This window comes from Ruditapes philippinarum, unplaced genomic scaffold, assembly GCF_026571515.1.
Source record: "Ruditapes philippinarum isolate M1 unplaced genomic scaffold, ASM2657151v2 ctg1941_1_1_1_1, whole genome shotgun sequence".
NCBI classification, from domain to species: Eukaryota; Metazoa; Mollusca; class Bivalvia; order Venerida; family Veneridae; genus Ruditapes; species Ruditapes philippinarum.
Genome location: NW_026860963.1, coordinates 11507 through 134921, shown reverse-complemented (window position 1 = coordinate 134921; position 123415 = coordinate 11507). Strand labels below are relative to the sequence as shown.

The following is a 123415-nucleotide window of genomic DNA, read 5'->3' as shown; positions in this document are numbered from 1 at the left end:
AAGGAAAGACAAAAGTGTTGACCAGGCACAAACACCAGTGCATTTTCATTAAAAATTTCCATTGAGGTCAATGTATGACCTTGACCTTTTGTGCTACAAGCCTAGATTGTGTGCATGGCAAAATGTCTCTATGTGCAACAAAAAAAATTAAAGTCATTTTAAAATCCACATATAAATAACAAAGTCATGGACTGGACACACAGTGGGACGGAATGACGGAACCTGAAAAAACTGTATGCCTTTCCATTTTTTTAAAGGGGGGTTCGGGAGGAGTGCATTAAAATTCAATGGTACAGAGGCAAGGTCAAAAGCCTTATTGGTTGGGTTTTTCGTCGCAACAAAACAGTATAAGACATATGGCGACTTTCAGCTTTATTGGTGGAGAAAGACCTCAGGTGCCCTTCCGTTCATTATTTCTGGTACGAACGGACATGAAAGTAGAACCACCGACGTTCCGCAAGCTCGACGGATAGCGTCCTCACATGTCACATGGGATTCGAGCCCAAAGTAGTGAGGGGCAAGTGGTTTAAAGTCAACGACCTTCGCCACTCGGCCATGGACGCCCCTCATCTCTGAAAGATGGACATGTATTTATGTATAAACAATACCATTTCCCATATATAACGCTACCATCTAGACAAATTTATTATCGTTACCAAATGGCTCTCAAATTAGTTTCATATTTATGAAATTATACAAAAGACATCTGGTTTTGTTACTGTTGTTGTTTACCGTTGTGTGTACGCACTAAGCGTTTGTAAATATTTTTGTTTTTGCTAGTAAATACATTATTTCGTTTGCTACAAAGTTATTAACCTTCCCATTTTGCTAACATTATCTGGTAGCTGAACGTATTGTTTTAAGACTGGGGTATCCCTGCTATTTAACCTATTGTAACCTTTCATTATCTTGTACTACCTACATTACGCAGTTGGTTCCAATGTCGTTACCATTTTTTTCGTTTGGTTGTGAGTCGTTCATTTACCATTTTTAATTTTTGTTAAATATCTAAAACATTATTGATCAGCACTGTTTTTAACTATGTCTTCTTATTTCTGTACTTTTTCTCTTTCCATTTTTTTCCTTTACGTAAACTCTAACATATTGCATCAATACAAATTAATTTCTGACAGGTTATTGTCGTACATTTTCACTGGCCTTATCACTGCCATCATCTGTGATGCAGTCCTCGGCAAGAATCTATAATGAACTCTTCCGTAATAATTAAATAACTAGAAATGTGTCCATAGGACACGGATGCCCCCACACGCCACTGTTCTGTCAATCTTATAACTCTAGGTCAAATATTTTTTGGACTAAATGTGCCACAAGTTGAAAACTAAAAATCAACAAAGGGCCAAAATTCTGTTATATTTGGTTGCAGCAAAAATTCCTTCCTTTACTACCATCTACCAATTAAGGTTGTTCATCCCTGGAAATTTAAGCAAATTCTGCCATCCGGTTTAAGAGGAGTTGCGTTCACAAAATTTCTACATAGTATATAGTGAAAAAATCAACAAAGGGCCAAAATTCTGTTAAATTTGGTCGCAGCAAAAATTCCTTCCTTTACTACCATCTACACATTAAGGTTGTTCATCCCTGGAAGTTTAAGCAAAATCTGCCATCCGGTTTAAGAGGAGTTGCGTTCACAAAATTTCTACATAGTATATAGTGAAAAAATCAACAAAGGGCCATAATTCTGTTAAATTTGGTCGCAGCAAAAATTCCTCCCTTTACTACCATCTACACATTAAGGTTGTTCATCCCTGGAAGTGTAAGAAAAAACTGCCATCCGGTTTAAGCGGAGTTGCGTTCACAAAATGTCTACATAGTATATAGTCAAAAAATCAACAAAGGGCCATAATTCTGTTAAATTTGGTCGCAGCAAAAATTCCTCCCTTTACTACCATCTACACATTCAGGTTGTTCATCCCTGGAAGTTTAAGCAAAATCTGCCATCCGGTTTAAGAGGAGTTGCGTTCACAAGATTTCGGGACGTACGGACAGACGTACGGACGGACACTCGGACGGACAAGTGCAACGCTATATGCTCCCACTCTGTGGGGACATAAAAAGCTACGTCTCTAGATTGATACATAAACCCATGGCAGTCAACCTCAACAGCATCTAGTGTGAAACAATTTATAGAATGAAAAGTTTTTTCTGATCTGATCAATCTTAATCTAATTAACGCTCTGAATTGCAGAAAAAAATGCCAACTAAATATTAAATATTATCTTTGAAATAAAAAGAGGTCAACATTATAAAAATTATAAAAAAAAACATTTTAATTGCGCTCTCGAAGGACAATGGAACTTCCTGGATAGCAGGAAGGGGGCGGCGTACAGCGTAAAACTCATAAACTTTGTTTTTGAAACAACGCGTCGGTCAAAATAATCTAATATAAACTTGTTCGAGCCCAAAAGACAACGCAAAGGAGACAAGACTGTGGTTACCTTACCTTGTGTATTCTTTTTCCTTCTGAGTACGGCTTTTTAGTACGTCTACCGACATCCAGCGGCATTCATGTTCTTTTAACACTAGATCTTTTTTTTTTTATTCGATTGCTCAGAATCTGATGCGAAACAGCTCAAACATTTAAAACAATATGCTGGCTTTTAAGCCGCGATACTATATAACAGATGACAGATTGAAGCTACACACTTTACCGACGATGTATTTTGCCTCGTTTTCTAACCTAGTGAAAAGACGATTTAATACTTTTGAAACAATGTGATGAGAAATGGATTTTTCCTTGGTGTAAAGCAGATTGTCACGCTTTGCTGGTATAGCTAGAAATATCCCAACCAACCTCCGGATAATGTTTGCAAAATGGAACAGGTAAATAGTTTTGGATTATAGACTAAAGTCACAGCATTAAGAACGAGTTTTAAAACATGCTTACACACACGTTTGTGTGACATTGTTTTGGTTTTGATAGACCTGTTTAAACAAAAGAAAATCAGTTATGAATTTGATCTTTTGCACACATCAATATACTACTGTTTGCATACCGTACAAGCTGTTGGTGGCGATCCAGGTGGACAGACTTTCAGACTACACTTCAAAAATACACTTCCAGAGTTGTGAAACTTGAAGGCTAGCAATCTGGCAGTGGCAGTTCCATTACTATAACTATTAAAGTTACTTATGAGATCCATGGTGGCAGAACATCTGCAAAATGAATTTTGTAACAAAATAAGACAATACAAGATTCTTCTTTTCAGAATCTACCAGTTGTATTTCATTTCAAGCAAGCATAAATTCCGTATAGATTTTGCTTATCGAGAATGAAAACTCTAGACTTTAAACTAGCGGACACACGGTTCTTAGAAATATGCATTTCGTACGTTCCCTTAACTTTCTTCTTGAAGGAATCCACACATCGGCAGATTTGGTTTCCACAAACAATCACACAAACGAAAACAAGACCTTGTTTGGCAAGCACGAATGCCTCCGGCCCAAATTCTTATTGGTTACAAATTTTTCAAAAAGGCTAACCCTTTCACTCACTTTTAGGAGGAAAGGTTGCTCAAAATATGTCAACAAACTTATATAACTTAACAGTCACGACATTTTGATATTTCTCAATGATTTATTTGGCGCCTTTTGTCGGTCGATAGTAAAGATATCTCGTGGTGTAATTTATTTTGTTAATTTTCTTTTAATGTTTAAGAATTAATACAATTACGCGAATTTTCGTACATGTAATACTTAAATGTAGATATAATATAAGGCCTACCCGCCATTTGAGATCAAAGCAACAGAATCATTTTGATGAATCATCTATTCCCGGATACGCTGTGCAGCTGGTAACTTCCAAACTGTAGTGTTCTACAAATGAATAGTATCTTAGTATTATCTATAAATGTGTCTACAGGATACGGAATACCCCACCTTATGCTTTGAACGGAGAGCTTGACTGCATGGCAGCGTGAAAGCAAATTAAGTCAATAAGAACCGAAAAATAACAGTACATTAAAATTTTTGCTAATTTTGCATATGAACGGTAAATGTCTGGGTGCTACATATAATTGGTAAAACTCGTCCGGATTGTAGGCTAATAAACTTTTTGTGACGAGTTCAAGTTTGACAAATTGTCTTCTTTTTAATTATACATCAGATGAAAATGATAAGTCATACCTAAGTACGTTTGTTATTTATGTATTGTCAAACTATCGAATTAAATATACATGTACCTATATTCAGTAGAATACACCTGAAATAAGGAATAATTAAACCGTGTAGCACATAGTATAAGTTGTATTGGAACGACTGACTAGTCCAGTATAATAGACGTTACGGGATTGATATATTATGATTGTCAATCCCAACGTCTAACAGATATTGCTTATAAACGCATAGCCACAAAAACACAAAAACATTGCAACAGAGTCACCAACAAAGGGGAGTTTTACATGAAGCACAAAATTGTGCTATTTCAAAAGATGGCATGGATCTGGACTTCCAGTGCAAACTTTTGATCAACGCTAGATCTGCACATGCAAGTAAAAATAACTTTATAAAAAAATATAATGAGATAACTCCAGTGTATGTGTGAACAGATATACATTTATATAGTTGATATCTATATTTTAAGCCACAAAATGTGACAAATACAAAATCAATAAAGAGTATGGCCTGTCAGGCCGTAATCAAGGTATGTTGACGATTCACCAATGACATATGGTGTTGCGCATGACACATCGTCCCATTATTGTGAACATTTCTGCCAAGTATTATCAAATTTCTTTAAACGATGGACTGGACACAAAATATACTTTATACTAGAAATGTGTCATCATGCCACGGATGCCCCCGCATGCAGCCAAAATTTCAGATGTTATAATATTTAGTTCCAAATTTGTTTGCACAATTTTTTTTTCATTTTAAGTTCAAAGCCCTTAAAACTTTTCAATGTTAACACAAACCATTTCATACAATGTTCAAGGCACTGAAATTATTCAGTCTTAACCTTTAGAAAAAAGCATATTTCATATTTGTAGCCAAAATAATGGCTACATACATTTCCACAAAAGTATGAGTGCTGAAACTGAAAGTTCAAACTTTTTCCAACATTCAAGAAAGATAAGTTTGTCCAAAATCATTGAACCACGACCAAATTCAAACTTCAACTGCTTATTCCTAAGATGTATCTATATTATTTTCAAAGTGAAAGGGACATAACTGCCAAAAATCATCGAACCATGACCAAATTCCAACTTGACCTGCGCCTTCCTTTGACATATCCATATGTCAAATTTGAGTTTAATACGTAACACTGTTGGGTAGATAATGAACAGAAACTGTAAATTTCATATTATTTTCAAAGTGAAAGGGGCATAACTCTGCCAAAAGTCATTGAACCATGACCAAATTCAAACTTGGCTTGGGCATTCCAATAACATATCCATATGTCAAATTTGAGTTGAATGTGTTGTACCGTTGGGGAGATAATAAACAGAAACTGAAAATTTCATATTATTTTCAAAGTGAAAGGAGCATAACTTGCCAAAAATCATCGAACCATGACCAAATTCGAATTTGACCTGTATTTTCTCATGATATATCCATATGTCAAATTTGAGTTGAATGTGTTGTACCGTTGGGGAGATAATGAACGGAAACGGAAAATTTCATATTATGTTCAAAGTAAAAGGGGCATAACTCTGCCAAAAATCATCGAACCATAACCAAATTCGAACTTGACCTGTATTTTCTCATGATATATCCATATGTCAAATTTGAGTTGAATGTGTTGTACCGTTGGGGAGATAATGAACGGAAACTGAAAATTTCATATTATTTTCAAAGTGAAAGGGGCATAACTCTGCCAAAAATCATCGAACCGTGACCAAATTCGAACTTGACCTGTATTTTCTCATGACATATCCATATGTCTAAATTGAGTTGAATGTGTTGTACCGTTGGGGAGATAATGAACGGAAACTGAAAATATCATATTATCTTAAAGTAAAAGGGGCATAACTCTGCCAAAAATCATCGAATTATGACCAAATTCGAACTTGACCTGTATTTTTTCATGACATATCCATATGTCAAGTTTGAGTTGAATGTGTTGTACCGTTGGGGAGATAATGAACGGAAACTGAAAATTTCATATTACTTTAAAGTAAAAGGGGCATTACTCTGCCAAAAATCATCGAATTATGACCAAATTCGAACTTGACCTGTATTTTTTCATGACATATCCATATGTCAAGTTTGAGTTGAATGTGTTGTACCATTGGGGAGATAATGAACGGAAACTGAAAATTTCATATTATTATAAAGTAAAGGGGGCATAACTCTGCCAAAAATCATCGAATTATGACCAAATTCGAACTTGACCTGTATTTTTTCATGACATATCCATATGTCAAATTTGAGTTGAATGTGTGCAACCGTTACTAAGATAACTAGAAATGTGTAATCATGCCACGGATGCCCCCGCATGCAGCCAAAATTTCAGATGGTACATTAATTATTTTTTTCATTTTAAGTTCAAAGCCCTTAAAACTTTTCAATGTTAACACAAACCATTTTCATACAATGTTCAAGGCACTGAAATTATTCAGTCTAAACCTTTTAAAAATAGCATATTGCATATTTGTAGCCAAAATAATGGCTAAAAGTAAGAGTGCTGAAAGTTCAAAATTTTTCCAACATTCAGGAAAGATAAGTTTGTCTTAAATCATTGAACTACAACCAAATTAAAACTTAAACTGCTTATTCCTAAGATGTATCTATATTATTTTCAAAGTGAAAGGGACATAACTCTGCCAAAAAATCATCAAACCATGACCAAATTCCAACTTGACCTGCCCATTCGTTTGACATATCCATATGTCAAATTTAAGTTGAATATGTAACACTGTTGGTAGATAATGAACAGAAACTGTAAATTTCATATTATTTTCAAAGTGAAAGGGGCATTACTCTGCCAAAAATCATTGAACCATGACCAAATTCGAACTTGGCCTGGGCATTCCAAAAACATATCCATATGTCAAATTTGAGTTTTGAATGTGTTGCACCATTGGGGAGATAATAAACGGAAAATGAAATTTCATATTACTTTCAAAGTGAAAGGGGCATAACTCTGACAATAATCATTGAACCATGACCAAATTTGAAACTTGACCTGCACATTCCTTTGACGCATCCATATGTCAAGTTTGAGTTGAATGTGTTGTACCTTTGGGGAGATAATGAACGAAAACTGAAAATTTCATATTATTTTCAAAGTAAAAGGGGCATAACTCTGCCAAAAATCATCGAACCACGACCAAATTCGAACTTGACCTGTATTTTCTCATGACATATCCATATGTCAAGTTTAAGTTGAATGTGTTGTACTGTTGGGGAGATAATGAACGGAAACTGAAAATTTCATATTATTTTCAAAGTAAAAGGGGCATAACTCTGCCAAAAATCATCGAACCATGACCAAATTCGAACTTGACCTGTATTTTCTCATGACATATCCATATGTCAAGTTTGAGTTAAATGTGTTGTACCGTTGGGGAGATAATGAACGGAAACTGAAATTTCATATTATTTTCAAAGTAAAAGGGGCATAACTCTGCCAAAAATCATCGAACCATAACCAAATTCGAACTTGACCTGTATTTTCTCATGACATATCCATATGTCAAATTTGAGTTGAATGTGTGAAACCGTTCTTTAGATAATGAACGAAAACTGATGATGACGGAATGACAGAATGACGGAAGGACGGAAGGATGGAAGGACGGAAGGACGGAATGACGGAACAGGGTAACACTATATGCCCCGGCCATTACATGGCGGGGGCATAATGAACGGAAACTGATGATGACGGAATGACAGAATGACGGAAGGACGGAATGACGGAAGGACGGAACAGGGTAACACTATATGCCCCGGCCATTACATGGCGGGGGCATAAAAAGAACATGTTAAGCTTTGACCTTTAAGTGTGACCTGGACTTTGGAGGTAGGGGTCCGACTGCGCATGACACATCGTCTTGTTAGTGTCAACATTTGTGCAAAGTAATTTTAAAATACCTTGATCTATGAAAAAACTATGGACTGGACATAAAATATATCATATAACAGACCATGTTCAGCTTTGACCTTAACGTGTGACCTCGATCTGAGACAAACGTCTCATTATTGTGAACATTTGTACCAAATATTTTCAAAATCCCTTGATAGGACGGAACATCACAAATACTCTAAAACAAACAAAGTTAATATTTTCAACAAGTGTGACCTTTACATTGAATGAAGGCTGACTGGCTGTTGCGCATGACACGTCGTCTTGTTATTGTGAATATTCGAGCCAACAAAAGCCCTGGATTGATGAGAAAGTTACCCTTTAACAGACCATTTAAGCTTTGTCCTCCAAATGTGACCTTGAACCTGGAGGTAGAGGTCAGGGTGTTGCGCATGACACATCGTCTTATGATTGTGAACATTTGTGCAAAGAAATTTCAAAATCCCTTTCTCTGTAAAAAAGTTGTGTTACCTTGACATTGGAGGTAGGGGTCCTGGTGTTGCACATGACGCATCATCTTATATTATAACATTTGTGCCAATTTTATACCCCTTTTTTCTTCGAAAGGGCGAGGAAAAATTAAAATATCTATTGCTTTGCGTTTCAAGCGTTAATCAAAATTTTGTCAAACTTTCTATCCATGTCATGCTCAATCATTTATAAAAATATCAAACAATGTTATTATCAAAATAAAAACTAAAATACAAACAACTATCCTACATAACTTTTGCTAAGCTTAACTTTTTCTATTTAGCAATGTTTTGAGATAGTCCCCCGACATGAATCGTGTTGAATTATCCGTTACAACTCGTCTAGGTAGCATGGAAAGCATGCACCCATACGTTTTAACCCTTTTGATGGTGTGTACAATCACATGTCTTTACTAAATGTCGACATTACCGGCTTATTGTCATACAGTGCATTCCTTACATTTAATACATCTTTCGCTTCAATGTGGCAAATTAGGCCGTATTTGAGAGAAGCAGAGTTATATAGCACTGAAGGGATGGTGCAGCAGGGGCGGGGCACCTTCCGCCAGGATGATACGGCGCTTGGTGAACACCAGACTGTCATCGCCAGAGCCTGGAAGAGATACCGGCTACATGGTTAATCCGTCAGGATCACAACACCAGCTCAAGATCGGGGTTTGATCGTTCCGGCACGTCGTGCAAGGTTTTCGACAGCAACCTTTGTTCGAAATGACATTGCTAATTCTGCGGGGGTCTGTGTTTCCAAGCAGACGGTACGTAGAAGGCTGCATGAAGGTAATTTGCGGTCGAGAAGACTGTGCATACGTACATGTATCCCCTTGAAACGTCGACATCGCCAGGCCCGTTTGGAATGGACCATGGAACATACACAGTGGACTATGCAACACTGGAGGCAGGTTCTGTTCACTGAAGAGTCCAAGTTCTGCCTAGACTTCACAGATATGCGTGCTAGAGTCTGGAGAAGTCGAGGTAAATGGTTTCAAGCTGCAAATATTGCTGAGCATGACCACTACGGAGGTGTGTAAGTTATGATGTGCTTGGATGGACGAATCGACCTGGTTGTGCTAAATAGAGGTACATTGACAGTTCAGCGATTCATAGACGACATCTTAGACAACCAGGTTAGGTTGTATGCTGGAGCAGTCGGCGGTAAGTACATTCTAATGCAGGATATTGCTCGCCCATATATGGCAAGGGTGGTCCAGGACTACATAGAGAGGAGAGGGTGTCTGTTGAGCGCATGGACTGGCCAGCTCGCTCACCTGACTTAAATCCAATAGAACACATGTGGAATGAGCTGCAGGCTAGAATTTGAGCTTGTCAACTGCTAACCAGAACCATCCAGGAGCTTGGAGCCATGTAGGCCCAAGAATGGGCAGCCATACCCGATAGAACGATCAAAAACCTAATAGGGAGTATGAGAAGGCGTTGCCAAGCTGTCATTGATAGCCGCGGGTCATTTAAACGGTATAAACTGCAAACAAAACAAAACAAAAACAACAAAAACAACAAAAAACTAGAACTGTGTCCAAAGGACACGGATGCCCCAACTGACAACATATATATGGTATATAGTGAAAAAATCAACAAAGGGCCATAATTCTGTTAAATTTGGTTGCAGCAAAAATTCCTTCTTTTACTACCATCTACACATTAAGGTTATTCATCCCTGGAAGTTTAAGCAAAATCTACCATCCGGTTTAAGAGGAGTTGCGTTCACAAAATTTCTATATGGTATATAGTGAAAAAATCAACAAAGGGCCATAATTCTGTTAAATTTGGTCGCAGCAAAAATTCCTTCCTTTACTACCATCTACATATTAAGGTTCTTCATCCCTGAAAGTTTAAGCAAAATCTGCCATCTGGTTTAAGAGGAGTTGCGTTCAAAAATTGTCTACATAGTATATAGTGAAAAAATCAACAAAGGGCCATAATTCTGTTAAATTTGGTCGCAGCAAAAATTCCTTCTTTAACTACCATCTTCACATTAAGGTTGTTCATCCCTGGAAGTTTAAGCAAAATCTGCCATCCGGTTTAAGAGGAGTTGCGTTCACAAGATTTCGGGACGTACGGACAGACGGACGGATGGACGGACTGACAGACGTACGGCGTGACGGACACTCGGACGGACAAGTGCAACGCTATATGCTCCCACTCTGTGGGGGCATAAAAAACAATTTTACAAAATTGGAAAACACGCTGCATGTTATGAAATCTTCAAAGAGGGGGTCTCACTCATCTCTAGCACGAAATCAGTGTAGGACTCATTTACAGGGTTGAATGCGTCGTACATCTGAATTGCTAAAACAGTTAATCAACACGGCGTTAATAAAATTATCAAAAAAAAAATATTCCCACTAAAACATATAGTGCTTAGCAAAAGTTGAGTTTTATAATATAAATACATATATAAATGTTACCTGGAAAGAATATTGTCCAAACTATTTCATGACCCACAGTGGTTGAAGTCGAACTGAGTAATGAAGTCAAGCTGTATAAAGGATTAACATTGATCTGCTCGTCTACAGTAAGCCTGGTTTAAAAAATTGATAGAACAAGACTAGAGCGTTAATGCACCTTTTTCTATGGTGGCTGCTTTGGAACGCTTGTATGTGTCGTGATGGCGCTAGCAACAACAGGACAATGCGCCAAATGGCATCGCTCGGTTCAAATCAAAGGATTGGCTTATAACTACTTATTGACTACGCGCCGTTTGGCGTGCTTCGCTAGAGACAGGACGACGAGGCAACAACGCACCGTTTGGCGCTTTGTCATGTTGTCGCTAGCTACAAGACGAAAGGCAATAACGATATAGGTTGCGCTATCGACATCGCAATGCACAATGTACCAAATCAGCCATCATATATTTCTTCTGGATCTCGTGACGTAATAATGTTAGGTAAGCGAAGTGTCTGTTATCCATTTTTTCGAATTATTTTCAGACCTACTATTTATCATTTTTGATTTTAAATGCAGTCTTATCTGAACATTATAACTTCAAATCAGTCCATTAACTTAAATGTCAGATTTTCAATAATGCTTTATTTCTTCTAGATGAAAATAGAAGTGTTGTGTTTATTTCAGTCATGTCAGCATTTGACATGAAAAACATCAAATTAAAGTTAAAGGCTGCATGAACAAAAAATGTTTAAATCATTTTTTTACACCAGTGACCTTGACATTGATCTAGGTGACCCCTTACTTCACAAAAAGTTATAAGACCATGAAGGTATCTACCTACTTAATATGGAAAATAAATGAAGTAATTAAGTGAAATTTAACATAAATCTAACTTGTCGGAATAGGTTAATCATTCAAAGGGATAAGAAAGGAAATATGGATGGCAGTTATGTAACTTGGCAACAACGTGTCTTTGTCTTGGTTATAAAGTAATTAGTATAGATCATGTAGATAGAACTCAAAATATATCCAACCTGCCGTTTTATGTTAACCATATCCAGAATCTTAGTACTGAAAAGGGCAGTAACTTGATTTTGTTTGTAGCAATAGTATGTAACTTGCCTCGATCATGTGCTTTTTATTTATTAGTAGCCTAAGTGTGTAAATCATATAGCCATTGGTACAGGTGGAATTTAAGAAAAAGCCAACTTGTTAACCTTGTATGGACTGATTGACAGCCTGACAAACGGAAGGACGGTTCAATCACCATATGCCCGAGGTATAAAAAAACCTTGTAGCAATAGATAACTTATGTAAGATCCATAGTCAAAATTAAATTCTTACTGTGCGGAATAAGAACTGTTGATTTGTTTAATAACTCCTTCCTGATCAATCTCTAGACATACAAACTTTACTACCACACTTTTTCCACTATGTACTTTGTATGTAGCTAGTCCACTGTATGGTCCGTAAGTGATAATAATTTCCTCGTCCTATTGAAAATATATAAAAGTACATTGGTATTTCGTTAAACTCTGCCATCGATTTTTTTCAGTAAAGCTTGGACCAATATTTTAGGTCCCAGAGTAAAGTAAAGATTACAGTCATGTTTAAACCTGACCTATTTCTAGAAAAAATATGGAAGTTAAGCATTGTCTATATATATTTGATATGTAATTCTTAATTATCAGAGAATCACGCAACATTCCTTATTACTATTGACCTTCGATTCTTCTACAGAACGACAAGACAAGAGGTACCTTAGTTTCCTTCCTCAACCCATATAAATGTTCAGACTGACTTAAATTTTATATTTTATTTACTGAGGTCAAAGGATATCGGACGGATGAAAAAAATAAAATAATGTGAATACACTTCATATGTTCTCTATCCACAAACTAATTATCATCGATCTCGAATTTGTATTTCATGAGTTATATCAGAATCCAGATTTCCTTGGATGGACACACAGACAAACAATACAATTTTATTCAGTTTTCATCCTTTCCGTAAACATAGCAACCGCAATAAAAACATTAAATGACATGCATAATCTTCATTTAGCCCTGTATCTACATAGCTGGTATCATCAACTAGCTTTTGCATTTTATCAGTTATGACTGGATAAAAAATACTCGGATGGACGGACAGACAGACAAAGGATTAACCTATAGCCCCCTCATGTAAAAGAGGTAGGGGACTAGTAAATACAGCTGTAAAATGTCAAATTAATATATTTAAATGACAAATGCTTTATAAGTTACAATCCGGACAAAAAAATAAGTATAAAACAAGAACGTGTATGTTAAACACAAATGCCCACGGCTCAGATACTTGTCAGTAACTACATTTCAAAAATGTATAACCATTCATTCAGTAATGGACAAATAAATTCCAAAAAATGCAAGATATGTGCCAGCTAAATACGAAATGCATCTGTCAATAAATAAAGCTTTTATGGGCAAAGTTTAAAACACTTTTTTAGCACTGGTGACCTTGACCAAACTGACCCTTAACTCAATTAAACGGAAGAGACTACGCATAAACAAGAGCCATGTCAACATGGCCATCCTCCGCCGAATGTGTTTGCTCATTTGACGAATGTATATGTAGTAGAGCAGAATAATTCCATTTTAAGAGATCTTTTGATAATGAAAACTGATGGCTGAAGTGATTACAGATTTGAAACCTATGTGAATACTGATGGCTGAAAATAACAAAGGGCAATCACTGAAAAATAATGCATGGTAGGTAATCATTCTTGTGTGCTGCACCCCTCCTCAGTAAAATTTATCCACCTATGAAGTTTCAAGTTGATACCTCAAATACTTTTGAGATAAGCTCCGGACAAAATAGTATGAAAAAGAACAAACGTCAATAACTCAAAAAATATATAGGGAAGAGTTATCATTCTTGCGCACAGCATTCCATAAGATCTATCCACCTATGACATTTCATGTTGACATCTCAAACACTTTTTGAGTTATGCTCCACTCAGGTGAAAAATTAAGTATGAAAAATAACAAAGGGCAATAACACAAAAATTATTAAAGGTAGAGTTATCATTCTTGTGCACTGCACACCTCCTGAGTGAGATCTATGCACCTATGAAGTTTCATGTTGATATCTCAAAGGCCTTTTGAGTTATGCTCTGGACATAAATTAATTTTGAAAAATAACAAAGTGCAATAACTCAAAAATTATGCAGGGTAGAGTTATCATTCTTAAGCACTGCACTCCTCCTTAATGAGATCCATCCACCTATGAAGTTTCAAGTTGATACCTCAAATACTTTTTGAGATAAGCTCAGGACAAAATAGTATGAAAAAGAACAAACGGCAATAACTCAAAAATTATGTAGCAAAGAGTTATCATTCTTGTGCACAGCATTCCTCCTCAATAAGATCTATCCACCTATGACATTTCATGTTGACATCTCAAACACTTTTTGAGTTATGCTCCACTGAGGTGAAAAATTAAGTATGAAAAATAACAAAGGGCAATAACTCAAAAATAAAGAAAGGTAGAGTTATCATTCTTGTGCATTGCACACCTCCTGAGTGAGATCTGTGCACCTATGAAGTTTCATGTTGATATGTCAAAGGCTTTTTGAGTTATGCTCTGGACAAAAATTAATTTTGAAAAATAACGAAGGGCAATAACTCAAAAATTATGCAGAGTAGAGTTTTCATTCTTGTGCACTGCACTCCTCCTGAATGAGGTCTATCCACCTATGAAATTTCAAGTTGATATCTCAAATACTTTTTGAGATATGCTCCAGACAAAAATGTCGGACGGAAGGACGTACGGACGGACGGAAGGTCGGAAGGATGGACGGACGGAGACTATTTCTATATCCCCCGCCGCCTTTTCGGCGGGTGATAAAAAAAACTTCAGTCAAAAAATAAGGTTGTATAAGAAAGTGTGTAGAACTATATTATTGGCAGCCTTGACCTTGACCCACTGACCCCTAACTCAATCAGAAGGAAGAATATCATGTCAGTTATCGTGGTTCCAAATATGAAATACATCTGTTAATATATAAAGGATGTATGGGCAAAATAATAAAAATCTATTTTTAGCAATGGTGACCTTAAACAAACCGACCCATAAATCCATCAAAAGGAAGAAGACTATACAAGTTATCTTCCTCCCAAACATGAAATATATCTTTCAAAATATAAAGGCTATATGGGCAAAAGTGTAAAACTTAATCTATTTTAGCACTGGTGACATTGAAACACTGATCCCTACCTCGATCTAAAGGAAGAATATCATGTTATATTCCTATCTAAAATGACAAGAGCCCGGCTTGAGCCGGGTAATGCTCCCCGAATAGGTTTTGGACACAGGAAAGTACACCTCTTGTAGTTTCAGAGTTATGTCCGTGGAAAAAGTTCAAAGTGCAATAATTCCAAAATTAGGCAAGGCAGAGTTACTGTTATTTGCACTGCACTTCTAATCACTGTGATCTATCAACCTACAATGTTTCTTGTTGATATCTCTCATGGTTTCCGAGTTATGTTCCGGACAACTTCAAAAAGTAAAACTAAACAAAGGGCAATAACTCCAGAATTAGGCAAGGCAGAGTTATGATTCTTAAGCACTGCACATCTACCCATTGAGATATATCTACCTACAAAGTTTCATGTTGATATCTCTTATAGTTTTACAGCTATGTCCAGTACAAGATTTTTCTAAAAGGGGAGATTATTCAAATACGAGGCTTAACAGAGTTATGATTCTTTTGCACTGCACTTTTACACAATGAGATCTATCTACCTACAATGTTTCATCTTGATATCTCTTGTAGTTTTAGAGTTATGTTCCGGACAAAGTTACAAAGTGTTGAAATTAACAAAGGGCAATAACTCCAAAATTAGGACAAAAAAAGTTATTGTTCTCATGCACTGCACATCTACCCATTGTGATGTATTCACTTACAAAGTTTCATGTTGATATCTCTTATAGTTTTAGAGTTATGCCCCGGACAAGATTTTTCTTTAAGGGGAGATAATTCAAAATCGGGCAAAATAGAGTTATGGTTCTTTGACACTGCACTCCCCCTCAATGCCCTCTACCACTGTATGAAGTTTAAACAAATTATCTCCAAGGGTTTTCAAGTTATGCTCCGGACAAGACAACGGACAGACAGACGGAAGTTCTCACAGGACAGTAATTATGTGGCTACTCTATTGTTCTCTCTATTGTTCTTTTTAGCCACACAAAAGAAAATAGCCACATAAAAGCATTACGGAATGAATGACATCAAAGAGAAAGAACAGTTACCTATTGTCCCTCTAGCCACATAATTACTCTCCTGTGAGTGCGGACAGACGGAAGGACGGACAGATGGACAGACGGACAGACGGACAAGACGCCGACTATATGCTCCCCCGAAATTTTTCGGGGAGCATAAAAAAGATATTATGAATAAAAGCTGTATGAGCAAAAGTGTAAACATCTTTTTTTAGCACTGGTGACTTTGACTCAACTGACTTTTTACTCCATCCAAAGAAGGCCTCAATTTTTATGTTTCAACCAAAATACAAAAGACATATGTTAAAGTGACATTATGCCCATCCAAGGGTATATCGTGAATGAACGGGTGAAGATCAAAAAAGTTTTCATTTTGTCATTAATCCTTTCAATTAAATAATTAAGTTCACATAAACAATAAATAACACACAGATCCAAACGAAATGTCTGTTATCATCCATAAGAATTTACCTATAATGCTTAGTTTATAAAAAGAGTGGGACAGTCTTTTTAAATTTTAAGCAGATATATAATTTTATCCTAATCAGTTTTCAAATATCAGCTGTTGGTCAAACACCATTTTGACAGTCAATCTTTGAATTATAAAGTCAATTCAGCTAAACTTGACTATGAAAATATGAGCATAATGTCACTTTAATAAAATAATGTAAAAGTGTAAAAATCTATTTTCACATTGGCGACCTTGACCTAAATAACCCCTAACTAAACCAAAAGGAAGAGGACCCGCCTTTGCATATTTTTGTATTAAACATAAAATACATTAACTTAAAAATAAAAGTAATACGAGCAAAACTGTTTACATTTATTTTTTTAAACCAGTGACCTTGACATTAACGCTAGAGACCACTTACTCCACAAAAGATAAATGTATCAACGTACTAAATATAAAAGATATCATTAATTAAATCAATTAATTAGGAGCAATTTAAGATCAATACAACTTGCCGGAAAAGGTTCACCACACCTATACAAGACCCTATTTTCAAACTGAAAAAAAGGGAAATTAATTGGAAAAATGGATGGCACAATTATATAACTTGGTAATATCATGAACTCTGACTGATGTGGAAATCGTGAATCCGTACAGATAGAAGTATCACAGAACTTAAGATATATCCAACTTGACGGTTTAGGTTCATATTCATTTTCAAAGTGATTAAAAGGGCAATAACTTTGTAAAAATGAAAGCCATAGCTATGCAACCTGCCCAGATCATGTACTTTGTATTCATTACTAAGTCTGTACATTATGGGTAGAAATTAAGAATCCAACTTGCCGTTTATGTTAACATCGTACGGACAGACTGTCAGACAGTTCAATTACTATATGCTCGGGGCATAAAAAAATAGAAACAGCAAAATAACTCCAAAATAATGCAAACAAGTTATGATTTTAATACACTATCCTCTTCCTAAATGTGATCTTTTAATCTTTAAAGTTTCAAGACAATGCCTGCTTTCCTTTTAATCTCACTTGTCACAAAATGACAAGGTGAGCTTTTGTGGTCGCAATTCGTCTGGCGTCCTTCCGGTCGGCCGTAATTTTTTACTTTGAACGACATCTCCTCATAAATAACTAAGCCAATTTCATCCACACTTAAGAGGAATGTTCCTTAAAATATCGACTTATGGAGATACCAGCTTACAAGCAAAAATTTTTTTCAAGAATTTCTTAGTCTAAAAATAATAATTATTATGCAAAAAGTAAATCAGAGTTATGGGACTTGTGCCAATCATGTTAGATAATCACAGAGAACAAGTCTGTCAAGTTTCAATCCATTCCCTTCAGTAGTTATGGAGATTTAAGCTTACATGCAAAACCTTAACCAAGAATTTGTAAGTCAAAAAAGCAGCATAATTATACAAAAAAGCAAATCAGAGTTATGGGACATGTGCCAATCATGTTGATAATCATAGAGAACAAGTGTGTGAAGTTGTAATCCCATTCCTTCAGTAGTTATGGAGATATTAGCTTACACGCAAGAACTAAACTAAAGAGTTTTAAGCCAAAAAAGGGGGCATAATTATGCAAAAAAGCAAATTAGAGTTATGGGACGTGTGCAAATCAAGTTAGATAATCACAGGGAACAAGTTTGTGAAGTTTCAATCCACTCCCTTCAGTAGTTATTGAGATACTTGCTTACACATAAAAACGTAACCAAAGGGACACCATTGACTTTCTATAGCTACCAGGAACTTCCACATTTTACAATAATACTTGTTCATTAAGTATTTAATTAAGAGTATTTATATTCAGGTGAGCGATATAAGGGCCATGATGACCCTCTTGTTTTAGTTAATGTTTAATCAAATATGAAGTATAAAAAAGAGCAAATGTCAATTACTCCACAATCTGCAAACGAGGGTAATGATTCTTAGGCATGGCAAGTCTTCTAAATGAGAGTAACCACATATGAAATTTAAGTTTCCAAACTGTAAACATTGTTTAACAAAGGAGAGACGGACAGACAAAGACGAACTGCCAATGGACAACGCCAAATCTATCATTCTCCGTCAATAATGACATAGATATAGCTTTGAAAATTGAAATTATCATTTTCAGTACTTTATGACTTACACCCTGGAATAAAATTAATCATGAAACTGAAGATAAAAAAAACTCGAAAAATATGCAGATGAGAGTTATGGTTTTGACTCATTGTCTTTTATTTACATTTATGATCTATACATCGATAAAAGTTAATACCTGTAATAACCATATGAAAAATTGGAACGGGTCAATCGCAAAAAAATGCAAAAGGGAGTTATGAGTCTTAAGGACAGCATTCTTCTCATTATAATGTAACAATGTGTTTGTTTGATTGGATTTTACGTCACACCGACACAGTATAGGTAACAACATGTAATGCTTTAAGCTCATAAATGAAATATTTAAATTTTGTTGTTTCATTCAAGTCCGTCAAGGACAATTTCGTGACGGATGGCGGAAAGATGTGATGATGATGTTTTCACAAGACCTATATTTTAGACTTCTTTCGATATTTTTCATCCCGTAGTGACATTTTGTTAACTAGTCCAAGAAATCCGTGGATAAAATAGGATGAATTGTGCAAATAATGAAACTTAGCACAGTTGTTGGTTAATACAATCTTTTTTATTTAAGCTGCGATCCGGTTAGTGTAAATTCAATATGGCCGCCAAAATCCATGATGTTGAAATAAAAAAAAACTGAGATTAAAAAGCAACCATTTGTTATATCAGGAAAACGTCTGCTTATGAAAGGCTTTATCTGGCTTTTCAACTGCAATCAAATATAAAAGGAAGAAATGAACAAGGGAGAGCGTTGCCCCTTGAACGCAGCCCCGAAATTTGAAGTAGTCAGAAAGCTATCGTCGGGTGGCCTGAAATTACGCTGACCTATTTCGACGCCATTTTTGTTTTGCTCAATATATTGTCATAAGCGACTTGAATGACGTCATTACTATATAAACACTGTAGTAAACACGGATTTCTATCGCTTGCGAAAATTATGTGGAAAATAAGAAATGCAAAGGTAAGAAAACACATTACTATACTTTTTCAATCAATTTTATTATAGTTTTACTAATGCAAAAAAAGCTGTGCTTTATTTTGCCTTTATCTTTGCAAAAATGAGCGTGGGAAAATTTTCACTATCCGTCTGCAACACCTACTCACTCCATTCATTAGGTCACGTGACAGTCATGTGACTAATCACATGACAATGGTGTATTTATCACTGTTTAGCACCATGTACTCGTTATATCATTTTGTTCAGTATAATTGAATAGCGTATGTTAATTGAAATTTAATTGGATAGTTACAGCTGTAGCCTATATAACTTATGCTGAATATCATAGTTAACGTTATTTTTCTTTTCTGCAGGTTCCACAAAGGAAGTATAGGTGCTACTCTCCTACCTCTATGGGCACTGCACTTGAGAAGGTGAGGCTGACTGGGGCTCCCATTAAGACAACTGCAAGGGAGTTTGGCATTCCTGAAGCTTCCCTCAGACACAAACTTTCTGGTAGAGTAGACCCTGAAGCTGTGAGATCTGGCCCATCACCTTTGTTTACTCAAGAACAAGAGGCACATTTTGTGGAACATTTGAAGTTCATGTCTGTCTGTGGTTATGGGTACAGCAGGTCAGAGGTTGTGGACATGGCAACTGAATATGGGGTATGTCTAGGTAAGAGAGACACTGAACATCCACTTTCGCTGAAATGGTTCAGGGGATTCATGTCACGATGGCCTGAACTGAAAGTCTTAAAATCACGGGGATTGGAAATTCAGCGTGCGAAGGCTACAACTGTTGATTGTGTCTCCAAGTATTATGGAGAACTTGGTTCCATCTTGGACAAGTACAGACTGAAGGAAAGACCAGAAAGAGTTTATAACATTGATGAAAAGGGTTTGTCCACTTCTCACACACCACCATCAGTTGTTACTGGAAGTGAATTCAAGCCTCAGGTAGTCACATCTGGTTCAAGATCATTAGTGACTGTGATAGGCTGTGGTAATGCCCTAGGCTATAGTGTACCACCCTTTTTTGTGTTTCCTGGGGCAAGAATGAGGCCTGACCTGTTGGATGGAGGAAGTGCTGGAGTGGATGGTGTCGTCACAGAGAGTGGGTGGAGCAACAGCACTGTGTTTCGGAGGTACATTGAACATCATCTGATAAAATACTTACCTGAACGTTCTGAGGATGATCCTGTACTTTTACTTTATGATGGACATAAGTCTCACATAAATCTTGGTTTGATTGACTGGACTAAGACACAGCACCTCATCTTGTTCATACTTCCTGCCCATACCAGTCATGTATTACAACCTCTTGATGTAGGATGTTTTGGACCATTTGAGAGGGTCTACAACACTGTGTGTCACAAGTTCATGCGTGAGCACTGTGGTCAAAGTAACACACGATACAATGTTTGCGCACTTGGATGTTCAGCCTATTCTAAGGCACTATCGCCCACCAATCTACAAGCTTCTTTCCGCAAGACTGGCATATATCCATACAATCCACATGTTATAGATCCTTCCAACTTTAAACCCTCAGATCCTTCCAACTTTAAACCCTCAGAGGCTCTGCAACAGGAAGCTAACTCAGATGTAGCAAACATTTCAAGTACCCCAGCCAATGAGTCATCACAGTTCTTCTCTACAAAAGCAGCTAACATCACTTCAAAAAAGCCACCCATCAAGAAACGCCGTTACCTTAGCAGTGTTGTCAGTGGTAAACCAATAACCGAGGCATATATGGTGGACAAGATAAGGGAACATGAAAATGCTAAGAAGCCTAAATCTCAGAAAAACAAATCTGACCCACAACCAGGAACTTCAGGTACTGCCAGACCAACAACATGTAAACCCAAAGACACAGATGTTATGGACAGTGATGTTTCACTAGAGGATCTGGACACAGAAGTGTGCTGTGTTTGTAACTTGTTCACACCCCAAGAACTACGACAGAGTACCTCTCTCTTGTTTGTTAAGTGGGTACAGTGTACTAAGTGTGGACACTGGGTGCATTTAATTTATTGCACACCTGTTAGAGTAGTAAGAAGGGGTGATGTGTTTTTGTGCATTCACTGTACTCCAGAAGAGTAAATACACATGTTTGATCATTGAAATTTCATGATATTTAATGTAAATTAAAGATAAAAAACAATTTCATGAGTTATTACTTTGTAGATCCAGATTGCTGATATCAGTGGACATCGTGTGTACAACTTAAAACGTGTACACATTCCAAAAGGGTGTTTATAAGGCTATATGAAGGCAACCAATCAGAGGCGTCGTTACAGGTCACTCTCAAATAACATGGCCGCTTACATACATGTTAGCACAATGCCAGATTAGGAAAAATATACAAAAAGAAGAGCAGAATCGTAATATATATCTTTAAATGAATGTTGAATTTATGCAGTTCTGTTGTAATTTCAATGAACAAATGTTTTTTAAGAAGCCGCTGGATTAATATTCCTTATAGGCGTCGAAACTGGTCACTCGAGGATAGTAGTTTAATCTTACGGAAGAATATAATATCAAAACAATAATGTCGAACGACACATATACCCCCCTTTCTAGCCATTGACTCACATAATTGGTAATTTTATTACAAAAAATTGCCAAAAAAGGGTACATGGAAGTGTTCAATCATGTAAAAATCAACGAAAACCATTTTGACATTTAAGGCCCATGTGACATTGACCTTTGACCTAATGACCCCTAAATCAATAGAGGTCATCTACTACTTATGACCAATAACTAGGTAAAATATGAAGACTTTGTGATGAATACTTTTCAAGATAATCAGCGGAAACCCATTTGACATTTAAGGCCCCTGTGACCTTGACCTTTGACCCAAAAATCAATAGGGGTCATCTACTAGTGATGACCAATCACTATGTGAAATATGAAGACTTTGTGATACATACTTTTCAAGATAATCAGCGGAAACCATTTTGACATTTAAAGCCCCTGTGACCTTGACCTTTGACCTAGTGACCCCAAAATCAATAGGGGTCATCTACTAGTTATGACCAATCACTGTGTGAAATATGAAGACTTTGTGATACATACTTTTCAAGATAATCAGCGGAAACCATTTTGACATTTAAGGTCCCTGTGACCTTGACCTTTGACCTAGTGACCCCAAAATCAATAGGGGTCATCTACTAGTGATGACCAATCACTATGTGAAATATGAAGACTTTGTGATACATACTTTTCAAGATAATCAGCGGAAACCATTTTGACATTTAAAGCCCCTGTGACCTTGACCTTTGACCTAGTGACCCCAAAATCAATAGGGGTCATCTACTAGTTATGACCAATCACTGTGTGAAATATGAAGACTTTGTGATACATACTTTTCAAGATAATCAGCGGAAACCATTTTGACATTTAAGGTCCCTGTGACCTTGACCTTTGACCTAGTGACCCCAAAATCAATAGGGGTCATCTACTAGTTATGACCAATCACTATGTGAAATATGAAGACTTTGTGATAAATACTTTTCAAGATAATCAGCGGAAACCATTTTGACATTTTAAGGTCGCTGTGACCTTGACCTTTAATCTAGTGACCCCAAAATCAATAGGGGTCATCTACTAGTGATGTCCAATCACTATGTGAAATATGAAGACTTTTTGATACATACTTTTCAAGATAATCAGCGGAAACCATTTTGACATTTAAGGTCCCTGTGACCTTGACCTTTGACCTAGTGACCAATCAATAGGGGTCATCTACTAGTGAAATATGAAGACTTTGTGATTAATACTTTTCAAGATAATCAGCGGAAACCATGTGGTCTACCGACGGACAGACCGACAGACCGACAGACAGACCGACAGACCGACATTAGCAAAACAATATACCCCCTCTTCTTCGAAACAACAATTATGACATTATTAGAGCCTGATTCCGTTTTCTATGGCACAAAACACGCTCCTTAATCACAAAGATGCGCTACAAACTAAATTTTTTAAAAATTGAGAGACAGGATTTCGAAGAACTCCTTACCTCCTCCAACACTTACATGTACTAGTATAATTCACACCGAACATTTGGTTCGGATAAGCTAAGAAATTGTGATCACTTAAATATACAATACAATAGAAGATTAATTCAAGCTATTTGTGCAGTAAGATCTACAGAAGCACGAGGACTTATTTAAAGCCTTCATTATGTACGGGCGCAGGATCTAACTTCTGCCGATGTTGATACGCAAAAACATGTATTAGAGTCATTCTTGTATAAAAGTATTCGTCTACGATATGTTGTTTCGGTATAAAGAAACCAGTTTTGTTTCAAATTTAACTTCATTATGTGCTATGTTTTCATTTTAAGGTACCTGGGGCCGACATTGCCATCAGCGGTTTTTCATGGTGTGCTATATGTATGTAGTGTGTTATTCATATGAATTATGTTTATCATAGAAATTTGTCCAAAAAATCACCATTTAATTGCAGTCATCTTGGATTTTGAAGCCATATTAAATTTTCCACCGATGTTACTAGAGCATTTTTATAAGAAATTACTTATATTGACCTACAATGTCAATTCATATCATTGTCATGCCATAAATCTCTCCATTTTATCTGCTTCATGTACATTGTACATTTTGGCGGTCATCTTGGATTTTGGTGGTCATCTTGGATTTTTAAAAAGTGGATCGCAGACTGATTATTAGAAATTGAAATACTATTCCCTGCCACCATGCCAAGTTTCATGCTTTTCACAGACGGTGCACAATTATTTCACTGATTTCTTGGACTTAACCCCAGGGTACAATTTAAAACCTCAGAATTACAGTTTATATACGGAATTAACATTATACTGCCAAGTTGTACACAAATCATAACCTCATTAAGTTTACTGAGTATGTGCGGAAAAAACGGTTCAACGAAAAAATGGTCGGACGCACCTTTCTCACACAAGCTAGAAAGGCATTACAACTTTTCTCATTTTAACATTATCATAGCATGCAAGGCTTAGCTTTATAATACCTTTGAACATCCTGTCAGTGTCACAGTTGTCGCATTTTGATTGGACACCATGCAAGGTGTGTCAATTCCGTTTGCGACGTTCTGCATGGCAAAAATGTAACCGTCGTCAGGTAGATTGAACAAATTTATACTGTCATCGGGATTGCACCTGTATTCTAACTGAGCTAAAAGTAACAGTGTATATATATAAATGTAAGATGAAACAAGTTCCTTCTAATGCTAGATTTAGGAATCTACCTCAGTTAAGAAGTACTAGAAATAAGAACGTTTGTATTAAGCGAAGACGTCGGTAATTCTAACTGAGCTAAAAGTAACGGTGTAATATATAAATGTAATTTGAATCAAGTTTCTTATTATGCTAGATTTAGTAATCTACATCAGGTTAGAAGTACTAGAAATAAGGACATGGGTATTAATCGAAGACGTCGGTAATATACTGCATTTTGATTTTAAAAGATAAACACTGTGTTCGTGAATGAAATGGTCAAAATTAGAAATTTATGTTTATATACATACGAATACACGAATACCCATCGCCCTTAAATCCCCAATCACAGGTACATGTGAAACTGCCAGGCGTATTGTCACATCTAGCATTTGAAGAACATTGATTGATACCATCAGCGCATTCGTCTTTATCTAAAATAACAATCAGTGCATGAATTATAAAATTCGCATTCTTAAAGGCAGTTTTATAGTGAATACTGTTTTGTTCTAATTTACCTGCTTAGATTATTTCCGTTAAAAGTATATTTGTTGTATTAAGGTTATTACAAAGAATAAGAATTAAGAATACAAAGAATTAAGGCAATATATCTCTATTTTTTATTAAATCTATTTAAGCACTAATGACCTTCACCACAATGACCCTTTACTCAATGCCACGTAAGAGAACCACCATAGGTATCTATCTACCTAGTAAATAGGGAAGATACCGGCCAATATATTAAGTATACATAGAATAGATATAACATGACTGTGTTCTTTTTATAAACTAACAAACATCGACATTTGCTGTTGTTATTTGAGTGCACATTCAGTGTACATGTAACAATTTGAGCTTTATGCATCGATGCCCCCAAAAAATGTTTCATTTCCTTCTTTTGTTTACACATTTAAGGTCAATGCGAAATTGACTTTCAGCATCTGCACCAAGAACAACATGGGTCTTCTGATCAGCATTTGAAGTGGGAGACAAGGTTCAAATGGCTCTAAAGTAAATGAACGTAAATGGTTTTCTTAATCAGTGTCACTTTGACCTTTAACTTCACACATTGGCACTATAAAAACTGGGGATTTCTACTCAATAAGGGCGATCTATTTCATTTCACATTGACGACAGCTTGACTTATTTTCATACCCTGAGTTTTATGAACTGTGCATGCAAAGGACAATCGAAGAGGAAACTGTTGGTAAAGGACTTGACATCCCTTTGTGTAACGACCAATATGAGAAGTAGCTTTGTCTCTACATTTGGCACACACCGTGATAATTCCGTCTTATTTCAGGGTACTAAGAACGTGTTTCAAAACTTAATTTCATCATTATAATAGTTGTGTCATTTTTAACTTCCAGAATGCTTATAAGATTCCTATCAACCACTCTATTTCCAGCATCAACATTTTATTGATCATCACTCTTGCTCCCACACAAAGCTTAAGATTTTAAGATAGCAGACATGTCTGGTTTTAATCATTGGCTTTAAATGTAAGAACTTTTATACATTTCATCAATTATCCATACGGTCAGTCAACTGTATTTTGTTTGTATTTCATGCAGCTTTTCTTGTTATAAATTAAGGTGAGTTATCACATTTTTCAGAATATTGCTTGATTAAAAGTTTCAGTACTGAGTGCACGGAAATTCCTTTGATGTTGTTTGCCATGTTGGTGCTAATATAAAAATAGTACAATCAGTCAGCCCCTATGTATTACCTCAGCTATGAAGAGGATTTAAACAGGGACGAACTACTGTTATATAAGCCCTACAAGGAAACTTTTAGGGCCGTTGGTTTAAACCCTGGATGGGTCAACTTTTTTCTTTTTTTCTTTTTCTTTAAGCATAAACTAAAATCCCTCATATCCCTTTTGAGAAGGAAAAAGTGTTTAATTTTAATTATTAAATTGATGATGGGATTGCTTTAATAAGGCTCTCTAAGTAAGAAAATTGTCAAACACCTGTTAAAATGGGTGGGGTAAGGTAACTTTTTAACACAATATACAAATGTATCTAATAAATTTGGAGTAGAAACAATCATTTTGCTTAAGTGGATTTTAAGTTGAATAGTATGTTTTGTTTCTTAATAAAATTAGTGGAATAACATTTTTCATTAGGATGATATTGAAGGTTATTTAGTTTTGGTCAAGTGGTTTAGGAGGAGAAGGAGAAGTTATATAAAGAAGTTGTTGACGCACGGAAGCACATCCGGACGGACAGACAATGGACAATGGGCAACCACAAAAACTCAACTTGAGAACATTATCCTCAGGTGAGCTTAAAAAGGTAAGAAAACATCTGAAACTGCTCTGTATTGACTTTGCTGCTCGTTCTTGGAGAGTGAATTTTTAGTTGCTGTTTGATCGAATATTGACACAGCATAATGTCGAGTTATGTTATCCACACCAAAACCAGAAATGAACTCGGAATCAGGTAATAAGCTGTCATTATCCAGTTTTAATAAATGTGCCCTGAAATCCTGAAATTTCGTTCTTACAAGAAAAGTGTAATTTTATCACAAGTGACCTTAACCTTGAACCCAGTTTCCCAAACAAATAAGTACCGGTATTTACTTTACAAATATGAAAGCCATCATAATGAACAAAAATGTAAACAAATATGTTCGCTTACAAACTCCATCCAAAAACAGAGGACCATCCAAAGTATTTTCTCATCAAAACATGAAAGAGATCCGCAAATGAATAAAGGCTGTATATTAGCAAAAGTGTAATAATTTATTTTAGCACTGGTTAGCTTGACCTTTATCCCAGTGACCTTGTACTACATACAAAAGAAGAGGACTATCCAATGTGTGTCATACCAACTAAGAAAGAGGTACGTCAACAAATAATGACTGTATTCTATCAAATATGAAAGAGATCTTTCGGTCAAAAAATCTGAGCAAAGATGTGAAAAATCTAAAATTATAAAACCATCCAAGGCATCAAATATGAAATATATCGGAAAGCAAATGAAGTTGACAGATGAAAATTTAGGATAAGAGTGACGGAGCAACGGAACTTTGGAAGGACGAAGAGGCGACTACATGAATTTATGCTTCTCGATTTTTAGGCGAAACATAAAAAGGGGTATTTTAGTACTTGACTTTAAAGCTTGAACATATTTAAGGGTATTGTTTAAATCGTTCTCAAGTTACTGAGTGGAAATTGTTCAACAATTCAAGGCTACAGTGATTATGACTTTTCACACATTGGCACAAAAGGGTCTTTTATTAAAAGAGGTTGATTATCTTGTGAAGTGTGAAGGCTCTAAGTGAAATGGTGTTAAGTTATTAAACGGAAACTATAACCACATTCAAAAACACTTTGATCATGACCGTTCACGCATCTCACCCCAAAACAAGAAGTATTTTCCAGAAAAAGAGCGATCATGCTTAAAAGTTTGCAGGCTATGCTGCCAATGATTCTTTTAGGTATTAGCGAAAAACAAAATCTTCTTAAGACCGACAGACATACCAATAGACCAACTGACATTTGCAAAACAATAAACCCAATTTCATTCAAAGAGGGCACATTATTCAAAAAGCTGAATGAGCAAAAGAATAAAATTAAACAAGAAAGTGTTTTTAAACACAAATGCCCCGGCTCAGATTCTTGTGAGTAGCAATATTTCCAAAAATATTCTACCATTCACTCAGTTCATAAAATTGCCAAAAAATTGTTTCCACAGTTTGCTATATAGTGTATATTACTTGAGTCATGGCGTTGTGTAATTGTGAAAAATATAAGTTAGCAAGTCAATGTTATGACTCGTGATGAAATTGAAAAAAATGTTCAACGTTATCAAATATATACATGTAAATGCAAGACTTTACCTTGAACCCAGCAAACCCAAACTTCATCCGAACTTAAAGGACCGCCTTAGGTATGTTCCTTGTAAATGTCTGACATTGGTACAAAAAATAATACAAAGGCTGTAAAAAGTGTAAAAAAAAACCTATTGTCATCAGAAGTGACAGTGACTTTGTGACTCCCAGCACTGGAATTTCCAAAGTATGTTTCCTTCAAATATGAAAAACTTCAGACTATAAATAAGAGCTGTATAAGCCAATGTAAAAAGAATCCATTTTTTGGCCTTCTTGACCTTGACCCGATGGCCCCTTACTCAATCCAAAAACTATGCAAGATATTTCCCTACCAAATATGAAAGACACATAGGCCTGTCCATAAACAAGAGGGCCATGATGGCCCTAGATCGCTCACCTGACCCATCAAACTCATCCAAACAATTACCTAGACAAGCATTCTGACCAAGTCTCATGACAGGTGAGTCAAAAATGTGACCACTACAGTGTTAACAAGGATTATCCATATTTGAGCAGTGTGACCTAGTTTTTTACCCAGGTGACCCATATTCAAACTTGACCTAGAAATCATCAAAACAAACTTTCAGACCAATTTCCAGGATACTTGGATCGAAACAGTAGCAACTAGAGTGTTATCAAGATTTTTCTATTTTTAGCTTCGGTGACCTAGTTTCATATGCGATTTCGAACTCATCCGAGCAATTACCTAGACAAGCATCCTGACCAAGTTTGATGATAATTGAGTCGAAAATGTGACCACTAGAATGTTAACAAGGTTTTTCCATATTTGGGCGGTGTGACCTAGTTTTTCATCCAAGTTGACCCATGTTCGAACTTGACTTAGAAATCATCAAAACAATCTTTCAGACCAATTAACAGGATATTTGGATCAAAACAGTAGCCACTAGAGTGTTAACAAGATTTTTCTATTCTTTAGCTCCGGTGACCTAGTTTTTCATCTGAGATGACCAATGTTCGAACTCATCCAAGCTATCAACTAGACAAACATCCTTACCAAGTTTGATGATGATTGAGACAAAAATGTGACCGCTTGAGTGTTAACAAGGTTTTTTAGCTCCGGTGACCTAGTTTTTCATCTGAGATGACCCATGTTCGAACTCATGCAAGCTATCACCTAGACAAGCATACTGACCAAGTTTGATGATGATTGAGGCAAAAATGTGACCGCTAGTGTGTTAACAAAGATTTTCTATTTTTAGCTCCAGTGACCTACTTTTTCATCCATGATGACCCATGTTCAAACTCATCCGGGCTATCACCTAGACAAGCATCCTGACCAAGTTTGATGATGATTGAGGCAAAAATGTGACCGCTAGAGTGTTAACAAGGTTTTCCTATTTTTAGCTCCAGTGACCTACTTTTTCATCTATTATGTATCAGTCAGTATTTTCTTGTGGATTTATTCAGTATTTCTAAAACAAATGCAACATTTAATTGGAAAAGAAAGAAAACTGTCAAATTGAAACTAGTGTCCATGAAAAAATAACAAGAGCCATGTCAACATGGCCATCCCCCGCCGAATGTGTTTGCTCATTGGAAGAATGTATATGTAGTAGAGCAGAATAATTCCATTTTAAGAGGTCTTTTGGTAAGAAAACTGATGGCTATAGTGATTACAGATTTGAAACCTATGTGAATACTGATGGCTGAAAATAACAAAGGGCAATAATTGAAAAATAATGCAGGGTAGGTTATCATTCTTGTGTGCTGCATCCCTCCTCAGTACAATCTATCCACCTATGAAGTTTCAAGTTGATACCTCAAATACTTTTTGAGAACAAAATTGAATTGAAAAATTAAGTATGAAAAATAACAAAGGGCAATAACTCAAATATTGTAAAAGGTACAGTTATCATTCTTGTGCACTGCACACCTCCTGAGTGAGATCTATGCACCTATGAAGTTTCATTTTGATATCTCAAAGGCTTTTTGAGTTATGCTCTGGACAAAAATTAATTTTGAAAAATAACAAAGGGCAATAACTCAAAAATAATGCAGGGCAGAGTTATCATTCTTTAGCACTGCACTCCTCCTCAATGAGATCCATCCACCTATGAAGTTTTAAGTTGATACCTCAAATAATTTTTGAGATAAGCTCTGGACAAAATAGCATGAAAAAAACAACAAAGGGCAATAACTCAAAAATTGTATAGGGAAGAGTTATCATTCTTGTGCACAACATTCCTCCTCAATAAGATCTATCCTTCTATGACATTTCATGTTGATATCTCAAACACTTTTTGAGTTATGCTCCACTCAGGTAAAAATTAGGTATGAAAAATAACAAAGGGCAATAACTCAAAAATTATGAAAGGAAGAGTTATCATTCTTGTGCACTGCACACCTCCTGAGTGAGATCTATGCACCTATGAAGTTTCATGTTAATATCTCATAGGCTTTTGGAGTTATGCTCTGGACAAAAATCAATTTTGAAAAATAACAAAGGGGGATAACTCAAAAATCATGCAAGGTAGAGTTATCATTCTTGTGCACTGCACTCCTCCTCAATGAGGTCTATCCACCTATGAAGTTTCAAGTTTATAACTCAAATACTTTTAGAGATATGCTCCGGACAAAAATTTCGGACGGACGGACGGAAGGTCGGACGGATGGACGGACGGACGGAGATTATTTCTATATCCTCCGCCGAAAATTTTCGGCGGGGGATAACAAATGTCCATCAATATATATAATTTTCTTTATGCCATCCTTTTAGTCAGGCTAAACGATACAGACGAATTAATCAAATAACAACATATATGTTGTTGTTATTTTTTTGTTTGTTTTTTTTTTTCTAATATTTGCTTATGGCTTGAAACTCATTTCATGTCAATATGTAGTTTATGCTGGTGTTCTATTTTTACATTGCTTTTTACAGCATCTTCACCAGTGTTTTTGTATCTTTATTAATATTCTGCATATTACATTTGTACGCCAAATTAGGCATTACATTTTAACGTCGTTGGCCTTGACGTCATGTGACGTTGCCGTCATTTCCTGTAAACAAAGTATACCTGAAGAAGCTTTTTAGTCGAAACATTGTATATTTTTCAAATAAAAACAAGGCAATCTGAAGGACAGCTTAATCCCCTTCTGCAGCAGACATGATTGTGGACATTTAACAGACCATTACCTTGATGTTGTGCCATGTATATGTTAAACATATTAGTCTCGTGATAGTAATTATGTGTGTCTTTAAGTGTGACCTTGACCTGGGGGTTTCATCCGTTTTTTTTGCGCATTGCACATCGTCTCATATTTGTGATCACTTGTGGCAAGTTATTTAAAAACAAATTCAGAGGTTTAACAAGAACGTGTTTGTTAAACACAAATGCCCCCGGCTCAGATTCTTGTCAGTAGCAATATTTAATAAAATGTTTACCTATTCACTCAGTTATGGACAGAAAAATTGCCAAAAAATTGTAAACACAAGTTATATAGCTTGACAAAGTCATGGCATTTTGTAATTGTGAAAAATATAAGTTGCCAAGTCATTGCTCTGACTTGTGAAGTTGAAAAATGTTCAACATCATGCAAGTTATCTTCCTACCAAATATGAAATGCATCTGTCATCAAATTAAGGCTGTATGTGCAAAAGTGTAAAAATCTATTTTGAGCACTGGTGACCTTGACCAAACTGACCCCTAACTCTATCCAAACGAAGAATACCATGTAAGTTATCTTCCTACCAAATATGAAATACATCTGTCAATAAATAAAGGCTGTATGGGCAAAAGTGTAAAAATCTATTTTTAGCACTGGTGACCTTGACTCAACTGACCCCTTACTCCATCCAAAGAAAGAATACTGTGCAAGTTATCTTCCTGCCAAATATGAAATACATCTGTCAATAAATAAAAGCTGTATGGGCAAAAGTGTAAAAATCTATTTTTAGCACAAGTGACCTTGACCCACCGATCCCTACCCCAATCAAAAGGATGTATCCATGTAAGTTATCCTCCTACCAAATATAAAATATACCTGTCACTTAATTAAGGCTGTATGAGCAAATGTGTAAAAATCTATTTTAAGCACTGGTGACCTTGACCCAACTGACCACTAACTCCATCAAAGTTTATGTTTCTATCAATTATAATTAACATTTGTCTATAGAATTAGGTCAATACACCTGTAAAAATGTAAAAATCTATCTAACATTGGTGACCTTGACATTGGTAACATTGACCTTGACCCAAATGACCCCTCACTACACCCAAAGAAGGAGGACCTCCCTTGGCATGTTTGTATTAAACTAAGACATCAACTAAAAAATAAAGGCTGTATGAACAAAAATGTTTATATTTATTTTTTAAACCAGTGACCTTGACCTTAAACCTAGAGCCCGCTTACTCCACAAAAAATTAGAGGACCATCAAAGGTATCCACCTTCTAAATATGAAAGATATCATTAAAGAAATAAAGCAATTGGGAGAAATTTAAGATAAACCCAACTTGCCGAAATAGGTTAACCAGACAAGGCCCTATTTTCAAAGTGAAAAAAGGGAAATAACTGGGAAATATGGATGACACAGTTATATAACTTGGCAATATCATGAACTTTGTATTGATAAGTAAGTGTGGAAATAATAAAGCCATTAGTATAGATAGAACTTAAGATATTTCCAACTTGCCGTTTTAGGTTAACCATTATTCATTTTCTAAGTGCTGAAAAGCGCAATAACTTGGTAAATATGAAAGCCAGAGTTATGTAACTTGCCCAGATCAAGTACTTTGTACTGATTAGTAAGTGTGTAAACTTAGAAGCCATTGGTACAGGTAGAACTTAAGAAAAATACAACTTGCCGTTCTAGGTTAACCTCGTACGGACAGACGGACGGTTCAATTACTATATGCCCGGGGGCATAAAAATAATGGGGCGGATATGAAATGTACACTTTTAACACTTGACACTTAATTGTGACCTTGACCTTGCTGATAGCAACCCAATTATTATGCTCTGCACATCGCCTTATAATGGGGATCACTTGTGCTAAGTTATTTCAAAACAAATTTCAGTGGTTTAAAAAAGATGAAGCAGACATGAAATGAAGACTTTTTAATACTTGACCTTATAGTGTGACATTGACCTTGGCGATAGCAACCCAATTATTATGCTATGCACATCGTCTCATGATGGAAATCACTTGTGCCAAGAATTTTTTTTAAAAAATCAGCGGTTTAAAAGTTATAGAGAGGACATGAATTCTGCTATGCAGGAGGGGATTAAAATGCATTTTTAAATTGAAACTGGAGTTAATTTCTATATTCAAGCTTACATTATTGTATTGACCTTTTCTTCAATTACAATTAGTTTTGGACAAAAACAAATATAAATTACACTAGAAATGTGTCATCATGCCACGGATGCCCCCGCATGCAGCCAAAATTTCAAATGTTATAATATTTAGTTCCAAATTTGTTTGCACAAATTATTTTTTTCATTCTAAGTTCAAAGCCCTTAAAACTTTTCAATGTTAACACAAACCATTTTTATAAAATGTTCAAGGCACTGAAATTATTCAGTCTTAACCATTTTTATACAATGTTCAAGGCACTGAAATTATTCAGTCTTAACCTTTTAAAAACAGCATATTGCATATTTGTAGCCAACATAATGGCTATATACATTTCCACAAAAGTATGAGTGCTGAAACTGAAAGTTCAAAATTTTTCCAACATTCAGGAAAGATAAGTTTGTCTAAAATCATTGAACCACGACCAAATTCAAACTTAAACTGCTTATTCCTAAGATGTATCTATATTATTTTCAAGGTGAAAGGGACATAACTCTGCCAAAAAATCATCGAACCATGACCAAATTCCAACTTGACCTGCGCATTCCTTTAACATATCCATATGTCAATTTTTAGTTGAATATGTAACACTGTTGGGTTGATTATGAACAGAAACTGTAAATTTCATATCATTTTCAAAGTGAAAGGGGCATTACTCTGCCAAAAATCATTGAACCATGATCAGATTCGAACTTGGTTTGCGCATTCCAAAAACATATCCATATGTCAAATTTGAGTTGAAAGTGTAATATTGTTGGGGAGATAATAAACGGAAACTGAAAATTTCATATTATTTTTAAAGTGAAAGGGGCATAACTCTGCCAAAAATCATCGAACCATGACCAAATTTGAAATTGACCTGCGCATTCCTTTGACGTATCAATATGTCAAATTTGAGTTGAATGTTTAATACTGTTGGGGAGATAATAAACAGAAACTGAAAATTTCATATTATTTTCAAAGTAAAAGGGGCATAACTCTGCCAAAAATCATCGAACCATGACCAAATTTGAACTTGACCTGCGCATTCCTTTGACATATCGATATGTCAAGTTTGAGCTAAATGTGTTGTACGATTGGGGAGATAATAAACTGAAACTGAAAATTTCATTATTTTCAAAGTGAAAGGGGCATAACTCTGCCAAAAATCATTGAACCATTACCAAATTTGTACTTGACCTGTGCATTCCTTTGACGTATCCATATGTCAAGTTTGAGTTGAATGTGTTGTACCATTGGGGAGTTAATGAATGGAAACTGAAAATTTCATATTATTTTCAAAGTAAAAGGGGCATAACTCTGCCAAAAATCATCGAACCATGACCAAATTTGAACTTGGCCTGTATTTTCTCATGACATATCAATATGTCAAGTTTGAGTTGAATGTGTTGTACCGTTAGGGAGATAATGAACGGAAACTGAAAATTTCATATTATTTTCAAAGTAAAAGGGGCATAACTCTGCCAAAAATCATCGAACCATGACCAATTTCAAACTTGACCTGTATTTTCTCATGACATATCCATATGTCAATTTTGAATTGAATGTTTTGAACCGTTTGGGAGATAATGAATGGAAACTGAAAATTTCATATTATTTTCAATGTAAAAGGGGCATAACTCTGCCAAAAATCATCGAACCATGACCAATTTCGAACTTGACCTGTATTTCCTAATGACATATCCATATGTCAAATTTGAGTTCAATATGTGCAAGGGTTATTAAGATAATGAACGGAAACTGATGATGACGGAAGGACGGAAGGACGGAATGACGGAATGACGGAACAGGGTAACACTATATGCCCCTGCCATTATATGGCGGGGGCATAATAAACTGTTAATGTCTTAGTTGTATGGAGTTGGGTTTTTTTCTGGAAATACACATAAATTTCGATGACTCTCCATTAAGATATGTCTTCTGCCTCTTAATCGATCACCCGATGATGTATGATAGCGAGGCCTTAAAGGGTTCTCTAGATATTGATGTTTTTTGACATTCATAGATTTTGTAAAAAGCTTGGCTTAAAAAACAATTTGTGATGAAATTGTAGTTTAACGATTAAGGTCACATTATGACTTTTAATGTTTATTGTTTCAATAATTTAGTACATCGATGGTTATATCCATTCCTGAATTCTGTCATACATAAATGGTTTTTGAAATAACTTCTGTGGCAAAACTTGTCACAAGCAAAGACCAGATGAACAGGGTAAAAAGGTGAATGTTATGCTGTCAAAATCGTACATTAATAGTTGTCTTTCATTTATGAATTTTTTTATTATTATTATTTGGCGCATATTATGAGAAACTATTTGTTTATGTTTCTATATTCTTGTACACCGTACATTCTTTTCATTGTCATTTAATGAATGCTTAAAATCAGGGTTCCTATGCTTGACCTTGTTTATGTATTGTAATTTTAAAAGTTCTTTTTGTTGGAACATCATTTTAATATTTGCAATAATATAAGCTGTCCCACTACAGATAAAGTTTATTTATCATTCTATCCAGATAGTTTCGTTAATTATGTAACTTTGTAGTATCTATTGTTGTCTTGTCTGCGTGATGTGTGTAAAAACAAAAATTCAAATAAAATGATCATCTTGATAAAGGAGAAGACCCCTTTACGGGTTCGCCAATGCATGAAAATTACGTAATGCACTGTCATAACATGATTTTTGTCATTGAAGTATGAAATAGACATGCTGAGCTTACATATTTGTGCATGATTATTTCAAAGTTCATCCATGAATGACAAAGCTTAGTATGTACAAAAGAAAATCTATTCACAATTATCAAGTTTGACATACATGTGTGACCTTGACCTTGGACCTGAAGACCTATGTGACCCTTATGTCCGACACAATATCATTATGTCTTACAAACATCTTCCCATCCAGGAATGACAGAATTATTGAACCGACACGAACATCATTGCATTTGATATTTCATATCATGACTTTAAATCTAAGAGTAACCTTGACCGTTGAGGTGATGATCATATTCATGCGCGCGACACATCGACATTATGTCAATTCAGGAATGACAGAATTGTTGGCCTGATATAAACATTAGTGCACTTTTATAACAATTCATTTCATGACTTGATCTACAAGAGTGACCTTGACCTTTGAGATGAGGACCCGATTTTTGCGCACGACACAATTGCTGTTTTGTTCAGCAGATATATACATAACAATTTTTTTAATCGATCTTTAAATGACAGAATTGTTGATCAGATACGAACATCAGTGTATTTTATCTTTGTGTCACAGGGTCAAGTATACATTGTCCGTATTGCCAAGTGCTGTATATTTTTGGTCTGTTCGTGACCATGCATGTTTCTGTATATTTATATGTTATTGTCCATGTCCCTTACTGTTTTCCGTAGTTATTTCTTTAATTCATATACCCATAGCTCATATCCAATAGCCGTTACCTATACATAATAGTACTTTATAACCTTTTCAATATCTTCGATTAACTTTTCTCGCTAATATTTCAATTACCCCGCTAATCTGCACAACGCATTTGCACTTGAATTGAGAAATTGTTGGCGCAGGCCACGGTTTTGTTAAAGTGAAGAATAAATATTTTGAGTAGCGCATACTTGTCTTTTTACGGACCCCTCTACCCCAGGTCCAGAACTCAGAGTCAACGAGCCCTTTGTTTCGTTTGAGCTGCGACATTTGTAGTCAGTGTATGACCTTGACCTTCAAACGTAGATATTGCACATAACACATTGTCTCACTATGCTTCACATTCATACAAAAATTTTAAAGCTATCTATAAATGACAAAGTTATAGAATGGAAATCATAAGGACAGACGAACAGTTCATAAGCTATATACCTTCTTACTTTGGGGGGGGTAAAAACTTATAATTCGTGGACTTAACACTTAACAGAATTCGCAATAGAAGTATAACAGTTATTTAACAATTAGGTGTTTAGTAAACAAAATTGTCCTCGGCGCGGATTCTTTTGTATTTCAGTTGCAAATCTTCTAAAAATAAAAGGTTTCCCATTCGCTCAGTAATAGATGGAGAAATTGACAAAACAAAAGTAAAAGCAGTTTAACTTTTGTTAATGTAAAATCATTAGCTGGCATGTCATTGCTATTTGAGAAAGTGGAAACTATTCAATTTACTAATAAAAGTTAAACAGATATATATAATTGCAAGACCCATACTCTTTAAGCAACGACACCAACGATTTGGGTTGACAATAGACCCACTGTTCTGTTAGTAAAAAAGAAAGCTGAAAAAATAGTCATTAAGAAATTACTCGTTCCATTTTTCTTGCAGATGAAGTATATCGTGTAACTGCATTTCATATCAAGCCACTGAAAGTTGTTCAAGGCAGGAACTGCTGAGAAGCGGCTAGACCATTTATTAATACCAGCACAGTTTCCAAGCCAATAACTAAATACACCAAACCGAATTGAATCTGGGAGCCAGTTTGTATACCTAGAATATACATCATATATTTAAATCAAAGTAATGTTTATATCTATATATACTCCTATCATATAAATGAAGGCATAGCAGTGAAATTGTACCTAAATTATTCCAGCAAGAGAAAAACATTTCATCCAAAACAATACGGATATGTTAGTCAGACATCCAATTGATATAACTACGATATTTCAGCTTAAAGTATGATCATCCAGTCTAAATGAAAATAAAACTTTCACTGACGGCAATTTATACCCGAATTCCAGAAATTGAAATAGTTTTCATTGCAAAACAAAATAAAGCATGTTTAAAAAAATGTCTACAAGGCTTGTATAAAAAAAGTCAGCACTGAACAAACGAAAGTTGCTTTAGGTGATCCTGTACTTTTTCCTTAAAATTCAATTAATCATTAGGTTTACTGGTATTTAACCTTTTTTCAAGGTTCAAGTAAAAACCACTTTTGAATTTAAAAATATACAAATAAATTCACATTTCTTACAAAAGCCATTGCAAGACGGGAGGGACTTTTGGCTTCTGTCAAATAATAAACTGAATACAAAAAAAACGAAAATATTCAATAAAATTCAAACTTTAATAATTTGACCTTAATGGTAAAAGTCATACTTGAATCTTCCAACATGTTGGTTGTTTTGACCAAGAATGAATCACATCTATACCTAATAACAAAGATATGACAATTCATTTTTTGCCAAGTTCAATAATTTGATCTTAGCAAAATAGCCTTTACACTCAAGGTCAGCTCAACTTTCTGCAAAGTTTTGAGCAAAAAGTATTGAAGTCCAAATATAAAAATATTTCATATAACCAATAACAAAGTAACAGCAGACAACAGGAACAAGGTTGTATTTGTGAAATAAAATGCTATGCAACCGAATTAATACAAAAGAAGTAGATTTTATTTTCGTTGCCATACAATTGAAATTTGCCAGAAAGCAGTACTAGTGTCCAGTGAATTTTGGGGGTCAAGTTCATTATTCAGCATGTCAAATGAATGACAATATGCAGATGTGTCTTATTTTAACATACGAAGGCCATAGTGCAATGAATTATTTAGAAATAAAACAATTGTAATTGACAAAACTAGAAATGTGCCATCATGCCACGGATGCCCCCGCATGCAGCCAAAATTTAAGATGGTGCATTAATTTTTTTTTCATTTTAAGTACAAAGCCCTTAAAACTTTTCAATGGTAACACAAACCATTTTCATACACTGTTCAAGGCACTGAAATTATTCAGTCTTAACCTTTTAAAAATAGCATATTGCATATTTGTAGCCAAAATAATGGCTAAAAGTATGAGTGCTGAAACTGAAAGTTCTAAATTTTTCCAACGTTCAGGAAAGATAAGTTTGTCTAAAATCATTGAACCACAACCAAATTAAAACTTAAACTGTTTATTCCTAAGATGTCTCTATATTATTTTCAAAGTGAAAGGGACATAACTCTGCCAAAAAATCATCAAACCATGACCAAATTTCAACTTGACCTGCCCATTCCTTTGACATATCTATATGTCAAATTTAAGTTGAATATGTAACACTGTTGATTAGATAATGAACAGAAACTGTAAATTTCATATTATTTTCAAAGTGAAAGGGGCATTAGTCTGCCAAAAATCATTGAACCATGACCAAATTCGAACTTGGCCTGGGCATTCCAAAAACATATCCATATGTCAAATTTGAGTTGAATGTGTTGTACCATTGAGGAGATAAAAATATTAAACGGAAACTGAAAATTTCATATTACTTTCAAAGTGAAAGGGGCATAACTCTGCCAAAAATCATTGAACCATGACCAAATTTGAACTTGACCTGAGCATTTCTTTGACGCATCCGTATGTCAAGTTTGAATTGAATGTGTTGTACTATTGGGGAGATAATGAACGGAAACTGAAAATTTCATATTATTTTCAAAGTAAAAGGGGCATAACTCTGCCAAAAATCATTAAACCATGACCAAATTCGAACTTGACCTCTATTTTCTCATGACATATCCATATGTCAAGTTTGAGTTGAATGTGTTGTACCGTTGGGGAGCTAATGAACGGAAACTGGTATTTCATTTTATTTTCAAAGTAAAAGGGGCATAACTCTGCCAAAAATCATCGAACCATGACCAAATTCGAACTTGACCTGTATTTTCTCAGGATATATCCATATGTCAAATTTGAGTTGAATGTGTGCAACCGTTCTTAAGATAATGAACGGAAACTGATGATGACGGAATGACAGAATGACTGAAGGACGGAAGGATGGAAGGACAGAAGGACGTAATGACGGAGCAGGGTAACACTATATGCCCCGGCCATTACATGGCGGGGGCATAAAAATAGGTATGTACTGCATTCCATAGCTGTATTAAACTAGAAATACAGGTACAATTACTTTTTTCTTCAGATTTCTAAAAACTTTAAAAAAAACATTACCAAATTTAAAAATGGTGTGAATCATAATTTCCTTATAATGTGCTCCCTGCAAATCTCGCATTTCTCTTGATAGTGGCCATATATGACCTCTAGTTTGTTTGTTTGTTTGTTTGTTTGGGTTTAACGTCACACTGACACATTATAGGTCATATGGTGACGTTCCAGCTTTACTGGTGGAGGAAGACCTCAGGTGCCCTTCCATGCATTATTTCAGGCACAAACGGGCACCTGAGTAGAACCACCGATGACCTCTAGTAATTTCATTTCAGAAATATCTCTGAAAAGCTGCTAAAGGTCATAACCTTTATACTAACTCCGAGTTATTGGACCTATTTATAGAAAAAAATGCATAACATGTATTAAAAACACTCTTATATCAGTTGTTTCCCTTTAGACAATTTTATTAAAGTTTTCACTACATGTACATAATGAATATCAATGACCCTCGAGGCGGGGCCAATTTTGACCTAAGAGCTATTATTTTAACAATCTTGGTATAGTTTCATTACATAATGTTTCATACCAAATATCTAAATTTAACTTTTGTCAATTCGACGAAAAATATTTAAGTTTTTACTAAATACATATAAGGATAAGACCACGGGTGGCACCAATTTTGACACTTTTGGTACAGGACCTTTAGATGATATACCAAACATCAAAGCTCTTAGCCTTGAACCTTAAGACATATTAAAGATATGTCTTTAGATATTTGTATACTTTTAATATGTACATAATGGAAAACAATGACTACCGGGGCACAGTCAATTTTTACGTCAGTGCTTTTATTTGAATAATCTTGGTAGATAGACTATGCCTTATGCAAAATATCAAGCTCTAGGCCTTGTGGGTCTTAAGAAGAAGATACTTTTATTTTTTCTAATAATGACATGGCAACCAAATTGCTGCATGGAAACAGCTTTGGATTCCCTTTACCTCATTATATAATCTATAGAACACAAACGCACACGCGCATGCGCACACACGCACCCAAACGCAAACGCTCATGCATGCGCACGCACACACACACACACAGATGAATCGCTATATGCAACCACATCGCAGATGCTGCAGTAACATAAAAATAGCGAAAATTCAATTATCATACTTTCAAGTTCAATTTCAATTTAGAGTACAGGTCAAGGTTAGTTTAATTTTCATCAAGGTCTTTTCCTTAATGATGATTTGTTTAAATATGAAGTCATTAATAAAAGTTATATACAGTTACAGCGAAAAATCAACAACATTCAATAATTCAACCTTAAAGGTCAATTTCGTTAATGACTAATAATCAAAGTCAATGTTGTCAACTTGAAGGAACATTCAACATAATTAATGTATCAAAGTTTAAAGACCATTCTTTCATTAATAAGAAAGCTTAATTAAGCGATTGACTCTGATTCTTTTGATGTTGATGTTGATGTTTCTGATGACGACGACGATGGTGATGATGACGATGATGATGAAGATGATGACTTTTGGTAGATAAGGTTCACAGAAATGTGTTTGAATTCTTTTCTTAGATTGCTATTGCAGTAGATGAATCCTGTTGATTTTGGGGTCAAAAGGTCAAAGGTCAATGTCATATTGACCTTGTAGGAAAAAACAGATTTCGATCAATAACTTGACAACCCTAGGGTCCTTGGCCCTAAAACTGCATAAGTGTATTTGCCAGAACATGACCTCTTTTAATTTTTGGGTCAGGGGTCAAAGGTTATGGTCACATTGACCTTGTATGTCAAAACAGTTTCCTATCAATTACTCAACAACCAATGTTCCCTTGACCTCCAAACTTTATAAGTGCACTGCTTCCGGTCAGAAGATGACTTCAACAGATTTTTAAGTCAAGGGATCAGAGGTCACGATCACAATGACCTTATAAAAACGGTTTCTGATCAATATCTCAAAAACTCATGGACTCTTTACCGGTGCTAGTCTTGGTCAGTAAATAACCCCTTTTGATTTCAGGGATTTTTCCAGGATTTTGGGAACATGACCCATACCTATGGAATTGAGAATTTTAGTGATATTTTGTTAAAAATTGGGAAAAAATGCATGACTGAAATTTTGCAGTGATAAAATGAATGCAAAAATCACTGTATAGGATGGCATCTTCAAACATTTAAGCATATTAATGCAGAGGAGCCCTTATTTTCAAAGATTTTAGAATTTTTTATTCAATATTTTTATTTTGTAACATTCAATTGGGAATATGACCCATTAACGGCTATAAAATAAGCCAAAAAAATCTCTGGATTTAAGGGTCAAAAGACAAAGTCACATTGAACTTGTACGTAAAAACGTTTCCGACTATTAAGTCAACAACTCAAGCTAAAGGTTGTGTTACCGACTGCCAAGTGTTTGCCTGAAGGGTGTTTTACCGATTGCCAACCGTTTACCTAAAGGGTGTGTTACCGATTGCCTACTGTTACCTAAAGGGTGTGTCACTGATCGATTGCCAACCATTTACCTAAAGGGTGTGGTACCGATTGCCAACTGTTACCTAAAGGGTGTGTCAATGATCGATTGCCAACCGTTAACCTAAAGGTTGTGTTACCTATTGCCAAATGTTTACCTAAAGGTTGTGTTATTGATTGCCTACTGTTTACCTAAAGGGTGTGTTATCACTCCATTGCCAACTTCCATCTTGAATCTGTTTTGTCCCTCCTATCCAGAAGTCAACAGAATGAGTTGACAATAAAGCTGAAAAATAAGTTAACTTAATCTTTTTATATTAGCGTGTCATTAACAAATAAAATGTAGTCAGGTTTATCTACATTTACATGAAACACTTAATTGAAAGAGACAATTGTTCAATTTTATATAAAACAAGAATGTCGAACGACACATATACCCCCCTTTCTAGCCATTGACTCACATAATTGGTAATTTTATTACAGACACTTGCCAAAAATGGGTACATAGAAGTGTTCAATTATGGAAAAATCAACGGAAACCATTTTGACTTTTAAGGCCCATGTGACATTTACCTTTGACCTAATGACCCCTAAATCAATAGAGATCATCATCTTCTACTTATGACCAATAACTAGGTGAAATATGAAGACTTTGTGATGAATACTTTTCAAGATAATCAGCGGAAACCCTTTTGACATTTAAGGCCCCTGTGACCTTGACCTTTGACCTAGTGACCCCAAAATCAATGGAGGTCATCTATTAGTTATGACCAATTACTATGTGAAATATGAAGACTTTGTGATAAATACTTTTCAAGATAATTAGCGGAAACCATTTTGACATTCAAGGCCCCTGTAACCTTTACCTTTATCCTAGTGACCCCAAAATCAATAGGGGTCATTTACTAGTCATGACCAATCACTATGTGAAATATGAAGACTTTGCGATACATACTTTTCAAGATAATCAGCGGAAACCATTTTGACATTTAAGGCCCCTGTGACCTTGACCTTTGACCTAGTGACCCCAAAATCAACAGGGGCCATCTACTGGTGATGACCAATAACTTTGTGAAATATGAAGACTTTGTGATACATACTTTTCAAGATAATCAGCAGATACCATTTTGACATTCAAGGCCCCTGTGTCCTTGACCTTTGACCTTGTGACCCCAAAATCAATTGGGGTCATCTACTAGTGATGACCAATCACTGTGTGAAATATGAAGACTTTGTGACACATACTTTTTAAGATAATCAGCGGAAACCATTTTGACATTTAAGGCCCCTGTGACCTTGACCTTTGACATAGTGACCCCAAAATCAATAGGGGTCATCTACTAGTTATGACCAATCACTTTGTGAAATATGAAGACTTTGTGATACATACTTTTCAAGATAATCAGCGGAAACCATTTTGATATTTATGGTCCCTGTGACCTTGACCTTTGACCTAGTGACCCCAAAATCAATAGGGGTAATCTACTAGTTATGACCAATCACTATGTGAAATATGAAGACTTTGTGATAAATACTTTTTAAGATAATCAGCGGAAACCATGTGGTCTACCGACGGACAGACCGACAGACCGACGGACCGACAGACAGACCGAAAGACAGACCGACATTAGCAAAACAATATACCCCCTCTTCTTCGAAGGGGGACATAAAAAAGAATAACGCTGCTTACATGTAATAGTATGCTTTTATTTTGCTCATTAGACAATAACGTGTGTTGTAAACACAAATACCCCTGGGATTTTTATCAGTAAAAATATTAATTAAACATTAAGGTATTTGTTAAACACATAAGCCTCAGGCCAAAATACTTGTCAGTACTATTTTTCAAAAAAGGTTTACCCATTTACTTAATAATAGACAGAACAATTGCCAAAAAAAGTGAACACAGTTATATAACTTGAAGGAGTCATGATGTTTTGTAATTGTTAAATATATAAGTTGTCATGTCATTGCTTTCTGATGAAGTCAAAAAATATTCAAGTTACCAATAAAACTTCATCAAATGTATTAAATGCAGACCTTGACCTTGAATCCAGTGATCCTAAACTCCACCCAAACTTAAGGACAACCTGAGGCATGTTCCCCCTAATTAAGAGACATTGGTAAAATAATACAAAGGTTGTGTAAGACAAGAGTCGGTTGAAACTAGTGATGCTTCCCGAATAGGTTTTGGACACAGAAATGTAAATCCCCTTTGTATATAGTTTCAGAGTTATGTCCAAGACAGTTCAAAGTGCAATAATTCCAAAATTAGGCAAAGAGGAGTTACGAAACTGTTCTTTTACATTGCATATTTATACTCGCAATGAGATCTATCTACCTACGAAGTTTCATGCTTCATGTTGATACCCTTCGGGGTTTCAGAGTTTTGACCCGTACAAAGTTCAAAGTGAAAAAATAAACAAAGGGCAATAACTCCAAAAATAGGCAAGGCAAGGTTCAGGTTTTTTTGCACTGTACTTCTATTTAATGAGGTCTATCTACCTTTCATGTTTCATGTTAATATATCTTATAGTATTGAGTTATGACTCAGACTAGTTCAAAGTGGGTTTTTTTTGTTTGTTTGTTTGATTTGGGTTTTACGTCACACCGTCACAGTGTAGGTCATTTGGCGACGTTCCAGCTTTACTGGTGGAGGAAGACCTCAGGTGCCCCTCCGTGCATTTTTTCAGGCACGAACAGGCACCTGAGTAGAACCACCGACGTTCCGTAAGCTAGCTGGATAGCTTCCTCACATGAAAGAATCCAAAGTCTCTGTCGGGATTCGAACCCACAGCGGTGAGGGGCAAGTGGTTTGAAGTCAACGACCTTAACCACTCGGCCACGGACGCCCCAGTTCAAAGTGTCAATATGAACAAAGGGCAATAACTCCAAAATAAGGCAAGGCAGAGTTACTGTTCTTGTGCACTGCACATCTACCTAATGAGATCTTTATACCTACTAAGTGTTTCTTGTTGACACCTTTTATGGTTTCTGACTTATGTGCCACACAAAGTTCAAAAAGTAGTGTAACAATGAGGAAAGGGCAATCAAACCAATATTAGTGAGAGTTACGGTTCTTAAAGATTGTTCATCTACCCAATAAGATCTATCTTCTTACAAAGTTTCATGTTGATAACCCTTGATGTTTCAGAGTTATGTACCGTATCTCTCTACCAAATGCCAAAGACATATGTCCATGAATAAAGGCTGCCTGGGCGAAAGTAAACAAATAATTTTTAGCACTGCTAACCTTGACCCAACCGACCCCTAACAATTCGACAAATAATAATGATAAATCCCCGGGGTGGGGCAAATTTTATCTGTAGGTAGTCCAAACATGTGTTCTGCACACCATAACAATATAAGTAATATTTCTGCCAAAAAGTTTTAATTTCTTTCTATCTGTTCAAAAGATACAGTGCGGACAATTTGGATATTGAATCAAAATGACTAAGTGTGATCTTAACCTTGACCTGAGAAAAGTCAAACTTGCGCTGTGCAAATCGGCATTTGCTTAACATTTCTTTCAAGTTGTTTGAATTTTCTTCCACCTGTTGAAAAGAAACAGATCCGACACGAAAAGTCCCGTATTAGTCTTTATAAATCAATAAATCCCTGGGATGGGGCCAATTTTAATTGTAGGAAGTCCAAACTTATGTTCTGTACACCGTCTCAAACAGGTGCATAACAATATACTATACACCGAAATTCTTTTGGCGTATAATAAAGGCTGTAAAAGCAAAAATGTTCAAAAATTACTTTTAAGATCAGTGTGCAACATTGTAAACATTGGTGCCAAATTTCATCGGTATTGAAGCATTTTTCACAGTTTCATAGCAGTTTGAACTTGTAATTGGAGGCTTTTTATGGCAATTATTCACAATATGCTTATGACATGCATGGGGTAAAGGGTTAATTAAACAAATTAAAAATTCCACTAAAACAACAAATTTTCACCAAAATTAGATGAAAGGCCCCGTGTTAACATGGAAAAACTAGATTTTGGGTAATTCCAGGGGTTTTCATCAATTTTTGTTAATCAAAAAAAGAAAATACCACAAAACGACAATTTTTCACCAAAATCAGATAAGAGGCGATGTGTAACATGAAAAAACTAGATTTTGGGTAATTGCAAGGTTTTTCATCATTTTTGTTAATTAAAAAATAAAAAATACCACAAAACAACAATTTTTTCACCAAAATCAGGTGAAAGGCAACATGTTAACATGGAAAAACTAGATTTTGGGCAATTCCAAGGTTTTTCATCATTTTTTGTTAATTAAAAAAAATGCCACAAAACAACAATGTTTCACCAAAATCAGTTGAAAGGCCACATGTTAACATGGAAACACTATATTTTAGGTATTTCCAAGGTTTTTCATCATTTTTCGTTAATTAAAATTAGATAGATGTTTGTTTTAACCACCCTGATCCATATAGATGTACAAATTTTTATCTTTTGGTGGCATTTTATTTTTTTAAACAAATTATAATGTGTGATATAGCAGCTTTAAGTAAACAAGATTTAATTTCATAATTGACTTACATGCTATAAAATTCTGTTCATTTTCATCAGAGATAGAAGCCAGCTCACTACCAATCTGCCGACAGTATGCTGAAGCGTCTTGCCATGTTCTACCTTCCTCTATAACTTTGTAACAAAAATTACTGGTAGTGCCGGGTATCCAATCAACATCACATTGTGCTAAAATAAAAAAGGAACGATTCAAAATTCAATTTTGTTTTGTGGTTGCGGCTTTGTTTTAAGCGCATCGTCTACCGAAATTATGTAACGTAATTGCCAAGCTTTAAATAAAGAACAGTACTCAACCGTCTTAAAGTTTTCAATATGTAAACACACGAATATGGAGCTGCATGCAAACAGCATAAAGCCTATTCAGACAGATTTCTTCTTAACTGGTGGTTAAGGCTAATCACTTTCACGTTCCAGCAGATTATTTGTAATAAGTCACGTTCATGCTAGTCTTAAAGGTTTCTGTTCTATTTCTTTCTTTTTTTAATTATTTTTTTTTTCATCAAAAATTGTCTTGTACTTTTTAAATTTTAACCAGAACAAGAACAAGTCACAGACGGCCAAATTCAAAAGCGCGAATTCTCCCGCCAAAGAACTGAATAGATGTAAAAAGGACATAGTCTTTTGCACAACCTGACATTTCAATATACACTTAAGACCTTTGTAAATCCGAAGAGTACATAGTTGATACATGATGTTTCTCTTTTAAACATTTTCGCTTTGACATGAAAAATAATTGCAAATTGAGCAAAAAAAATAATAAATTTGTCTTCCTTGTAAATATCTATTTCCAATGATGTATTATCTCCAAAAAAAAACAAAGCTCTAAAGATAGCTGCAATCTGGCAAACAGTAGTCAACTATTACGTAATCATATTCACTAGGTGAAGTATAATATTTACTTGTTGGATAGGATTTTTCCAATCTAAAAATAGATTGAGACTCTTATGTATTGACTGTTTAATTACAGCTGCAGTTGTCATATATCATACAATTATTGACTAGTGTGCCATTGAATATGATGTGATATTCACCGGCAGATGACATATTGACCGAGGCGATAGCCGAGGTCAATATGACTTTCTGTCGGTGAATATCACATCATATTTAATGGCACACTAGTCAATAATTGTTTTATTATATGAATAGGAAAAGTCACAAAAAGTACAACCTGATACATGTACAATTTTTGTCTGTTTCGTTGAAGCGCAGGAAAAAAGACGCACGTGGAAGGCGTGCAACAACTACGCGAACGCTGCGCATACAAACGTAATTCAAGTTTATACTCATCATTGCGGTGTAACTTTTAACTATGATAATAAAGTAATGATATTTTAATCGAGAAATATACCATAAAGAACAAAACGCAACAATATTTTTTCAAAAATCATGCATAATTAACAGTCTACAATATATGGTCATTGGCAAACTCCTCGCAGCGGTTACTTCCCCTGATCTGTACAGTAACCACTGCCACCACAAGTAAATTCGGTCGAATATAGCCGGATATATTTTTTTCACTTTTAATTTTAGAATAGAATACTTCATATCATTTTAGTTTTCTTTCGTTAAATAGTTATGCTTAATGTACAAGAAAGTAAAAAATTATACGTATAAAAAAATTTTTGTAAACATAACGAAAGATATTTTCACTGTGACACCGTATGCATAGTAAACAATGGTGTAACGTTTTGGCATTTTTGTATAATAAGCTAGTTTTGAATAAAGATCATCGATTACTGTAATGATTTACTGTTACTTGACTATTATATTAATTGTTTATATTACGACAATGTATTTTAGTTTACGGTAGTTTTCAATATACGTTTGGTATACGTATTTTTAATAAACGTTTGGTATCATATAATATAATAATCGTCTCAGTGATCAAGATCATTCTTATCAGCCAATGAAAATAAAGTCATGCTTGAGCGATCATCTCAGCAGGTATAAATACGGCGATTAGATCAAAATTATTCAGTCTGCAGAGGAATTCACCGGGACCAGGTTACTTTATGTAATTGAAGCCTCGCTTCATACATAGAGGATAATTTCGTCTACCTATCTGAAGCCTAGCTTCATAGGTAGAAAAGAAGAATTGGCAAAACTAAATACCCTTGTTTATCCAATAGAAGCCTAGCTTCATGGATATAGTGTCGTTATAGTTTAGTTGTGAAATTGTATTTGACTCTGGGTACTTATAGACCACCACATTTCCTGAAAGCCTCGCTATCAGAAAATTGGTAACATATAGGTATTAAAAATCCAGAGGTAGATTTAAAACGAATAAGCTTTGTATAGTTGGAACTTTGTTATAAATCCCTACCAGCAGCTAATCTTTCTATCTAAATAGAAGCCTCGCTTCATAGATAGGGAGGTAGTTGCTGGACTATAGGAAATTATCGGGTTGCAGCGTGATATCTATAGTTTTCAATAATTTTATAGTGTTAATTTGTAAACATCATCTTTACTATATTGAGCCTTTTTGAGAATTTAATAGTGTATTTCGGAGTGTTAATTCAAGCTGATTGTTTATAATATTTGATCATTTAAGAATCATTTGTATCTAATCAAACGGCAGGTAGCCCAAAGAAAAATTTATTATATATTCGTTGTACATCCGCTCGGTACACGTTACAAAAATTGGTGGCAGCGGTGGGATTATATAGATAAGAACACCATTATCTAGACTCACAGGTTGAAATAAATTTTCGTTAAAAATGGCTGAGAGTAAAGATTTTAGTAATAGCAATGAGCTTATTTTGTTACACGAAAAACTCAGAGATTTGCAGCACCAAAATGAAGCTTTGAAATTGCAAAATGAAATATCAATACTTGAAAGACAGATTGACAGTATGCAGTTATCGTTTCAAAATCAATATGACTCAAACTATGAAGACAAACAAACGTCAACACCTAAAGTTTTGACACGAAAATATGCAACACCTTTTTCAGAAAGAAGGCGACGTTTATTACCACCGACTCCAGATAAAAAGCCCTTTAAAATAGAACGTGACCCTATAAATTCAAAAATAAAACAAAGTGTTATGATGAAGTCAGCTACGTATGATGGAACTAGCTCATGGATAGACTATAAAAAGCATTTTGAGGCATGTTCAGAAATTAATCAATGGACAAACAAAGAAAAAGGTCTTTATTTATCTGTTTTATTAAGAGGTCAAGCTCAGGGTGTATTTGGCAATCTGACAAGCAAATCACCGAATTATGATGAACTTGTATTAGCATTACAAGAAAGGTTTTCACCACCCAATCAAACTGAATTATATAGAGCTCAACTAAGAGAAAGAAGACAAAAAGCTACAGAATCTTTATCTGAGATGGGGCAGGACATAAGACGTTTGACTAATTTAGCATACCCTTCAGCACCATCAGATGTGAAAGAAACTTTAGCGAAAGAACAATTCATAGATTCTTTGGTTAACTCGGATATGAGGCTTAGAATTAAAGAAGCTCGTCCTACAAGCTTGAATGAAGCAGTAAGACACGCTGTTGAGCTTGAGGCTTTCAACAGAGCAGAACGAAAATCCCATGAAACTCGTGGTTATATGAGAAAACTAAATTCTGATCAGTATGAGTTTCTGAAAAGTGAAGACGACAAATTAGATAGCCTGATAAAAATAGTAGAGGAAATGAAGAATATGTTATCAATGTTTCGACGCCAAAATAACTATAAAACTTTTGATAAAAGAAACATGGATACATCCCAGGGAAATCAAAATAATATAACGTCTTCACAAACATTAGCTTATGGGTCAAATACAAAGACTTTGAAATGTTATGAGTGTGGTCAGGAAGGTCATAATAAATACGATTGTAGAAAGATCATTAGCAAATCAAAACGAAAAATTAATGTGTTGGAGAAAGATTGTGAAAATTTGTCTGATTCGTGTGGTTCAGGGTTATTTGTTGAAGCTACAATAAATGGCATCAAAGCTAATTGTTTAATTGATACTGGTGCAACACTTTCAATGATTTCCTCAAGTTTTATAGATAGATGTCCGTTTCAAGTACTTTTAGAACCGTTTGATACAAACATTGTTAATGCCTCTGGAAAACCTTTAGAAATTAAAGGTATGACACATTTAGATATCATATTGAATGATGAAATTTCGACAAATTCTTTTATAGTTTCTAACATAGAGGGAGATGCAATATTAGGATTAGATTTTATGACAGGAAGAAATATTGTAATAGATGTTCCGAATAATCAGTTGACAGCCAATGGTAAAAAGATACAAATGAAATGTAAAGGTCCGATAGGTTGTAACCGTGTGATTTGTTATTTTTGTGGAATGAAATTTAAAAAGAAAGCTTATATAAGACAGCACTGTAGAAGAATACATAGTCAGGAAATATAAAGAGTAAGGAGATTCGAAGAGTGTGTATGCCGAATCTAATTGTTAGAGGCAGCTTAAAAAAATTATTTTGTATGTTCATGCGGGGCGCATGTAAAACGGAGGCGTGGGTAGTGTAACGTTTTGGCATTTTTGTATAATAAGCTAGTTTTGAATAAAGATCATCGATTACTGTAATGATTTACTGTTACTTGACTATTATATTAATTGTTTATATTACGACAATGTATTTTAGTTTACGGTACTTTATAATATACGTTTGGTATACGTATTTTCAATGAACGTTTGATATCATATAATATAATAATCGTCTCAGTGATCAAGATCATTCTAATCAGCCAATGAAAATAAGTCATGCTTGAGCGATCATCTCAGCAGGTATAAATACGGCGATTAAAGCAAAATTATTCAGTCTGCAGAGGAATTCACTGGGACCAGGTTACTTTATGTAATTGAAGCCTCGCTTCATACATAGAGGATAATTTCGTCTACCTATCTGAAGCCTAGCTTCATAGGTAGAAAAGAAGAATTGGCAAAACTAAATACCCTTGTTTATCCAATAGAAGCCTAGCTTCATGGATATAGTGTCGTTATAGTTTAGTTGTGAAATTGTATTTGACTCTGGGTACTTATAGACCACCACATTTCCTGAAAGCCTCGCTATCAGAAAATTGGTAACATATAGGTATTAAAAATCCAGAGGTAGATTTAAAACGAATAAGCTTTGTATAGTTGGAACTTTGTTATAAATCCCTACCAGCAGCTAATCTTCCTATCTAATAGAAGCCTCGCTTCATAGATAGGGAGGTAGTTGCTGGACTATAGGAAATTATCGGGTTGCAGCGTGATATCTATAGTTTTCAATAATTTTATAGTGTTATATTGTAAACATCATCTTTACTATATTGAGCCTTTTTGAGAATTTAATAGTGTATTTCGGAGTGTTAATTCAAGCTGATTGTTTATAATATTTGATCATTTAAGAATCATTTGTATCTAATCAAACGGCAGGTAGCCCAAAGAAAAATTTATTATACATATCTAAATATTCGCTCGGTACACGTTACAATGGCAGAATATAAACAGTTATTGAACGATTGCACAAAAAGATTTGATCCGGCACTTGTTTTAAAGTGATAACAAATTGTGTGTCTTGAACTTATTTTGTCTGGAGGGATGTAATTATAAATCTGCCAGTTTGATATGGGATCCTTGGCGTTCTGAAACTGGCCGCCATGTTTTTGTCACATGATACAACTATCATCACGTGATTTCAGTGGTGGCAGTGGTTAAAGTAGCAAAGCGTGACGTAACCGCTGTGAGGAGTTTGGGTCATTGGATATGAGTCTCAATCTTTTTTTAGACTGGGAAAATCCAATTTAGCCAATGGATATGATACTATACATTCTATAAAAAGTTCTGTTGACTACTGTTTGGACCAATGAGATTGCAGCTATATTTAGATCATATAATAATATAAGATGTCATTACTTTACTATAAGTAACTTTAGGAAGGGCATCGAAACACCACAGACGCTTGAGGGTCAGATCTATAATCTATATGATAATCTCAATAAAGAATTGATGGTGTACAGTATTTTTTTCATATATGTAAAAATTGTTTGAAAACCAGTTCTATCGTTGTAATAGATGTCCCATTCGTGTTTAAAGATCCTGAAACACATTTTTTTATGGTTTTATTTCATAAATATGATGCTAAAATTAAGATTTGTCAATATTGTAAGTTCCAATAAGCATTATTTATAAAGATATTACCTAATTTAACATTTCATGTAAATAAAGGGAGGTAATTAGAAATGTATTTTCTATAAATTTTAAGTCAAATTTTCCAATAAAAAATGAATGCATTTAATGTATTGATTACATATGACGTGCACACATATGTGCTGTACATATTTTACATTATCTACGATGTTTGAAAATTGTTTTATATGCATAATTATATACATATATAATTTCTTGTAAGTGTGGTACACACAGTAATAATATCAATCACAAAACATACAGGATCTTTAAATATTAAAATATTTAACTGGGGGAGCATCTGACCCCCAACCCAAGCGTCTGTGTCGAAACACGAGACTATTCTTTTATGCAGGAAAAGTGCTAATGCATCTTTTTGTACATTAACATCTGCAGAAGCAATAGGATAAAGAATGAGGGATTTAGTAAGTTCAAGCTCTTACAAGAGCTGTCACATTTTAAGTAACAGGTTTTTATCATGTAATTTTAATGCTTATATTACACAGCCACTTAAGATCAACTGGTCACGTTTTCCCTGTTTCTTAAGGCTTTATAACACAGTGTTAGTGTTATACTATCTATATTAAAGCAAGTTCCTAGACTATGATTGTGTTTAACATGTGTACTAAAAGGCAAAAACACAAAAAAAAACAAAGAAAAACATACTTGATCCTTTGACTGGCATGCTACCAAACAGAAGCAACGAAACATAAGCCAAACATATCATTTTCTTCATCCTGTTGAAAAAACAATAAAACAAGTATTTAATGTAGGAATTAACAACAAAAAGGAACACTTCATTCAAGATAACTGACAAAGTTATTAATATTGAATATTGCCAAAGGAATTCCGTAAGTTCACAAAGGGCCATGAATAATAGATCCCGAACTCGTGCATAACTTGTCAAGGTAAACATCTTCAGTAGTTTTAAAAATAGATATTGCATGCATAACTTTAACTCTCAAGAGGTTCATCAAGTTAGTTCATAAAGGCCCATAAATCAGTCGAATTACATTGCAGGGTTATGGACCTTGGATAGAAACTCTCCATTTATAATGCCGAAGACATGTTTTATGTTTGACGTGAATGCATTCAGTCGTGTAGGATGGAAAACTTTAATAAAATATATTGCAAGTTCACAAAGGGACATAATTCAGTCAGTTATTGCCAGAGTTATGGTTCTCGGAAATTGATTTCGATGTATCTCCATATATGACCGCGTCACGACAAAACCAACATAATGGGTTTGCGACCAGCATGGATCTAGACCAGCCTGCGCATCCCAAAGTCTGATCAGGATCCATGCTGTTTGCTTACAAACCCTATAACAAATAGAGAAACTGATAGCAAACAGCATGGATCCTGATCAGACTGCGCGGCTGCGCAGGCTGGTCTGGATCCATGCTGGTCGCAAGCCCATTTTGTTGGTTTTGTCGTGACGCGGCTCATATTATCCTAAAGCTCTGTCTTTCAGTGAATAGCTTATAAGATTTAAAGATTGATTTTGATTATTTTGTTTAACAAAGTTGCAAATTTCTAGGCAAAATCCGTGTCATTGTTCCGGGCCTTGCAAAATGACCCTCAACTATATATATAGTAGCAAAGACATGGAGGCGTGGCCGAGTGGTTAATGAGTCCGACTCATCGCTGGTTATATTATATATATTATGTAGATGCAAATATTTTTCACAAACCTATATATATAAGAACCTATAGACCGTATGGAGTTAATACTAAAGAATAACGCGACAGACGGCAACCAACGCCACGGCGGGCGTCGTTCATTGATGTTACGTCACTTCCATTGTTCTGTTTGATACATTTGTATGTGAAATAAATGCTGCTTAAGAAGGCCGCAAGGCCGCAAGGCCGAAAGCTACGGCAATTTTATAATAGCGTTTTTGATTATATACAGCAAGTTAGAGATTTTACTCCCCTGCCCTTCACACGTATTATACATGGTTAATTAATGAAATACATTCCTGACAAGGAAATTACACACAAAAAAGTATATTTATTAATAAGTATTTATTACGTACTTTAGCACTATATGAACTCTTATTATCCCTTGTTTTGTTAATATGTATCAAAAAATAATAAAATTTTACCTTCTCATTCGTCCAGCTCTTTCCAGAAGTATTACTGCAACACTGCAAAATGAAACTTCTCGAAAATCACGAGATTTTTGAAGTACACAAGTGAATTTCAAGAGTGTAGCGGGTTGGTATTAACGTGTCTTTGAGGGGTCATTGAATGTTTTCCCGGTCAAATGTAACAAATTATATAAATTACACAGGTTTCCTGTTATTAATTTAAATGTATGACGAAGTAAAAAAACTAATACTGGATAAGGGAAATAAAACACAATGCAGACATGACAGTAATCGAACTCGAATAGGTATGCACAATATACTTATTATATTACACGAAAGTATAATTATATAAACACGAAATAGGTATGCACAATATACTTATTATATTACACGAAAATATATATAAACACGAAATAAAGTGTGCAATTTATAGTTTCAGATTTTCTCAGAATCCACTCATGGATATAAATTTTCATGTTTGGTGGCATTTTAAAGGCGATTCATTATTGTTGTAGAGTAACGTTATATTTCTTACCTTTCTTCACTTTGCTTAATTGCATGAAGCACCGACCTATGGTCGAGCTCAACACCAAGAATAAACATATAACCTAGAAAAAGTTTTCCTTCAATGAAAAATAACCGATTTTTACCTCCATTGCCAACATGTAGTGGCAGCCATTTTTTGGGGTCAGTGTTCTATATAAATATGGAAATCAATATTAAGTGGACATCAGAAATATGGAATATATTTTCACGAAACATTATAAAATCATATTCTTTAATAGATGTGTGAAGTTGGCGGCCTGGCGGCCTGGCGGCCTGGCGGCGTGAAGTTGGCGGCCTGGCGGCCTAACGGCCTGGCGGCGTGAAGTTGGCGGCCTAGCGGCCTGGCGGCCTAGCGGCGTGAAGTTGGCGGCCCAGCGGCCTGGCGGCCTAGCGGCGTGAAGTTGGCGGCCTAGCGGCCTGGCGGCCTAGCAGCCAAAAATTTTAATGTTGTAAAAATGTTTTTTTAACAATAAAACGGCATTTAATGAAGTTTTAAAGATAATTATTGTTATTTAAACGATATATCTAAAGAAAAAATCACTTTCAAGAGATTTTTTTAATTTTGTCATTTTTGTGAAGTTGGCGGCCTAGCGGCCTGGCGGCCTAGCAGCCAAAAATTTTAATGTTGTAAAAATGTTTTTTTTAACAATAAAACGGCATTTAATGAAGTTTTAAAGATAATTATTGTTATTTAAACGATATATCTAAAGAAAAAATCACTTTCAGAGATTTTTTTAATTTTGTCATTTTTTGTGAAGTTGGCGGCCTAGCGGCCTGGCGGCCTAGCAGCCAAAAATTTTAATGTTGTAAAAATGTTTTTTTAACAATAAAACGGCATTTAATGAAGTTTTAAAGATAATTATTGTTATTTAAACGATATATCTAAAGAAAAAATCACTTTCAGAGATTTTTTTAATTTTGTCATTTTTGTGAAGTTGGCGGCCTAGCGGCCTGGCGGCCTAGCAGCCAAAAATTTTAATGTTGTAAAAATGTTTTTTTAACAATAAAACGGCATTTAATGAAGTTTTAAAGATAATTATTGTTATTTAAACGATATATCTAAAGAAAAAATCACTTTCAGAGATTTTTTTAAGTTTGTCATTTTTGTGAAGTTGGCGGCCTAGCGGCCTGGCGGCCTAGCAGCCAAAAATTTTAATGTTGTAAAAATGTTTTTTTTAACAATAAAACGGCATTTAATGAAGTTTTAAAGATAATTATTGTTATTTAAACGATATATCTAAAGAAAAAATCACTTTCAGAGATTTTTTTAATTTGTCATTTTTGTGAAGTTGGCGGCCCAGCGGCCTGGCGGCCTAGCGGCCTAGCAGCCAAAAATTTTAATGTTGTAAAAATGTTTTTTTAACAATAAAACGGCATTTAATGAAGTTTTAAAGATAATTATTGTTATTTAAACGATATATCTAAAGAAAAAATCACTTTCAGAGATTTTTTTAAGTTTGTCATTTTTGTGAAGTTGGCGGCCCAGCGGCCTAGCGGCCTAGCAGCCAAAAATTTTAATGTTGTAAAAATGTTTTTTTAACAATAAAACGGCATTTAATGAAGTTTTAAAGATAATTATTGTTATTTAAACGATATATCTAAAGAAAAAATCACTTTCAGAGATTTTTTTAAGTTTGTCATTTTTGTGAAGTTGGCGGCCCAGCGGCCTGGCGGCCTAGCAGCCAAAAATTTTAATGTTGTAAAAATGTTTTTTTAACAATAAAACGGCATTTAATGAAGTTTTAAAGATAATTATTGTTATTTAAACGATATATCTAAAGAAAAAATCACTTTCAGAGATTTTTTTAAGTTTGTCATTTTTGTGAAGTTGGCGGCCCAGCGGCCTGGCGGCCTAGCAGCCAAAAATTTTAATGTTGTAAAAATGTTTTTTTAACAATAAAACGGCATTTAATGAAGTTTTAAAGATAATTATTGTTATTTAAACGATATATCTAAAGAAAAAATCACTTTCAGAGATTTTTTTAAGTTTGTCATTTTTGTGAAGTTGGCGGCCCAGCGGCCTGGCGGCCTAGCAGCCAAAAATTTTAATGTTGTAAAAATGTTTTTTTAACAATAAAACGGCATTTAATGAAGTTTTAAAGATAATTATTGTTATTTAAACGATATATCTAAAGAAAAAATCACTTTCAGAGATTTTTTTAATTTTGTCATTTTTGTGAAGTTGGCGGCCCAGCGGCCTGGCGGCCTAGCAGCCAAAAATTTTAATGTTGTAAAAATGTTTTTTTAACAATAAAACGGCATTTAATGAAGTTTTAAAGATAATTATTGTTATTTAAACGATATATCTAAAGAAAAAATCACTTTCAGAGATTTTTTTAAGTTTGTCATTTTTGTGAAGTTGGCGGCCCAGCGGCCTGGCGGCCTAGCAGCCAAAAATTTTAATGTTGTAAAAATGTTTTTTTAACAATAAAACGGCATTTAATGAAGTTTTAAAGATAATTATTGTTATTTAAACGATATATCTAAAGAAAAAATCACTTTCAGAGATTTTTTTAATTTTGTCATTTTTGTGAAGTTGGCGGCCCAGCGGCCTGGCGGCCTAGCAGCCAAAAATTTTAATGTTGTAAAAATGTTTTTTTAACAATAAAACGGCATTTAATGAAGTTTTAAAGATAATTATTGTTATTTAAACGATATATCTAAAGAAAAAATCACTTTCAGAGATTTTTTTAATTTTGTCATTTTTGTGAAGTTGGCGGCCCAGCGGCCTGGCGGCCTAGCGGCCAAAAATTTTAATGTTGTAGAAACGTCAATTAATGGTTATTTAGTCAAAACAAGCATTTTGGACAGTCTTAAATTTTTACATGTAATGGATTTTATTTGAATAGTCCCTTTTAAAATGTAAAACAAGAAACATGGCAATGCCATGAAACCAGGTTTTCAATTATCACCATTGTAGATAAATATGTTGTATTTGAAATACAAATACAAGCAACAAACAATGTAACTATGTGCAATGTAAAACATGAATAATGTAGGAGGAATTGCCACTGAAGAAGTGTTCACTATATATTATGTATAAGGAAAAAAACAAAGGGCCATAATTAGGTCAAAAATTATCCAATCACAAAACCCTGACAATATGTGCCAGGGTGCTTGATGACAAAGCTTTTGTGAAAGTTTGAACAAAATCCGTTGAGAAATGTAGGACGAGTTCAGCACAGAAGAATTTGTTCACTATAATTATATTGATAATTCTGTAAAATGAAAAAAAAACAGGGGCCATAATTAGGTCAAATAGTATCCAATCGCAAAACCCCGACCAAAACCCTGACAATATGCGCCAGAGCACTTGATGACAAAGCTTCTGTGAAAGTTTGAACAAAATCCATTGAGAATTGTAGAGGGAGTTCAGCACAGAAGAAATTGTTCACTATATATTCTATATAAGGGAAAAAAACAAAGGGCAATAATTAGGTCAAATATTATCCAATCGCAAAACCCCGACAATATGCCCCAGGGCACTTGGTGACAAAGGTTCTGTGAAAGTTTGGTCAAAATCCGTGGAGAAATGTAGGAGGAGTTGCGCACGATAGAAATTGTTCACTATATATTCTTTATAAGGAAAAAAAACAAAGGGCCGTAATTAGGTCAAATATTATCCAATCGCAAAACCCCGAAAATATGCCCCAGGGCACTTGATGACAAAGCTTCTGTGAAAGTTTGGTCAAAATCCGTTGAGAAATGTAGGAGGAGTTGGGCACAGAAGAAATTGTTCACTATATATTCTATGTAAGGAAAAAAAACAAAGGGCCATAATTAGGTCAAAAAATATCCAATCGCAAAACCCCGACAATATGCGCCAGGGCACTTGATGACAAAGCTTCTGTGAAAGTTTGGTCAAAATCTGTTGAGAAATGTAGAAGGAGTTGCGCACAGAAGAAATTGTTTACGCCCGCCCGCCCGCCGACATACCTCAATCTAATAACCAGTTTTTTCCTTCGGAAAACCTGGTTAAAAATTGCGGCTTTATAGTCTTGAAAAGGGGGTATCTAAAATGTCACATTACTTGTTTGTGACATACCTGTGTATTGTCTATATGACGCAGGCATGTAAGGAATTCTTACCTTCTTCCAACACATTTGCCGATTCCGTTGATGCGAAAATAGCTGTCTGATAAAATTGCAATACTAGAATTTAATACTTTTAAATAATGAGCAAATACTGGGTTTTGTTTTAAATTTTAATGAAGAACAACATATTAAAAAGATAATACATACATTAAAGATAATATGAGACTGGTCAACGAAACTATGTACCTATCTCGCTACAACACCTTAGTTAAGTAATACATGTAATTCATACAGATATATTGCTTAAATGTAACGTATATACTTATATAAGCCAATAATATCTCTTAAATACCAGAACCTGTATATTTGTCAATGTAGTCAATGCACATTTTGCAATGAAGGCTGTAAGCACAAAACTATAAACATCTTTTCTTAGCACCATTGACCTTGACGTAAGTGATCCTTACCCCCACCAAAAGTTAGAGAACAACGAAAAGTTTCTGCCTACTAAATCTGAAAGACATCGGTCTATAACACAAGAGCAACCGTCGGATGGGGAAACACTCAACTTTTTTCACTTTTCTAAAAGCAAACAAATAAACGGTTTTAAAAAATCCTGAAAAACAAACTTAAAGAAAAAATTATTTTTCCTTTAATTCTAATAAGTTTCTAACAGGTTTGTTTAATTTTGTCCAAAGGTGAAGGTCATACCTAAATTACTCTACATGTGTGTTTGGTCACAAGGGCTGTTTTGTCAATATCTGAATCAAATACGTACTTAAATATCAAAATTATGGCAATCAAAATTCAATAATTTACCTTGACGGTCAAAGTCACTTAAAGCTCAAGGTCAATGTCAGTTCAACCTTTAAAAATGTCTTGTCCAAATTGTTTTTACCTAGTATGAAACTTATCCATTAATAAAAAAGTTACAGCCAATTATAGCAATTATCAGTTAAAATAACTTGGCTTCAATGTCAAGGTCATACATGAGTCAAGGGTTGGTGTGGCTAAGTATAAAGACAAAACATCAAGAACTTAAAATGTCATGATCAAGATATAACTTTGCGGACGGCAACGGCAGCGGGAACGCCGACATTACTGCAACATATTTTTATACGAAAATTTTGTCTAAAAATAAAATAAAAAAATAAAAATAAATAACGTTCAGCATCTAAATAAATCTATACAGTACAATGTAGCAGACGATAATTTATTAACGGATTTATGTCAATAGCTTCTTATCCGATACTAATACCAATGGACACATCTCGAATACTATTAAAGCTGTCATAATGGCCGATTGATTAGACGGACTTACTTTATATTATCAAGTATAAATACTCTTTGACTTTTAAAATAATGCCGACGCAAATGATTTTTTTAATGCGTTTATTTAAGGTCGCCGCCGGAAAGCCCATATGGGAGACGGTACACTCAATTCGGGCCGTCCCAGAGCGCCCCGTCGAGATTTTACGTCGATTTTTTTCCAGCTTTATTGGTGAAGGGCATTATTTCAGGCACGAGCGGGCACCTAGGTAGAACCACCGACCTTCCGTAAGCCAGCTGGATGGCTTCCTCACATGAAAGATTTCGACCCGAGTGAGGATCGAACCTACAGCGGTGAGGGACATGTGTGTGATCTCAAGTCAGCGACCTTAACAACTCGGCCACAGAGGCCCCTAAAAACTGAATGTTACTGGTCGCCGCCCGTTTTATAAGCTTTGGTCTGTGTCCACGTGATTTAAAACAACCAATGGATGGAGTCTCAGGAAGAGGGGTCTGACCCTTTTCACCAATGAATTACTGTCCGGCGACCGTTAGCCAATGAAATGAATGAACGGTAAACGGCAGGAATTACAAACTACCGTTCATTTTCTGAGACTCCACTCATGATATAATGACTTTTACTCGTCAACAGTAAGTAATATGCATGTAAAACTTATCATACAATTCTTGGTGAAATAACAATCATTTTGATATACAACACTACAACAAAACATGACTGATCAGTGGCGGATACAGAACATGGTTTCCTGGGGGGGGGGGGGGGAGCTGACATATGGGTGGGAGAATTTGACAAAAAAAATGCAAAGGGGCGAAAATTGAAGATTGGGCCAGCATCTTGTTCATTTAACAAAAATTGTAATTGATGTGTTTATATCTCAATTTATAATTGGCAATATACTTTGCGTATATATGAGTATACTAATGTTTTTGTAAATATTCGGGTGATAAGGAATTTAGAAAAATATATATGTAATTGGGGTGGGCCTGAGAGGGGTGTCCCCTCCCGTAGACCGAGAAAATTTTGAAATATGAGGTTGAAAATGGTGTTATTTCCTTGACTTCCTAGTGCTGTTATGGTACCTTTTGGATGGTTTTACAAAACACTGTATTTTGTATAGGTTAGTGTTTACAGGCCAAGGTCTTTGAAATAGAATTCCCCCTGGTGTTTAGTAATGAGTATTCACAAAATAACATCACAGCAATTAATGTATGCACAACTGTTGATGAAAATAAATTCAAACACTTTATCAATTTACTCATCTGAATAATAGACGATTTTCCAAAGTAAAGTGGTATTAAAATACTGCCTTCTTAATGTAGAAACAAAAATAATTTCAAACACTAGTATTCAATTAGAATTTTTTCATCAATGAATCCATTTTAGATACTAAAGAAGTCAGGACAATTTAAATTTAATTTGAAAATATAACTGTCATAAAAAATTATTAAAAGCATATAACCACTTATGTCATCTTAATAGAAATCTTAGTAAAACAAGTTATCAAAACCCGATTTCTTTTATTATTATCTTTAAAAAAAGTTGCCATCTTTTTAATTTACAAATAATAATTTTCAATTTCTTTATTTTCTTAATTATAGAAAATGGAAAAACAAAGACCACTCAATTATGAAGTTTAAACATTGAAGTCATTCAAGCATGTTGATATAGATAAAGATCTCTGCCAAGCCCCAGGCAGAAGATTACCACTTGGATGACAGCAATTACTGTTTTGATAAGGGAGTACACTACAGCCAATCAAGTTTGAAACTGCCAAAAATATATTCTAGTCCAGCTGGTAAACGTATCTTTGGGCTGAGCTTGGTGGGGGGGGGGCTGCGGCCCTGAAGCCCGGACCTGAATCCGCCAATGGATCGTCTTCATATAATCAACGAAATAGGTTACTGAACGGTGGCTGAGTTACAGACGCTCGTAACGTAACGTAAAATATAACAATAAATCATAATTTCCAGTGACTGTAAAGTATTTCTGAGAAAAAAACAACAATATTAAGGTATATTTTCTAACTTTGGTATCATATATTGAAGAACTGGTATCATATAATGTGAAAATCAACTTTTATATTGCTACTTCGGTTACATATATTGATAAACTGGTTTCATATATTGTAAAATTGATTTAATATATTGATAATTCGGTTTCATATAATAGCATCTGGTTCCATTCATGACTTACTTGGATCCATATATTGAAGATCTGGTATCATATAAAATTACTACTTAAATGGTAAACGATTTATGTTGAAATATTCATAAAAGATGTACAGTATTTGTATGATACATGTATTACTAGTAATATCGACTTATAACAAATAAACCGGTTATATTATATGAAACTACCGAATTCCATCATTGATGCCTCAATGTTGTTGTTTTTTTGGACACGGCTTGATATGCACTTGTGTACAGTTAGACATCATCATAAATGTAAAAATATAATGAAGTTAAGTATGTTATATATTGATCCATATATTCAAGATATAAATATTTCGTAATCGTAGTGCGTTTAAAATAGTTTGATTTTTAAATTGCTAAATTTAATTAATTAATTAATCACTTGACATGTAGCAGTTTCCTTTAAACCGAGGGGAACAAGAAACAAATAACAAAAAAAATAGAAAAAGAAATTGGGAAGAACAAAGTATTTTCAAACGATCATACAAAAGACAGACAAAAGAAAAAGAAAAAAAAAATAACATCATCACTATGTCATGTATGAGCGTCGGTTTCGAACCTGTGAGTGCATTTCATAAGAGGTTACAGTGACCCTGATTTACCAATTTAACCACTACGATGGTACACATTTTTATTAGAAATTATACTATAATAGTCGTTGACACTTTCAATCTCCGATGATATGCAGACTTACCCTTTAATGGACTTTCCCAAGTACCGTTAGAACCAAATTATCATCTCGGGATAATAGGTAAAACAGCTTTTTTGAAGAAGAGAATATAACATAACATAACATAACATAACATATTCTTTATTTGGCATAAAACGACAATATACATTTATAGCCAATACAGTAAACAATCATGTAATGTAAGAACATGATATACAATATAAATACCATAATGTTTTACAGAGAAAGTTCTTGTTGCTACAAAATTTGAATAAATTTAAGTTCCTGTTATCTTACAATAGAAGAACATCATTGATAATATAAAGACCTTGACAAAGTTGAAATGTTGTATTTGGTGCTACAAAACTTGAATAAATTTAAGATGCTAACTGTTGTCATTTCTTTCTTAAAATGGAAAATACAAAAATTTGACAAGATACTAACTGTTGTCAGTTTTTTCTTAAGATGAAAAATACAAAAAAAATTGACAACTGAATAAATTTAACCTACTAATTGTTGTCAACTCTTTCTTTAAATGAGAAATACGAAAAATTTGACAAGTAAAGTAATAACTGTTGTCCTTTTTTTTCATGTGAAAAATACAAAAAATATATATGACAAAGACAAAAATATACTAAATGTTGTCAGTTCTTTCTTTAAATGAAAAATACAAAAATTTTGACAGGTTATTCAACATTTGAGTATTTGTTGTAGACATTAGTTTTTCAAATTTATGAATATAATACAAGATAAGAAGTACCATTTAAAACAACTTTATGGCAAATTTGGTAAAGTTGTTGGTATACGATACGACTTAAAATTTTACCACGAGTTCGAGCCTAAGGAATTGTCTAATTACATCTAATTACAACAAAATAACTGTTACGTGATATTTGTAATTTTGTTTAAATATTTTACCGTTTAAGGTTGAAAAACTTGAATAATGTGTTTGAAAATTATCAATGTTTCTTTAATATAAACAATTTATTGTCTGTAAAATTTGAGATACATACTAATTGAAATATTCGATCATAGTGGCATATGCCATAATAAATAGAGATATTTTCTGCGTAAACTTGTGTGTTTACTTATTTTTTTGTTCGGAATTATTCATAAAATGGTAGGCCTATTGAATCATTTTCTTAAAAAGAAATAATTGTTTTATGTTCGACCTTCTCCGGTCATCAACGGTCACCAGTTTCCAATGACCTTCTTCTATATTGATCGACTATATGTTGTCCCCCAAACAATGTTGAAAATAGTTAAATGAAATATCTTATATCATTTAAAATGTTCCCCGCAGGAAACCATTTTACTTGTAAGAATTATGGACCGCCCCCGGTCTGTATGCGGTTTTTGGACCGGATGACGTCATATTGAATATAGAAGACCGTATGCAAATGAGGTATAATATAATTTATTATCTCTCAATAATAGACTCAAAAGAAAATAGAGACTGCAAGTGTCAACTATATATATTTGCTTTGGAATATTGCTCTTGAGGGATCTCCACGATGTCCCATTACAGCCATCACGACACACATATAACGCGAAACAGCGTTAAAACGAATTTATGATGGTTAAAAGTCGAACAAATAAAGAAGAAAAAAAAGATAAAAAAAAAAAACAACAACAAAAACAAATGAAACCACGATGTTGAAAACTCTGCATAATATCGTATCATCGTCATCGTACTTTCGACCTCTCGCCATAGTAGTGCCGTTGTTTCGTGACCTGGTAGCCTTTGTTCATTTAGTGTTTAGTTTCTTGCTCAAGAAATAACGGCTTGCCCCTGTCTTGGTTTGTGCCCACACGGTGAGCGATACATAGTTGACTATTTCGACGCGCTAACCACTCGCCATAACAATACTTTATTTATTATATACATGCATAATTTAGTATTATAACATAATGATATGGTTATAAAGATATTTATTTCGTGTACACGTTATGTTTTTATATTTATTTTCAAAAGATTTTAAAGAATAATATGACCGTTATAAAATAAGATTATATTCCAAATATTGGCACCATTGTAACAAAATGTATTTTTTTACCATAATTTATGCGGTGTTGAGGTATAACAATTATGCGATGCAGATGGAAAATGGGAGCAAAACCTTACAAAGCAAAGGTACTGTACATTTATTCTGGGAATATCCATATATACAACACCATAAGAATGAAGTGTTAAAGTACAGCAATAACAAAACGATATATTGACAAACATGTGATTCATGATAATAATGTAAACAACTACATACTTTTACAAGCAACATACAACATATACAAATGTTAAAACAAATCAATGTTTAAAAATTACAAGTTAACGTTTTGAACTAACAAAAAATAGCGTTAAAATGACAACATGGAAACATTCAATACATTTTTCACCCGAATAACTTGTGCTAGCAATCAGAATCCCAACCATTCAACTTTTCAGTTTCATCCAATAACAAGGAGGTAATCATTTAGGGTATGACCATAGCCCCATCTGTAATCATGAGTTATTGTTAATAAATGTGTAAGCAAAAGTTATTTTGTAAAGTCAGTAAAGGATGACTTATACTCATGGATTGAACGGAGATAATAAATTGGATGGGACCAGAAAAAATGTTTTAAAACTTCATAAAGGACAATTCATATTTGTTACAGAAATTGTACACCATATATTAGCCTGCGATCCAGTCTGTCACTCTTATGTCCTGTTCGGCTGATCGATATTATCAAAAACACGAACAAGTATGAAATAACGCGTATGTGTTTTATTGTTAAAAAATCATTTTTGGCCGCCAGGCCGCCGGGCCGCTGGGCCGCCAACTTCACAAAAATGACAAACTTAAAAAAATCTCTGAAAGTGATTTTTTCTTTAGATATATCGTTTAAATAACAATAATTATCTTTAAAACTTCATTAAATGCCGTTTTATTGTTAAAAAAACATTTTTACAACATTAAAATTTTTGGCTGCTAGGCCGCCAGGCCGCTAGGCCGCCAACTTCACAAAAATGACAAAATTAAAAAAATCTCTGAAAGTGATTTTTTCTTTAGATATATCGTTTAAATAACAATAATTATCTTTAAAACTTCATTAAATGCCGTTTTATTGTTAAAAAAACATTTTTACAACATTAAAATTTTTGGCTGCTAGGCCGCCAGGCCGCTAGGCCGCCAACTTCACAAAAATGACAAAATTAAAAAAATCTCTGAAAGTGATTTTTTCTTTAGATATGTCGTTTAAATAACAATAATTATCTTTAAAACTTCATTAAATGCCGTTTTATTGTTAAAAAAAACATTTTTACAACATTAAAATTTTTGCTGCTAGGCCGCCAGGCCGCTAGGCCGCCAACTTCACAAAAATGACAAAATTAAAAAAATCTCTGAAAGTGATTTTTTCTTTAGATATATCGTTTAAATAACAATAATTATCTTTAAAACTTCATTAAATGCCGTTTTATTGTTAAAAAAACATTTTTACAACATTAAAATTTTTGGCTGCTAGGCCGCCAGGCCGCTAGGCCGCCAACTTCACAAAAATGACAAAATTAAAAAAATCTCTGAAAGTGATTTTTTCTTTAGATATATCGTTTAAATAACAATAATTATCTTTAAAACTTCATTAAATGCCGTTTTATTGTTAAAAAAAAAACATTTTTACAACATTAAAATTTTTGGCTGCTAGGCCGCCAGGCCGCTAGGCCGCCAACTTCACAAAAATGACAAAATTAAAAAAATCTCTGAAAGTGATTTTTTCTTTAGATATATCGTTTAAATAACAATAATTATCTTTAAAACTTCATTAAATGCCGTTTTATTGTTAAAAAAACATTTTTACAACATTAAAATTTTTGGCTGCTAGGCCGCCAGGCCGCTAGGCCGCCAACTTCACAAAAATGACAAAATTAAAAAAATCTCTGAAAGTGATTTTTTCTTTAGATATATCGTTTAAATAACAATAATTATCTTTAAAACTTCATTAAATGCCGTTTTATTGTTAATAAAACATTTTTACAACATTAAAATTTTTGGCTGCTAGGCCGCCAGGCCGCTAGGCCGCCAACTTCACAAAAATGACAAAATTAAAAAAATCTCTGAAAGTGATTTTTTCTTTAGATATATCGTTTAAATAACAATAATTATCTTTAAAACTTCATTAAATGCCGTTTTATTGTTAAAAAAAAACATTTTTACAACATTAAAATTTTTGGCTGCTAGGCCGCCAGGCCGCTAGGCCGCCAACTTCACAAAAATGACAAAATTAAAAAAATCTCTGAAAGTGATTTTTTCTTTAGATATATCGTTTAAATAACAATAATTATCTTTAAAACTTCATTAAATGCCGTTTTATTGTTAAAAAAACATTTCTAGAACATTAAAATTTTTGGCTGCTAGGCCGCCAGGCCGCTAGGCCGCCAACTTCACAAAAATGACAAAATTAAAAAAATCTCTGAAAGTGATTTTTTCTTTAGATATATCGTTTAAATAACAATAATTATCTTTAAAACTTCATTAAATGCCGTTTTATTGTTAAAAAAACATTTCTAGAACATTAAAATTTTTGGCTGCTAGGCCGCCAGGCCGCTAGGCCGCCAACTTCATGCCGCTAGGCCGCCAGGCCGCTGGGCCGCCAACTTCACGCCGCTAGGCCGCCAGGCCGCTAGGCCGCCAACTTCACGCCGCCAGGCCGTTAGGCCGCCAGGCCGTTAGGCCGCCAGGCCGCCAACTTCACGCCGCCAGGCCGCCAGGCCGCCAACTTCACACATCTTATTTTAATTTGTGAAATATACTGTATACAGTATAGAATTATATCATTGCATATTTCACGGAAAAAAAACAAGAAGAAAAAAAACAAGCTTTTAAATTTTACCTTCAAAAAAAGAAGAAAAGAAAAAATAAAGATGTTTATGAACTAGCCATCTGCTACGCAGCTGCAATTGTACAGCGCGTAATAGACGCGGTTCGCTTCAATACACATTTGTATGATAATTATTTAGTGTCTTGTTGGCACGAAATACTCGTGAAATGTACAAGTTTTATGACTACTACATACAACACATGATTACCGGTATATTTGAATTATTAGATATTAAAACAAAACAACCTTAATATTCCACTTCATTTGCATCTAATGTAAAATTAAAAAAAAAAATAGTGTGGTCCGTTCCCTAATTCCTATTGTATCTATATACAGACTTAATTAGAGTCGATTTGATCTTTTAACAGGCCACCTGTGTCTGTGAAAGTACTTCATAAGAAAAGCTGCTGTCTCACTTACTCCCGACAGAGCACAGGACCACTCCGGTAAGTTACTGGGATGATCCGGGACGATCCGGGATGAAATTATAAGAGCGCACTTTTTTCAGATCTGTTCGGGTTCCCGGGTTCGAGTCCCGATCAGACTGCATTTTTCTCAGCCTGTGACGAAATGTTCACTGGTTTTGGTCATGACTAGGTGTCCGGAGCTTATCTCAAAAAGTGTTAGAGGTATCAACTTGAAACTTCATAGGTGGATAGATCATATTGAAGAGGAGTGCAGCACACAGGAATGATAACTCTACCCTGCATTATTTTTCAGTTATTGCCTTTTGTTATTTTTCATACTTAATTTTTGTCCAGAGCATAAATAAATCAAAGCACAGAAGGCGCTGAATTTGTTTGGGTCTCAGAATGTAAGAAAGGTGCAGGTTGTGAGATTATATGTTTAGTGCCACCAATGCTTTCCAGCGTTTTAATTGTAGTAAATTGGCTATAAGACTAATTGCAACACTGATATTCAATCCAATGTTTATTTGACTTTAACAATTTAAAAAAATGAGTTACCTTTACTGGGATTTGAACTCCAGACCTCTCGCTTGCTAAGCGAGCCCGAAAACCCTTCAGCCACGGTTAAATTTATATGTGAACGGCCTGAAGAAAACCATATTATTCTGAATTAGGGCTTGTAACGACTTTTAACTGTTGTTTAACACAGATGTAAATAATCCTGAAGCTTACTATAAGCATGTATATTTATAAAGAATCAAAGGGCTTCAAGTTCTTTGGTATTTTCTGATCTTTGCAATCTAAATCGTACTGTATATCTGTATGCATTTTCCTGTATAAGTTTATTTTTATGTATTATAATTCATTTTGTAAGGCACATACGGAATTCTGCATAACTAGAGTTGCATCAAAAAATCATTTATGTACTTTTTTTACGACAGCCACACTTTATCCTTGTAAATCATGGCTACTTCCTTAACAAAAACAATTAAAAAAAGAATTTAACAAAAAAAAAAATTCCTCGACTGGGATTCGAACTCGAGACCTCTTACTCACTAAGCGAGCGCGTTACCACTGTACCACGGAGAAGTTATACACAAAATGTTTGAATAATATCAAGTCATTCTAAATTTAGAACTTCCATTGCATTTGTAATCCTTATTAATTTCGAGGTATTTTGTTCAGGGTAAACCTGTTGTTTAAAATTGAAGTAAATATTTTAGCGAAAATCCTCTCGCCCAAACAGTCCGACATGTAGAATCTATATATTCCACTACTCGGTTTGTGTAGTATTCGGTAATCTACATGGCTAAAAATAGTATTTTCATTGATAAAAACATATTCATCCGCGTAATTTGTGATTGTGCATTTATTGACAATTCTATAAGCCAACGCTATTGTTTAACTTTAAATGCGTTGTAATTTGTTGGATACTTGTAACAAAATAAAATATTTCTTTCTTTTAAATCGCTAGTTTTAAGCTGTTTTGAGAACTACTTGTTGTTAGGTTTGTCATAAACTTCTGTGTCAGAGATTGAATGTCCGCTTTGTATTTAGTTATTTTCGATCAGAAAATACCAGAAAACAATATTAGAAATCTTCGACCATTCGGGAATTACTTTGCTTGAAAATTGATGCGCCTGTCTTTGACCATCTTTACGCAGTGATCTCCCCTGAATTTTTCGGCTTTAGTGTACATACAAAAGGGAAGTAACCGCTTCAAAAAAGTGGACTACTTTCAGCATTTGCAATTAAGAACATTAGACTCTGAAATTTCGCTACCATTATTTGTTTGGTCTGACGACCCAAACAAATAAAAAGCCTTTGAGATATCAACATGGTACTTCATGGGTGGATAGATCTCACTCAGGAGGTGTTCAATGCACAAGAATGATTAACTCTACCCTTCATAATTTATGAGTTATTGCCCTTTGTTATTTTTCATACTTATTTTTTCACCCGAGTGGAGCATAACTCAAAAAGTATTTGAGATGTCAACATGAAACTTCATTGGTGGATTTATCTTATTGAGAAGGTGTGCTGTGCGCAAGAATGATAAATCTACCCTTGACAATTTTTTAGCTATTGCCCTTTGTTATTTTTCATACTTTTTGTCCGGAGCTTATCTCAAAAAGTGTTAGAGGTATCAACTTGAAACTTCATAAGTGGATAGATCTCATTGAGGAGAAGTGCAGCACATAAGAATGATAACCTACCCTGCATTATTTTTCAGTTATTGCCCTTTGTTATTTTCAGCCATCAGTATTCACATATGTTTCAAATCTGTAATCACTTCAGCCATCAGTTTTTTCATTACCAAAAGACCTCTTAAAATTGAATAACATGTATTCTGCTCTACTTCATACACATTCTTCCAATGAGCAAACGCATTCGGCGGGGGATGGCCATGTTGACATGGCTCTTGAAGATTTTACTATGAAAACATAATCTATAACCCATATGTTAAACAGCAATTTTTTTAAATCGGTCAGAATGTATAGATAAGCTCAATTTTATTTTGATAAAACTTGGACAGGCATTTTTTAAAATACATGTATAGGCAGAATTTATATTGTTCCATACACATTTTCATTGTCACTTATTGGTCAATCGACATTATAATAGCCAATCTATTACTTTTTCCACTCAACTCGACAGTAAAAAAAGAGCACAATGCCGTTTAAAGGAACTGTCATGGACCTGCTACGGCCCCAAAGGTAGCCCCCTTATCTCCATGGCGTCTTGTACATCTTAGGTGTTTATTATGGTGGCTGATTTGGAACACTTTTGTCCGTCGTAATGGCGCTAGCGACAATAGGACAAAGCGCCAAACGGCCCGTTGTTAGACTTTCCTCTTGTCGTCCTGTCGCTAACAATGTACGCCAAACGGCGCGTTGTCGTGTGGCGTGTTGTCTCGATGTCACATTGTCGCTCGGTTCAAATCGAAGGATTGGTTAATAAGCCCGCACGACAACGCGCCGTTTGGCGTACTTCGCAAGAGACAAGGCGACATTGCGCCGTTTGGCTCTTTGTCGTGTTGTTACTAGCGATAAGACGAAAAGGCGCTAACGATATAGGATGCGTTGTTGCTATCGGGCAATGTATCAAATTGGCCACAATAGTTTATGTTGCTGGTCAATGATCATTAAGATGAAATGATAGAGACAAATATTCAATAAGTTATTTTATTAGAAAACTTTACATATAACCATATACTAATCCAGATCTTGTAAATTTGGGCTCTAAATAATTTGGGTAAAAAAGTGACCGCGATTTTTTGATTTGGTGGTCTGAGCAAAATATACGTGAAGAAAACTCCACTAGCATACAGTTCATTAGCCAGAAAAGGAATGAAAGTGTTCCAAAAATCATCCAGAATTCATTGGGCGCCATGTCGGTTAAAACACTTCTATGCAAGTTGCATAGGAGAGATTTTGACTGCACCATTCCAATACCGAGCATGAGCGAATAAAATAAAGAAGCACCAAGTAGTTTTCGCGGAAAATTTTGCTGTCGTCTGCGAGAGATTCGCGCCATTTTGTGATGTCGTCTGCTCATATTTCCTCGAGGGTTCGCAATCTTTGAGTTCGGCTTTAGCTGAAACTAAAGAAAATTTGTTTCATGTCAATGTACATGTAATTGAATACTAGTAAATCTTTATTCGTAGGTCATAAAACTAGAATGCAATATGATCATACTAAAATTACACGTTCGTATTAATTATATTAAAAATAACAAACATCACCGATTAAAAGAAAATTGATGTGTTGAATTAGTTCTTTTAAGAGCACAAGTACTTCGTGTGTTTATTATCCCAAATACATAAGATCAACTTCACTGTAAACAGATGTAGCTAAAACGGACGACGAATGTTCAAAACCGTTGCTGCGACATAGTTTGTTCCATGTCAACGATTTTTTTAAGCGATGGGGGCTGTGAATGGTACATAAAAGATGTATAGAACTACGAATACAATCAAAATAAAGGATGGTTTTCTTAATTGTGAAAACTTAAATAACTAAAGAAATGTTTTTGTTATTGTTTTTTCTTCTTTTTTTTTAATGAAGCAGGCTCGTAGGAACAGGGGGCTGACCCTCCCCCTCTATCACACACACACACACCATCCTGACCCCACCCCAAATAATTCCAGCCGTAGTAGCTATTAAAAATAAGTTGGTGGCTAAAACAACCCATAGTATCCAAAGTATTAGACACATGCTAAATTCAGAAGTTTGAGTTCTTTTCGATATCACAATTTTACACATTTCTTATCTTTAGATTGTCAAAAAGATGCTTTCAATAGGTAATCTAAGGGAAGAGCCCCTCTGTGGATTTACTGTAAATTTATTAGCCCATTTAATTTCAAAGGGACAAGCCGTTGAAATGGCAATATCGAATATAGGCTACAAGAAAGCCTAAATGTGGATAACGACTTGAACATCTATGCAAACTATCTCGGATAACTGCGTAATAAGATTTTCATTGGTCAGCAATACTGTCCCTTATTATAGTTCTGTTATTTACATAATTGAGCTGTGGCACGACAAAACCAACATAATGCGTTCGCTATCGGTTTCTCTACTTGTTATATACAGTTGGTAAGCTAACAGCATGGATCCTGATCAGACTGTGCGGATGCGCAGGCTGGTCTGGATCCATGCTGGTCGCACTATGTTGGCCTTGTGGTGACGTGGCTCATATATAAGCATATTATAATAGCCGATGAGCATTTCTAAAGGCTTAAAATGTACATAGTATAGTTAAATCATTCTTATTCTTATGAAGTGAATATTCCAAGGGTCGAGTGGTATTTGACAAACTTGCATGGGTAAGATTTTAAAAAAAATCTGGAAATGAGAAATATAGAAATTTGCTCTTAAATTGCGACTGGAAATGCACAGATTTTTTTTTAGTGGGGATGGACCCCAGACCCCCGTCTCCAAAGTGACCCGCCCCTCACACTCCCACCCATTTGAACTTGTCACCAACGGGCCTGTAAAGTATACTACTTATAAACAGTTGTTTATTACCAGCTGTCAATGTTTTTTTTTTTTTTTTTTTTTTTTTTTTTTTTTTTAATGATAACATCATGTGATAGAAGTTTGGATATTGAATGGAGACCTTATTTAGTACTTGGATATTGAATGGAGACCTTATTAAGTACTTGGATATTGAATGGAGACCTTATTAAGTACTTGGATATTGAATGGAGACCTTATTAAGTACTTGGAATTTGAATGGAGACCTTATTAAGTACTTGGATATTGAATGGAGACCTTATTAAGTACTTGTTGGATATTGAATGGAGACCTTATTAAGTACTTGGTTATTTAATGGAGACCTTATTAAGTACTTGGATATTGAATGGAGACCTTATTAAGTACTTGGATATTGAATGGAGACCTTATTAAGTACTTGGATATTGAATGGAGACCTTATTAAGTACTTGGATATTGAATACCTTATTAAGTACTTGGATATTGAATGGAGACCTTATTAAGTACTTGTTGGATATTGAATGGAGACCTTATTAAGTACTTGGATATTGAATGGAGACCTTATTAAGTACTTGTTGGATATTGAATGGAGACCTTATTAAGTACTTGGTTATTTAATGGAGACCTTATTAAGTACTTGGTTATTTAATGGAGACCTTATTAAGTACTTGGATATTGTATGGAGACCTTATTAAGTACTTGGTTATTTAATGGAGACCTTATTAAGTACTTGGATATTGTATGGAGACCTTATTAAGTTACTTCGCTGCCATAATTTCACGAAAAGTTTATTTCTAGATTATTTAAGTTTCTGTTCTGTACGCTAATAAAAATTTTCAAAATAAGGAAGTAGATAAGAAATAACAAGTAATTAATAATAAATTGATCAATATTGTTATATTTGAAACCAAATGGGCAAATTTGAAATATCGTAACAATTGTAAGCATAATAATTTTGATCAACCAATACCCATATTGTTAAGAAAATTGTTTAATGATATAAAACACCAATTTGAATACAATTGTAGAAATAAAAACGATCCTGTGACAGAATTTTAAAACATTTTAATTTGTATAAATATTATCTATTATCTTTATGTATGGGACGCAACTCAATTAAAATTATAGAATTAATTCATAAAGAGTTAACTCGCTTTTAAACCTTGTCACTTTTCGTTTTTCGGACAAGTTATGATACCTTTGCGAATTCTTATATTATCACATTATCTGTAGTCAGAAATCAAATATATACTTGTATCCTTGTAAGACGGATAGGAGGATGCTCCTCGACCCCTATTATGCCAATGACGGGGAAATAAATGGGGTTACCCCGAAACTGAAGAAAATAAAGAAATATCGCCTAGTTTGTTTGTGTTTTTTTTTCCATCACATCATGGATGCCTAATTGTTTTTCAATTCAAACATTTAAGAATTAAATTTCTAAACAGTCGAAATTTTCATCATCTCATCAACTATCATAGACAAAATATATTTGCTTTCCTAAGTAACTCAGTTCGAGAGACCTGTGTCCGTTGTTTGAACAAACGATGTCGCGGCAATGCGGTTTGGGCAGAGATCCGTATTTGTTATACACCGTGAACTGTATTCCCGATTAGCAAAAAATATTTTCCTTAGTGTTTTGAGATTGTGGCTTTGGTTTTTACTTATTTCATTACATGTATCTTCAAGAATTATGCCAAGTCATCTGTTTCTGAAAACTTAACTGCTAAGACGTTAATAAAATCTGCATATTTTATATCAACCTCCTCTATAAGCATATCTAGTTCCTTGAATAGAATGCCGTTATTGGTTATCGTTATAAAAATTGTCGGTGTAAAAAGCTCATCAGAGCTTATGTTAATTGTTGATGTATCCGAGTTATAAATAAAATTTACTTGACTTAAAAAATTTGATATTCTTTCGGAAATAAAAAAAACCTAACATAGATAAATATGCTAGATCTAATCCGTGTTAAACTTACCCGCAGTAAATTGACAATTCTTCTAAGATTCCTGTTCACCTTCTTTAAGGTAGACTTATTGATTAATTTGCCAATAATTCAACTATATTTTTGGTAATGATTGCGAAATTACCTCTTGTCGTTACAATCAAAAATCGCTTGGAAACGACGTTAACTGTAAAACTTCCGGTTCTGACGTCATTATAATGCTGCAAGTTTGTAACGTCATTCTTCATTGGATAATCATCTCGTTTATAGGTTTTAATAATAATGCACGTTTGTCACGTCAATTTTCATTGGATAATCGTGACGTTTATATTATTAGTTATAAAGATCGTTGACAGGTTATATGGCCCTATATAAACGGCTGTTTGTAAATATAACCCGAGCCGTTAGGCGAGGGTTATATTGCAAACAGCCGTTTATATACGGCCATATAACCTGTCAACAATCTTTATAACGAATTTATAATACAGCAAGCATCATTTTTAGAGAATAAAAGTAACATTCTTTCATGAATCGACAGCAGCCGTGTATATAAAACTATATAAACGTCACGATTATCCAATGAAAAATGACGTTACAAACGTGCAGTATTATAATATCATTTATAAAGATTCTGACAGGTTATATGGCCCTATATAAACGGTTGCACCTGGGGTCTTCCTCCAGCCAGCCCGCATAGCTCAATCGGTTAGAGCGCGAGACTTGTAATCTCGACATTGTGGGTTCGATTCCCGGGCTGGCCAACTAAAATTACTAAAATCAGTCTTTCGGATGAGACTTTAAATCGAGGTCCCGTGTATGGGTGCTTAAACACTTGGCACGCTAAAAAACCAGGAGAAGCTTCTGGAATTGGGGCATCTTTCTGTATCTGTAATTGCACTATCCTCCAAAAATCTAAAATGACTAATACTCTTCTGGAGGACTCGCCCATATGGGCAACCGGTGGCGAGTATAAATAAACGCAAATACACACAAAGTCTTCCTCCACCAATATAAGCTGGAAAAAAATCGACGAAAAAATCTCGGCGGGACGCTCTAGGATGGCCCGACTTGAGCGTATGGTCGCCCATATGGGCTTTCCGGTGGTGACCTTATATAGCATTAAATAAAAAAAAAATAGATAACCCGAGCGTGCAGTATTATAAAGTTATATATATAGTACACGTCTGCTGTCAATTATTAAAGAAATCCCACTTTTTTCTCTAAAAAAGAATTTTGGTGTATTATAATTCTTTACAAATATTCTTGACAGGTTAAATTATTAGCAACGTTATTAAAGATAGTTGACAGGTTATATGGCAATATATTAACGGCTGTTTGAAAATATAACCCGAGCCGCAGTATCATAAAACTGTTTATAATACTGCACGTTTGTAACGTACTTTTCAATACTGTAGCCTTTGTAATTTACAAGTTGCTAATTATTTTAAAACTGGTATGGGTTTCTGTTGTCAACTTTATATATTATAGACATTGTACACAAATGTACAATCTTACAAGTATATGGACATTTATCGAGGCCGAAGAATACCCCATTTCTATGATGCAGACAAAAGCAAATATTGGCGCAAACCCCTCGAAGCATTATGAGCAGACGATAGCAAAAAATTGGCGCGAACCCCTCGAATCAATGAGCAGACGACAGCAAGAATTGCCGTTTGACATCGGGCGGTTCTATTTTTTTTCCTCTGTCGACATTTGGAAAGGTTCATTTCTTATATAAACTAATTTTAAACAAGAGGGCCAAAATGGCCCTAGATCGCTAACTCATCCGAGCAATTACCTAGACAAGCGTTCTGACCAAGTTTCATGACAGGTGTGTCAAAAATATGACCACTAGTGTTAACAAAGATTATCCATATTTGAGCAGTGTGACCTAGTTTTTGACCCCAGGTGACCCATATTCGAGCTTGACATTCGAGCAATTACCTTGACAAGCATCCTGACCAAGTTTGATGATAATTGAGTCAAAATGTGACACTAGAGTGTTCACAAGGTTTTTCTATTTTTAGCTCCTGTGACCTAGTTTTCCATCGAGATAAATCATGTTCAAACTTATCCGAGCATCGACTAGACAAGCATTCTGACAAAGTTTGATGATAATTGGGTAAAAAATGTGACCACTAGACTGTTCGCAAGGTTTTTCTTTTTTTAGCTCCTGTGACCTAGTTTTCCACCCGAGATGACCTATGTTCGCACTCATCCAAACAATTTACTAAACAGACCTGGGGATGATTACATTGATCAGTAATTGATTTAATTACAATTACTTTCAGATTTTATTGTAATTGATTACAATTGATTACTCAGACTTACCTCTGTAATCAATTAAATTACAATTACTTTTAGAAAGTAATTGATTGATAATTGATTACATTCCATGTATAACTATAAACAAAAGTTTCTTAATGCTATTTAATATACTAGTTTACATTATATACATTATATACACAAAGGATTTCCAGCTCACCAACAGTCATCCGTTTCACAATACAATTTTAGTTAATGTCACTTCACTTATCATATTTTAGCATTACACTTTAGCATCATAAGTTCATGAAACCGTCTGTCAGTCAGACTGCATCTATCAGGACGGAAAATTTTACCCACAACACTAAACAAACGCTCTACAAGGGCCAATGATGCAGGAATGGTACTCAGTCTTCTTGGTGTAGGTTTCATAATAAACTCTCTGCAACAGAAATTTTAAAAAAGTGTCAATTGTACAGTATGCTTTATACAGGTGTTAAAACAGGTGTGAAAACAATAAATTTTTATATGGGAATTCAAAGAGACAATAGACTTTACAAAGAAATTATCAATTTTTTTTACAAACACTTCAACAGTATGCATTATAATATAGACACATTGTCTATCACCATACAAAATAACTGTTGCATATAATTAAAATATGGTAATATGCATCTGACATAAACTCTAGAATATACAAAGTAAAGAAGTAATCTACAGTGTTTGAAACTTTTTTAAAACATGGTTTAACCAAAATATGTAAAACAAAATTTAACATACCTTTATGTGGGTAATGAAATTTGAATGTGACTTAGTGTCTCCATTTATCTTCTTAGGGCACAATTTGCACTGTGCTGTCACATTTCCAGATGTTTCTTTAGGAAATTCAAAGACATCATAAATCCAATGATTTGACATTTTGGTAAGAATACCAGCCAAACAATGATGTCTATCTTTCAGTTAGAATTTGTTAACTGTATGGATTAAAACTTATTTCTTCATTGTGAGTGATGCCTTAAAATGTCTCACTTGATATTTTACTACCTTAGTTAAACTGTAACATGTGAAATAAATCATTTGAATTTCAATAGTTTCATGTAAAATCTGAAAGTAATCAACGTCAATCAAATTGTAATCATAATTACAGACTGAATTTAAGCTGTAATTGATTAATTACAATTAATGTAATCAATTTTGAGCATGGTAATCAATTACATGATGATTACAGTGTAATCATGTAATAAATTAAAAAATCGATGATTACGATTAGTGATTACCCCAGGTCTGTTACTAAACAAGCATCTTGACAAGGTTTCTTAATAATTGGGTCAAAAATGTGACCACTAGAGTGTTCAGAAGGTTTTTCTATTTATAGCTCCTGTGACCTAGTTTTTCATCGGAGATAAACCATGTGCAAACTCATTAAAGCAATTATCTGCACAAGCATCCTGACAAAGTTTGATCATGATTAGGTAAAAATGTGACCACTAGTGTTCACAAGGTTTTTTCTATTTATAGCTCCTGTGACCTAGTTTTTCATCAGAGATGACCCATATTCGAACTCATCTGCACAATTATCTAAACAAGCATCCTGACAAAGTTTGATGATGATTGGGTCAAAAATGTGACCACTATAGAGTGATCACAAGGTTTTTCTATTTTTAGCTCCTGTGACCTAGTTTTTCATCAGAGATGACCCATGTTCGAACTCATCCAAGCAATTGACTAAACAAGCATTCTGACCAAGTTTGATGATGATTGGTTCCAAAATGTGATCACTAGAGTGTTCACAAGGTTTTTCTATTTATAGCTCCTGTGACCTAAGTTTTCATCGGAGATGACCCATGTTCGAACTCATTCAAGCAATAATCTAAACAAGCATTCTGACAAAGGTTGATGATGATTGGGTCAAAAATGTGACCACTAGAGTGTTCACAAGGTTTTTCTATTTTTAGCTCCTTTGACCTAGTTTTCCATCTGAAATGACCCAGTTTCGAACTCATCCGAGCAATTGACTAAACAAGCATCCTGACAAAGTTTGATGATGATTGAGTCATAAGTGTGACCACTAGTGTGTTCACAAGCAATTGTGGACGTACGACCAACGACGGACATTCACCGATCCTAATAGCTCACCCTGAGCAAGCTCAGGTGAGCCAAAAAACGACAGTATAAATGTTTTAAATACGTTTTATTTTTGTACAAATTCATTCAGTTAATACAATCTTTAACAAAAGAACAAAATATTTGTCTAGCATTTTTTATAAAACACATGAAAACTACACTTTTTATGAACAGATCTTCTAGTACCCTAGAAGTGAAAATAATTCACTAAATAATTGAGGTATTATTCCCCATTCAAATGACATTGTAATCTGACAATATCTAAAAAAAGTTATTAACTGACTTAGTTTATACCAGAAGCTGGTACTGTTTAATATTTGTGTAATATGTGGAAGAAATTTAGTATTGTTAATTAAAATGGTTTAAAAGTAACAGAACAAAATAAAATTATTCTGAATATTTAAAATAAACAATTTTTTCTGTTAAAAGACACTTTTGACTCACTTTAAGATCTCAAGCTACATGTATTATTGTACCCATATACAACATTTTACATTAAATATTTAAAACTATATTTCGTTACTATTGAATATAGCTGAGAATGTTATTCTAGCAAATTAAAGATAAATTATACAGAAGTTTTGTCACATACCCGTACTGCTTTACAAACTACATATAAATGATTTGGCATGGCCATGCATATATTTTGATCTGATGTCCCCCTGCACTAGCTTAAACACATGCAAAATGTTAACACTACAGTCAATGGAAAAAGAATTCTTAAACACAAAAATCTTCTTTTTGTTTCCTAAACTATTCTTAATTTGGGTATGTGATAATTAAAATATTATACAATATTTGTGTAGCTTCATTGCTAAATTTATTGAACTTGGAAAATTAAGTAGTATTATGCTCACCAGAAACTTGCATAATATAATTTTATTCAAGTATTTTAATAAATTCAGTCATGAACCTACACCTATATCAAGACATTCGAAAGTTTTCATATGGACATATAGGCAAAATTAACAAGAGGGCCATGATGGCCCTGAAGTCGCTCACCTGTATATAGGCCCCCCCCGGAGCGGGGCCAGTTTAAACCCCAGGGCTTTTATTTGAACAAACTTGGAAGACACCCATTAGAAGATGTTTCATGCTAAACATCTAAGGTGTAGCTCGTTGGGTTTTTTAAAAGAAGATTTTTTAAGTTTTTTCTTTACACATATATTTAAAAACAATGACACCCCTGGGGCAGGGCCAGTTTTTACCCCAGGGCTTTTATTTGAACAATCTTTGTAGACACTTACTAGAAGATGTTTCATGCTTAATATCTAAACTCTAGCTATTCAGGTTTTTTCGAAGAAGATTTTAAAGTTTTTACTATACACATTTAAGGAAAATCATTGTCCCCGGGACAGGGCCAATTTTGACCCCAGTGCTCTTATTTGAACAAATTTGGTAGACATCCATTAGAACATGTTTCATGCTAAATATCTTAGCTCTAGCTCTTTGGGTTCTTCAAAAGAAGATTTTTAAGTTTTTACTATATTCAAATAGGGAAAATCAATGACCCCCCGGGGCGGAGCCAATTTTGACCCCAGGGCTTTTATTTGAAGAAACTTGGTAGACACCCATTAAAACATGTTTCATGCTAAATATCTTAGCTCTAGCTCTTTGGGTTCTTTAAAAGAAGATTTTTTAAGTTTTTACTATATGCATATAGGGAAAATCAATGACCCCCCGGGGCGGGGCCAATTTTGACCCCAGCGCTTTTATTTCAACAAACTTGGTAGACACTCACTCGAAGATGTTTCATGCCAAATATCTAAGCTCTAGCTCTTATGGTTTTTTAAAAGAAGATATTTAAAGTTTTTTCTTTCGGTTGCCATGGCAACCAGAGTTCTGCATGGAATTAAATTCTTTGAACAATTTTTGAAGGTGACCACCAAAGGAACATTCCTGTGAAGTTTGGATGAAATTGGCTTAGTGGTTTATGAGGAGATGTCATTTAAAGTAAAAGTTTACGGACGGACGACGGACGACGGACGGACGCCGGATGGACGGACGCCGGACGAAAAGCGATCACAAAAGCTCACCCTGTCACTTTGTGACAGGTGAGCTAAAAATGGTTCAAAAGAACTTTTTTAAACTTGGCATGTTGTTAAAATATGATAACAAAAACATTTAAAGCGAAAAAAATTTTTAGGGGGGGGGGATGTTTGTCACCGTTTTTGAGTCATCTGCCCCTGAATTTGACTTTGTTAATTCTTTTTATATGTCATTATGAAAACTCCCTAAAACGTCTTTAATACAATGTATCCATTATGTATAAATGTATGCGACAAATATTGTGTTGTGTAATGAAAATATCTAATGACATAAGGAACTTGTGTATTTGGAAAGTATGATGTGTATTAAATACTGTGTAATGAAAAGACACTATGTCAACATAAACATGTCTCTGAGTTTTATGCAAGATGTGTATTCTTAGTATGTCATAATGTGTAATGGCAGAATTTTATGTCATTAGAAATAATATGTCATATGGTAATGTGTAATGTTTACATTGTATGTGTATAATGGTGATGGAATATGAAAAGTGTGTAATGAAGATGAAATATGCCAAAAAAAATTGTGGAAACAATGTGGAAATCATATGAGCCGCGTCATGACAAAACCAACATAGTGGGTTTGCGACCAGCATGGATCCAGACCAGCCTGTGCATCCGCGCAGTCTGATCAAGATCCATGCTGTTCGCTTACAAACCCTATAACAAGTAGAAAACTGATAGCCTACAGCATGGATCCTGATCAGACTGCGAGGATGCGCAGGCTAGTCTGGATCCATGCTGGTGGCAAACCCACTATGTTGGTTTTGTCATAACACGGCTCATATTGCGATATGAAAATGTCAGAAAAAATCAGCCTGATGTCACGTCTGTTTACGTCGCAGAACAAATTTTCCCTTCTGAAGTTGATGAAGATACACCTTAATCTTGCTACTATCTGTTGTTTTCCTGATCCAGATCTGAAATTTTGTAAAACAAAATAATAACTTGAACAGACCTGGGGTAATCACTAATCGTAATCATCGATTTTTTAATTTATTACATGATTACACTGTAATCATCATGTAATTGATTACCATGCTCAAAATTGATTACATTAATTGTAATTAATCAATTACAGCTTAAATTCAGTCTGTAATTATGATTACAATTTGATTGACGTTGATTACTTTCAGATTTTACATGAAACTATTGAAATTCAAATGATTTATTTCACATGTTACAGTTTAACTAAGGTAGTAAAAATATCAAGTGAGACATTTTAAGGCATCACTCACAATGAAGAAATAAGTTTTAATCCATACAGTTAACAAATTCTAACTGAAAGATAGACATCATTGTTTGGCTGGTATTCTTACCAAAATGTCAAATCATTGGATTATGATGTCTTTGAATTTCCTAAAGAAAATCTGGAAATGTGACAGCACAGTGCAAATTGTGCCCTAAGAAGATAAATGGAGACACTAAGTCACATTCAAATTTCATTACCCACATAAAGGTATGTTAAATTTGTTTTACATATTTTGGTTAAACCATTTTTAAAAAGTTTCAAACACTGTAGATTACTTCTTTACTTTGTATATTCTAGAGTTTATGTCAGATGCATATTACCATATTTTAATTATATGCAAACAGTTATTTTGTATGGTGATAGACAATGTGTCTATATTATAATGCATACTGTTGAAGTGTTTGTAAAAAAAATTGATAATTCTTTGTAAAGTCTATTGTCTCTTTGAATTCCCATATAAAAATTTATTGTTTTCACACCTGTTTTAACACCTGTATAAAGCATACTGTACAATTGACACTTTTTTAAAATTTCTGTTGCAGAGAGTTTATTATGAAACCTACACCAAGAAGACTGAGTACCATTCCTGCATCATTGGCCCTTGTAGAGCGTTTGTTTAGTGTTGTGGGTAAAATTTCCGTCCTGATAGATGCAGTCTGACTGACAGACGGTTTCATGAACTTATGATGCTAAAGTGTAATGCTAAAATATGATAAAGTGATGTGACAGTAACTAAAAGTGTGTTAAAATGATGACTGATGATGAGCTGGAAATCCTTTGTGTATATAATGTATATAATGTAAACTAGTATATTAAATAGCATTAAGAAACTTTTGTTTATAGTTATACATGGAATGTAATCAATTATCAATCAATTACTTTCTAAAAGTAATTGTAATTTAATTGATTACAGAGGTAAGTCTGAGTAATCAATTGTAATCAATTACAATAAAATCTGAAAGTAATTGTAATTAAATCAATTACTGATCAATGTAATCATCCCCAGGTCTGAACTTGAACTAAATACTCTGTCAAAGTAATATGTACAACACTTTCAGCATAATACATAGTGACTTGAGGTTACAAACCAAGCGAGCGTTTCACTAACATTCCATAAGCTTTGCTTTTCTTTTTCATAAATTTGGACTTACCCAAAACGTAAAATTAGGTTAGTTGCGTTTCACTAAACAGAACGCGTAATGAACACCAGTTTTAAATGAGCATAATTTTACATTTAACTTACACAAATGCATAGCTAAGAAAGTTTAGTGAAACGCAAATAAATACGTAAGTTCTGCTTAACACAAAAAGTTAAGATCAAACTCAAGTTACGATAATGTAAGTATGTTAATGAAACGCAACAAAAGTCCTTTACTCCCCAAGTCCTTTTCTTGTAAAGAACATATGGCAACTTTCAAGTTTAAAGCAGTATGCCCTCAGATTCATGCTAAATTTGGAAAATGTATTCAAATGAAAAGTATTTTGAAATGAATAAAAATAATTAATTATACATTGCAAATAGTGCTTACAATCCAATTTAAATACCAAACAAAGTCAAAATATGCAAAAATATGCATGGGCAATGCAGTAGAAATATGGTGATAAATACTGCAAAATCATCCATTCTTACATGACTCGCATTATTTCTATTAAACATGGAAGAAATGAAAGTGTGTATTAATTTATAATAAAATCACTGTTGACCTTCTATATTGAGACACGTAATGTAATCTAAATCATTATACATGTGACATAACCACTAAAAATGCAGTGCCCTGAAAATTAGTAAATAAAGAAATCAGGCACAATTTAGCTTCATATCAGGTAAGGCAGCATTTATTTGTAGAAGTTGTCTTAGAATCAAAATAATATATCTGAATTGTTGATTTTATTGCTTGATAAAATCACTGTTTGTTGTTCAGATGGGCATCATTATATCACACAGGCCACTCCCTTGTAATATAATTCCTCGCATCCGAACTCAAAAAAAGTGATTCTATTGAGCCATAAACTCAGTGTTTAGGATATATCATTTCTGAAATAAACAAATAGGCTTGATTTATTCATTTCATCTTTTTTCATGTTTGAAATATTGAATTTTTAAATCATTAAATTGAAATATTAATGTAAGAAAAATAACACATAAATCAAACATACCTCTTGAGTACCTATAGCTGTAATTACTCCACTGAACTTGCCTGTTTCCTTACATTCAACAAACACTGGCTGATTCCTATGGAACCTATTAAAAATATAATATATTCAAAATATTTCATATACCAAAATGTTACATTCTTTCCTCAAGAAAGAATTACAGGCATACAGAAATGTGTATTAAATTACATCAGCTAAATACCAGGGATGATCCAGAAATAACCAGACTTTTTCTTTAAATTATTTATTTTTGTATGAAGTCTGTACCAAATAGGACAAAAAGATCAAAAACCAACACAATTTTAAATATCAAGACCTGGGGCCTGTTTCACTAAACTTCTTATGAAAAAGTTGTTTGTAAGTCTTTTGTTTGTTTTGGGTTTTACGTCACATCGCCACAGTATAGGTCATATTGCGACGTTCCAGCTTTACTGGTGGAGGAAGACCTCAGGTGCCCGTCCGTGCATTATTTCAGGCACGAACGGGTACCTGAGTAGAACCAACGACGTTCCGTAAGCTAGCTGGATAGCTTCCTCACATGAAAGAATCCAAAGGCCCTGTCGGGATTCGAACCCACAGAGGTGAGGGGCAAGTGGTTTGAAGTCAAAGACCTTAACCACTCGGCCACGTTCGTAAGTCAAAATCAAGTATTGTCCCTGATGTTTTCATTCATCACCAGATTCTGCCATGCAATGTCTCATTGGAATCGTCTTACAAAGACCATTCAAATGAGATGATACATGGCAGAATTATACAATTAGTTACTACTGTACAAACAACTTTAAATTTTGACTTACGAAAATAATGTTCGTAAGAAATTTAGTGAAACAGGCCCCTGTTTCTCAATTTAAGCTTCATCAGGACAGCTTAATATAAAACCAAAAATATAATGGGCAATAAATGCCAAATAAGAATTGTTGTGCTAAATCAATTAGGTTACGACACAATTTACTATATTTCTTAAACTGCTTATATATCAAATATTTGATGGTGAAAATGATACTTTATATCAAAAGCTAATTGTATCAAAAACAGGGTATAACTTGAACATCTCTTGCAAGGGGGAAAAAAACAAGCTCTGTCACAAGCAGAAACAAGAGGGCCATGATGGCCCTGAGGTCGCTCACCTGTATATAGCCCTCCCCCCCCCCCCCCCCCCCCCCCCCCCCCCCCCCCCCCCCCCCCCCCCCCCCCCCCCCCCCCACCCCAGGCCAATTTTAAACCCAAGGGCTTTCATTTGTTTATTTGAACAGACTTGGTAGACACCCATAAGAAGATGTTTCATGCTAAACATCTAAGTTCTAGCTCATTGGGTTTTTTAAAAGAAGATTTTTTAAGTTTTTACTATACACATATAGTTAAAAAAAATGACATCCCTTGGGCAGGGCCAGTTTTGACCCCCCAGCTTTTATTTGAACAAAATTTGTAGATATTTACTAAAAGATGTTTCATGCTTAATATCTAAGCTCTAGCTATTTTGGTTTTATCAAAGAAGATTTTTAAGTTTTTACTATATGCATATAAGGAAAATCAATGACCCCCTGGGGCGGGGCCAATTTTGACCACAGGGCTTTTATTTGAACAAACTTGGTAGACACTCACTAGAAAATGTTTCATGCTAAATATCTTAGCTCTAGCTCTTTTGGTTCTTTAAAAGAAGATTTTTTAAGTTTTTACTATATGCACATAGGGAAAATCAATGACCCCCTTGGGCGGGGCCAATTTTGACCCCAGGGCTTTCATTTGAAGAAACTTGGTAGACACCCATAAGAACATGTTTCATGCTAAATATCTTAGCTCTAGCTATTTGAGTTCTTTAAAAGAAGATTTCTTAAGTTTTTACTATATGCACATAGGGAAAATCACTGACCCCCTGGGGCGGGGACAATTTTGAACCAAGGGCTTTTATTTGTACAAACTTGGTAGACACTCACTAGAAGATGTTTCATGCCAAATATCTAAGCTCTAGCTCTTAGGGTTGTTTAAAAGAAGATATTTAAAGATTTTTCTTTCGGTTGCCATGGCAACCAGAGTTCTGCATGGAATTAAATTCTTTGAACAATTTTTAAAGGTGACCACCAAAGGAACATTCCTGTGAAGTTTGGATGAAATTGGCCTTGTGGTTTATGAGGAGATGTCATTTAAAGCAAAAGTTTACGGATGGACGGACTAGGGACGAAAAGCGATCACAAAAGCTCACCCTGGTGAGCTAAAAATGACATCTCTACAACCAGCACATAATGCTAGATAATTTTTCTCAATATAGTATTTGTTGTAAAATCACTTATAATTCTGTAAATTGTATGAAATTCTTATTAACGTGTAGAACTGTATGTAATGCAGCGTGCATGACTATTCTAAGAACTCGACAGTAAGGAAAGGGGCATTACTTTGTAAAATGATAACTCACAGTTATGGGTCCTGTGACCATCATGCAAGATAATCACAGAGAACAAGAGTGTGAAATTTCAATTCATTCTCTCAAATAGTTTTGGAGTTACCTGGTTGCGCACAAAAACCTTAACCAATGCGTGATGGCGACTCTGACGTGAGTACAACAACTCGCCCCATTCCTTGAATAATCATGCTAATAGTAGAGTCGATGGATATCACAAAAAAAAAAAAAGAGAATAAAAATAAACAATGAAAATGTTACCATCTCTTGTCATAATATAATCGCCCATCGTCAATTTTAACGTCTGCAACAATGTCAAATGGTCCTATGGTGGGTATGGGTTTACGACCAAGAGGTTTTCCACCAACTTTGTTGATAATCCTAAGATCATCCATTATCTCGCTCTCGTCTAAACAGAAACTGATCTGAGGTACGAAATGTTAAGGCTGCATATATATATATAATAGGTAGAAAAAAGTTTTTATAGTTCAGGTTTGAACACTTGACTTGCTGGATTGTCTAAATGGATTTGTGCACATTCTGCTATGTATTGTTTAATTGTTCGGATATGATGATGAAAATTTAAAGATAGTCAGCCAACAGTAAAGTCCGTCGGTAGAGGTGGCTATAAATTGACGACAAAGGATTAAAAATGTCAGACAAGATTTTGTGGTTCAAATTGGAAAAATTTATTCCTAAAACAGATATCCAAGGGATAGATATTCTGATCTGAACTTTAAACAAATGTCAGGTATATAATTTGTTTTTGCACATTCTACCATATTTTAAATGGTTTAATTTGATTAGATTAATTATATCCCATATAAATTCATGTCATTTTCTCTGATACTTTTTGCTTACAGTAACACATGAATTTACAACTTCATTCATAAGGGTAAAATGATGTTATCCTTAGAGTGCAGATTCATTAAATGCCCTGAAATGATATAACATGTATTCTTAAAATGCAGTTCATTTATAAAATGCCCTGAAATGAGGTTATCCTTAAGAGCCTAGTTCCTTCAAAAAATACCCTGAAATGATGTTATTCTTAAAATGCACTTCATATATAAAATGCCCTGAAATGAGGTTATCCTAAAAACACAGTTAATTCATACATTGCCCTGAAATGATATTATCCTTAGAATACATTTAATTCATAAAACACCCTGAAATGATTTTATCCTTCGAGTGCATGACATTCATAAAATGCTCTGAAATGATGTTAACCTAAGAAGAACACAGTTCATTCAAAAATGCCCTGAAATGATGTTATCCATAGAGTGCAGTCTATTCATAATTTAAAATGCCCTGAAATGATGTTATTCTAAGAACACAGTTCATTAATAAAATACCCTAAAATGACTTTATCCATGGAGCACAGTCCATTTATAATTTAAAATGCCCTGAAATGATGTTATCCTAAGAACACAATTCATTCATTAAATGCCCTGAAATGACATCATTTAAGAGCATGCTTCTCCTCACTCACCCCTAATTCTCTCAAAAACCTTCAATAATATTTTCTGCAACACAAAATAATTATCAACATAAAAGGATATAGAGTATATCAGGAGAAGGTTTCCGTCTTTTCTCAGGTATCGGTACAGGCTCGTTGGGACGCCGTCTTAATTTCCTCGTTGAAATTGGTTTAACTTCCACTGTATCTGAAATAAATATATTTCCCCATTTCTAGCAACAATAAAATGTATAAATCTGGTTAGATTTATAACAAGTTAAGGCAATACTGTGTCAACCATATTTAAATAGCTGTCAGCATTATTTACAAGGTATATTATATTGTATCAATGAAAAATCGGAAGAAGTCATCTTTCTCTCCAAGAGTAAAAATGAAGCTTGGAATAATTCTACATACATTTTAAGGAATAAAATTAAAAATAATAAAGGGTTTCCACTTATTTTTATACTTGGTTTATTACCATTTTCATATATATCATTGTGAAATGGATGTACAATTATACATTCATATATAAATATGTTACTTGTTTTGATGAATTTTAAAGTCACATAGACACATTAAAGGTCATATGGCAACTTTCCAGCTCAAGTGGTGGAGGAAGATTTTCAGGTGCCCCTCTGTGCATTATTTCAGGCCTAAGCGGCACTTAAGTAGAACCATCAACATTCCCTTAAGCACATGGATTGCTATTTATATTTAGAAATCTGAACATTGTCTCTGATAAGTTGATTGATAAATCAATATCAAATTAGAAAAATCTTACCCAACCACATGGATTGCTGTCTATATTTAGAAATCTGAACCTTGTCTAGGATAAATTGATTGATAAATCAATATCAAATCAGAAAAATCTTACCAAACCACATGGATTGCTGTCTATATTTAGAAATCTGAACCTTGTCTAGGATAAATTGATTGATAAATCAATATCAAATTAGAAAAATCTTACCAAGTGAAGTGGACAGCAAGAAGTTACAATGACCGCCGGTCAGCTCTAGTTGGCTTCTTTCAGACTCAATACTCCTCTTCTTCTCCTCTAGATCAGCTATCAAACTTTCCTTCAAGTCAATTTTCTTCTCCTTTTAAAATATACAACACAATTTGAATAATAATTTTTTTTGAGAACCAAATACATTGAATACCAAAGTAAGTTTTAAGAGTTTACTATTTACTAGTTCCAGTTCCTCTCAGGGATGTTGCACTTCTTCATTATCCCTCATGTACAGACTCAATCAAACTGAGTCTGCAATTTTCATGTATTTTTTTCTGATTAATTTAATGCTTCCGAGGGATCACATTCTTTTTCCATTTGGAATTATGGTATGTTCTTTTTAACTACAAACAAAAATGGTTTTGCTACAATGATATTGTACTTTTATAAAGATATCCTTTGAAATTTTCAAATATAAAATCACTGTCTTCTGAAAAGCATGTAATAATTATCACATAAACCGCAGTACAGAAGGGTAATAAAGTCATTCAATAAAAACAATATTACACTAGTGTAATAATACTTTGGCATAACATCATTTGGGTTATATATAAACATAGGGTTAAAGCGCTAACATTAGCGTTACACTATAGATGCGTCAATGCAAAAATGAATCTTTTTAACAGTTAACTGTTCATATTTTATATATGCGCTAAATCGAATATTATATTTGTGTAGATTTAATCCTTAATTTATTCAACTCGTTTTATAAATATAGTATTAAACCTACACTCATTCAATATCCTCTATATAATACGAAATTTTTTTTTTGCTGTTTATTCATTTTTTTTTAAATTTTGCTAGGCTTGTTAGTTAATTTATAATAGCTTTGGTAAATTATTCGCTCAATATCAGCTTGATACTTGAAAAAGGTAAGAAGACCTTACGCTAGAAGCAAGCGATAAACCTTTGCTGTCACAGAGGCCGGCCAGCCTGAAAATCTTTAATCTTACACACTGCCCTGATTTTATGTTAGTTTAGTTTATACACATTTATTTTAGTTTGTGTTGGAAGCTGTAAGTTTATCGAAACACTCTCGAATCCGTTCCTGGAACCAACCAGTACTAAGCAATTTCTGTAAAGTTTCTTGCTCAAGGAAACAATGGCTTGCTCCTGACAGGGGTTGAACCCATGCCGTCAGCAATCCTTAGATTACTAGTCCGACGCATTAACCAATTGGCCATGCCACCACTCTTATTTCATGATGTTTAAGGCCCCATTCCCCTCCCCAAGCCATATATATTTCCCAAGATTAAAAGTTGTTTGGGTTTTTTTTTTAAATGTTACTTGCCTAAAGAAGGATATCCATAACATTGTCAATGTTTTTAATAGATGAAAATTTACCTCAAAATCTTTTGCTGACAGTTTCTTCTCCTTTTTGTATTCTCTTTCAATAACTTCCAGCTAAAAATTGTATAATACAAGATGAAAATAAATTCTGTATTTATAGGAAAAACTTTTTCTGTTTATTGTATACATTTTTCTCTTTTTTTGACATCATAATCTGGAAGAGTTCTCCTTAAATTTTGTATATGGCTAAATGAAATTAGTCTGGCAAAAAAACAGGATAAGAACATTTACTCTAAACACATGACAAAAATATATATACAAAATGTATGGCTCCAACCTATAGAACAATGCGAGGCAATTTTGGGAATGAAATATGCACATTTTCTTAAATCTCAGTCAAGACTTAACTTATTCCCTCTGCAATGTATTTCTCATTTTTCATTACTCGAAAATAAATCTTTTCGAGAACAAACCTCATAGCTTACCTCATACTCTTTGAATACTTCCATAAGTTTAAGCCTCTCTCTATATTGCTGGTCGATTTTCTTGTTACGCTTCAAAAACTCGGGTAACGTTCCGTCCTCCAGTTGCTTGAGCTGCTTCTTTAAAAATGCCAGCTTATCTTGGTACATCCTGAAAAAATGGGAATGACCCTTAATATTGCATAAAGGTTAAGCCCTTCCTTGAATTTTGACAAATGCATTCAAAGTAATAGGGATTTCAAAATAAAAATACATATACAAAAATTGAGTTATCAACAGTTTAGAGCCTGGTTAATATGGATATTTATCTAGGCTTGCCGCTATACTAGTGGAAAAGGCTTAGAAGATTAAGGTTGTGTTGTATATATGAAGACAAGATTCTTACTACATGTATTATATTATTTTACTGTGGATATTCTAACACATGTTGTTCAGACAAGAGCTAAATCAGACAGGCACTTACAAACGTAACTTAAATAACAAGTAAAGGGAAGTAACACAATTACCTGTAAGGAATATTACTTAAAGAGTTATCTTTCTTGGTGCCTTAACGGCCTCTAGCACTTTTGCCAAAAGTATATGATATTACACCAGGTGATGAATGGGATCAATGCAAGAAATTGGTGGAGAAAATTTTTATGGATATTTTTTTTCATTAAAAAAGTAACACATCTATATTGCTACAGACTTCGAACAGAGTAAACACAATGTATATATACATACAATGTAAGTAATCTAATAATAAGTAAAATTTTAGCTGCGCCATGACAAAACCAACATAGTGCGTTTGCAACCAGCATGGATCCATACTGTTTGCTTACAAACCCTATTACAAGTGGAGATACTGATAGCGAACAGCACGGATCCCAATCAGACTGCATGGATGCTCAGGCTGGTCTGTATTCATGCTGGTTGCAAACACTGACACTATGTTGCTTTTGTCATGGCATCGCTCAACATTTTGTAAATGAAGGTTGTTTTTTCAAATGTATCAAATGACAAGATATAACTTCCTAAATGTGTAAGCAAGAGACTGCCAAATCTTATTGGAAGCAGTGTTTTTTTTTTTATATAACTACTACCCTAAAACGGTACTGTTCCCAATAGAAAATAAACATTAAAATTCCCAATTTCCAATGTTTAACCTCCCAAAATGGCTGTTCAGAATAACTACAAGGCCAAGTGATTTCTCTGAAATCATTTAAATCCAACATATTCATATAAATCACCACTCAATAGTTCTCCCTGGACAGTGAAAGCTGTTAGCTATCTATATTCATGATGACTAATCTTATTTATAGCTGAAAAAAATGCTTAAAAAAATTCCCAATTAAAGTCAAAATAACGCATTTCTCCCAATCAGTCTGGTACCGGCACCATTCCCAAAGTAGAGGAAAAAAAACACTGGGAAGTCATATTACATCTATTGGTAAAAATGGAAAAGCATTGCATTTTCAATGGATGTCAAAAGCCAAAATCAAGGATCAATGACGCCAAAACTTCCACTAATGGAAGTCCTGTTACAACACAATCAAGCTAGTAATAAGACAAGTACAGTATGAGCTTTGAATCGGTTCTGACTTAAATGTGTTAACATTTTCGAATATCTGTATTGTTTGTACATGGGTACAATCAGAACTTTCTCATATGCAACATTATTTATCTTTTTATATACATATTGTCTACAGTTACAAACAATTTATATGTTATGATTTACCACCATATGTTTTAGGCCAGAATATTTTACATTGTACACCACACCAACTTACTGTTCTTTAATTTCTGTATATTGGGTTTCCTGTTTAGCCACGTCTGTTTCGCTGGCATCCTCAGTGTCTAAAAATAGAAACAGAAATCAAAAATTCTCATAGCAGCCTATTTCTACCATTTGGAAAATGATAAAACACTATTAAAGAAATTGTGCAAATTTGCATGCATTGAATTGTCTCCACTGAAAGTTTTTAAAATGATAGGAATAACTAAAAAAATGAACAAGTTGCCTTAAAAAAAAATTAATTAAAACCAATATATTACCTCCAGTAAAAGATTTCTTATGATAAAAGACAAAATGTTTTAACAAAACAAGAAAAGTTCCATTTTTGATGAGTTCCACATTATTTCTGTTGAGAAACATTAAAAACCTACTTGTTAATGCAATGATTTTGAGGTTAGGTCAATTGTCATTGTCAATAACAATGTATTGTCAAATAACAATTCATTGTCAATAACAATGAAAATTTAATGTTATTTGAACATTTAATTGACGAGAATGGGACCAATTATGTTAACATAACAATAGTATTCAGACTTTTCCTATTTATATTTAAGTCTTATTTTATAAAAAGAGCACAAGAGTACGTTGCAACTTTAATTAATGTCATGAAAACAGCAAAAGGCGCAAATGCAGGAGAAACTAGAAACTATATATCGATATTTATAGATCTACTGACCTTTTCGAAAACCTAGCTTAACACAGTTTTCAGGGAATTATGGTGGTTTCGTCGAACTACCGGTTCAGCAAACTTAATTTATGAAGAGGTCCGAAAGTGGTTTCATTGACCTTATGTTATATAGTAATTTAAGGCAATGTAGACATGGTTCATATATATAAAGTTTTTATCATCAATATTTTGTTATAATAGAAACGTTTAAATCAAAGTTTTATATCTAATCTATAGAGTGGTGAATAAAGACTAAAAAACAGATTGTTGTTGTTTATTACATAGAAATCATGATGTATTCTCTGTAATAATATGCATGTGTCAATTGTTTATATAGAGGAATAAAGTATTTGTAATATGTATAATAGTTTATTACGTACATGGATTTTTTGTGTGTGTATATATTTAGATTATAAAATACATTGTTAATTCTTTCTCTTACATGTTTTATTTTTTCTTTGTATATATATTTTAACCTATAGCTCTTCAGCGCTTCTTATGTAAAATTCTTCCAAGTATAATTTCCAATAACCGTAAATTATACCATACCCAGACTATGGTATAATTTTCAGTTTTGAAGATCCAAGGAGTAAGTGTTTCTGGGCGGAGCTACAGGTTAAAACAGATACACCATTGGTGCGTTGACGATTTCTGGGTTTGAGTAAATTATACCATAATCACGTGACCTTTCTTATGCAACCTCACTCGACTTCGTCTCGTGAGGTTAAGGCATAAGAAAGGTCACGTGATTATGGTATAATTTACGCAAACCCAGAAATCGTCAACGCAGCAATGGTATATCTATTACATAACAATTTTATTCTGATTAAAAACATTGTTTCTTCTTTTTTTCAGCTCTTACTATTTGTGTATATATTTGACATAGATAATAAAAATATTGTTTCCATATTTTACAGACTTAACTTAATGTGTGAAATGTAATTTGTGTAAATTTTGACTCATTATTAGTTTTTCGGGTTGTACGTATATATATTTCTATGATGTTGTTTGTTCACTGAGAGCTTTTGTATTGTGTTATTATTTTATGTAAATATTACTATTATACTGAAGAATAGAATAAAAAATAGGTTAAATTTTCAATATCTTGTCTTTTATTGCATGAAAACGTGTGATAAACGACACATTAAGACCTGTGATAATTGATTATACAATAGATATTGTTCGCACTATATAAATTAGGTTTGCCGAAACCACTACCTGTTTTATTATATAAAATCAGTTCGCCGAACCGGTAGTTCGACGAAACCACTCTCACCCATTTTCAGGTAGGTTACGAATTTAGCTCTGGGGAAATACACCCATTGGCAATGAAGTACATATCACTATTATGTGATATTTCCATTTTTCTATAATTATTTTATCGTTTATGGAAAAACTTGAGGTGTTTGAAAATTATCAATGTTTCAGTACTAGATCTATCTATCGCAAATTTTTCCAAAAAAGTTATTTATAATAAAAATCTGTAAAATTAAAACAGTCGTCGTTGCATTGATCTGCCATAAGAAATAGAGATATTTTCATATTTTCTGCATAAACGAAAGAATGAAAGGATTTTTTAACGACTTCCCCGTTCATAGGCTTTGCCTAATTTCATATTAAATTATATAGCCGTCAATTATAATTTGGCATACCCCACCCACAGAAATTCTGACAGAAATTTTAGGTTCGTATACCTTCATCGGAACAATCTTTGTCAGTGAACTCATTACTATCTAGATCATCAAAATCTGGATCAGCATACATGATATTGAAATCTATTTAGACTTTTACACGATAAATGTTCAATATTTAGTTCGAAATTTCTGCAATTGTTTACGGTGCAAACTTCCTGTGCGCATAAGAATAAACATTTGTGAAAATAGCAAACGGCGGGGGGGGGGACAATATTGAACCGTACAAGTCCGGCCCCAAGTTGGTCTACTCGGCCCATTATTTTTATTATTATTATTATTATTATTATTATTATTATTAAGCACTTCGTTTTCTTCATTAACTTTTCATATTCAAGAAAAAATGTGTTCAATAAATCCGTGTCAATATTAACAAGATTATGAAGATATAATGATATCAAGCCTAGTAGCACATTAATCAGCCGTTGTAGTTAAAACTAGGGATTGAGGCTGCATATGTCTTGTCAATCTTTGTGGGCTTTGACATAAGATCGGAGATTAATTGCAACTATGCTATGGTATATCTTAAAAAACATGATGAGTCTACATTCCAATCTGTGATGTTCATACAGGGGATTGTCAGCCCAGTTCTTCCAGCATGGCTGTGACACTGGAGAGAGGGGAGTAATCCCTTTTACCCATCGTATAGCACATTTCTGGACCATCTCAATTTTGTCAATATTGGTTTTAGTGTACGGAGACCAAATATAGTTGATGCAAATTCAACTGTGGCCGGACCAGGGACTTATATCTTAGTTTTTTAACTTTATCGTTTTTGGTAATTACATTCCTTTCATTACAGCATAATGAAAAGGCGCCCGTGGATGATATCAAGTGTTGTAAGATAAAGCTCTATGCGCACTTTCGTTTTAATTTGATAGTATGCTGTAAATAGATATTGTAATGTCTATATGTAAAGGTCTTCCGCGAAGCATGTGCATATGATAGCCTTTTTGAAACCTTTAGTGATCTTTCTGTAGTAGTAAAATAAAATTGTTTTTATCTGATTTTATCTGATTTCCAGAAGTCGTCAAAAAAACCCTAGCTTTCTATATGTATTCGAAAAATAATGGCTGCAGTTAATCTACAATTTCCCATGCAATCTTAATTTCATCGTTAGCACTTCATGCTTTCTACGTATATTACCTGAATAATTAATATGCTTTTCACCAGAGCACTTTCTCTTTCTAATATTATATTACCATTTACTTACACTTTTCAATTGTTTTCTACTCCTGGATTATTCCGTTTGTGTAGCTTCAGAAAAAGTTCCTTCATGTTCAATCTCTACAGTATTGATATCCTTATTATCTTGGTAACTTACAATTTGATTTTGCTGGCGATATATGTTGTTTTCTCTAGGAGAGTTGGCATCACAGTGTCATTTCTCTAAATATTATTGCTTTCATTCGTACTATTACAGAACGACTACATTGTTTGACGAAGTCTAGATTTCAGTATATTTTTTGTATACAGGGCATGGATACTTTTGCATTAGTCCAGTCATAGGGAATATTACCGGTGGTCAGGGATTTTTGAAAGAGAACTGAGATTATGTCAACAATCTCTGCTCTCAGCTCCTTCAGGACAATTGGTCATATGTTGTCAGGACCGGCAGCTATTTTATCCAAATTATTTCACAATCGGTGTTAAGGTTTGGTTGTTCACTTTGATCTTAACAAGCATAAACATGCACTCCACCGCCCCTACGAGGAGTAGGAATTACGGACATTTCGGACCACGGACGTTTCGGACCAGACACTTCGGACCAGATTTTTTGGTCGTTTCGGACCAGATTTTGGGACATTTCGGACCATGTGATGGTCATTTCGGACCATGATGGAGACACTTCGGACCAGCACATATATTCCTTTTTATATGTTATTATTTGTTATTTCAGGATGTAGTTAATATATTTTCTAATAATAAATGCAACAAATATTTGACATTGTTATATTTTATGGTATTCAAAATGCATGCGATTATGACGTGTCCGACGAGATTTTCACATTTTCTGACAAGCTTATATTACCAATCGACAATTTCTGAATATTGAATTTTTTTTTAAAACAATAATAGAATACCTTTAGAACTATATTGGTAAGCGTAGGATATATTTATGCGAATGTCCTTCATACAAAATATAGAGATAATGATACGCTGTGTTTAATCTATCTAAAAGAATTGAAATTGATATACGAACCTGTTTAATCAACTATTTGATAATATGTAAAATAAGTGCACACACACATACACACGCAGAATATACCTATTTAAAGTCAATTTAAACCAAATTAAATCGTGTTCTAGCAGGTATTAAAGAACAACGACATTCTTGTCGATTCAGTTTTTCACACGTTTTAATTGCTGAATAGAACTCGTTTAAGTTACGTTTCACTCAATTAAAGAAGCATATGTATGCAATTTTCACCTACTTTGACAACAAATATTTAAATTGATTGGATTTGATTGGAATGCGATTAAAGAACAATAAACAAACTGATTATAATTGTAAAAAAATGATGTCCAGACTGCAATATAAAAATGTCTTTTTGTATATACAATACAATACAATACAGTTTATTTGCTTTAAACATTATAACAACGTTTCTAGCATAATAATAGACAGGTAACATAGTTATTAGCAACAATATGCAAAACAAAATGTTATGAAATCTATGTTAGCGGAGGGATATTTGGATATTTGTTATATGACAAAAATATAAATCTTTATTTGATTTTTTTTTTGTGATGAAAAACAAAGATTACTACATAAATTAAGAGAAAAATGTTAATTACCTCTTCTTTTAAAGGGCAAAGTATAAATATCTTGATAAATTTTGAGTCATTTCTAGAATTAGATGATAAGATACTTTCAAACTTTGTGATGTTGGCCAATGGCAATAATAACTTGGCAAATATTTTATTCTTATATCTCTATAGTAAAGGCAGACCAACAAGAAATGATATTCGTCCTCAATTTGATTAGAATTGCAAAAGGTACATAGTCGATTTTGCCTGGGTGTGTCGTCATATCTTTCCAGTTTTCAATACGTAAATTATGTGCTGATATTCTGTATTTAGTTAAAGCTATTCTAAATTTTTGTTCACAAACATCTGAAAAATATTTCTTCAACATAAAATCGTGTTTGTATATTGAATAAAAATGTAAGCGACTAGAATTATTTATTTCACAGTACCAATTTTGTTTGTAAGTATCAATAACTCTTAACTTAATCTCTTCAAACGGAATGTCTATATCAAACTGACAATGCCAAATATAACTGAAACCGTGACTATCTAATATCATTTTGATTTGAGTTGCCCAATTTTGAGAGAAATGTGTACCCAATACTTAAGCATATTTATTTTTCTATTACATTCCATCGGTAATCGTCCAGTTTCACCATATAGTGCACATAAATTGGTTGACTTTTTGACGCAAAGAACCCGTCGTAAAAAAATTTTGTATGTACAGCTTCGATATCTGGTGCTTTATGACTGCCCGATATTTGTGAACCAAAGTTAAGAACGGAACCGACAAGAGTATCAAATAACGAAAGCTTTTGGGACATTGAAAATTCGGCGTAATTAAGTATTTTAAATAAATTAAATAAAGAAAATGAAGCATGTTGCGAAATACTTTTTTGGGTACGAAACCAGTTACCATTTTTAAACAAAGTTATTCCTATATATTTAAAAGAGGGAACTATTTCAATTAGAGTGTTGTCAATGTAAAAATCAAATGTCGTATGTCTGCCACGTTTCAAAAATCATAGCTTTTGTTTTAGAAGTAATTAATCTTTAATCCCAAATATTACAATAATTAACGACATCGTTTAACATTAACTGTAAGGAAACTGGCGAAGAAGAAAATAGTGCCTGGTCGTCGCATATAGAAGTAGAAACAGTTTAAGCTCGTTTAAAGTGAAAATCCCATCAAGGTCTGAAATTAATATATTGTGTTATGTCGTTTGACGAACAGCATAAAAGAGAGATGAACTGGGGTCTCCCTGTTTTAGGCCTATATTTGAGCTAATATTCTGAATATGAAGTTTTATACCTTACACATGATTTAACAGTCTTGTACATAGATTTTATAGCGTTCACTAATTTGAGACTTACGTTTTCTGAAATGAGTTTTTGCCATAGAAATGATCTTTCAATCTTATCAAAACACTGTTGGTAATCAATAAAGATGCAGTATAATTTCTTCCCCGAATTAATGACTTTAGCAATTATAGAATGTAAAATAAATATATGCAATCAATAATTGACTTCCCTTTCTGAAAACCAAATTGATTTTTTGAAATTTTGTCATGTTCATTCATGTATATACTTTATAATATTTTTTTGCAAACGTGTCATTAAAACATTGTTTTGTTTTTTCTTTTTAAATTTTCTTCATTTATAGCGAAAAATATATTAAATCTAAATCTGGATAGGTGTAAAATCGTTCCATGGTGTCTCATATATTCTAAAGTTACACTTTTGTTCATAGAATAATTGATGCATAACATATAAAAAAAAAATATTCTGGTCCGAAAAGTCCAAAATAATGGTCCGAAGTGTCTAACACATGATCCCATATGTCCAACACATGGTCCGAAATGTCCAAAACAATGGTCCGAAGTGTCTAACGCATGATCCGAAATGTCCAACACATGGTCCGAAATGTCCAAAAATCTGGTCCGAAATGTCCCTAAATATGGTCCGAAGTGTCCCAAAATCTGGTCCGAAATGTCTGGTCCGAAACGTCCATGGTCCGAAATGTCCTATTACCCCAAAAATTTTGTGTCAGTTTCAATCAATCTCTTGCAAGTTTTTTTAAGACATATGTTAAACTCTCTGATAATGTATCAAATGTTAAAATAATTCAATAATGATAAATAGGGGACGAGTTTGGGGCCTAGTTGACTACAGGACGGAATTCACTCGAAATTGTTTACTTTTGATATTTGGTCGTGTTCAACCTTTTCTCTTAATTTCATGACGCATGCGTATTTCGACGTGGCATTGAAAACTTCCGGTAAAAACAAAATAAAAAACGACAAAGTTAGTGTAATCATTTATTATAATTTGAAGTACAATCACCAGAAAAATGGCTCAAACGTTTCAACAAGAATATATGCAGATGCCACCTATGACACGGACATACACAACTGCGTGTGTCTTGACAACGTTGGCTGTGGTAAAGTTTTATCAATTTTGCTGTTATTTTCATTTTCATTCACTGACTTTCACATGTTGTATATGTACTGCACTTGTCATTGAATTTATAATATGTTGTTTTTATTAAATCAACTTAATTTTTGTTACTTTTATTGTAGACAACATTTTTATAGTTTGTAGTGTAATATTTAATTTATCTCTTGTTTTATTTCTGTTTTTCAGCAACTGGATGTGATTACACCTTTTCAGATCTACTTTAACCCTGATCTTATATTCAAAAATTATCAGGTGAGAAACCGTTTTTAAATCTTAGCTTGCTGGAGTAGTGGAACTAATGGGTCAAAACATTGTAGCTCTGTTTACTGTCAAGACATAGGAATGTGCATTGCAAGCATTAGTAAGACTGCATGTCTTCTCAAGCCAGGGCGTCAGTGGGCGAGTGGTTAGTCGTTGATTTCAAATAACTTGCCCCTGACTGCTGTGGGTTTGAATTCCATCAGGGTCTTTGGATTCTTTTAATGTCAGAAAGCTAACAAGCTTGCCTACAGAATGTCAATGGTTCTACTGAGGACCCTGTTTTGTGCCTTAAATAATGCATGGAGGGGCACCTCAGACCTGAGGTCTCCTCATCCAGTGAAACTTGAAAGCTAGAGGCCATAAACTTGACCTCTCCTTTTTTGATGCAATGTGTATAAAATGATGCATTTTCTTCATATAGTTTGATTTAAAGCAACACACTTCCAAACTTGTGTTAATTTTAATGAAATCTTAGAAAAATATTCTGTGGAGTAAAAAGTTGCGAAGTTTACAAATCATGTGATTTAATCTAGTCTAAGCCACTTACCTATTAACAAAAATCACTTAAAAATTGTAAAATTTTATAGGATCTAATCATCAAATCTAGTACAGGCTGTCAACCAATTCCTATATTCCTATAAAACTCCTATATTTTGGGTCGGAATCCTATATTTTAAAAAACCTCCTATTTTTCCTATATTCTCCTATATTTTGAATATTTTTCCTATATTTTTAAAAAAATATATTGCCGAGGAATTCAAAGAGATTTAAATTTTGGTACTGCTTTTGGCCTTTTGTATTTTACAGGTAAGAGAATGTGTATGGCTGCATCAGCATCACATTACTATGCTCAAGGCTGCTGGGCTCCACATAGCCATCTGCATGGTCACCATGAAAAGCAGTGCATCAGTATGTCAACTTTATTTTAGGTGACCATTCAGATGATGGTCATGCATTGCTGTCACTTTCTGCTGATGCTGTGGTTCAAAGCTAATGCAGGCTGTCCAGCATCCCTAAAATTCCTAAAAAAGTGAAAAATTTGAAGGGAATTCCTAAAAATGCCCTATTTTTTCACTGAAATTCCTAATTATTTTTATCTTTTGTCATAAACATACTTATAACTTGTAACCCTGTAAACATAACTCAAAGTCGACCATGTTTTAAACATGGTAAAAAATGATTTGGCCATGACTTGCCAACACAAAATTGATGACATTGAAATGGTTTCGTTTCAACTAAAAGCTACTTTGACTATGTCAGTAACATTGCTTTTTCATAATCAAAGCAGTTGTTTATAATCTGTCATTAATAATCATGTTGACAGTTAACAGCAAAAACACTACCATATCATTGTCCTGAAATTAAATCATAACCATAAGAGTCCACTTATTCTGGAATATTTTGACACTGTTTTGCCAACTCCAGATATCTTGAATTTTATGTTTGTTCATTTTATCCAAATTTCTGAAGTGGTCCATTTGTATCATATCATATTTGAAAATGATCATTATGAAGCTGTTGTAACACATTCTTAATTAAAAACATTTATAAATAGTTGTCAAAAATTTATGTACAATCTCTTTTATTTGAAATCTGCATAATATCAAAACAACATTGTAAAGTACTGAATGGGTTAACATATCCTTTGAAAAATTAATTCTTTCCCTCATACTTATTTATCCTTTTCATATCTTTGTAGGAGAAATTGCTTATTTTGCCACAAAGTTATCAATTTCATTCAGTTCTTGTTCTTTCATTCATATGGTGCAATTTAGGAAAAGGCAGACTCATATAATTAATCACACTCAAAATAATTTGGCAGTTCAGTAATATAAAGCTCATTTCCAATTACAATGTACACACATTTTGCAATTATGTGATCTAGATAAACTGCAATTGAATGGTCTGTGTGATGAACTTTTTTGATGTGCAATTCTTTGTGTTGATTATAGATGCTTCCCATTTATTCAAATGACTGTACTAATAGGCTAGGCATTTTAGCCAAAAATAAGACCCAACCTCAAACAAATTCCTTCAGAAAAGATATTTGCATATTTGTTATCTACTATATATGTGTTGCTACAGAAAAAAAGTCCTCAAAAAAATTCGAAGTATAAAATGCTAAAAATGTCATGTTTTGAAATCATGTGTTTTCAATTAGAAAAATCTGTGAAATTAAATAACCCAGATATTCTACGGAAATATGGTCATTAACAAAGTAACACATTAATACACAAACATGCTTTATTTAATCAAAAACACTTCAACCAATGTTGATTACATTCAAAAAGTCGCAACACTGCATAATCTATACATCATCATTTAGACTGGTATAAAACATTACCCCACCCACTAATGATAAAATTTTTTTTTTACTTTTAGTCAGATTCCATTAAATATTCTTACAAGTTAGCTCTACCAAGAATAAAGTTGTATGAATCTATCTAAATTCATATTATAATTCAAAATTGCAATACATTTTACACGAATAATTATTATTTATATACATTGTATTTGCATTTCTGTTCTGAAAATCAATCCTTCAAGTAAATATCTTACCAATGCTAAATTGCACTTACTTTACCATGGAAGTTTTGTAAAAAAATTTATTGAAAAAAGACATTTTAAAATAAAATGAATCTTCTGAATGTTAAGACACTGAAAAAACACAATGTTATTTCATCATTTGTGTCACGAGGCCCGACTATCCATATAGTCTGACAACGCTACACATGTATATATACATATTGCCCTGCCCTTGTTCAATTCTCCACTTTTCGGCCGGTGCTGTTGAAACCTTTAGCCTATACCCTTTTCACAGAGACACATTGTTTCGCATCTGTAAAATAAATGTTACAACATAGTATGATAAATAAAAATGCGAACTTTGCATTCTGCTTTTAAAATAAAACAATTGTATGTCAAACTGAAAATGTAGGTACTATGAAAAGCGAGAAGCGAGATAGGATTGTGCTTTTAGATTTATATTTTTATATTGAATTATCTACAAATAATTCATACATTAATGAGGCACGTTTAGCCTCAGCAAAAACGTGCCTCAGCTTTCTTCTTCAGAAAATAGGTTTCATGTTATATTGTTATAACAAATTTAAAGCGTGTAAATTGCCTATCGGCTGAAAGAAGCGCCGACTGTGAAACAGCATAATGTGCCATATAATTAGGAAATACTGAACAAACCGGCACCTATACTTTCATACAGATAACTAAATTGGAAGTTTTGGTCGAGTGTTTAAGGTCACTGACTTCAAAACACTTGCTTCTTACGGTGTTAACGATGTAGGATGTATGTTCGAGTCCTGCCAGGGTTTTGGAATCTATTATCTGACATAGCTATCCCAAACTGACTTATAGAATATTGGTGGTTCTATGCGCTAAAAATAATACCTATGTCACACTTTTTCCTTCACCAGTAAAGCTTGAAAGTTATTGTATGACCTGTAAAGTGTTGATGTGACATAAAAACAAACAAACAAATCTCTGATCTTAGTAATTCCGAGAATGTAAGAAAACTGAATTCCCTTTAGAAAAGTTATATATGCAGTAGCACACAAAATTGAATCTGGTACACCAACTGTGTATTAAAGATATAGAGGGTTTTTCTTTGATTTACCTGTAAATTGCTTTTCAAAAATGCTGGATCTTTTCAAACATAACTCATTTAGCCTCTCCTAACTTGGATATATGGAAAATTCTTGCCACATCCAATCAACGTATTGATTTATGTTCGCCAAAATATAAAAGGCTGGACTCTCGCTAAATATTGTCTTCTGCAATCAACCATCCCATACTATGTTTAGCCCTTCCTCTGAAAATAAGATATATAAAGTCCATAAATCATTATCAAAAAGATATTAAAAAGAAATAGTATTGAAATGATATAATATGATATAACAGGGAAACGCCTGAGAAAATGTTGGTATGAGCAAACTCTTTTGTATGTGCATTAATTATAATCATGCTGTAAAACAATGATGTAAATTTGTGTTGATATATCAATTTCTGTTGTATTAACAAACCTGAAAGACACATTCAATTAGATATATCTACGTAAAAAGCCATTTTTCTCTCGCATCCCATTACCCCTTGTGTAGAAGTCATGTGTCTATCCATCTTCTAACTAAATATACAACAATACAACAACTGTTCTATGATTGCTGACAACAACATGGAAAACATTACTATAAATATACATACAACTGCCACTGGTATCATGAGGGTAGATTATCAAGCTACACAAAGTTGTAAAACAAAATCATTTTCAACAGATGAATGCCATATTTGTATATGATTATCAATAACTCTTTGTTTAAATATTTTTGGAAATAATTTACTATCTACGATATTATTTTCAAAAAAGTATTCGGATAAACCATACATATCTAGCATTTCTTTAACATTTGATACCCATTTTTTTCCATTTATAACAATCAGATAAACTTAATTCATATGTCATCCGTAAAATTTAATTAAAATATTCTTACGTATCAATTTATATACAATGGGAAACGACCGAGTTCGCCGTATATACGAACATTGCTTGTATTGGCTCTAACATTTAAAATTATTTCACAATATTTCAAGTGAATACGCTCAATTATCTTTTGATTTGCTATAACCCCATACTCTCAGATGCATATGATATGATTGAGCCTACAAAAAAATAAAATAATTGGCATAATAATTTGGGTTTTAAATCCATGTCTTCTGTTAAGAAGTAAAAATAATGTATAAAGTTCCAGTAACAACTTCCTCATTAATAGGTAATAGTTTTAGCTTGATTACACCCTATTGGGTGTAATATAACATATAACATGCTTGAATATTATCATTTCGCTTAAAAATGCATTAAAATGTATTACAAAATACGTTTGTTTACATCAAGTTAACATATTATTTGTTTTAATTATGATTTCCACAATTCAAAAAACATGCCAACTCTTTGAAATAAGTCAAATTTAACATTTTAAAAATATCCCTAGATTTTCGTGATTTTGGTCACAACACGCTTCCGTAGAAAGAAAAAATTACATAACTTGTGCATACACATTTTTTTTAAATACTCAGTAAGATGTGTGGTTAATTCTGTGTCATTTTAGACAATTGTACAAAAGGAAGCAATGTAGAACAGTGAGTAAAAGATAAACTCTTTTTTAAGGATTACTTCATTCAAAATTGAGTTTAAAATCGCGAAATTATATGACACATTTTGTCATCTGCATAATCGATTAATTGGTGGTCAATTAAATCTATCTACTGACATATTTTTCCCTAATTTATACAGAAGAATATAAAAAAAACTAAAATTACTCACCCTTGCACTAGGAATGCTGGAATTGAATTAACTTCAGATCTTTCAACGAAAATATAATAAACGTGACGTCACCGAACGTGCATAAAATTAAAGTATGGTGTAATTTAAGAGACACATTTAAATATCGATTTTTACTAAATCTTTATGATCGATTTTTCAGGATTCTACAAGGAGATTTTTTGAGGACTTTTTTCTCAAAATGTAGATAATGTTTATCTTTTATTTAATCGTGAAAACACTTGTGAAGGAATTAGTTTTACCTTAATTTCTATTATGACTGGCCTATAAGGCAAATGCCTTTTTACTTTTTAGTTTTTACCTACTTTTACAAAAAAATTCATTTGTCCATAATAATTATCAAAAGCTGCATTGTGCAAGAATTTCACTAATAAGAATTCCTTTTAGACACTTGTGGTTATAACATTCCCAAAACATAGGTAGAACATGTTCTTTTTGACATGTTCAGCCATTTTAAAAAATATGGTTTGAACATGATTTGACTGACCATTTCCGCAGGGGAGGCAGTTGACAAGTGAGTCCACACTGGTAGAACCTTTGCTCTATTACTAAACTATAGCATTATTTGTGAGTTACTTTTGTGTCAAATATGCAAAGGTTAGCCCACATCATGGTCTTTTGGGACCTTAGTTTATTTAGTCATAAAATTGCAAATTTTAGCCCTAAAATTTCTATTACGTATCCTAAATTTCCTAATTTTAGCCCTAAAATTTCTGAAATATTACCGTAAAATTTGCCCTAAGTTTATGTCGGAAGGTGCTGGACAGCCTGCTAATGGTTTCCTTCACTTATACGGTAGACATTTTATTGTAGAAACAGCATGTGTAAAAGTAAGAATAATTTACATTTATATAAGCATTGGTAAGTTAAACAATTTAAGTTGAAAACTCCTATTTTTTTGCCTCAAAATGGTCCAAAAACTCCTATATTTCCTGCTAAAACATTCCTATATTCTTCCTTTATTTCGGATAAGACCTGGTTGACAGCCTGCTAGTAGAGTTTTGGTGATAAAAAATAACTTTTGTCATACTTAAACTTTTCAAATTTAATACCTTCAAAGTTTCACATGAATTAAGAATATTAATTCCTTTTCTTAAAACAATAAATTTTAAAATTTTACAATGTTATACATACTACCGTAGATATGTTACAGAATTGGTAAAGTTCATTTTTCAGCAAAAACAATGTGACATGAATGAAAGCACATATTCTTTCTGTTGTAGGTATGGCGGCTTTTTACGAACTTTATGTATTTTGGACCAATTGGTTTTAACTTTCTATTCAATCTGATTTTCACATATCGATATTGTCGTATGTTAGAGGAGGGCTCATTTCGAGGGAAGACAGCGGATTTTTTCTTCATGTTTATATTTGGTGGATCATTAATGATTGTATCCTTTCTATTGTAAGATTTTAATTCTGTACAAGCATGGCATGCTAGAAATGATATACAAGAAATGACATGCCATAAATGATGGTCAGACAATGTCTTGCTAGAAATCAAATGACATGCTAGAAATGTTATACCAGAAATGACATGCTAGAAATGATGTGCTAGGAATTACATGATAGTAATGTAATGTAAGAAATGACATGTCAGAAATGTCCTGTTAAAAATGTCTTGGCCAAAAAAGATATGCTGGAAATAACATGAAAGTAATGTCATGCTAAATCAATATGCTAGAAATGTCTTGCCAGATATAGTATGCTAGGAATGACATACCAGAATTGATATGACAGTAATGTCATGACTAAAATGATGTGTTAGAAATGACATACCAGACATGTCAACTTATGCTAGAAATGTCATGCTAGAATGATATGATAGTTATATCATGCCAGATATGATATGCTAGAAAATTCTGAAATGAATGCCAGAATGGACATGCTAGAAACAAATAACATGCTAAAATTATCATGTTGCTAGAAATGGTGTGGCAGCATTACCTTGTCACAAATGACATTCCAGAGATGTTTTGTACTCACCTCTAAATGTCACAAAATGTCTTTGAAACAGTATGACAAAAAACACTAAATACCGGTATCAGTACTTAAAACTCTCTGTCTGTCTGTCTGTTAAACAAATGCTTCCTTAACATAACTTCAGATTGTTGCTCTTTTTGTAAATCTAGTGTTTTTAGGTAGTGCATTTACAATTATGTTAGTTTATGTGTGGAGTCGACGTAATCCTTATGTAAGGATGAACTTTTTTGGACTAATGAATTTCCAAGCTCCATACTTACCTTGGGTGCTTTTGGGATTCTCATTATTACTGGGAAATTCTGTTATAGTGGATTTAATGGGTAAGTGATCTTTATTTGTGTTTTAATTGTTAAATGTAGCCTGCCTGTGCCATGTTTATGAATAAGTTAATAATTGAGTAAACAGTTGTTGATGAAAATTAAGAGTCTGCGTCCTAGTTTGGAATGAGGTGGTCTCTACTGTTAGTGTAACAGAAATTTATTAGAATTTCGTTATTAGAATTTCAGCAAAATACTGACATGATTTACTTTTTAAGAAATAATTACAATTTGATACTGTACAATATCATAATTTTGGTTAAGTATTACATGTATATAAAAGAAATGCCATTAAAATGTTTCCTACTTATTTAAGTTATCATCATTTTAATCATAAAAGTTGTAATGGAATTTTGAAATTGACCCAGTGTTTGTGAAATAAATTATACATTTGTATATAATATATATATAATAAGTATATGTTAAAATATTACCAGAATGGGTCGATATCTCACCTATTTCAGTCAGCATGTGTGGTTTGATTTATATATATTTTTACTGATCTTTAAAGAAAAATATATGCCAGTCCTTTAAAACACCAAGCAAATTATAGATTCGGGAACTATAAAAATTGTTTTTTTTTTTTTTTTTTTTCTTTATATTTTTTGTAAACAAGCTTTAGTTATTTCAGTACTTGGAGAGCAAAAATGTCATAAAATGTCATTTGACGATATTAAAGTAAATGTGTTTCCAAAGCACATACAAAATTTTGCCGTCATACCTCTATCATTATCCTTACAGTGAATATCTTTTCATTCCGTGGCCAAGTGGTTAAGGTTGCTGACTTCAAACCATTTGCCCCTCACTGCTGTGGGTTCGAATCCCGACAGGGACTTTGGATTCTGCTTACGGAACGTCAGTGGTTGTACTTAGGTGCCTGTTCATGCCTGAAATAATGCAAGGAAGGGCACCTGAGGTCTTCCTCCACCAGTAAAGCTGTAATGTTGCCAAATGACCAATACTGTGTCGGTGTGACGTAAAACCCAATCAAACAATCAAACTTTTCATTATGAAGTGTAAAAGCGGTAAAAAAAATTGTGGCGCAATGGGCATTATATTCTTTAGAATATTTATAAATACTGGTATCATAATTTATTTTATTAGTAAAAGTTAACATAGATGTATTTATTATTTACAGGTATTGCAGTAGGACATATATATTTCTTTTTGGAAGATATTTTTCCACAACAACCTGGTGGTTTCAAGATTTTAAGAACTCCAGGATTTTTGTAAGTTTTATATTAATTGTGTCACAAAAGGAAATATAAAAGAGGTTATTGTATAGGAATGCAATCATTTAAAAGGCTATCCTATGCATTGCTGGTTGAAAACTTAAATAGTATTAAGTGGATTGGTCTACAATTGGCACATTTTCTAATAATGATAAAAAAAACCAACATAAATGTATCATTTGGATATTTTTATGAGAAAGAAATGTTGATATAGTTATAAGTGTTTTAATATGACATTTATAGGATGAATGATAATATTATACATGTATGTTCATATTTAAATTATAAATGGTACTACAGAATTTCCATTTTAGACTATTTAACTATAATACATAAAACATTGATTGAATTCCGTTTATAGTTAAATGGACATGTTTTAATGATGAATATTTATGATATCATACAAGAGAGAGGTAAATAAGGGAAGTAACTTGTACACAACATATATAGTTTATACTTGAATTGTCTCCCTTAGTTTAAAATTTGAATTGTCTGATAACTTTTTGTTGATAAGGAAACTAACTGTTGCACAATCTAAATTCTAATACATTGCTGATATATTTCAAAGTTGTTTCACATTGTTTTTAGGGAAACATCTCAAATGATAATTTCTTTTCTCTTCATTTCAGAAAAACAATATTTGATGCTAGAGAAGATGATCCGAACTATAACCCGTTACCAGAGGAGCGCCCTGGAGGGTTTGACTGGGGTGAAGGTCAGAGGGCAGGGGAGCAAGATGAAAGGGATCATCAAGAATGAACTTTGAGCACTCACTATTGACGGGATCTGTGCATAATTTTAGATAAAAACAATAATGTGATATGGATTGCTAATACCTGGAAAAATCTTGTTTTGCGAATCCATGAGAATTTTTTTCTTTTTGACTATGGGGAAAGATATATTTATATTGAAAGGTAAAAGAATAATGAAAGTTGACACCTGGACTTTTTCAACGAATGAAGTGCAAATGTGTTGCGGCCATCTGGATGACACGGGGATAATTGGATATGATGATACTGTGTTTAGAGTGACCTTAAGTGAATGATGAGTCTATGTATTGATTCATTAAAGGCACAGAAAGCCTCAGAAATTACGACATTTTTTTCCTTCCTTAAATAGGACAAACATTTGTTTTAAACTGTTTGTTGAATTGGTTAAGAGCAAGTTACACATACTTGATTACCACTAGAAGAAAGTAGCACTTAATGTTATAGTATTTGAGCCGTGTCATGACAAAACCAACATAATGGTTTTGCGACCAGCATGGATCCAGACCAGCCTGCGCATCCGCGCAGTCTGATCAGGATCCATGCTGTTCGCTTACCAACCCTTTTACAAGTCGAGAAACAGATAGCGAACAGCATGGATCCTGATCAGACTGCGCGGATGTGCAGGCTGGTCTGGATCCATGCTGGTTGCAAACCCATTATGTTGGTTTTGTCGTGACACGGCTCATTTAATGTGAAATATAAACAAAGTGGTATAATCACCGTATTTTGATTTTCAAACAAAAATCACTATTACTGCACTGAATGCCAAAATATATAACAAGAAAAAGATGGGTTAGTTATATGGCCTAAGAGTAACTTTTTGAAAACTGTGATATGGCACAATAAATAAAATGGTTTTGAAAAATAGAAAATAATATCATTTTTGAGGCTTAATGGGCCTTTAAAGGGAAATAAGGGGGAATGTGCTCATATTCAATGATGAATAGACAGAGGACAGAATTTGTACCATAACCTTGATAGTAGTGATATTTATACAGTTTGCACTATATTTTTGTAATTGCGAAATTAATGTATCTGAGATGTTATGAGGGAGTTTGATGGGTATGATTTAAACTAAGTTCCCAAATTGGGAATTGGTTGTGTTTCAGTCAATGCTAAATTCAGAATACATCAGTTAATGATTCAAATTTTTGCCATTTCCATGTAAAAAATGTTGAATTCTGCTTAAGTTTGTGCTTAGGGGCATGGACAGTAGTTTGTATTTGCCAGTACCAGCTATGAACAGGCTCTGTCAAACTGAGCCTGCAACATATTTTTTTTCAGTTTCAGGCATCCTTGAAAGTTTCCATTTTTAACAAATTACCATCATAAGTTTAAATGACATGCTTTTCTTTGGTCATGTGGTAAAACAACTTAAACGGCCTAAGCATCATGTAGATTTCTATGTCAAACTGTACATCCTGATGATTATGTTATAACATCATTGTCCAAGCATTGTGTACAGTATTGTGTTTGTTATGTTAGGGCCAGATGAAATGGCATAAAAATCTCATAAAAATATAACCCATATCCTTAGTAGAGTCACTTTCACCCTTCAACAAGTGAAGTTTTCTGCAGTTATATGACATGACCAATTTTAAAGTCACAAACTGTTATTATTTAACCTAAACATGGGCTCTTTGTTTACTTGAAAGAATTACGTAGCTGCTATTATTGACAATGATATTTTTTTATTTTAAATACAAGACTATTACACAAAAAGGTTAAAGGTAGGAATTGGTTAGTTGTAATAGTTGAACCTAAGACAGTTGCCTAGGCTGTATTAGTACTAAGTAAAAAAAAAAGCATTTTCAGTCATGCATTGAAATAAAAGTCAAAATGTTCACTTCAATCAATAATACTTCAGTAAATATTGCAAAATGCTGTCAATAATTCAATGTTTAATTCAATATTGCAATTTCCTGTCAATTATTTAATGCTTTATCAAATATTGCAATATCCTGTCAATTATTTAATGCTTTATCAAATATTGCAATATCCTGTCAAGTATTTAATGTTTAATCAAATATTGCAATATGCTGTCAATTATTCAATGTTTAATCGAATATTGCAATATTCTGTCAATTATTCAATGTTTAATCGAATTTTGCAATATTCTGTCAATTATTCAATGTTTAATCGAATATTGCAATATGCTGTCAATTATTCAATGTTTAATCAAATATTGCAATATGCTGTCAATTATTCAATGTTTAATTGAATATTGCAATATTATGTCAATTATTCAATGTTTAATCGAATTTTGCAATATTCTGTCAATTATTCAATGTTTAATCGAATATTGCAATATTCTGTCAATTATTCAATGTTTAATGGAATATTGCAATATTCTGTCAATTATTCAATGTTTAATCAAATATTGCAATATGCTGTCAATTATTCAATGTTTAATCGAATATTGCAATATTCTGTTAATTATTCAATGGTCGATCAATTATTGAAGCATTTTATCAATTATTTAATGTTTGTTCCAATATTCTTTCAATATACCTGCATTCTATCAAATATTGCAATATTCTGTCAGTTATTCAATGTTTAATCAAATATTGCAATTTGCTGTCAATTATTCAATATTTAGTCAAATATTGCAATATGGTGTCAATTATTCAATGTTTGATCAAATATTGCAATATGCTGTCAATTATTCAATGTTTAATCAAATATTGCAATATTCTGTCAATTATTCAACTTTATAAAAGTGCATTACTATGTCATATATTGCAATAACAGAAAATGTGAACTGTCCAGTGGAAAGAACTATTTTTTAAGACATTTATTGATTATTGTTTAAAACAGCAGTTTATTTTTGTATTAATATACTGGTATTATTTTGAATTGGACTTTAATGATTATTATTGTTAAAACAGTGAAACCATGGTTTTAGCATTATTTAAATTTTTTAAACCTTTTTGAGCCCCCCAACAAAACCCATAATGGGTTTTAAAATCCCCCCCGGGGGACCGCGCATCTGATAATATGCTTTTCCACACTCTATTTTATGGGGTTTTAACGATCACAGGGATCCTGATAAAAACTGCGGGGTGCGCAATTTGTTCGGGGTCCATGCTGGTGCAAACCCATTATTTGGTTTTTGGACGGGGTAGTTTTTTTGAAATACAAAAATTTTAAAAAATAGTTTTGTTTTTATAAACAACCATGTTGTATTAGAAATTTTTATTATTTCCCCAAAAAAAGAGGAACGCCTTCTTATTTTTTTTTAAGTTCATGTACATATAGGCGCTTTCTGACTAAATATTAATTTTTCTAGTCTTTTTGCACACATTTAAAGATATAGTATGCTCATTCTTGAGTAAAATATTTTAACCACATAATTTTTTTTGAAATCTATGAAATTCTTACAGAATATGTCTTAATTTGAATAAAAGAATGAATAAACTTTGTATGAGAAGCTGTGTTCAATATTAAAGGTCAAGTAAAGTTGGTCTTTTCTTTAAAAAAGCTGCCTTTTTTAATGGCACTATATACATGTATTCATATGGTGACCATTTATAGGTTGTAGGATCTTAAACATAACATATCTTCTTTGTGTGAAGTCAAAACACGTTTATTTTATATTTACAAAGAGACTGAAGCAATTAACAATACTTTTTAATTTTTAAATATGAGCATAGTCAATCTTTAAGTTTTAATACAGCCTGTTTATAATTATTACAAAAATTAGTCCGCTATGAAATTTAGAATGAAAATTAGAATCTTTCAGAATAGATGGTAATGATTCGGCCGGTGAAATTTTATTTCCTTTGGGTTTTTTTAACATTGATATTTCAGCTTTAGTTTTGACGATGGAAAGTGCCAAATTTAAACAGAAGTCTTAATTAATTTTATTATAAAAAAGGGATGGGATATAGGGAGGTGGAATGGAAGTTGATTTATTATTGAATATTTAAATGACCAGAGACAGGTCAAGTTGTTTCATGTACTTACATAACATTATTTCTCATTTATAATATCCTGGTTTTGTGACATTGTTTTGACTTAACATTATATTTGACAAAAAAATAAAGTAATTTATTAAAACAAAAGTTTTCATTTTCAATAAAAAAAAGTCATCTACATTATATTAAGCCATTTAAGTGTTGGGAAGCTTTTCAGAAATTCCCTTATTGAAGTCGAAAGCTGGCTCAAGTCGAATGCTGGCTCGTGCCTGAAATAGTGTACAAGGGATGGGACTGGTGTACAAGGTATTTATTCCACCAATAAAAATTGATTATTTTCGCCATGCGTGGTCAGTATTTTTGCCATTTCAAACTGAAAAACGAAAATAAACTTGTATTTGACATATGGTATCAGCAGTAGCGGCGTGGCCGAGTGTATGGTTAACGTGTCGGCCTGGTAATTTAAGGATTGTTGGCCGTGTGGGTGTCAACCCTGTCAGGGGCAAGCCGTTTCCGTGAGCAAGCAACTTTAAACTCGTTGCTTAGTACTGGTTGGTTCCAGGAACGGCGGATTCGAGAGTTTTTCAATTAGATTATAGTTTCCGACATAGTCAGACTAAAATAAACTGATTTGTTCACCTACATACACATGTATTATAGTAATCTAACGCATTACAAAATACACAGTACTTGAAATATTAAATTGTTATTATCTAATCTCATTTTGTGATACTAGTATGCGAGATGATCGTTTCCCAATCTCGGCTGGAGTAAACGACCCTTAAGTTGAGAGAGATAGGCAGATATATCAAATAGTATGCCGCCAAACTATTTACCCAATGCTGGTTATGTCTTAAAGATCCCGTTATTCGAATTTTTATGGTTTTATATCATAAGTATAATGCTCAAATGAAGATTTATCAATATTGTAAGTTCCAAAAAGCATTATTTGTAAAGATATTACGGAATTTACATTTTCATATTAGTAAAGGGAGGTCATTAGAAATTTATTTTCTATAAAGTCTAAGTCAATTTTTTCAATAAGAAATGAATGCATATATTTTAATGATAACATACAACGTGACATTATATATGCTGTACTTTACATATTCTTCGATGTTTGAAAATTGTTTTAGAAGCATAATTATATACATATATATAATTTCACTAAAGTGTGGTAACACTTAAAGCCTTAAATACAACATACAAGATCTTTAAATGTAGTAATATTTTAAGTAAATATATAGAATATGTTTAGTGAAACAATATCTGGAAAAAGTAATCCCTCGGAAGCATTAAAATTAGCAAAATTACACGAAAAATGCAGAATGTTTTACGGAAAGTAAAGAAAAACAACAACAACAAATGAAAATAAAGTAAAAAAACAAAAAACGTAATGCCCAGGAATAATATTCTTTGTGTCGGCTCAACATTTTATCCCATAAAATGAAATATTAAAGAAATAAGGGAAGAAAATATATATTTAAAACCTTGACCGCTGTTTGTATTGGTTTTATGTTCCTCGCAGATCATAAAAACTCGCATGGTTTTAAGCACCGTGGTAACGTAACCAGTATTTCTGGGTTCTGGAATATAACTCTGTGTTAAAGGGACTCCACTGAGGGTTTTTTGACATGACGGAACTGGAAATAATTTGTGGAGATTAATGTCGGTTTGATGTCGATCAAGACCAATAACTTGTGTGCAAAATTGCAGGCCATTTGCTCACTCCATTTGTCTAGGACATTTATTCTAATTGTAAAAAATTACCAAAAACTGAAAAGCGTATACATCGGATATGTAATAGCATTAGAATACAATTTTCAATTTATGTCCGAGTATATTTCTTGACTATCTTGAATATATTTCTGTTTTAAGTGGCCGAGCTGATATATGTAATTAATTATTTCAAATTTTATGTCTTACTAAAACTGCGCCCACTATAAATGATACTTACTTTAAGACTTTTATGATGGACTCCTTTGGAGGACTAAAACGGATTCTATATTTAGAACACCCATCGGCGCCAAACAGAATTCTGTTCGAGTTACAGAAATTAGACGGTATTAATTCGAAGTAAAATTTTATGTGAAAAATGCATGGTTTTCCGGATAAAACTGGTTTTATGTAATAGCTTAAGTGTAGATCTAGATAATGAATGGGAATTCGGATAATTAAAACCAGACGAGTCTGGTAGGGCCTAAGCTGTAATGGAAAAGGTCAAAAGTAAAACAAATTGCAAAATTACTAGTTAGATTTTTCTTCAATGAATACTCCTGTAATTTGAAGCGTATTGTAATCTTAAAAAAAAAAAAGAGGCACATTTTTGTTTATTTACCGATAACTTTAATGTTAATACTTTACAGATAAAGCAGTTTCAAGTTGTTTATTTTATCTCAGTAGATCTACTTCTGTACTCGCATCACTAAAAATTAGATTCTCAATCGCAATTTTTCCACATACTTTATAACAATAAGATAAAATTGATCACTTTTTATTGTAATTTCAAGTTTGAACTTTAAATCCTGTCAAAATACATTACTGAACGATTTTTGAGCTATTCAGCTGTAGTACACGATTTCCCTCAGATGACCTGCATTTTGCGATATTATTATAATAATCCAACCCTCACTTTTCATTCATTGTAAAACCTATATTCTTTGCTCAAAGCAATCCATCGTGTTATTAGGGAATCCATATCCAGTTCGTTTTTATTGTGACGTCTATTTGTCACATGACCTAAATCTGTGTAACCTCTTGTTAATGGAGGCAATGTCAAACTTTCTGTTTTCATTTCTACGTTCCGTGACGTCGTCTGCGGACGAATGCGGAAGTATGCATCACGCAACTGTATTTGTCTGTCGTTTTCTTTCTTTTGTCTAAAATATGTAGTTTCTGTCAATTTCCTTTGTTTTTTTCCAGATTCTTGAGAAACACTTTTCATTTTACCGTAAGTTGGTCGTCCAAGAGCATTGTTCCAGACGGATCCGTTATGCGCGCGCAAAACATTCAGACTCTCGCGCCGGGAGATAGCAATGGATTCTTTTTTACCTTTAGTTCTGGAGAGCTCTGACAGTGACGTCGATCGTTTTAGAACTCTTTGTTGAAGATCAATCTCCGTCTGTTCACGTTGGTATTGAAACATTTCGAGGGATTTTTTCCTCTGTCTTTCCAGTTGTTTCAATACTTTGTTCAAGTTCTTCTGCTCTTGTTTTAACCGCATTGTCGTCAAAAAAGAAACATCATAACGGTGCCAGTCTGTATCACCGTCTATGTCAGCTAAATCCATACTTCTGTCTTTTTGTAATTATATTATCCAAAAAAACTTTTGCTTCAGAAATCTTTATTACTCAACGTTTGAAATCGTCGAATGGAGATTTCTGCTAGTTAAAACATATCTAGCGGATTGATGTTATCAATCATATCAAGTTATCGAATTTTTTATATCCATTTCACTTATATAAATAAGGTGTGTTTTCCTTTTTACTTAAAACAAATTCTGATACACGATTCCTGCATTACGTTACAACCTGGTCAAATAAACTGTGCATCCTTACTGATTTGAATACCTTATCTACTCGACGAAACCTGCCCGATTTATAATCGAATTTTTACGATGATTGTTGTCCGTACTTAAGAGAAGTTCACGTAATTTAAAAATCTCTGAATAAACAATTAAAAGCTCTCTATTTGAACTTTGGTTATAAATTCACATGCTTAGTATGGTAATTATATGACCGCATTGTTTGTTCGGCATAAATTACGCACCTTGTAAAAGTATGGCGTAAAATGATTTATAAACAAGTAATAAAAAGGCACCTTTATGATAGATTTGTGTTTGCTTAATACAAATTTTGTGAGTTTTAATATAGTTTTAATATACAATTCTACTCTTATCTCCCATAAGTAGGGGTTAACTTTAAAACAAACACACTCCGCCTATATAAGAAATACATGTCTACCTCTTGATGTTCTGCTTTACTGTGTTTTTTATTTGCCGCTCCTTTAATTATACTATTTTTTTTTTCTGTTAGGACATATTTTATTCGCCATTCCTTTCGATTAATGTTTTACCATTCGGAACATTCTCGGCTGTTATCTATAATATCCTCATCCGAAGACTGACGGAAATGGCCGAAAAGTTGCGATTGATGTTTGACCAAATCCTAACCCTTAACCCTAACCTGCTGAATTTGTGTAATGGATATGCCCAGCTTTTTCCCTTCTACAGGCATGCCGTTTTACGAACAGCAATTTTATACCTTATGTAGCTGTGAGGGATACTGTATTCTGGTTCCCGGCATCTAACAAGTATTGCGAAAGGGGAAGGAACTCCAGACTAGGGATATTGATGGTGGTACTTTACCCTCCGAATCACGGCAGTAAGTACCAGAGCACAGTTCAGCCACCGCAATGTTCCTGGACAGGCTGACAAGCTGTTTACCAGTACTAGTTGTTTTCGCTTCGCAAGGAATTGATAACTTGCTTACTCGAAATACCCACAACACCCTCGAAAACTTCTTTCAACTTCTTAATCCTGTCATACATTTTATACATGTATATATATTTATGTTTCTTTTTTTCTCAATTTCTTTTATATATATTGACAAATGTTATATATATGTAACATGTATGGGATCTTCATTCTTGGACGAATAAAGTACTCTTTCTAATCTATTATCTGCCGAGAATTATGGATATTTGAAAAAAGACAATATAAACTATATACTATGATACATATTTTTTACACACGTTCCTTAATCTCTTGCTATACTCTCACAATAAGGTCTTTAGGACAACCTATGGTGGCTGATCTCTGCCATTTCGTGTTTTTGTGTCTTCGGGCAAAGACACGTTGACACGAAATGGCATAAATCAGCCACCATGGAATTCGTATTCGTATTTTTATATCAATATCAATCCCTACGTAACTGAGTTTTATGTGAGTGTTGTCCTAAACACAGGCTTATTTGGTCCAGGATGTAGTGTCAACAATTTTGACCTTCAACATAATTATGTATGACTATTACAACTATAGTACTTATATAATATATAGGTTCTTTGTGGGTTTTTTGTATGAAAGATAACTTCCGTTGTCAAATAGCCATATGTTCTGTTTATAAGTGTTTTATAAGCACCCACCAGTACTGCATAACACCTAGTTGAATGGTACTTAGTACCGTAAGTGCATTTCATTCATCTTTTCGTTTGCATACCAAAGTTATTAGTATATAAGATGTTGAAAAAAATATATATCTGATGTAAACTCAATGGGCCAAGATACCGCGTTGGAATTATTTTATAATATGTTTGTCGAATTTATTCTAATGCTGCAATGCTGCTAAAAGCACACCGAACCTATATAGACTACCTCGCAGTATTTCTATATTGGACTTTGTATTCTTGACTGTTTGTGATCCGAAGATCATAATGCTAAGATAAGGTGATGACATCCCCCACCCCATCCCTACAAATCCCCCTGAATTTGGTTATTGTGTTATAATATGTATAACATTGAGGGCCGGAAATAAACAGTTACTTAGTTACGTTTATCCCTTAGTAAAAATATACTGAAATGTATCACTCCCCTTAACGCTAGAAAAAAATGCCAAACCCTTTCTGGAATATGACTGTATTACCCGATGCAAAACTTGTAACCACTCGGGTAAAAAAATCCTGGATTCGCACCTGGTTAAGTAGTCACTCGAAATTAGTCAGTGCCCATGGAACTGCACACTAGCTTCTGATACTCTATGCAGAAGTTCTTACCGCAACTGTCCAGAACGGTATCTTCTCAATGACGTCATCATATGAATCCTACCAGCCCTTCATTCATGTTTATCTAAAACACACATGGCCTTCAGACATAATAAAATATCGTTTATAAGTCTAATTGGTTCATCAAAGTTTTTTTTTGATGTTGTTCACTTCAATTTAATGAGCTGACGCTTTTATACACGCTGTGGCGTTTTCGTAGACGCCCTATTTATAGATCCAATTGTTCTATTTTTAGCTCACCTGAGCACAAAGTGCTCAAGGGTGAGCTTTTGTCATCACTCTGCGTCCGTCGGGCGTCGTGCGTCCGTGCGTCGTGCGTCCTTCAAAAATGGCGTCAAACTTTTCAAACAACATCTCCTCCTAAACCACATGACCAATTGCAACCAAACTTTACAGAAATGATCCTTAGGTGGACCCCTTTCAAAGTTTTCAAAATTTAAATTCCATTAAAAACTCTGGTTGCCATGGCAACCAATAGGAAAAACTTAAAAAATCTTCTTTTAAAAATCCTAAGAGCTAGAGCTTAGATATTTGGCATGAAACATCTTCAAATGAGTGTCCACCAAGTTTGTTCAAATCAAAGCCCTGGGGGTCAAAATTGGCCCCGCCCCAGGGGGTCATTGATTTTCCCTATATGCATATAGTAAAAACTTAAAAAATCTTCTTTTAAAGAACTCAAAGAGCTAGAGCTAAGATATTTAGCATGAAGCATGTTCTTATGAGTGTCTACCAAGTTTGTTCAAATAAAAGCCCTGGGGTCAAAATTGGCCCAGCCCCGGGGGTCATTGATTTTCCTTATATGTGTATAGCAAAAACTTAAAAAATCTTTTTTGAAAAAACCCAAATAGCTGGAGTTTAGATATTAAGCATGAAACATCTT

At 33.8% G+C, this 123415-nt stretch overlaps 4 protein-coding genes and 2 long non-coding RNA genes across 8 annotated transcripts; 2 read left to right on the top strand and 4 right to left on the bottom strand.

Moving 5' to 3' along the window:
- Positions 1-3020: 3020 nt before the first annotated feature.
- On the bottom strand, positions 3021-54808 carry LOC132714036 (C-type lectin lectoxin-Lei1-like). Of its 2 annotated transcripts, XM_060696767.1 has the most exons (7): positions 43584-43648; positions 25227-25349; positions 24711-24874; positions 12277-12425; positions 10953-11065; positions 3743-3834; positions 3021-3174 (listed from the first exon to the last, which is right to left on the bottom strand). In XM_060696767.1, the coding sequence occupies exons 1-6, from the start codon at positions 43618-43620 to the stop codon at positions 3770-3772; spliced, it is 651 nt and encodes a 216-aa protein (XP_060552750.1). In that variant the 5' UTR covers positions 43621-43648; the 3' UTR covers positions 3021-3174; positions 3743-3769. The 2 variants fall into 2 exon arrangements, with proteins under 2 accessions (XP_060552750.1, XP_060552752.1); XM_060696769.1 differs by lacking the exons at positions 3021-3174; positions 3743-3834; positions 10953-11065; ... (1 more) ...; positions 24711-24874; positions 25227-25349 and adding exons at positions 38134-38536; positions 47941-48099; positions 54735-54808 and having other exon boundaries at positions 43584-43677.
- On the top strand, positions 19572-21803 carry LOC132714038 (uncharacterized). Its single transcript, XM_060696770.1, has 2 exons — positions 19572-19725; positions 20076-21803. The coding sequence occupies exons 1-2, from the start codon at positions 19642-19644 to the stop codon at positions 21801-21803; spliced, it is 1812 nt and encodes a 603-aa protein (XP_060552753.1). The 5' UTR covers positions 19572-19641.
- Positions 54809-73329: 18521 nt separating the features above from the next.
- On the bottom strand, positions 73330-77715 carry LOC132714035 (uncharacterized). The gene is made up of 2 exons (XR_009623514.1): positions 77137-77715; positions 73330-73761 (listed from the first exon to the last, which is right to left on the bottom strand). It is a non-coding gene; the product is annotated as an uncharacterized LOC132714035 (long non-coding RNA).
- Positions 77716-83596: 5881 nt separating this feature from the next.
- On the bottom strand, positions 83597-97884 carry LOC132714034 (sin3 histone deacetylase corepressor complex component SDS3-like). 2 transcript variants are annotated; one of them, XM_060696766.1, is made up of 10 exons: positions 97723-97884; positions 95357-95423; positions 93591-93738; positions 93160-93219; positions 91774-91903; positions 90907-91011; positions 89606-89774; positions 86953-87037; positions 84342-84463; positions 83600-84095 (listed from the first exon to the last, which is right to left on the bottom strand). In XM_060696766.1, the coding sequence occupies exons 1-9, from the start codon at positions 97790-97792 to the stop codon at positions 84368-84370; spliced, it is 930 nt and encodes a 309-aa protein (XP_060552749.1). In that variant the 5' UTR covers positions 97793-97884; the 3' UTR covers positions 83600-84095; positions 84342-84367. The 2 variants fall into 2 exon arrangements, with proteins under 2 accessions (XP_060552748.1, XP_060552749.1); XM_060696765.1 differs by having other exon boundaries at positions 83597-84463.
- A 4845-nt stretch (positions 97885-102729) lies between these two features.
- LOC132714033 (derlin-2-like) lies at positions 102730-113306 on the top strand. Its single transcript, XM_060696764.1, has 6 exons — positions 102730-102910; positions 103114-103179; positions 109762-109929; positions 110646-110841; positions 111977-112067; positions 112700-113306. Exons 1-6 carry the CDS (start codon positions 102821-102823, stop codon positions 112827-112829), a joined length of 741 nt encoding a protein of 246 aa, XP_060552747.1. The 5' UTR covers positions 102730-102820; the 3' UTR covers positions 112830-113306.
- On the bottom strand, positions 105168-108793 carry LOC132714039 (uncharacterized). The gene is made up of 3 exons (XR_009623515.1): positions 108521-108793; positions 106820-107014; positions 105168-106027 (listed from the first exon to the last, which is right to left on the bottom strand). It is a non-coding gene; the product is annotated as an uncharacterized LOC132714039 (long non-coding RNA).
- Positions 113307-123415: the final 10109 nt, after the last annotated feature.

What these genes read in the sequence shown, in the direction of transcription:
- LOC132714038 (XM_060696770.1), top strand. Translation starts at nt 19,642, where the DNA reads ATGACGTCATTACTATATAAACACTGTAGTAAACACGGATTTCTATCG. An exon ending in GGAAAATAAGAAATGCAAAG is followed by an intron (nt 19,726 to 20,075) that starts GTAAGAAAACAC and finishes TCTTTTCTGCAG; the next exon opens with GTTCCACAAAGGAAGTATAG.
- LOC132714034 (XM_060696765.1), bottom strand. Translation starts at nt 97,792, where the DNA reads ATGTATGCTGATCCAGATTTTGATGATCTAGATAGTAATGAGTTCACT. An exon ending in CAAAGATTGTTCCGATGAAG is followed by an intron (nt 95,424 to 97,722) that starts GTATACGAACCT and finishes TTCTATTTTTAG; the next exon opens with ACACTGAGGATGCCAGCGAA. An exon ending in CTTGCTGTCCACTTCACTTG is followed by an intron (nt 91,012 to 91,773) that starts GTAAGATTTTTC and finishes TATTTATTTCAG; the next exon opens with ATACAGTGGAAGTTAAACCA.
- LOC132714036 (XM_060696767.1), bottom strand. Translation starts at nt 43,620, where the DNA reads ATGGAAGTTGGCAATGGAGTGATAACACACCCTTTAG. An exon ending in AGTGATAACACACCCTTTAG is followed by an intron (nt 25,350 to 43,583) that starts GTAAACAGTAGG and finishes TTGTTATTTTAG; the next exon opens with ATAAAGACGAATGCGCTGAT. An exon ending in AACAGTTCTTATTCCGCACA is followed by an intron (nt 11,066 to 12,276) that starts GTAAGAATTTAA and finishes TTTTTAAACCAG; the next exon opens with GCTTACTGTAGACGAGCAGA.
- LOC132714033 (XM_060696764.1), top strand. Translation starts at nt 102,821, where the DNA reads ATGGCTCAAACGTTTCAACAAGAATATATGCAGATGCCACCTATGACA. An exon ending in TTATATTCAAAAATTATCAG is followed by an intron (nt 103,180 to 109,761) that starts GTGAGAAACCGT and finishes TTTCTGTTGTAG; the next exon opens with GTATGGCGGCTTTTTACGAA. An exon ending in TTGGTGGATCATTAATGATT is followed by an intron (nt 109,930 to 110,645) that starts GTATCCTTTCTA and finishes ACATAACTTCAG; the next exon opens with ATTGTTGCTCTTTTTGTAAA.